At 33.3% G+C, this 142,787-nt stretch overlaps 15 protein-coding genes and 1 long non-coding RNA gene across 51 annotated transcripts in view; 9 read left to right on the plus strand and 7 right to left on the minus strand.

Moving 5' to 3' along the window:
• The window catches only part of LOC107927562 (nuclear pore complex protein NUP1), an 8,793-nt gene extending 7,908 nt beyond the window's left edge, over nt 1-885 (minus strand). Inside the window, exon 1 of one of the 2 annotated variants that reach the window (XM_041114483.1) lies at nt 427-885. In XM_041114483.1, coding sequence (XP_040970417.1) covers nt 427-712 — 286 coding nt within the window. In that variant the 5' untranslated portion in view covers nt 713-885. The remainder of the gene's footprint in view (nt 1-426) is intronic. The other variant, XM_041114482.1, reaches the window with a different exon arrangement.
• Nucleotides 886-9,391: 8,506 nt separating this feature from the next.
• Nucleotides 9,392-20,405, minus strand: LOC107927563 (nuclear pore complex protein NUP1). Of its 11 annotated transcripts, none has more exons than XM_041114488.1 (10): nt 19,994-20,405; nt 19,241-19,287; nt 15,259-15,371; nt 14,689-14,878; nt 14,246-14,548; nt 14,071-14,112; nt 13,587-13,985; nt 12,618-12,714; nt 12,200-12,548; nt 9,392-11,434 (listed from the first exon to the last, which is right to left on the minus strand). In XM_041114488.1, the coding sequence occupies exons 1-10, from the start codon at nt 20,277-20,279 to the stop codon at nt 9,766-9,768; spliced, it is 3,495 nt and encodes a 1,164-aa protein (XP_040970422.1). In that variant the 5' UTR covers nt 20,280-20,405; the 3' UTR covers nt 9,392-9,765. The 11 variants fall into 11 exon arrangements, with proteins under 11 accessions (XP_040970422.1, XP_040970420.1, XP_016714146.2 ...); XM_041114486.1 differs by having other exon boundaries at nt 13,335-13,985; XM_016858657.2 differs by having other exon boundaries at nt 14,071-14,163.
• A 3,163-nt stretch (nt 20,406-23,568) lies between these two features.
• Nucleotides 23,569-29,903, minus strand: LOC121229689 (dr1-associated corepressor homolog). 3 transcript variants are annotated; one of them, XM_041114494.1, is made up of 6 exons: nt 29,577-29,903; nt 27,071-27,143; nt 26,888-26,981; nt 25,102-25,248; nt 24,955-25,012; nt 23,569-24,384 (listed from the first exon to the last, which is right to left on the minus strand). In XM_041114494.1, exons 1-6 carry the CDS (start codon nt 29,607-29,609, stop codon nt 23,869-23,871), a joined length of 921 nt encoding a protein of 306 aa, XP_040970428.1. In that variant the 5' UTR covers nt 29,610-29,903; the 3' UTR covers nt 23,569-23,868. The 3 variants fall into 3 exon arrangements, with proteins under 3 accessions (XP_040970428.1, XP_040970427.1, XP_040970429.1); XM_041114493.1 differs by having other exon boundaries at nt 23,569-24,399; XM_041114495.1 differs by lacking the exon at nt 29,577-29,903 and adding an exon at nt 28,030-29,453 and having other exon boundaries at nt 23,569-24,399.
• A 4,359-nt stretch (nt 29,904-34,262) lies between these two features.
• Nucleotides 34,263-34,932, plus strand: LOC121228994 (30S ribosomal protein S11, chloroplastic). The gene is made up of 2 exons (XM_041112057.1): nt 34,263-34,599; nt 34,874-34,932. Exons 1-2 carry the CDS (start codon nt 34,263-34,265, stop codon nt 34,930-34,932), a joined length of 396 nt encoding a protein of 131 aa, XP_040967991.1.
• A 2,898-nt stretch (nt 34,933-37,830) lies between these two features.
• Nucleotides 37,831-47,288, plus strand: LOC121229690 (transcription elongation factor SPT6-like). The gene is made up of 17 exons (XM_041114496.1): nt 37,831-37,966; nt 38,050-38,100; nt 38,849-38,963; nt 39,058-39,145; nt 39,330-39,411; nt 39,594-39,711; nt 39,842-40,082; nt 40,152-40,367; nt 40,444-40,569; nt 40,727-41,110; nt 41,342-41,452; nt 41,538-42,314; nt 42,900-43,038; nt 43,140-44,269; nt 44,364-44,573; nt 45,074-45,503; nt 46,128-47,288. The coding sequence occupies exons 1-17, from the start codon at nt 37,915-37,917 to the stop codon at nt 46,310-46,312; spliced, it is 4,455 nt and encodes a 1,484-aa protein (XP_040970430.1). The 5' UTR covers nt 37,831-37,914; the 3' UTR covers nt 46,313-47,288.
• Nucleotides 46,323-47,224, plus strand: LOC121228995 (keratin, type I cytoskeletal 9-like). Its single transcript, XM_041112058.1, has 2 exons — nt 46,323-46,355; nt 46,397-47,224. The coding sequence occupies exons 1-2, from the start codon at nt 46,323-46,325 to the stop codon at nt 47,222-47,224; spliced, it is 861 nt and encodes a 286-aa protein (XP_040967992.1).
• Nucleotides 47,289-48,653: 1,365 nt separating the features above from the next.
• Nucleotides 48,654-56,571, plus strand: LOC121229691 (telomerase reverse transcriptase). Of its 4 annotated transcripts, XM_041114500.1 has the most exons (13): nt 48,654-49,128; nt 49,209-49,286; nt 49,547-49,612; nt 49,731-49,872; nt 51,325-51,563; nt 52,123-52,249; nt 52,359-52,503; nt 52,988-53,123; nt 53,372-53,497; nt 53,582-54,565; nt 54,829-55,391; nt 55,691-55,963; nt 56,053-56,571. In XM_041114500.1, exons 1-13 carry the CDS (start codon nt 48,826-48,828, stop codon nt 56,330-56,332), a joined length of 3,462 nt encoding a protein of 1,153 aa, XP_040970434.1. In that variant the 5' UTR covers nt 48,654-48,825; the 3' UTR covers nt 56,333-56,571. The 4 variants fall into 4 exon arrangements, with proteins under 4 accessions (XP_040970434.1, XP_040970431.1, XP_040970432.1 ...); XM_041114497.1 differs by having other exon boundaries at nt 53,372-54,565; XM_041114498.1 differs by having other exon boundaries at nt 53,030-53,123; nt 53,372-54,565.
• Nucleotides 56,572-57,708: 1,137 nt separating this feature from the next.
• Nucleotides 57,709-62,300, minus strand: LOC121202915 (transcription factor GAMYB). 6 transcript variants are annotated; one of them, XM_041114505.1, is made up of 6 exons: nt 62,125-62,300; nt 61,813-61,933; nt 61,128-61,230; nt 60,623-61,034; nt 58,681-59,680; nt 57,709-58,278 (listed from the first exon to the last, which is right to left on the minus strand). In XM_041114505.1, exons 4-6 carry the CDS (start codon nt 60,980-60,982, stop codon nt 57,971-57,973), a joined length of 1,668 nt encoding a protein of 555 aa, XP_040970439.1. In that variant the 5' UTR covers nt 60,983-61,034; nt 61,128-61,230; nt 61,813-61,933; nt 62,125-62,300; the 3' UTR covers nt 57,709-57,970. The 6 variants fall into 6 exon arrangements, with proteins under 6 accessions (XP_040970439.1, XP_040970437.1, XP_040970440.1 ...); XM_041114503.1 differs by having other exon boundaries at nt 62,062-62,300; XM_041114506.1 differs by lacking the exon at nt 61,128-61,230 and having other exon boundaries at nt 58,789-59,680; nt 62,062-62,300.
• Nucleotides 62,301-65,692: 3,392 nt separating this feature from the next.
• Nucleotides 65,693-65,955, minus strand: LOC121229692 (uncharacterized). The gene is made up of 2 exons (XR_005927607.1): nt 65,895-65,955; nt 65,693-65,820 (listed from the first exon to the last, which is right to left on the minus strand). It is a non-coding gene; the product is annotated as an uncharacterized lncRNA (long non-coding RNA).
• A 3,195-nt stretch (nt 65,956-69,150) lies between these two features.
• On the plus strand, nt 69,151-76,196 carry LOC121228996 (putative disease resistance protein RGA3). Its single transcript, XM_041112059.1, has 2 exons — nt 69,151-69,238; nt 74,668-76,196. Exons 1-2 carry the CDS (start codon nt 69,151-69,153, stop codon nt 76,194-76,196), a joined length of 1,617 nt encoding a protein of 538 aa, XP_040967993.1.
• On the plus strand, nt 74,714-91,194 carry LOC121203375 (putative disease resistance protein At3g14460). The gene is made up of 5 exons (XM_041112061.1): nt 74,714-74,855; nt 82,579-84,479; nt 84,649-84,820; nt 84,963-86,635; nt 91,089-91,194. Exons 2-5 carry the CDS (start codon nt 83,227-83,229, stop codon nt 91,192-91,194), a joined length of 3,204 nt encoding a protein of 1,067 aa, XP_040967995.1. The 5' UTR covers nt 74,714-74,855; nt 82,579-83,226.
• On the plus strand, nt 76,197-79,903 carry LOC121228997 (putative disease resistance protein At3g14460). The gene is made up of 2 exons (XM_041112060.1): nt 76,197-79,679; nt 79,823-79,903. The coding sequence occupies exons 1-2, from the start codon at nt 76,197-76,199 to the stop codon at nt 79,901-79,903; spliced, it is 3,564 nt and encodes a 1,187-aa protein (XP_040967994.1).
• LOC121229693 (uncharacterized) lies at nt 90,597-92,186 on the plus strand. The gene is made up of 2 exons (XM_041114508.1): nt 90,597-91,555; nt 91,631-92,186. The coding sequence occupies exons 1-2, from the start codon at nt 91,505-91,507 to the stop codon at nt 91,910-91,912; spliced, it is 333 nt and encodes a 110-aa protein (XP_040970442.1). The 5' UTR covers nt 90,597-91,504; the 3' UTR covers nt 91,913-92,186.
• Nucleotides 92,187-104,511: 12,325 nt separating this feature from the next.
• Nucleotides 104,512-106,214, plus strand: LOC121229694 (alkane hydroxylase MAH1). The gene has a single exon (XM_041114509.1). The coding sequence runs from the start codon at nt 104,552-104,554 to the stop codon at nt 106,082-106,084; it is 1,533 nt and encodes a 510-aa protein (XP_040970443.1). The 5' UTR covers nt 104,512-104,551; the 3' UTR covers nt 106,085-106,214.
• A 6,756-nt stretch (nt 106,215-112,970) lies between these two features.
• Nucleotides 112,971-117,280, minus strand: LOC107944816 (dynamin-related protein 12A). 15 transcript variants are annotated; one of them, XM_041114519.1, is made up of 11 exons: nt 116,795-117,239; nt 116,529-116,599; nt 116,194-116,419; nt 115,857-115,907; nt 115,308-115,514; nt 114,397-114,479; nt 114,158-114,244; nt 114,047-114,057; nt 113,899-113,966; nt 113,607-113,764; nt 112,971-113,296 (listed from the first exon to the last, which is right to left on the minus strand). In XM_041114519.1, exons 6-11 carry the CDS (start codon nt 114,414-114,416, stop codon nt 113,242-113,244), a joined length of 399 nt encoding a protein of 132 aa, XP_040970453.1. In that variant the 5' UTR covers nt 114,417-114,479; nt 115,308-115,514; nt 115,857-115,907; nt 116,194-116,419; nt 116,529-116,599; nt 116,795-117,239; the 3' UTR covers nt 112,971-113,241. The 15 variants fall into 15 exon arrangements, 11 of the variants coding, with proteins under 11 accessions (XP_040970453.1, XP_040970452.1, XP_040970451.1 ...); XM_041114518.1 differs by having other exon boundaries at nt 114,397-114,725; nt 115,272-115,514; XM_041114517.1 differs by having other exon boundaries at nt 116,531-117,280.
• Nucleotides 117,281-139,383: 22,103 nt separating this feature from the next.
• Nucleotides 139,384-141,499, minus strand: LOC121229695 (alkane hydroxylase MAH1). Its single transcript, XM_041114522.1, has one exon. It carries the CDS (start codon nt 141,160-141,162, stop codon nt 139,627-139,629), a length of 1,536 nt encoding a protein of 511 aa, XP_040970456.1. The 5' UTR covers nt 141,163-141,499; the 3' UTR covers nt 139,384-139,626.
• Between the last annotated feature and the right edge of the window lie 1,288 nt (nt 141,500-142,787).

Raw genomic sequence — 142,787 nt, forward strand, 5'->3', positions numbered from 1 at the left:
TCAAAGCAAAAGCAACATTGCATAATCAAGCACCGCTTCAAAGTAAAAGCATATTTGATGTAAATGAGGATTAACTTTTAAGTCGTATATCAGCTAACAAGAAACATTATATACAATAACGAAAACCTAATATTTATTAAAATTATAAAGAGAATTATTATTCATATGAAACTATTTCTTATACTTACGATTCTAAATCGAATAAGTAAAACCCTAACTCCCATAAATCTTCCTCTAAAAAAACAAGAAATTTTCACAACCAAAATTTGACAAACTACCACTCGTAAACCCAATATCTAAAGCAGCCTAAACGAATCCATTTCCGCCAAAAATAAGTGATTACTCTCTGTATTTTTTTTCTGGAGGAAGTTTCTCCCCGTATTTTAATTTCATTAACAATAAAATAGAACCAAGGAGAAAACTCACCAGATTCCAGCGCTTGTGGTGTCTGAGGCGGCGGAGGAGGGAGGCGTTTCGTAAAGACGGAGGCGAATAGCCTATGGGCACTAGAAGTAATAAGTCTCCGCGCTGGATCCACCAATCTCGATAACCAGCCATTTCTGTCGCCGGTACCGCTTGGGTTCCTTATTGAGGTCGGCGGCCTATCGTATGGCGTAGTTTTTGTTGTCCTCCGAAACGGCCGTTTTCTAAATTTTCCTCCAGCTCCTAATCCGCCGTCGTAGGGGTTACTCTCCTCACGCGCCGTCGCCATCAGAGAAACAGAAATGGGGGGATGAGTATTAGGGTTAGGGATTTTGAGGAAAATTTTCTTAAGAGAAAGGAAAAGTTGGGTTAATTAGGGTTTTTATATTATATTGTATTACAGAAACTGAGAAGAAAATAAAGAAATTAAAAAGAAAATGAAAATGAAAGAAAATCGAGGCTAATAATGGATATAGGAAGTATACGTATTTTTGGTATCTTTGTAAAGGGTCAGTGATAATGTCACAGGCTGGTGATCTTCAAGCATGTAACAGGCGAGGATGAGAAAGGCAGGTAGGTTTTATTTAACGGTGCTGATTTAACGCTGTTTTATTTTGTTTTCATTTTAGGGTAAATATAGATTAAATTTTATAAAAGGTCCCTCTACTATTCAATTTTTTGGATTTGGACCCCATTATTATTTGATCAAAGAGTTATTTAATCATTTCTAGTGTATTTATTTTTCGAAATGCGTATATAGTATATATTTACCACATTACAACATATTTTAAAAAATAAGCTAGATTGAATTAATGAAATAAAGTTGGGTTAGCGACTAAAAATACACATTTAGAAGAGTAAAAAGATACAAAATAGTAAATTATAGTAGGGGATTAAATTAAAACATATAGTATAGGGACCTTCTAGGGAATTTTACCTAAATAATAAAGAAGTAGTTTTTAATGGTGGGATGCTTTAACTATTAATTTTGTGTGATAAAATTATTAAACAATTAACTCAAGTAAGATGTTAACAATAATTAAACACTTAATGTTTGAAACAGAAAAAACCACAAAGTGAACATTATTGTTACTAACTAATGTGTTAGTGGATAGTGAAATTCTAGAAAAATTAAATGTATTTAGATTAAATTAGTCTTATCATGATTGAATCATTCGATTCGGTTTAAAGGTCTACTCGAAAAGTAGAAGGATTTGAATAAAAATATAAGCCCAAAAAATGGACTTGGACAAAAAAAAATAATGCCCATTTAGAAATCAAGTCGAGCCTTGAGTAAACTTTTTTTTTTACCGAGGGCTCAACCCGAATTTGCAAAAAAGAAAATTATTGTTGTTTTTCCACTATTTTGTTGTCATTTCAAAATTATATTACTACTATTTTGTTGTTATTATTTGGATACTGTATAATTTTTCTTTTATTGTTAATTTTACTACTATTCTAGAGACATTTGCTTATTAAGCTACACCTATTTTAGTATTATTTAAGTATAAAAACTTTTTAAATTTATTTTTAATTTATTGGGGAAGACTTATTTTAATGTTTTTATTATATTTGATGTATTATATTTTTAAATTTTATTTTATATAAAAATTTTAATACAGGCGGATCAGCTCGAGCTTAGGTTTTAGCTTTTTTATTTGACACGAATTTGACAAAATTTTAGGTTCATTTTTTGGGTCAGACTGAGTCCGAACCCTGCAAAATGAGCTTAAAATTTTGCTACGACTCGACCCGACCCATGATCACGTCTAGACTAAAGTTAGTAAGAATACTGTTTTCACTTGAAAATTAATTGTGGATACATCTAATTATCTAAAGGGTAGAAATAAAAAAACAAATACAAACAATTTGCAATTACAAATAATATATTTTTATAATTGTGACCCGAACCAATCAATACAATTACAATCAATATATCCATATAATTACAAAAATAACATAATGCACAAACAAAATTACAATCATAATAAATCCATAAATTTACGACAAGAATCAAACTATTACAATGCACAAATAGATGGATGGATAATGAAACTAGAATAAAATATGAATTAAGACCTTATGTATGTGTAAATACACCTTATAATATTCGAATATAAACACTCAAAAGATCAAGACTTCAATTTTTGCCAATATTACTAAAACCTCTACGATTACTCACTTAATTGTTGAACAATAATATAAAACCATCACATGTAAATTTTTAAAATAAGATTTAAAGTAAGAAAGAATCACACAAAAGTGAAAATAATAGAGTTTATTGTTGATACGAGTAATCAATAAGGAAAAGTGAATGGTGAAGAGGAGTGGCGGTTCACCTGTGACAGGCAGAGAACTTGAGTAAGGAGAAGAGCCAACAATGCAGTGTCTTGCATGGATGTATGTGTTGGCCACATGGTAAGACTGTTATAGGTCAATTGTCATCATGGAGTCATTGTGTGATCCTACTTTGACATTCTCATCCTCAAGGTCGTATGAGATGGCTGCGTGTCGGTGGTTCCTATGAGGGTGCATAGTGAGCCTTATTTAGGTTGATTCAAACAAATACGTAGAGGGTCATTTATGGGCTATCTTACATAAAGGGTCGTTACGGACTTCTTTGCAAATGGTACTATATGTAACACCCATAACCTGTACCCATTGTCAGGTTAGAGTTATGACATATTACTAAATAATCTAGAATAGTTAATAGTAGATAACGGCAAGTTGCCAAGTTGAATAACATAATTTTCATAAAAATACAGAACAGAATAATACATGCATTTATGGGCCTTAAATCGAGCCTGCGAGGCCTTAGAATTAATTTAGGAATAATCAGAGGTCAATTTGAAACAAATCAAAACATTCAGGAAAAATCGAAAAATTTTCATCACAAGTGTCACACGGCCATGTGGCCAAGCCGTGTGTGCAACGGCACGACCGTGTAGTCAACCGTGTACCATTTGGAACAACTCCACAGCTGTGTCGTAGGTTGTGTGCTAGCCCGTGTAATAATCGAATTACCCTCATATGGTTGTGTTGCAGGCCTTGTGCTAGATCGTGTTCAACTCGATAAGGGGTCACACGGACGTGTAAAAACTACACCTATACTGTTTTGAACATGCTCAGGACACATGCCCATATGTGTAGCCCGTGTGCATCACTCGATCGTGTCCCAGGCCATGTGTGCCTAAAAGTGACCAAAACATACCATTTGTTCAACCAATTTCATAGGGACCTAAACCATTTCAAAGCACATCATTTTTTACACCTTAAACCACATCAATAGCAACAAATCATGCTAAATATAATCATCTAAACTTAACCTAAATTATCTTTCAAATTTATATCCTATGATATCTATAGTTTTCACTTCTAAAACAAACATACAATACACCACACATATACTTTGATGTTGCTTACCACAACCTCAACAACATACTTAGTTCCAAAAAAATACTATCATTCATGATCAAGCATCTAACTCAATTTAGAAACTAACATAGCATACCATGGAATATCACTAAAGTTTATCACATCAAAAGCATACCAACCAATTACATTTTACAACAAAGTCATTAGTCCTACTACATGTCATATAAGCCGAGATATTATAAAAACTACCAAAAGAGCTCTTCGAGGTAGTGTGATTCCTCGATTTTGATTCGATCTCCCATCCACAAAATATATATACAAAATAGAGAACAAAACATGAGTAAACTTACTTGAAGCTTAGTAAGTTCGTTAAACCAAACGATAACCTTATCGAATTCAACAGATAACAGAGCAAAATAAATAGTTAATGTAATCAAGATCCTATTCTGTCACAAGTCACAATAAGCAAGAATTGAACAATACATCAGTTTCCATTCTTGTTCTAAACATATCTTAACATGTTCTTAAGTTACTAATATCTGGTACTCTTTATTTAACCGGCCCAAAGCCTGCTAGGCACTAAGCCTATTAAATATATTGGCACTAAGCTTGCTAGGCATTAAGCCCAATATATATACACCAGCATGACGTTTGCTAGGCCCAAAGCCCGAAACAGTATAGAACACCGGCATAAAGCCTACTAGGCTCAAGGCCTGATTTAATTTCTCAACATAATTCAGTTCCACTATTGAGTTCAAATAATTCAAACAATCAATAATCACGAAACAATACATTTATTAAGATAAACAAGCAATTAAGGAAGTTAATTATAATATACTTATATAATGAACTTATCGGACTAATTTATAGTAGCAACTTAGGTACAGGGACTAATTCGCAACTTTTTTCTTCCTACGATCGTCAACATGTTCTCAATCTAAAATAACAGTTTGATTCAATTAAACAAATCAACAACAAAATTAATCCATTTTATACAATTAAGTCCCTTTTTGACACTTTACAAAATTACGCTCAACTTTTTACTTTTAGTCAATTGAGTCCCTAAGTCCAAACATGCAAATTAACCATTTTTGCCCAAATCCTATCTTAACCGATTGTTCAATGGCCTTACTACAACTCATAATTGTAATTTTTTTCATATCAAATCTTTGTAATTTCATCACTTTAACAATTTACTCCTTAAGCCATAAGTCATCAAAAACTACTTTACAAAATAGTCCTATTTAACAACCAAAATCACTAATCTTCCAGAAACTTTTAAGAATAACTCAAAATCAACAATGGCACAATGAAAAACATTTAAAAATTTTATAAATTAGTCCTTGAGTTAGCTAAATCGAGTTAATACAAGTTCAAAAACATAAAAATTATTAAAAAATGGACGAGGTTTGCTTACCTAATTGAGAACCCTAGCTAAACGAATTTTCTTCCCTTCTTCAATGGCTTAGACGTTTGGTGAAGAAGAAACAAATGAGAAAATGTTTCCTTTATTCTTTTAATTTGTTTTATTTTTAGAACTATTTACAAAATTGTTATTTCAATCATTTTATAAATGAAATTTCACATTTTAAACCTATACAACCGTCCACTCATAATTTCCTATGGCATATTTACCATACAAGTAGAGGTGATCATGGGCTGGGCTGGGCCGGGCCAAGATAAAATTTTAGGTCCGTCTACTAGGCCCGGGCCCGGCCCGGCCCGAAATATGGGCCTAAAATTTTGTTCAAGCCCGGCCCGAAATAAAATTACTAAGCCCGAGCCCGGCCCGGCCCAGCCCATATTAATTTTTTTCTTATTTTATTAAATAAAAAATTCAAAAATATAATAAATCAAAAATATTTAAAACATAAAAACAAATATTAAAACAAATAAAAATAATACTAAAACAATTCTTAAAACAATACACAAATTAACAATATAATAAAAAATAGTTATATTAAAAATTTAAAATAATTTAAAAAAATAAAAAGTATATATATTAATATATAATTCGGGCCAGGCCGGGCTCGGGCCAAAAAACTCTTACCCGAGGCCTGGCCCGTTTTCTAAACGGGCCTCATTTTTTTGCCCAAGCCTATTTTTCGGGCCTATATTTTTACCCAAACCCTCCCATTTTTTGGGCGGGCCTTTGGGCCGGGCCGAGCCACCCGACCCATGATCAGCTCTACATACAAGTCCCTTTAGTTACCTTTATAAAATTATTTGCTAGCTTAAACTAATAGAGACCAATTTTCTCTAACTTTACGATTTAATTTTTTTCTTAATTAACCAACTAAATGTTAAAATTTCATAACCAAATTTTAGTATCATATTAATGTCCTCCTAAATATTATTTAATCAATATTTACAGATGATTACGTCAGAATTATGGTCTCGAAATCACTATTTTTGACACCACTGAAAAAAGGGTTGTTACAATATCATCCGTAGAACTGTTTTACACGAAGGGTCACTACGGACGGTTCCTTATAGAGGATTGTGCACGAACTAAGTGAGGATCGTTAGTAAATTGCCCCATATCTTGCCACATGCCATGCTAAGGTGGGAGTATAACAATTAATAATGTTATTTTAAAATTTATTTTCTTATCTATCATATACATTGTTAAAAGAAAGTATCACATAAGCATCCTTGTAAAATGTTATTTTACATATATATATATTTAATTAGTATTTGATGTATTAATAATATAAAATCTCATACTAGAAATCTTTAAAGCTTTCGTAAGCTCGATTTAAACTAAAACTTGTATGCACGTGCTTTGTTTGAATGATTGAGATTTAATGAATGTTTTGATAAATCTCGATTTAATTTTACATGTTTATGTTCTATTTATTATTGTAGCATCTCGTAACCCAATTCCAGCATCGGAAACAGGTAAGGGGTGTTACACATGTTTATAAAATGTAGGGTGCAGAAAGAGTTAACTTGACGGGTTAGTGAAGATAGAAAATTGACTAAACGGAGGAATGAGCGGATTGATAAGGGATACAAAGGAGTTCAGCAACACCGTGACGACAGTTTATAAGTCCTTTGGGTCAACACTGTGACGACAGTATATAGGTCATTCAAGGCGACATCATGTAAATGGTATACAAGTCCTTCAAGGCGACACCTCGGAAGGGGTTTATTGATTCTTCGAAATAAAAAATCCATGGTTAGCCATGGCAGGATCCAGTGGCCAGGTACATCTCATGGCAAAAATAGAGCCTGCCAAGATGACGAATAGGAAGCCTATCAGGGCATATTTAGGAGGTTACATATGACTTGCGTGGCGAGTAGTTGACAAAATGATCATGGTGTATCTGAGAACGCGGGTAAGCGAGTTGAATAGAAGAATCTGCCAAAATGTGAAGGCAAGAAAAATAGGTAAAAACATCTTAAATGCAGACATATATGAAATAAATGGATATTTCCGTAAAAGAATTTGTAAATAAGTATGGGCCATTAAGGATCTGCTAGAGTAGGCATGTAAACCATCAATTGCAAGGAGGTAGGTAAACGGTTCTTCAGGTTTAATTTAAGTGTTCTTGAGTAAAGAAGTTGCTAGAAAATGATGGAAAGTTTGCCAAGGACTCTTTAAAAGGAGAAGTCCGCTAAAGACTACGTTGGGTGGAATAGCTGTCAAAAATAAAAAATAAAAAGTGAATGTCTATCATGATTGTCTAACATGGGGAAGTCCATTTAGAAATACCAAATATAGAAGTCCACCAATGGGAAAATCTAAGAAAGAGAATATTCCTCTAGAAACTATCTGCTATTGGGGAGTGCTTTAGTAGGATGATCCGAGGTGGGAAAGTCCCATGGGACTATCTTGCAAACATGATTTCACAATAGAAGAGAGGTGTGTATAAATCAACCAAATCTCATATTCAATATCACAAAAAAGGATGTTATATTGGGTTTTCCATGAACGAGGGTCAATGCAGGGGTTAAGTCAAAGAAGTTAATCATTAGAGTAATATGATAATCATATGTTTAGTTAGTGTGGAATGAACATCAGGGTAGAGATCTACCGTTATGGCATAAACGATTGCAAGTCTGCTAGTAGCAAAAGTAGTCACTGAACCGTATATATGCATATATGGTTATCTTAAGAAGGCAAAACCAGGGAAGGTAAAATGAGAATCTAAGATGAAGCGGGACAAAATCAAGTTCCAGAAGGAATTGCTATTTGGAAGAACACGTTTACAATTAAATCAATGGGTAAGTCAAGCAACGATGGAAATCAAGAAAGGTAAGATGTCAATCACGCTAGAAAATATGTGGAGTTCCCAACAACGCACAGAGAGTTTAAATTATGTGCATTTATTCTTTTTCCCTGAAAATATAGTATTTACAATGCATTGTTGTTTAGAATCTCACGAAGTCATTTTGAACTTACGATTATGCTACCATATATGCAAGAACGAGGATTGTCAGGACAAGCCAAACTTCGTTAAATTTATGTGTTGGGCGTTGAAGTTGTTTCATGCGTAAAAGGAGCACCCTTTTAGCCTACTCCTCGAGGGTTGGATTAGTGTATAGATGCGAATTACGTTTAAAGTCAAAATGAGTGAAATATTAGGGCCTAGTACATCAAATTGATTGCAAAACTTAAAGTGCTTGTATAATAGGAGATTTATTTAAAGCTAATCTTTGAATCATGCTAATTATCATGATTTGAAATAAATTGTACAAGTAAATTCTTATATTTCTTATCTAAATTTATAATTAAGATAAGTTCGAAATGTGAATTTGTAATTCGGATTTTGTGATACTCAATACCCGAACTAGGCAATCGAGTTGGGTATAAGGTGTTACATCACCACCGATAACAATGACTAATCACCTTACAATAACTGCTCTCCGAAGAGATAAACAGTTAACCATAAAATGTGCTTCATTTCTATGAGTGATGATCGGATTTTGTTCATTTCTATGAGTGATGATCGGATTTTGTGCTCGAGTTCCCATTACTATCCTCAATGAGAGCACCAACACCTACGAGAACTTGAAATTTGATTTGAGAAAAGAAACAAGAAAAAAGGAAAGAAAGAAAACTGGCTGAACGAGAAGAGAGAGAATTGGAGGGGAAAATATTATTCAATAACCAACTTGGATAGTTCTATTACATCAGATTAGAAATGTCTAATCCTTAAATTTCTTTTAACTCCCTCTCATAAACTAAACTGGCGATTTAATGACTCGTTCACTCTCCTCATGTACCCCTACTAGATTTCCTTCTGGTAGCATGCCCATAACAGTACCCCAAAAGGAAAAAGAAAAAAAAACTTGCCATTGTGGATTGTGTTAATCCTTCATCTTCTGTGTGGCCTAGTGCCAAACTCTTTGCCAAAAGGAAAATGCAGCTAAAGCATAATGGAATACAGAAGTTTACTATAAGTAATTTTCATGACAGACATCCATTTCTCATATCACGATTGCTGACCTCTACATTGTAGCCTTCCTATGATTTTCCTCGTAAAAGTAGATCTGACACTACTGTTGTTGACATATTTTTTTTTAAAAAACCCTTCATTATTTTGATACAATAATAAACCTTCTGAAGAAAACGAGACTCTAAAAATAAAAAATTCATAATCAATTCCACAGTTTTTTTATGTTACATATGATTTGGGTACAAAAAACAAGGTAGAAAGCACAATTGCTAAAACCTGAAAAACTATCAGCTAATTAATACTAAAAGCAGTACACAGTTCCAAATGTCTCAAATTTCACTAGGAAGAACATACAAAATTGTGACGACCTTCTGGCGGCAACACAAAGAAATGATGAAAACTGTAACTGGAAAAGCATAAACAGCACCATTTTTAAAAGTTTGAAAGTACCAGTCAAAGCCGCTACCAGCACCAAACTATCTCAGATGGCTGCCACATGCAGCAACTATCAGCAGCTCTTATATCATTCACATTAAGTTATTCAATCAACCATGAGCAACTATCAGGAGCTCTTATCTCTTCGCTGCTTGCGGACCTTCACAAATTTTCTGGCAGACTTATCACTGCCACCGGTGCCCAATGAGAAGCTCCCTCCAGCACCAAATTCAACACTACCAGAAGCCAGAAATGGAGATGGATTCTGTGGTGCGCCAATGCTTGTTTGGCCTCCAAACTGGACAGAACCTGCTCCTGATGGGTTTGATGCACCAAAAACAAACCCAGAAGCAGGTGATGAGATTGGCTGTTGACTAAATGTCACAACAGTCGGTGAAGCCTGAACTGTGTCCTCTGCCATACTATCTTCCATTTGATCATTATTACTAGAGGGTGTTGACCCAAACACCAAGCCCGGACTAGTGTTACCAAACACAGGCTGTGATGGAGTAGCAGCTGCTGCCGAAGTGAAAGAAAATATGGAACTTGAGGAGGCACCGGTGGATAACCCAAAGATAGTAGGTGCAATGCTAGGAGCACTAACAGAAGTTGATGATCCAAAGGAAAATCCCGATGATGACCCAAATGTGGGTGTCTTGGGGGCTTGCCAATTGGAACCAAATGCACCACCAGCAATGCCACTGCTAGAGTTCAGAGAGTTGGTTTCTAAAGAGGAAGAACTTATTCCAAAACTTGCACCTGAACTAAAAGGTTTAGCCACTGATGCTGATGACCCAAAAATTGAACTGCCAGAGGAAAAGGTTGCATTCCCAGCCAATCCAAAGGATGGAGATGATGCAGATGAAGAGAACTGAATAGGTGTGCTATGGGTTGAGGAACCAATGCCAGTTCCTGCTGCGGATGCTTGGTTATCAGCAGCATTAAAAGGATTTAAACCCTGAGTCAGTGCAGTAGATGTGGGTGCAGCTGGAGCACCAAATCCAAAGATGTTGCTTCCAGAGCCCTTGATTGCAGATTTAGTGGAAAAAGTACTATTTCCTGTACCAGCTACTGGCATTGATGTACCCCCAAAAATGCTACTACCTGTGCTTATAGTTGAATATGAACTGCCAAAGATACTACTGCCTGTGCCCATCACTGTGGTAAATGTGCTGCTGAAAAAGCCACTTCCAGAGTTTGTAATGGTGGAAGATGTACCACTGAAACTGCTATTTCCAGAGCTCGTGAATACAGCTGTTGTACCAGTAGTGCTGCTCACAGCACTACTTCCAGAGCAAGTAAAAGCAAACGTACTACTGGAAGGGAAAATCCCTACATTGCCAAGACTTGTATCCTGGGTCTTAGATTTGGTTGCTTCCCCTGAAGTTGATGGGTCCCCAGAGGATGAAAACTTGAAAACAGGTGAAGCTGTAAAGGAAGGGATTGAAGTCTCCACAGAGGGGATGCTGGTATGGCATATAGTGGGATTCACAGTTGCACTTGCAGAAGTGGTGGCAGTAGCAGGAGAGTCATTATTGGTGGCAGTTGCACTGGATGAACTTCGACCATTAATTGGGACTAGAGAAGCCACTGGTGAAGAGAATGAAAAAGAACTAGAAGAAAAAGACCCATTATTTACAGCAGAACCATCTGCTGAGGCACCAAACTTGAAGTTAGATGTTGAAACAGCAGAGGTGAGTGCAGTTTCAGGTGTCCTAAAGATCCCATTCATAGTGCTTCCTCTATCAGTTTTTTCTGACAAGTGATTGGTTACACCAGGAGCTGTAGTGGCGAAGCTGAACATAAAGCAACAAAGCATTTAAAGAATATTATTTAAGGGAAATCACATACGCACAGGCACACAGACATCTATATACTGATAAATCAACTTATTGAGAAGGTGCATTTTGTGATTATTAGCAGAGAGAAAGAGGGGAAGTGACTAGAGATACCAAACAACATCTGGCTATAGAATATAAAGCAGCAAAGTTTTAAAGAATAACATACAAGAAACCATATACATTGATCAATCATAGTATTGAGAAGAAGCATTTTTGAGATTGTTAGCAAAATGAAAGGGGCAAGTGACTAGTGACAAATAATTATAATAAGGAACTCTAAAGAGTGGTTCAGTTAATCTACAAAACACCCAATTATTTTTGTTGGCCAATATGCATGGTTTCCTTATGATCCCATGTCTATTGTTGAATACTTAAATACTGAGAAGTAGAGAGTTTGACACCATCTCCTTTCTTACTAGTAAAGATACATCTAATTAAAAAGTTAAAAATGACAGGAATTAAAGAGAAAAGGTTAGATTCACCCCTAAATCCCCTCCCATCCTGTTATAAGAAACCCGAACATGGTAGGGTAATTCTTTTACTCCCTTCCAATCAACTAACCAATAGTCTAAGACATTTGACCCACTATTAGTAATCCTATAAACAATCCTACATTGGAGGTATAGAAAGAAAGAAAGAAAGAAAGAAAGAAAGGGGAAGAGAAGACCCAAGTAAAAAGCCTTCCAAACAAGAGAAATTGATTAACAGATATACACCAACCTGCTTGAGTAATCTAGTTCTTGGTCTGAACTTTTGGCAAGCTTAACACCTGAAGATCCAGTAATAGATAAAACCTCACCAACATTTCTAGAGGCAAAGCCAAATGTGGTAACAGCAGCATCTGACGGCACTGGTGCAACTTTCTCCACAATGCTAACCATAGGAGAAGCATTTGATTCTGTAGAGAAAGCATCTTCTTTGGCTGCTTGAGTTGACTGAGATCCCAAAAACGCTGACTGCACAGATGAGTTGGCCACCTGTACTACTGGAAAAGTAATACTGGAATTCTTTTCAACAACTGGAGATCCATTAGATGTTCTCATTCCAGGATTTCGATTGACTGCAGCACCTGATATAGGCATAACTTCAGAAAATATAGAAGGCTTCTCTACGACAGTTTCAGGAGCAGCATGCTTACTTCCGTTAACAGAATTATCTGCCCTTTCCCTCCATTCACCAAATCTAGCAGGTGTGGCTCCAATAGAATAGTCACCATCATCCAGATCCAGATAATCCTGTGACAGAGACCATAAGCATTAACCGAAACAGCATAGGAACCAAAAAGGAAAAAACAGAACAAAACAGTGAAGCTTCTAATCATGCTCTCTTAATCAGAAGTAATGCTTTGGTTGCCTTTGCCAAGAAATCAAAAGCGTTAAAAATGAAAGAAGACAAACATGTTGGTTTTAGTAATATTCCTAATTAAAATTTATTTAGCAAGTATTTTATTACAACTAAAATCCTTAATTTTAGTTTCTTATTCTACAAGAATAAAATACTATCTAACTTGTATTTAAGGGGACAATTTTAGTTATAAAATAAGACAGAAATCCTACTAATTTATAGAGGCTTAAGACAAGTTCCATATATTATTAATCATAGGTCCTTTATGAGGTAAGTATCAATGCAAGGGTAAAGTGTTATCAATCAAAGCTGGTATTCCCTTAAATCTATAACTCATGAATGTAGCAAGTAGGCATGATAGATCCTTATCATTTGGACTTTTAAATAAAATACATAGCACTTGATATGCAAACTAAGGAATTTTGATTATAAACAATTGCTCTAATATCACCAAAAACTCATAGCAGAATATGACATGACAAATATTATCCGTTTACCAATTACCACATACCTCATGTGCACTCATCTGAAAAGCCTGACTCTTTTCCTGAGATAACTGTATGACAGACTTGATACCACTGGAATCAGCAGCTCTAACACTAGGCCTATTATCCTTCATTAAACTATTACTATCTACACCATTTACTGCAGGAACTTGCTTGTCAGGGAGAGAAACCAACGTTGAGACATTTTTTTTAACCTTATCATGCTTGTTAGACACGGAGTCTTGAAAATCAGTCAATACAATGCGAGAACCACTCACCTTACTTGAATCATGCACGTTCTCCAGAAATTTTGAAGAATCTACATTCGAAAAGTTTTTACGAGCCTGCCCACGTAGCATAGATGGTGACAACATAGAGGGTGATTTTTCCCCTGGGGAGACCAACATTTCCAGTTGCTGGAATATTTTTGAAGCCATCTGACTGGACTTGGATGGAACAGTGGTAAAACTTATGCCAGGACTGCTGTTACCCCCAGTCTCAGCTAGAGTATCTAAACCAGCTGAACTAGTGCCAACCACATGCACAGATAGAGGGGCAGCAGAAGCAGGTAAAGTCAAGTTTCTTGAAGAAAAGAGATTTGATTTTTGACGAATCCGCCGAATTGGGCCAACTGATCCTATATCATTGTCTAATACTGAACTCCTGCGCTTCAAAACCTGAGAAGGAAAGAAACATATCCATTTAATGATAATTCAGTAGATAGAGAAATCCTGAAAGAGAGATAGGATCCTGAATCAGTACCCCCTGCCCGGAGCCAGAAATTCTATTGTGCTCCCATGTACCCTGAGATGACAATAAAGGTCCACCAAAAGCATCATTATCAGTGCCAGCACTCTACGGAATGAGTAAACAACTAGAATAAGACAAATGATAAACAAGCAAAAATACAAGGGAGAAGATTGTCAAGCGCATCAACCTTGATGAGAGTTGATGAGTTAACTCTGGAATAAGGTGTTCGTGCCATACTATATATCGCAGACCTGCCCCGTGATCTTGGGGTCATGAAACTGTTTCCAAGACTCCCAACATGGCCAGAAGATCTTGGCACAAGTGACATCATGGAAGACTTAGAAGGGAAGATTCTATTGCTCGGTGAAGATAAATCTCTCCTAGGCACTTGATTTTGTAATCCATGCATTGATGTGGATACCTTTGAAGGCCTACTACCCATGTAAGCTTTTGCAAGCTCAGCAGGTGAAGCAACATCCTCATCAGGAACCTGCATAACCATGTGAGTTTTTTTTTGTGTGTGTGTGTGTGTGTGTGTGTGAGTTTATAAAATTAAATTTATGCAGAGTAAAGAACATTTGAGGGTATGTCAACTAAAAAGCAAAATGAAGGAAAGAAGCTTTTCCTTACAGTTGATCTGGCAACAGGTGTTGAAATAAGATGGTTCTCAGTGCCATTTTCTCTAACTGGGGTCTCCAGAAAATCTTCTTTCTTGTCATGTGATACCACTGGGATCATTTCAGACTTCTTTTCTTCATTAACACCAGTAATATCAACTGTTCTTGAACGCAGTAAACTTGTCAAAAGATCAATTTCAGATCTGAAACAGATTAATAATATTCATCATCTATAGCATCAAGCTGAAGCAATGAAGGAAAATCATAAAGCATCACAACGCGTCTACAGATTGGAAAATAGATAGCACAACAATCAACTACAAAGATTGCAAGTATAACAAGAATTTGCAAATTGAAGTGATTCAATCCAACTCATGCTCTCAGCCCCTCTTCCAGTTAACGGAAACTGGAAGAAAGAGGAACTACAGAATCCTAAAGCATAGAAGCACACAAACAAATACAAAAGGTTAAATTATCACAAACAAGCCAAATTAATTTGGCAAAGTTCCCTTGAAGCAAAATGGCACAAATAACCATGCATTTTAACTTAACATCAACACGATACAAGTTCAGATCATCTTGCCTGGTAAAAGTCTTCTGCTTTAAAATTTCCTCAAGTTCAGCAACTCCACCTTTATCGGAATGATTAGTGGGATTCTCGCATTCTATGATGTCTCCTTGCACAACAGGAGGAACCTTAGTGGAAAAATGCATATAAAACAACAAAGCATATAAGTTGGGTTCATCAAATAGAAAATTGCATGGGGGGATGTTCTACATAAAAAAATCATAAAACAAAGGTACAGATACATAGCCTGAAAGCAGCATCTGCAGTTAACAATGAATAAAGGTAACATGAGAATTAAGGGCAAAGTCTGTCCCAAAGATTTAGTGCATGTGGGTGAATGTTATATTGCTCTAAGTAAAATGTAACAAACCAAGAAAAAAATGTCAGTTTTAAAAAGAATATAAAAGCTCTCAGTTTCATGCACAGTGCTTTGGGGAATAGAGAAGAAAATGTTACATGAAAAATAAGAACAAATAGATTTCATTGGTTCAAACAAAGTATAAAATACAAGTATACAACGTTATTTTTTAAACTTAAGTTAAGAAAGTGGATTTGACTTAGTTTGCTATAGTAAATTGTGAAGATAGTGTTCGCAATCCATAAAAATTAATTAATGATCCGATACATCTATGTATTTGAGAGGGTATAAGTATAATTTTGTATTCCCTAGTTCACATATATTCACTTCAACTTATCCCTAAGCAGAGAAGCAACAAGTCCATGCATTTGAAACAATCAAGTCAGTCATGCTTTTATGCAATCCATCAAGCAATTTATATTACAACTTGAAATCTAGATCCCTTCTTTAACATTCAACTTGCCAAATGCAACCAGGAAGCACTGCATTATTAGACTATTGCACCAAAAGTAAAGATAATATAACCACATAGCATTTTCTACATATACAAAGAATATATTCTAGTTCTATTTGTTCAAAGTCAGCACTACAATGGGTTCTTTGTCTTTGTATGCTCAAAAAACCAAGAGTTTTTTGATTAAATAGGGCCAAGACCTTGACCGAATCCTATCTATTTTTTTCAAGACTTGATTCCAAATAAAACTATATACTAGAATATAGTATAACATCCAGCTTTCCAAACTGACATAAATTGAAAATTTCCTCTACATCGAAATATGTTAAGAACAGGCTTTTTCTATTCCGTCTTATTCATAAGAAATTACATAAATATTTATACACATAGTAAGCCTAACTTAGGAAACTCTATACTAGAAAACAGACTAACTCTAGGGATGCTGTCTAAAAAAAACAGCCTTAAAGTTAGGGATAGTAATCAGTAAAATATTTACAGAATCCTATCTGATACACTTAAATATTCCTTAATTAGTAAACTGTAATCTGACACTCCCCCTCAAGCTGGGAAGTGGATATCATCCATTCTCAGCTTGCTTACTAGTTTTTGAAACAACTTTCCAGACAACCCTTTGGTAGGTATGTCTGCTAGTTGACCATCAGTGGACACAAATGGAGTGCAAATTAAGCCACTGTCCAGTTTTTCCTTTATAAAATGTCTGTCAACCTCAACGTGCTTCGTACGATCATGTTGAACTGGATTATGTGCAATATTGATAGCAGACTTATTATCACAATACAACTTCATTGGACCTTCCCACTTGATCTTCAAATCTTCCAAAATAATTTTTAGCCATAATAGCTCACAAATTCCAAGAGCCATCGCCCTAAATTCAGCTTCTGCACTAGATCTAGCCACAACATTCTGTTTTTTACTCCTCCAAGTCACAAGATTGCCTCCTAGGAAAGTGCAATAGCCCGAGGTTGATCTTCTATCAACCATAGACCCTGCATAATCTGCATCAGTATAGGCTTCAAGGGTTAAATTCTCCCCCTTTTTAAATAGGATTCCTTTACCTGGCGTGCCCTTTAAGTACTGTAGAATTTGATACACAGCTCTAAGATGTGATTCTTTGGGGTGTGCTAACACAGAATTTGATACACAGCTTTTGTTGGGGTGTGCTAACACAAGATGACTCATGTATAATGCCTCTTTCTTGGAAATATGGTGAGAGAAACTGATTGAAATAGTCCTTGGCATTGTCTGACCTAAACCTTTTTATTTCAGCTCCAAATTGTGTTTTGATCATGTTGTAAAAGGTTGGAAAGACAGACCTTACATCAGATTTCTGTTTTAAAAGAAATATCCAAGACACACGGGTACAATCATCAATAAAGGATACAAACCACCGAGCCCCAGAAATATTTGAAATAGTGGATGGTCCCCAAACATCACTATGAATAAGAGTAAAAGGAGCGGATGTTCTTTTATTGCTTACCGGAAAAGAGGTACGTTTATGTTTTGCAAGTTCACAGACATCACAATGGAATTTTTCAATAGTTAATCCTTTGAACAATGAAGGAAACATAATTTTAAAGACTCTAAACGATGGATGACCAAGGCGGAGGTGATGGAGCCAAATTTGGTTTTTATTGGTTTTAATAGATTCGGATATGAAAGATAATGGTGAGGAATTCAGAGCACTAACTTCTCCACTGGATTCCTCAAGATAGTATAGGCCATTTACTTCCTTAGCATGCCCAATCATCCTCCTCGTATTCCGTTCCTAAAAAAGACATCGATTGTGATAGAAAACCACACTACAGTTAGAGTCTTTGGTAATTCTTTGGATGGATAGAAGATTGGTAAATAGTTTTGGAACATGAAGGACATTTTTAAGAGTAAGGGTTTTGTTTATAACAATATCACCCTGACCAGCCACTGTGATCACAGAACCATCGGCTACTGTTATCTTTCTACTACTAGGACAAGGTATATATGAAACAAATTTTTGTGAAGAGTGGGTCATGTGGTCTGTAGCTCCTGAGTCAATGACCCAAGAACTTTTTGTGGGTATATCCGAGATTTTAGAATTTTGAGAAGGGGATATACCTGAAAAAACCAAACCACTAGTACCTATTGAAGGAGATTTTTCCAATGATCCCAGCAGATTCTTCAACTTCTCAATTTCTTCTTTACTGAACTCAACAGATGATTCTTGAGAATTCCCTTCTCCAGCTTTGCTGGTTTTGACAGTTTCAGCCATGTTTCTTTTGAACAAATTCTACAGGCTTGAGGGTTGATCGGGAATGAGAAGAAGTTGCCAGACAAAGAAAAAAAATCCCAGAATTTGAGCTAAAAAAACGGCTCGGATACCATGTTAAGAACAGGCTTTTTCTATTCCGTCTTATTCATAAGAAATTACATAAATATTTATACACATAGTAAGCCTAACTTAGGAAACTCTATACTAGGAAACAGACTAACTCTAGGGATGCTGTCTAAAAAAAACAGCCTTAAAGTTAGGGATAGTAATCAGTAAAATATTTACAGAATCCTATCTGATACACTTAAATATTCCTTAATTAGTAAACTGTAATCTGACAAAATACAATTTTGATGCTATGTTTGAGAGCATAATTTTAGAAACTGGATTTGGATTTGGTTAGTTATAATAATTTAGGAGGCTATGTGCACACAATACATAAGAATTAGTTAGGGATCAATCCCACTTATGCGTTTGAGAGAGTATAAAAAGATGGATTTTAGATTCCCTATTTCACATAGGTACATCAAATTTATCCTTAAGCAGTGAATCAATAAATCCATGCATTTGAAAATAATCATGACAGTCATTCTTTTATGCAATCCAACAAACCATTTATACTAAAATCTGAAATCCAGACCCTTCTTTAAAATTCAACTTCCTGAATGCAATTTGGAAGTACTGTACTCTTAGATTTTGGCACCCAGCGAAGATAATACTACCATATGAGATTTTCTACACATAATTATAAGGAAGAAAGAAATTATTCTAGTTCTATATGTTCAAGGTTTGAAAATCAACAGGTTTTCATTTTTCAGGCAAAATATGTTTAAAAATATAAAAAAGAAACAAATTACACAGAGATACATTAATAAAGCTATCAGGAGGCTAAAAACATCAAGGTTTAACTAATACTTACTGTTGAAGTTGTGTCCAGTTGATTCTCCGTTGGTTCCCGATTAGTCTCTGACAAGATTATTATATAATCAACATCACCAAAAAAAAAACTACTTTACCGTAATTTAAACTTCCAACATGCCTGAAATAATAAAAAAAATCATAAAAAGATTATATAGTAATGTCCTATTTATAGCTTATTCCTTGTTATCAAATCCTGATCATTAATTTGAAAAAGGAATAGAAGTAAAACACTGTACATGGTTAAGCATATTTCACATGTTCCTGTCTGCAGTTCATTAACATATTTTTCCAGTACGCATTAATTTCACGCTACAAGCAACATTGCGTAATCGGGGAATGGTTTTAATCTATATTCGTATTCTAGGGAGTAATTCTTCATTTTAAACGAAGCATATATCAACTAATAAGAAATATTTTACACCAAAAAGAAAACAGTGGAAGGAACTGTTTTCATTTCAATAACAACAGCATAATTATAACTGTTATAGAAAGAATTATTATCCGTAAGAAACAATTTCTTCTACTTGGACTTTCAAGTCGAATAAGTAAAACCCTAACTCCTAAAATTTTTTCTATACCAGAAACAAAAAATTCCCTAACTAGATACTATAAAGTGCCACTCCAAACCCCAATAATAAAAGCAACCCAACAAAACCAATTTTCACAAAAATGCTCCAAGTATTTTATTTTTTTACTTGCTCCCTGTATTTTAATTTGGGAATCAATTAAAGAGAAGCGAGGAGAAACTAACCAGAGTCCAGCAGTTGCGGTGTAGGAGGTGGCGGAGGAGGGAGGCGCTTCGTAAAGACGGAGGCGAAGAGCCTGTGAGCACTGGAAGTAACAAGCCTCCGCGCTGGATCCACTAATTTCGATAACCAACCATTTTCATTGCTGGAACCGCTGGGGTTTCTTATTGAGGTCGGTGGTCGATCGTATGGCGTAGTTTTTGTTGTTCTCCGAAACAGCCGTTTTTTGAATTTTCCACCTGCTCCTTGTGCGCCGTCGTAGGGGTTCCCCTCCTCACGCGCCGTCGCCATCAGATAAATAGAAAAGGGGATATGAATGTAAGGGTTTAGGATTTGGGGGAAATTTCTTAAAAAAAAAGAGAACAAGTTCGGTTAATTAGGGTTTTTATATCTCATATAAAGGGCGCTCCTTTTACGACCCCTGTCAAAATAAACAAACAAAGCTTTTTGTTTTGAGATTTTATGAGAAGGGTCAATTTCAATTTTAATCCCTATAATATACCTGAATTTCAAATTTAGTTTTTATACCTCAATTTATATGATATCATAGTCATACTAAATATGCAATTTTTTCTAATTATATATCAATAATCATGTTTTAATTTACTTCTTATTTTATACTAAAATTTCTCTATTTTAATTTTTAACATAATTTGCATAGCTTTTACTTTTTTAGAATATATAATAATGGTAAATTTTTAATTATAGTAATCTATGCTATGCTCAAATTTAAAATTTAATTTCTATATTTTAATTTTTAATATTATTTGATATTTTAATTTTTTAATATATTTAATTAATATTTTTTTATTTTGATTAAAATATTGACATAAATTTTTAAGAATTAGCAACATTGTTAAAGATATTTTAAATTCAAATTATTAAAATGTCTTTTTTGTTACATAATTATTAATTAAGTAATATTTTTTTAGTTTGATATATTACGAAAGCGAATTTTACAGAAGTTGCCCTGTCCCTTAAAATATAAAAAAATCATTTAATATAATTTAATATAAAATATTATTTTAAAATTTTAGAAAATATAAAAATAAAATATTTTAATATTTTAAATATTTTATATTTAAATATTATTTTTTACAGGAAATATTATTCTTTAATATTAAATTAATGTAAAAATGAATTAAAAATGTTAAAAGGCATGTTTGTCATTCGAGTTTTTTTTATTACATATTTATTCCTCTCAACTAAACCCATAAATACTATTACAATACTAATTCTATTTCATTCAACATAACCACTGTTATGCCTATTAAATTCCATTACAATCTTATTTTATTCTTATTGAATGGTTATTCCATTACAGTCTTTATTCCATTTTAATGAACCAAACGCGCTATAAATATTTTAGAAAATCCTTGAAATTTTGGTGAGTCCTTAGAAATTTTGTTATATAAAAATGTTGACTTCTAGTATGGGTACTCTAAAGAAATATTTAGAATTATCAGTTTACCCTTAAAAACATTGATAAATCTTTAGAAATTTTGGTAAAGCCTTATAAATTTCGGAAAACCTTTAGATATTTAGAAATATTGGTAAAACCCCGTATATTTTGTTAACTTAGAATTTTTTTGTAATGTATGTACCAAAATTCGAATTTATACCAAAATTAGTTTCTAATCCTAAATAATATTCATTTACGAATAAAATATATTGTATTTTGTTTATTATATATTGATTTTCATATCATCTTATTTGGAGGTGGTTAGAGCTCTCCATGTTGGTGTGTTGGTGGATTCAAGAATTATAGGGTTCAAAAAGGTTCAATGAATTATAAGAACTGAAGGACGATAGTTGATTAGATATGTTCCTAGAGAAGACAATCTAATTGTTAACTATTTGGCTAAGTTGAGTTTAAGATGGAAAATAGGCTTACAAGTTTACGATGACGTCCCTAATGAAGCATTAAGAGTTCTACATCAAGATAAAATTATATTTGATTAGTATAATTATTGTAAATATTAAAGGTAAGTATGTATAGAATTTAAATCTCTCGAGACTTTTTTAATGTAGATGAGAATTAATCATCATCATTGATGTAATTTGATTTGTATCATTGGATCTAGAGGAGTTTAACTTTAAACAGAGTTCTTCCTTTTCATTTTTAATCACTTTATTCTTGAGTTGCATTATTTTTATATGATTTTTTCTGTTTGTTTGTAACTTCTTTTTTTTTTCGAGTTCATTTCTGCTTTATTTCGATATCCTAGATGATTTTTATAAGATTTTTTAATTTTTTAAGTGTTAGATTGATTTAGACGAATTTAAACTCAAGAAATTGTTTAAGATCATGCAGTTTGATAGACTAAAATTTTAATCCCGTAACACTAGCAACAAGTTTTTAAAAGCAACTTTCTCACTATTGTTTTATGGGTGGCCATATTCATTATTATTTGATTAAATTCATTTGGAGATATGTGAATCGATTTCTCACCTGTTGAGAAATTTTATTTTTATTTAATTTCTACCACAGAAGAAGCAAGCAAATCAAGATCGCCATGGAAATTGCAACCTTGTATAAAGCTTATTTGATAAACTCTGAAAAATTGCAAGAGCAAGTTGTGATGGAGACCATGAAAGAAAAAGTTCTCCATTGTCTCTTTTTCACAATATGCAATAGCTCTTTGGACTTTTTTTTGGGGGGGTGGGGGGAGGGGGTGAATAGGTAGAAGAACAATTAAAGGCAAAAAGGTAGCTTAAGGGCAAATTTGGTTATGAATAATATATAATGTAATGCATGTGTCAGATTAAGAGTAGGGAGATGTATATAGCTTAAGGATAGAGGAATTTTGTTCATATACAATTAATTGGATTTAAATTAAAACAATTAAACCCTAATTTTAAACCATATATTAATCAAATTTTGAGCATTATATTTTTACATTGATATTCAAATATAAGTAAATAATGAGATTTTTTAGGGAAATATAGGTTGAATCAAATACCCTAAACTTAGTATATAAAATAATGCTGCATAAATAACGGTCTTTTACGTTGCTCAAACTCTATTAACTTTTTTAAGTACACATGTCCAACATGTTTTGGACAAAGATATGACCATTAAAATAGATGAAAATTTTCAAAAAAGATTTGAAAAATATTCAAATCAAAGGAAATGAAGTCGTGTGCATAGAAATCAAAGTTCAAAAGAAGCTTGGAACACATCCATACTCAATGGCTGCCAGTTTATTCTTCCCATCACTACACTTTATTTTCTATCTTCTTACTCTTCATTTTTTTTAGTTATAACATCCTACACATTCATACATTACTGAGTATAATCTTTCAAAGAACCTTTATAATATGATCCTTCAAAGACCATATAAATATATGAAAAAAAAACTTATAAATAATCAAACAAATACATATTCATATCCAACAGCCACTTGAGTCTAAGCAGCATAAAGTTGAATTTGGTTAGTGCTAATGGCAACTCACGGTCAAAGAACTGTTAATACAGCATAGGAAGCAAGCAGACTAAATTAAATTAAAAGTAAACAACGAACAGGACAAGACAGCTGAATTTGCCTAAACGATCTAATCGAAAACACAAACAAGCAAATGATCAATAGTTCAACATAGATTTTCTGAGGGCAATTCTATTACACTAAAAAGCCATGTTCTTTCGTTGAGTAACGAGCAAGTTCCAAGACAGGTGTCTCATTGGTGTGGGAAGCTACCATTTTAAAGTTATGTTAGCAAGGATAAACAGACAGAGAGAGAGAGAGACGTACATAGGATATACTTCCATATTCCAATGAGGTCATTTCGACATTTGCCTTTTCTTGACCTTTCTACTTGAGTTCTAATCTGATCTGGAACACTAACTTTCCTAAGAGCCTTGCCCCCTAACTACTTAGCCCTACCCTTCCTCATCGTAATCTTCTTCATACTCATCTAACCTTTTTCCAAGCTGAGCAAGTTGAAGAGGATCAATGGCCATCTTGTCCATGTCTGAAAGAGACCAGCCTGGGTATTCTTCATGTTTAGTTTCAGTTATAGATTCTGCTGAAGAAGGCTGAGCTGCTGCTGCTGCTGCTGCTGTTGCCGGCTCAGGAGCAGCAGCAGTAGCAGCACCCACCGTGGGCTTTGCTTCTACGTTCTCATCTACCTCTGCATTCAGATCAAAATTCCGAACAGCTTGGTTGGCATCTTCAGCAATTGTGTTCTCTTTTATCGGTTCCTTGGACTCAGAACCATCATCTACCAGCATTCCAGGGGTTGGATGACTTTTGCTGTTTTGCTGAAGAGTTGCACAGGGTTCTGGTTCTATTTCACGATGAGCATCTCTTTCCACATTTCGACCTCCTCTTCCACGTCCCCTACCTCGTCCCCGGCCTCTCCCTCTACCAATGGTCCCTACATGACCCACATCATGCTGCATAGAGCATGTCTAAAAAGTCAGTTATTGAAAGCACCAAAATTCACACACATTAAATAGATGATCGATTTTAAGTTGATTTATACTTCATGTAAGAGGTGTCATTGAAAGTAATTTATTCACAAACATCTAAAATAATATACATTGCAGTGAACAAACCTAGTTCATCTTTTGCAGAAGTATCTGGCATCTATATTGCTCCAATTCACTAAATTTTCTTGAAATACCCATGTCCAAGACATACACGGACATGGGCATAAAGATATAACCCCTCAAAAACCCTCCAAATACATGAAAAAACTTATAGAAAATTTAACATACCCGTGTCAGATATATGTCCGTATCCGACACTCATACCCGAGTCCAAGTAACATAGTTTGGCTTTGGCATAATAAATTGAAGTTCACCAGATACCTCTTTGTCACTGAAGAAAAACATTCACCACCATTCATTCTTAAAGTTGGACAAAAGCGCATCCGATGATCTATATTTTTATAGCTGTCTACAAACACACACACACAAAAAAAAAAAAGAAAAAGAAAGATGTTGAAATGGAAGCCATCTTACTATTCTGCTCCTCTTTGATTCTTCATCACTGTCATGGACTTCATCTCCAGCGGCTTTCCTGGCAGCAAATATGGAAACATATCATGAAATAAGTGAATCTTTCAATGAATAAAAAAGTAACAAACACAAAGCAAGGCTTTCTCTAACCTTCTCCTTGAAATACTTCGATCGTCATCAGCAGCAGCAGCAACAGCATCGGAATGACCATGACCATGACCATGACCATAATCAGGAACCCGGCTAACAATTTCCCTCAGAAAATCAAATACATTATAGCTCTGTACACAATGCTTTCTGCATTTTAGTTGGGCACTTTAGTTAGACCAAAGCACAGGACATTGCCAAATATACATCACTATGGATAAACACAAACAAGATCGGAAGTAACATAATAAGATACCATGCTGATCAGAAGACTTGTTAATTGAAAAAAGTAGCATGATCCAGAAAAGGAGAGAAAAGATTCAGAATCACAATTCTCCATCTACAATAATTAGCATAGTTGATCTGTATCTAAATACTTTGTGACCCTAAAAGGAGGAAATCTGGACCAGGTCCAACACAAAATTAGAACCTTTTAGGAATCAAATTTGTGAGAAAGGGATGATGTAGCTTGATAAGTTCTGGAATGCTAGTTTCAATTATTGAAATCAAAGAACACATTTCAAGAAACTTTCTATTCCTCCACTCACCCTAAACAGCCCAAAAGCTCTTGTATGAGGACATGAAAGGATATTTGGTTGATCACCACTGAATCTTGATATTCTTATATCATGTTACTTTATATTAGTTTGCAGTAACATTGATAGTTGCGGTTTTCCACTGTGGTACCCTGACCACATTTTTCTTCAAGTACCCATGTCCAACACCCATATACAACACGTATTTAAACATGGACATGGAATATGATCCCCCAAGAATTCTTCAAATACATGGAAATCTTGGGAAATTTAAATACCCATGTAGACACATACCCACATCCAATTCTCACACCCAAGTCCAAGTAACATAGGTTTTCCATGTGTTTCTTCCTTCACTATTATATACGATATTGTGCTAATTCTCTTCTCTTACTCACAAAGTGCACCTTTTAGGGGGAAAATTCAAATAAAAGAAAGATTAGATATTCTTGGTTTACTAAATACTGAGATGAGCACTTCTACAAAAAAGAATGGTCACGTCAGCCAATGTAGTTGCCAAGTGGTAATTTCTTTGTAAACTAAAACTATTACAAGAAGCCTTTACTGGAAGTATCTTACAAGCTCTAAGTTTGTTGCTCCAACTCTTCATTTTCCCTCCATGTTTGATATCCATATCCGATATATATTCCGATACAAGTATTAAGGTACATCTCCCAAATGTATAGAAAAACAAAAAAAATAATAATAAGCAGACCAATATCCTACAATAACCCCAAGTCTAACATATATTACAGGCCAGCGGAGGGCTTAATTCATGTTCAGGACAGGAGAATGCTTGAATGTTGGTATTTTGAGAGAAATTGAATCTGGGTAGTAAGTAAATCTTAAATTTGTTTCTTTCATAGCCTCTTTGGTTTTTTGGCGGTATTGCATCTATTTGCTATCCCCAGTCCACTCACACACTCTCTCTTTTCCCTTGACTTCATGTCGCTCTCTTTTTTCCCTCTTAACATCTCTTCTTCTCTCTCCAACTCCAAATCAATCAGTGCCCGAACCTTTAAGATCAAAACTCTAAAAAATATCTAAGGCTTTTAGTGAGGTTATCATATTTACACTATAGCTATCAATGTAAATGGTGCACGTTCACATGGTCGGAAAATTGAAACAGAATAGACAAAGAGCATTATGCATATGAAAACTTATATAAATGCAGAAAGATCCTTGAGCCCTCAAGTAGACAACAAACATTGTATGCTAATTGCTACAAAGAATAATGTTAATTCTTCACTTACAAATGTAATGAATTCATGGTCTTTGCTCCTCTCTGAAGGGTAATCTTATATGTACGATCACAAAGGTCTTGTAGAAACAATTCCAATGCTTTAGCTGCAAGGCCATAGAAAGAAGCATGAACAAGTAAGATACAGACGTGGGGGAATTAGTTACATAAAATTGTTTACTCTGCTGCCACTCACAAACTAAAACAGGCACTGCTAACGCAATCTTCCCAACATCTTCATCGGCTTGCATAATCTTTTTAATGCGAGCCTGAAAATCAAATATGTTTGAAAGTTTCAGCACAAATCACAGCTAACATCTATCAAAAATGATAAGAAAGCCAAATATAAGGGAATATCATTCCAAGAAGGATAGCTTACAGATCCGTGATCCAAAAGCATATATAAAGCATCCAAAAGATATATATTATTTACCAAACTTTTTAATCATTCTCTTACAAAAAAAAGTTTAAAAACAGCTTGAAGGATGTAAAAACGTTTCCAGTGTGGAACCATAATATTGTATATTTAAATTAAAAGCAATCAACATTCTCTATTAGAATCCGATATATTAAGAAACCAGACAACGTTTGTTAAAAAATCCGAGTAGAAGATGAGAAGAAATGACCATTGACACGGCATTCCTTGTCATTCCATTAAGTGAGCATCACCTTTCAGGTCATTGGTTTAATATCATCAGCTTAATGCAAGTAACCTATCATGAAGCTTGCTTATTTTACCAGGTTTTTATTTCAAACCAATCAAGACACAAGTAAACAGAGCGCAGATGTCAACAATAAACAAGAACAGCAAGATTGATGAGAAACTAAACTTCTAGAAATCGGTAAGCAAGACGTTCTGAAGCCTACCATCAGTTGATGTTATAGCTCATAGTATGGTCATCTGAGAATATTACTGTAATACTTGATGAAAAACTATAATTCTAAAGATTTTATAAGCAACAGCTGCCAGTGACAACTTCAAAAAGAAGGCAATTTCCAAAAGATGCATTAGAGAAACTCTTTATGGATAATGATCCCTTCTTAAAGCAAAAGTTATGTCTGCAAACTCATTGCTTAGTTCTATCATCCTCTTAAAAATGCATTTTATTTCAATATTTTCAAAAAGATAGTGAAGGCTTTGACATGATCCTTCACCTTCCTGTAGAAGGCAATAGAGGTGACCAGTGAAACTGTCCAGAAATGTGCCCTATCAGTACTACAGAATCCCAAACTCCAACTAGTGATTGCAAAAAAAGGTTACATTTCAGACTAAGAAAAGAATTGTTAACACAAGAACAGAAAGAGATAAAGGCACATCCAGAGAGGATTAGCAATCACAGAGACCACACACTATACCATACTGCTCATTCTTAATATGTCAGAATTTACACAAATGATTACTTAAGGATTCAAAAAAGGCGTCGAACGGATGATAACTTAAAATATCATATAAAAAAAGAAATCGATCCCAAGTTCCAACTAATGTAGTATTGGTACATTGCAGAACATCAATCAAACAACTCTCAGTTCTTGCTTCCAAGAAAAGTAGAAAATCAATAAAAAATCATTGACTTTCAACATGTTACCTTAGACAGTAAATCAAAACTGAATCATGCTCAAAACCACAAAAGTTCTGCACAACCTTCGAATAATTATACCTTTTTTAATAAGCCAAAATATTCTGACCAAAATAAGAACGCTAAGCATGAAGACTGGTTACAGCATTTTAATTTGCTGAGAAACAAAAGTTCACTTGGCACCGTCTTCATTTCAAGAAAAGAATAAGAAGAAAACTTTCTAATAATAAAATAGATTTGTGTACACATAAGCTACACATTTCAAAAGAGCTTGCATCCCAAAACCAAGGAAATAAACAAGGGTGCCAAAAGTTCTTTATGCTCGTCAAATTCATACACATTAAACCAATTCTATAGAACTGAAATAGAATACTACTCAACAATAGCATAGAAGAGCCAAAAAAAAGTAGCAGCAGCTATGTCGCTCCTGACTCTTTGCTTTAACTCTAAGTACATGAGTATGGGGCTATGAACTTCCAAAGATAAGTATATGGAAAAACTTGAAAAAAATAAAAAGTAGATACCCATATCCAACTCTTATATCAGAGTCCAATTAATATCCCGATAACATAAATAAAATACGACCTAATTGCTATATATAAATTAACTGAATTATGATTTCAAATCATCTAATTTCTTTGAACCAATCATAGCCTAGAAAAAGCATAATTCAAGAGGAATTTAGGAAAACATCACCACCATAGCTAGTAAAAATTGACCAATTTGTAGAACCATCCAAAAAAATAAAATTAGAAAAACCATAAAAGAAGCTACCTGGGGTTTTCATAGAACAGCCAAAAGAAAAAAGAATCCTCCCTAAAATGACTATGAAAAACACAAAACCAACAAGACACTCCATGAAAAATCCATAAAACTAAAAAAATTAATAAACTAAATTTTCAAAAACCCTAATTATTGAAAACATCATCCAATAATATGGGGAAATTTTCCTACAAATCGAAATTTCAGCAACAAAAAATAATCACAAAACCAAAAAAAAAAACCCAGACTTCAATTCCAGACGAATCAATCAAAAATCAAATACCCAAAACAAATTAACAACAGATAAAGCAAAGAAATTAACCAAATTCAAAGAAAAGAAAATATAAGAAAAATGAAGCTTACAGCTGGGAAACGGGTATCAAGCTTCTTCCTCATGGTTTGGTTGGCAGATTTGGATCATTAAATTATTAAAATACTAAAAAAAAAGTAAACCAAAACAAGATCTTTTCCCTTTCAAAGAAAAAAAAAACCTTCAGAAGGAAATCATTGTTGACCTAATCCTTTCAAACATGAAAAAAAAATCTAACAAAAAACACCACCTTCCACCTATCGCAGATCCGAATATAGCTTTTTCCTTTTAGATCACATAAAAACCAAACAAAAAAACGAAATTCTATGTTTCAAAACCCGAATATGCGTCCGTACAAGTTGGACAAAAGGGAAAATTAAAAAGCAAAAATAAAATAATTTTTTAAGTCAATTGTATATCGATGGATAAACTTACAGTAAGAATAATTTAAAGTTTTAACAGTCCAATAGATGCTAGACGCGTGTTCAAGTCGATACTTTATGCGGGATCTAATATACCATTTTTACACGTGAGATATGTTCATTGGACTGTCTTCACAGTTTCATGACTGAAACATTTCTCCGATATTTGTTTTTTGTTTTCTATTTATGTTATAATATTAAAGTATATTAATCACATTTATTTATTGAATTTTAATTCGATTGATATTAATATTATTGTCAGGATAAAAAGATTTGAATTCAATTGCACTGAAGCGTATTATTATCTCATTTTATGGATTGAAAAGAATAAAAAAATATGATTTAAATTTATAATGATTCATATAATCCAAAACAGGATAAGGAAAAAGCAACAATAAATTTACTTTTTTCTATATCCAATTTGTCTCTTAAACAATGTTCAAAAGCTTTAATTTAATTTGGGTTAATTTCAGTTTAAATAAGAAAATGGTTCTAACCATCAGACTAATTATCTAAGTTAATCATGCATGCACTAATGTAAAATGTAAATTCTTTCGACAATAGTTTTTTAAAAATTACAAGGTGATAATAAGAGCATTTTGATTAATTATTGGAATTTCCTTTGTCTTCTCTAATGAAAATGCCTTAAAATTTTCCAGAGACTAGAAAAAAGTATAGAGAAAAATAAAGGTGAAACATGTCGACTATTGACATCTTTATATAGCACAAACAGTGGAGACAAAGCTTAGTGGGAGGGTCAGAAAATCCCAATATAACCCTTGGAACCCGAGAATAGACTCTCCTAAAATTTTGAAACTAATTATCTATCTAACATAACTACTACCACTAATCACCTAAAAATATCAAGCTTTCATCTACAGTACTCTAGTTGAGACCTAGTTAGTTAAGTCCCAACTAGGTCTCAACTAAGCTCTAACGATGCTCACCGAGTTATGATTTTCACGCTAAAACATGAAAAACAAATCTATTGATCTGTGAACTAACAAGTTCACCAAAAGCATGTAGGGTTGGCAGATTGCGTCTTTAAAGAATCCGCCAAATGGTGTATTCCAATGAAGCGTTTCGCCAATAGGCAAATTGTTAAATCCACGCAATACGTCTCCCAAACACTTAACAAATAATTCACAAAACTCATCATTTTTTTACATTGGCTTATTCAACTACATGCTACACAACATATCAATACGGTTTACGTCGGGTAGACTGTTACACCCTAATTGGCAGAATGTCAAAAATTTCAATACTAAGGCTAGGTATAAGTATCAATTCCTAAGGCCTTAGGTACTGCACCCCTTTGTTGGGCCACTGCACTGTTTTGTGCAAAAAGGACCCCCAAGGCCCAAATTTGATCCTGAACATCTTTGACCGCCCCGAGTGACTTCAAAATGATTTTAAATTGTATTTAAAGTATTTTATTTGTCTTAAATTAGGATTGATGATTTTATAAAAATATTTAAAAATTTTGAATTAGTATTAATCTCTCGTCTTCCCAAACTCGAAAGATTTCATTTTAAGTCATAAACTTTGGAACCTTGTTTTATGAGTTGAAAATGTTCAATTATGCTACTAAACAACTAAAATGTTTTATTTAAGTTCAATATTTTAATATATTTTGTAATATGAGTTTTTATAAAATAGAAGAAAAATGCACTAGCTTGAAAGTATTCCAGTGGCACCTCCTATTCGTACTGTACGCTAGAATGGGTAAGAGCTATTATAATGAATATCTTATTCAGTGCAATAGATTGTGTTAACCGTGAATCAAAACATTATAACAAATAAAGATTCGTGAATCTCATATGAATATGATAAAAATAAAATAAAGATTCGTTATAACATTATAACAAAACCAAGATAATACATTATTTAGAAATAGAATCCGTGTTTAATTCCTTATACTTATATATATATCCAATAGATCCAAACAAGATATACAAATTTCTAATAGATCAGATAAAATCGCAAAGCAAAGAATCCCAAGATTCAATTATTCATTAACTACCCGTATATCTTAAGATTAAGAATTAAATATTTTTTTATTCATTTTTTTTTGCGATGAGCTGGATGAGAAGAAACTCTCATGTCCAGTTCTGTAGTAGAGATGGAATTCATAAACAACAACCATCAACTATAACCCCAAAAGAACCCGATTTCGTAAACAACATAGAAGAAGAATGAAGGGGATATCTTATCGAGGTAATCAGATTTGTTTCGGTAGATATGCTCTTCAAGCACTTGAACCCGCTTGGATTACATCTAGACAAATAGAAGCGGGGCGCCGCGCAATGACACGAAATGTACGCCGTGGTGGAAAAATATGGGTACGTATATTTCCAGACAAACCCGTTACGGTAAGACCTACAGAAACACGTATGGGTTCGGGGAAAGGATCTCCCGAGTATTGGGTAGCTGTCGTTAAACCTGGCAGAATACTTTATGAAATGAGCGGAGTAGCCGAAAATATAGCCAGAAAGGCTATTTCAATAGCGGCGTCAAAATGCCTATAAAAACTCAATTCATTATTTCAGGATAGGAATATAGAACCAAAGAAAAGAAGTCTTATCTTGGGAATAAAAAAACAATTGCGAGTTTCCTTTTTTTTTTGACAAACAATATTTCTTTTTTCTTCGTCCTTTGTTACATTGAAAAAAGAGATTTCAAAAATGATTCAACCTCAAACCCATTTGAATGTAGCAGATAATAGCGAGGCCCGAGAATTGATGTGTATTTGAGTCATAGGAGCTAGTAATCGCCGATACGCTCATATTGGTGACGTTATTGTTGCTGTGATCAAGGAAGCAGTACCAAATACACCTCTAGAAAGATCATAAGTGATCAGAGCTGTAATTGTACGTACTCGTAAAGAACTCAAACGCGACAACGGGATGATAATACGAAATGATGACAATGCTGCCGTTGTCATTGATCAAGAAGGAAATCCAAAAGGAACTCGAATTTTTGGTGCGATCGCCAGGGAATTGAGACAGTTAAATTTCACTAAAATAGTTTCATTAGCTCCCGAGGTATTATAAAGCGAGACCCAAGTATAGTTAGAGTATTTAGAGTATTTAAATGGCATAGATTAATTAGTAGATTGTGTCTCACGTATATACCTTTACTAAGTAAAAAAAAAGACCACGTTGGTTATATCAAAATTCGGGAGCAATAAAAATTTTAGTTTACCATGGGTAAGGACACTATTACTGACATAATAACCTCTATACGAAATGCTGATATGAATAAAAAGGAACGATTCAAATAGGATCTACTAACATCACTGAAAACATTGTTAAAATACTTTTACGAGAAGGTTTTATCGATAACGTAAGGAAACATCGGGAACGCAACAAATATTTTTTGGTTTTAACCCTACGACATAGACAGAATAGAAAAGGACCACATAGAACTATTTTAAATTTACGACGGATCAGTCGACCAGGTCTACGAATCTATTCTAACTATCAACAAATTCCTAGGATTTTAGGCGGGATAGGGATTGTAATTCTTTCTACTTCTCGGGGTATAATGACAGACCGGGAGGCTCGACTAGAAGGAATCGGTGGAGAAATTTTGTGTTATATATGGTAATCTGTCCGGTATACGAATTGTATCCGAAACTCTCCATTTGTGCAAAAAAAAAAAGAAAAAAGCACGGGTTGTCTAATAGAACTCCTCATGCCCTACGGTAGTTGATACGTCAAGGAAGTTTTACCTGGAATAAAAGAACAAAAAAATGGATTCATGAAGGTTTAATTTAATTAGTAAATCACTCCCACTCCGGATTCCTTTAGATAATGAAGATCTGATTTTAGGTTATGTTTCGGGAGAGTTTTACCAACGTGTGATAGAGTCAACAAAAGTGAAGTAAGTGCTTATGATTCAACCATGGGGCGTATAATTTAAAGACTTCGCAACAAGGATTCGAACGATTAGGTAGTTTTTTCAACTTCAAGATTTCTTTTGGAAGGATCCAATTCAAATTTCAAGAAACTTATTTTCTTCCAATAAGCGAATTCGGAAAAATTTAAGGAATAACAACTATGAAAATAAGGGCTTCCGTTCGTAAAATTTATGAAAAATGTCGCCTAATCCGTAGGAGGGGACGAATTATCGTAAATTGTTTTAACCCGAGACATAAACAAATACAAGGATAATCTTTCTATTCTAAAAAGAACTCCTGAAAGAAAAGAAACTAATCTTAAAGAAAGCGATAAACAAATAAAAATAGAATATCTGTTTTGACATGAAATGGATATATCCATATATCTCTGACTTATCTTTATGAAATGATAAAATATGGTAAAACCTATACCAAAAGTTGGTTCACGTAGGAATGGGCGCAGTAGTGCACGGAAAAGTGCACGTAGAATACCAAAAGGAGTTATTCATGTTCAAGCAAGTTTCAACAATACCATTATTACTGTTACAGATGTACGGGGTCGAGTAATCTCTTGGTCCTCCGCTGGCACTTGTGGATTCAAGGGTACAAGAAGGGGGACCCCTTTTGCTGTTCAAACCGCAGCGGAAAATGCTATTCGAGCAGTAGTAGACCGATGTATGCAACGAGCGAAAGTTATGATAAAGGGTCCTGGTCTCGGAAGAGATGCAGCATTACGAGCTATTCGTAGAAGTGGTATACTATTAAGTTTCGTACGGGATGTAACCCCTATGCCACATAATGGCTGTAGACCTCCTAAAAAAAGACGCGTGTAGAAATAAACACTAAAGAGATTTCAAGAGAAATAAATGATTCAATGATCTGATAAAATAAAATAATATTACTATGGTTCGAAAGAAAGTAAAAGTCTCTACTTCAACTCGGACACGACAGTGGAAGTGTGTTGAATCAAGAACAGATAGTAAGCGCCTTTATTATGGACGCTTTATTCTGTCTCCACTTATGAAAGGCCAAGCCGACACAATAGGCATTGTGATGCAAAGAGCTTTGCTTGGAGAACTAGAATGAACATGCATTACACGTGCAAAATCTGAGAAAATACCCCACGAATATTCTACCATAGTAGGTCTTCAAGAATCAGTCCATGAAATTTTAATGAATTTGAAAGAAATTGTATTGAGAGGGAATTTGTATGGAACTTGTAACGCCTTTATTTGTGCCAAGGGTCCCGGATATGTAACTACTCAAGACATCATCTTACCACCTTCTGTGGAAATCGTTGATAATACACAGCATGTAGCCAGCCTAACCGAACCAATTGATTTGTGTATTGGATTACAAATCGAGAGAAATAGAGGATACGGTATAAAAACGCCAAAGAACTTTCACGACGGAAGTTATCCTATAGATGCTGTATTCATGCCTGTTCGAAATGCGAATCATAATATTCATTGTTATGGGAATGATAATGAAAAATAGGAGATACTTTTTCTAGAAATATGGACAAATGGAAGTTTAACTCCGAAAGAAGCACTTCATGAAGCTTCTCGCAATTTGATTGATTTATTTATTCCTTTTCTACATACGGAAGAAGAAAACTTACATTTAGAAAACAATCAACACGATGTTACTTTACCTTTTTTCCGTTTCATGATAGATTAGTTAAACTAACAAAAAAGAAAAAAGAAATAGCATTGAAATATATTTTTATTGACCAATCAGAATTGCCTCCCAGGATCTATAATTGTCTCAAAAAGTCCAATATACATACATTATTGGACCTTTTGAATAACAGTCGAGAAGACCTTATGAAAATTGAACACTTTCGCATAGAAGATGTAAAACAAATATTGGGCATTCTAGAAAAGAAGTAGAAAAAGCATTTCGAAATTGATTTATCAAAATTTTTAATCCAATGGATTTTGAACCTTCAGCACAATCCATAGATTCGGACCAGAATTGAATAAATGTATCTAGGGAGAATTCACTTTGCCTTTGAAGTGACTACTCCCTAGATAAAGATATTCGTTATAACAAAAACAAAACCATTGTAACACAAAATAAAATGGGATCATCTTGACAACCAAATGAGAAAAAGATCATCTTGATGACAAATCTTGCTAGTGTCCTTCCAACCATTGGAAAGGTAGTAGTTTAATAATAGCTTCGTCATCTTTAAAATGGGATCGAGTTTCAGTTTGTATAATGTAATTTTTAACTTATGAAGAAAAAATTGTTTAACCAATTCGAATCGATTTTCAATTTCTTGAATTTTTTTAACCATAATTAAAATTACTTTATTATGGTTAAAATATAGTTAAATTTTGTTATTAGTCCATATACTTTATGAAAATAATTAATTTAGTCATTATACTTTAATTTGATAATTTTTAGTCTAATACTTTTAAAATTTGAAATTTCAATTATCACAAAATGATAGTTGTTAAATTTAGTAAGTTATGTTATTTCCAAAATCTAATGCAACAAACATATTATCATATGTGTAACGTTATGTCAAAATATATATATATATATATATTAAAATTTTTTAAATGTAAAAAATAAAATTATTTTATATTTTTTCAAAAAAATATATTTTATGATTTTCATATTTTTTTTTATAAAATTAATGTTAAAAAATCATTTTTATCATTTTGTATAAAAATTAATCATGAAAAATAATATAAAATAAGCAAATTGTATTTTTTAGATTTTTTTTATTTTTTTAATTTTCAACGATATCATTATTGCCACGAGTTAAATTTTTATTAGATCACATAGAAAAAGTTAGGATAAACTATACAAATAATTACTCAACTATCAAAATTTTTTATTTTAGACATCCAAAATAAAAAGTTTGCAATTTAAGCATCTATGTTATATAGTTTAGTCATTTTGGTCACTCTTGTTAGAATCACAAACAACAAGCTAACGTGACAATTAAAAAATCAGTATAATAACAAATTTAGCCCTAAACTTTTATATATTATATCAAATTAGTCATAAATTTTAAAAATTAACCCTCAAGTTTTACAAATAATCTCAATTCTAAAAAATTCAAAGAAATATATAAAATTATATAAATATTTTTAAAAATATATAAAAATAAAAAATATTGATCACAAGAAATAATAATATATATAATTTAAAAAATACTAAAATAAGTAATTTCAATATATATATGATAATAAGTTTTAATATTATTAATATTAAATAAAATAAAAATTTTTTCCACCTCATCTTTACCCTCTTGCAAACGGATCTCCCCATCACCATCTCCCTCCCCAAAACGAAGAGAGGAAAGACTAATTTAGGGCCCATTCACCAGTAACTACAGAATCAAAGATTGCTCATTCACCAGTATTCACTTAGGGCCCATTTAGATGGGCTTGCAGTGCTTTTAGTTTTTTCTTATACTACAATATTTAATCTGTTACTATTATTTTTATACTAATTTTAGATAAATACATTGCTTATTCAAAAAAGTTTATTTTTTTAAAATATTTATTTTAAATTTATTATTATATTTTTTAAATTTTTTTATGTATTTTTAGATATATATATGCGAATTCTTTAAAATTAAGATCAAATTAAGATCATTTATAAATTTTAAGGATCAATTTTTAAAATTATAACCAAATTGATATAATATGTAAAAATTAAAAGTTATATTTATTATTATATTGATTTTTAACTGTTACATCAATTTACAAGAGTGACTAAAACAAATAAACTATGAAAATACCTAAAATAAAAATTATAATCCAAAAATTAACACCAATTAAGCATATCTAATCAAATTTGAAAAAGAAAATTAAGCTATAGATACGTGCCAAGCCAAAAGCAACCATGAAAATTGGCACGTGAATGGCATTTTCGGAAATATAAAAGAAGAATAACCTTTTGTATACCCCTTCCGTACGTAACAGTTCCTTTTGTAGTATTTGATTTTTTGTTCTTCTGACGAAAAATTTTCCACATGATTTCTCATCTTTGAAACCAAAACAAACCAAGTTTGAAGCTTTTCTTTTTCAACATTTAAGCTTGAAAATGAAGAGAAAAGGGTTAACATCAACGTATGAAGACAACCCAGGGGAAGAAGGTTTATATTATAAGTAATGCATGGGGTTCTATGTGCTTTTTTTTGTTTTGCAAAGTTTCTAACTTGTTTTTGGTTACTGGTAGGGGAAGAAAACATGGAAGCACTTGATGATGACGATGAAGAAGAAAACAGGGGTAATGAGAAAAAAGACTCCTCTTTTTCCTTCATTTTGAACGTGAATGATAATAAAGCTTCCTCATTTCTTACATTTTCAACGTAAATGCAACTCAGTTTTATGGTTACTACATGTTAGCTTTTTCTTTTCTTATCTGTTTCCATTTTTCGCCTCTTTGCTTCTCTCTTTCTCTCTTGATGAAGCATAACTTCTCTCTGATGAAAAAAGTTTTTTTTGGTTTTTTAAGGACTCGAGTCTTCTTAATTATCTTTTTGCTGTTTTAGATCTCCATAACTTTTTTTTTTCATCTTCATTTTCCTCTTTAGCTTCTTTCTTTTCCCTCTGGTGCTTTAAAAACGAGGGAAGGGTTATTAATGGTGATAAAAGTAAGTTCTATGCTAAGTAAGTTTAGATATCTTGCATTTTAAGGATGAGAGCCCTCAGTATTCAGTTTGTATTAAGTTATCTGCAATGTAATAAAATTTCATTCACTTGGGATTTATATTTTTATTCATATTCGTTCTTTTTTATGTTATGCAGTTAGTTTATGCTTTATTTTCTTGCTATTTCTGTTGTTTAGACTAAAATAATGGTAAAAGATCTTTATTGTTTATATGGTCGTATTGCTTCCTTTTTTTAACGTTCCTCTCTTAAAATCTTCCAAAGTGGCATTTGGGTTACATTTTCATTGTCCCGAATCTTATTTTTCTTGAAGTTCTTCGTTCATGTATAATGTTGTCTAAATCTGTGTTTATGGGGATAAGCAGAGAATTTGGACCAATTTGAATGTGATGGGTTTATAGTGGATGATGAAGAGGAGGAAGAAGACGAAAATGATCAAGTTTTAAAAAGCAAGAAGACGAAAAAGAAAAAGAGGAAAATGTAAACTTTATATCCGAATGTGTTATGTTGATTGATTTTAATCTTATGACTATTTTTGCCATTTATGAAGTGCTACTGGTTTTTAATTCTCTAGGAGATCAGTGAAGGATCCTGTTCTGTATGATGATGATAGTGAATTGGTTCAAGAAAACAGAATTTCAGGCATTTGTCAATTTCCAAAAGTAAACATCGAACTTGATCCATACACTCAATTTTATTCGTTGCTATCATTTGTATTACTAATCATTGTAAGATAGTTCTAGCATTCTTAAGAAAAATTCCTATGTTTGACATTTGATATGAGCTTCCGAGGTTACAATATCCATGATTTTCCCTGATGGCTTTGTTGGATGAAAATTTACTCAGGAAACTGAAATGTGTAAGCGGCTTAAAAAGGCTGGAAAATTTACTAAGGTGGTTGAGCAGTCTGGTTCTTCTTCTGATGAGGGTAATTTCCTACTCTTATTTGAGTAATCTTTCTCTTGTTCTATTGAATGATGTTGGAAACAAATTTACTTGCTGCTTGCCTCTGATTGTCACTAATAGCTCAGATGTTTTAACTTGCCTATGCATTGCCTACCAAGAAAGAAAGATGGAATAAAGCGATATTAATGCAGTTAGATATTGTAGGCCTGCTATTTGATGATATATTCGGTGAAGAGGAAGCTTCATTCTGTGGTCAAACCTATGAGATGAGTGATTTTATTGTGGGTGAGGAAAAATCTTATGGAGAGGGATCATCTCTAAGGTACATATTACTCATCATAAAATCACTTTTTTATGAAGCTTTTGACAACCATTAAGTACCTTGAATATTGGTTGAGTGTTAAACATTTTACCTTATATTGTCTGTTTGTTAATGCTAACTATCTTTGTAGGTGGTTGAAGATGAACAAAAAGAAGATGGAGCAAGTCGTAACCATTTGTTCATCTGCCTTAGACGACAAGGTTCCTATTACTGATGATGCCAATCAGACCCTAAACCATCAGAAGCAAGTTCAAGCTTCAAAAATGAACCTGGATAATTCTAGTGAGTTTGAGCCCTTCTTATTAGCCAACAAGTATACAACTGAGAGGGATGATCTTATCAGGCAGACTGACATCCCAGAGAGGATGCAGGTATATTTTGTTGCATTCAATCCCTCAAGGTACCAGACTTGTATTAATTTCTCTATTTCTTTTCCTTAGATGATTGAAGAAATCGTGGGGCCTCTTCCACTTGATAAAAGGAGCATAGAAGAGGAGACTATTTGGATACATAATCAACTTGTAATGAATTCATATATATTGTTCTGCAAGAAAAGAACTGAAGAAAGATCTGTAGAGGTATCTGTTCTACTGAACAAAATTACGAAGGAAGATATTATGAGGTTCCTGGAATTGCATCATGTGGAGAAGTTTGATGTAAGTATTCTAAAACTTTTGTTCAAAGTTTGAAATTAAAATGCAAACTGACATGCATGTTTTCTCTCTATGCTAGGTTCCATTTATTGCCATGTATCGGAAGGAGCAATGTCTGAGTCTGCTGGATGATTTTGAGCAAAATGAGGTTGAGAATGAAGATAATGATGCTGTTGGACAAGCAGGGCAAGTGAAGTGGCATAAGGTAAGTTTTTTATTAAATTTTTGCTTATGTGCCAAGAGTCGAGAGTGGCTCAGATGCCTTAATCAATGGCCGAGCCATAATAATGGTATCTATACTGTGATGGTATACTGAAAGTGTGACTTCCAAGAACAAGTTCTATTTACTGGATTATTTTCAGGTACTTTGGATTATAAAAGAATTCGACAAAATGTGGTTGCTCCTTCAGAAGCATAAGAGTGTGCTTCAAATGCACCAAAGGAAAATTTATGATGAGGAATGTCTGAAGATTGATAACAGTGAAAAGTATACTTTGAATAAGCAGTTATTCGAATCAATATCAAAGTCTCTCAATGAAGCTGAAACGAAGGAAGAGATTGATGACGTGGATGCAAAGTTCTGCTTGCATTTTCTTTCAGCTGAAGAGAAAATGGATGGAAAATTTAAGAGGCCGATAAGGAAATCCCTTTATAGTAACTGCATGATGGCTGGCTTATGGAAACTAGCCAGCCAGTTTCGGTATGCCTCTGAGCAGCTCAGTTTGCAGATTGCTTTAGAGAAAATGGTAAGTACACTGTTTTACATTTGTTTGGTGCTTGTGTATTTATATTCAAGCAAGTATAAATGTAAATGCATAAAATTATTCTCAAGTCCAAGTAACATAGCTGCAAATGCTTAAGAAAAAATCTTCATGCACTCCTGTAGACTTGTTTTCAGATACCTGTGAAAATATGTATTTGTGTATGTAAATATTCCTAGAGAAGGGGTCTAATTTTTTTGTGCCACATGACTGCAGGACATGGAGTTTCGAGATTATCCTGATGAACCACCTGAGGAGATAGCATTAAATTTTACGTGTGCTATGTTTGAAACTCCAGAACTAGTGCTTAAAGGTGCTAGGCACATGGTATGCTTCAATACGTGTCTAACATTGCCCTTTTTTGGGGGTTGTCTTAATTCTTGCTGTTTCCTTAACTATCTGTTTTTTGAAGGCTGCATTGGAGTTGAGCTGTGAGCCATGTATCAAGAAACACATCCGCAGCATATTTAGAGAAAAAGTTGTAGTTTCAACAAACCCAACTCCTGAAGGAAATGTGACTATAGATTGCTTTCATCAGCTTTCAAGCATTAAGTGGCTACGCGACAAACCACTTTCTGAATTCAATGATGCTCAATGGCTTCTTATTCAAAAGGCTGAAGAAGAGAAGCTCCTTCAAGTTTCTATAAAAATGCCGGAAACTACACTGAATAAATTGATCATTGGCTTTAGTGATGTCTACTTAATCGAAGGAGCTGGAAGATCTGCTCAGCTTTGGAAAGAACAGTACAAGTTAATTCTACATGATGCTATCTTCAACTTCATGCTTCCTGCTATGGAGAAGGAAGCTCGGAACTTTTTGACTGCCAGAGCAAAACACTGGTTGCTTATGGAATGTGGGAAGGAACTATGGAAGATGGTTTCTGTTGGTCCTTATTCATGCAATGTAATTCTTGGGTCAGTGGAAAGTGTTGCACCGAAAGTAATGGCTTGCTGCTGGGGGCCTGGGAAGCCTGCAACAACATTTGTGATGTTAGACTCATCAGGAGTATTGTTGGATACATTGGAAGCCAGGTCCTTCTCCTTCAGGTCACAAACTGTTGATGACAAGCAGCGCAAGAAAAATGATCGGCAACGTGTCCTTAAGATCATGAAAAGTCACCAACCACATGTCATTGTTATTGGTGCAGCAAATGCATCTTGTGTTCGACTGAGAGATGATGTGAAAGAGGTATGTATATACATCCACTGCAGTTTATCATGTTTCAGATGTAGATCCTAGTCTTCTATTTCAACAAATTAAATTCCTGTACTTTACCAACTTTGTTGCATCATTTCTTTTTTGTGAAAAAACACTAGTATCTTTTAATGAAAGCACAAATTATATTTAAAAGTTGTCTGAAGTCTCTGGACTTATAGAACTGCTTTGTGCATTTCTATTACGTCGCAAGCCATTGTGATTAATGATGAACTACTTTGTTTTAATTTATCTGCAAAGTTTTTCATGATTGTTGAGAAGGGAGTTGCAGAAACTTTGGAAGTTAATTGTTAGAGATGTTGTTTTGAATCCACAATACAAAGGAAACATATTAAGTTGCACTTCTTTTCTTCAGATAAGCATAAATTTTGACCTATATCTCAAGTTTATTTGAAGATTTGTATGGTATGCTGTTATGAATGAACTTGAGGATCAAATCTTAGGTGTCCGGAGACAAATATTTCATAAACACAGGACAAGCATTTGTTGCATAGTCATTGAAATGTGAACGGTTTAGCATTCGTTGAATTCATGGGTAATTTCTTTGTCCTCAATCAGATCATTTCTAAATTGGAGGAAAATCTTAGAGACCTTGGTCAAGCTACAGGTGGGATTAGTGTTGTTTTTGGTGATGAATCCTTGCCTCAGCTTTATGAACATTCTGAGATTTCGTCAGATCAGCTTCCAGAACAGCCAGGTGTTTACATTTGGTTCTTCATGTTTTTAATAATGTTATTGCCGATTCATATATTTTTCTTAATTAATCCTTTCTCTTGTCTGGGGCGTAACTTCTTTTAGGCATTGTTAAGCGAGCTGTTGCTCTTGGCCGTTACCTCCAAAATCCATTGGCTATGGTTGCCACGCTTTGCGGAGCTAATAAAGAGATAGTATCTTGGAAGCTTAGCTCTTTAGATAACTTTTTAACACCTGATGAGAAGTATGAGATGATTGAACAGGTGATGGTCGATGTGACAAATCAGGTGGGTGTTGATATAAATTTTGCGGTGAGACATGATTGGTATTTTCCTTTGCTTCAGTTTGTTTCCGGACTTGGACCACGGAAAGCTTCCATCTTACAAAGGGAAACTGTTCAATATCGAGCAGTTAATAGTAGAAAGGAGTTGGCTAGTTTTGGACTTAAGACAGAAAAGGTTTTCCATAATGCAGCTGGTTTCTTATGTGTCCGTAGCAGTCGGCTGCCATGTACTAGCTTTGATGGTACAAGAATTCACCCCGAGTCATATGAGCTTGCAGAGAGATTGGCTGAGGCTGTATGTAATAATATTACAGAGACACCTCTAGAGTATGTAAAAAATGAACCACAAGTGTTGAGTACATTTGATATTAATGATTTTTCAGATAATTATGAAAAAGAGACCGGTGAAAATAGAAGAGAGACCTTTTATCTTATTAAGATGGAATTGCTCCATGGATTTCTAGACCCTCGTAAACCTTATAAAGCACCATCCCCCGATGAAGAATTCAATATGATATGTGGAAAAAATGGGACTGCTGTTGCTGAAGGAAGATTTGTTCAAGCTATTGTACGCCATGTTCGACCACAACAAGCTTTTTGTGTGCTTGATTCAGGCTTGACTGGGATAATAATGAAGGATGACTTTTTGGATGAGGATGATGATTGTTCTTTGCAAAACAAGTTGCATGAGGGGGACCATGTATCGTGTAAGATTAAGCAGATTGACAAGAGTAAATGCCAGGCTCTTCTGACTTGCAAAGAAAGTGAAATGAAGAGGATCAAATATGAAAATTTTGGTGAAGTTGATCCTTACTATCATGAAGGTGGGATCATTCCGTTAAACCAGCAGCACAAAAGCTGTATTGAGGAGAAGCTCGGAAAAGAGCATTTCATGCCACGAACAATTAGTCATCCTTGCTTTAGAAACGTGGCAATGGATGAAGCAATGGAGGTATGTTCTATAAAGCCATGCCTATTCTTGTTAATTTTAATTTTGAACAATTGAAGTGGCTGACAAAGTATATACTTTGTTTTTTGATGAACAGTTTCTATCAGATAAGGATGCCGGTGAAAGTATATTTCGTCCAAGTTCAAGAGGCCCATCTTATTTGACTCTAACTTTAAAAGTCTTTACTGAACTTTATGTTAATAAAGACATTGCTGAAAGTGGGAAAGATCACAAGGATATCAAAAGCATGCTACATCTTGGGAAAACATTAAAGATAGGGGATAAAACTTTTGGTGATTTAGATGAGGTTGGTAATTTGTTTATTGCTGATATGACACGATTCATATGGTTTTTATTTTTTAAAAAATCAATGTCAATCATCTCTCTTTTATTTTGGTTAGTGGTATCGTTATTTGCTTTCTTCATCTTACAAAAATCTAAATTGCTAGTGAAGTAGGGAAAGCTCCAATTAAATGAGTCTCATTCATAGGTCTTATGGAACCGAACCTAGTCATTGTTTCAGGAATGTCAGTTGATGACCTTCCTTTTTTCAAGAGATCAGAGTATTCTGAAATTCTTAATTCAAGTAATCCTATAACATAGTACAAGGCATACATGCTGTTCATTACCAAGTCAAATCTGAATAAACTTTTGGAGTTTCACATATTAGTATCCATGTATTACTTTGGGGTTACCTTCTTTCCCTTGAATCTATGTAAAGCATACCTGCACTTGGGTTGTGCTATTTTGACAATAACATCTAGTGTCATAGTGTTCATGTATTAAGAGCCTTGGTGTCAAAAACAGGTTATGGATCGTTATGTTGCTCCACTGGTGAAGCACTTGAAAGAAATGCTAGGTTTCCGAAAATTCAAGAGGGGTTCAAAAGCAGAGGTTGATGGAATCTTGACAGCTGAGAAAGCAGAATACCCTTTGAGGATAGTTTATTATTTCGGAGTTTCTTATGAGCATCCAGGAACTTTCATCCTGTCATACATAAGAAGTAAAAACCTACACCATGAATATATTGGATTGCTTCCAAATGGATTCAGATTCAGGAAACAAACATTTGAGAAGATTGAACATCTCGTGGGATATTTTCAGACGAACATCAACGCATTGCAGCACAAGTCACTGGCCCTTGAAAGTCTTCCAATCAAGAATTCTCCAGGAGCATATACTGGTGATGGTAGGCAAGGCCAGTTCAATTATAGCAAGGGCAGAGATTTTTCAGGAGGTAAAGTGAATAAACTTTATCAAATACTTAGCTTCTAAAATTTCTTACATGATGAACTGATATTAATAGGAAATACCATCCTGCAAGTGATAAGCTGCATCTAAAAGTTGTTACACTTTGTTACCTGATTCAGTTGTGACAGATGCGGCTATGTTTAATTTTTGAATATTTTCTATAAAAAATTTGGAGGGTCCTATGACAGTCATATTTCTATACGGATGCTTGGGTTCAGACAATGGTACTTGGAGAAAAATGAAGTCTCAAAGCAACATAGTTTATACTAATTTTGATGAGATTAGTCTTCCTAGAATCAGTTCGTCAAATGCTAGACATAACCGAATGTAGGATGCAAATAAAAACCTAGGATTTGCACATGTCGTATGAATGATCTTTTACAATGATGAAAAACAGTCTCTGGCATTCCCCTTCCGCCCCATTTCCAAATTGGGGAGAAACCACATGTACCATTTGATTTAAATGTTTTTAGAGTATGAAATTAAGAAATTCTAATTTTGAAGGACATTCCCTATGGAGTAATATTCAACTGTGTGCATTTGGTACTTTATGAAGTTTTGGCTGAACATAGTGATTTATTCATTTATATGTTTGTGCCTTGATTGACAGGAAGGAACCATAGAAACAGTGATGGAGATGAAGATGTTGGGAAAAAGCATCCAAGTGGGATTCCTAGGCCACGCAATGCCCCTAGTCGCGTCTCTTCCGATATTGCTACAAAATGCAGTAGTTATATTGATATTGCCCTCAATAATGAAAATCTGCCTGGTGGATGGTCCAGCGGCGGAAACTAGGATAAAAATGATGGCATCAAGAACAGTGAATGGAGCAAGAATAGTGAGAGAAAATGGGGTCAAAGTGGTAATAATGCTCCTCAGGATGATTCTGCCAGTGACACCAAAAATGGTGATAGCGGTGGCAATGATGAAGGTTGGCATGTTAGTGGAAACAACGGTGGTCGATTTAGGGGTCGTGGTGGGAGACGTGGGCGTGGTCCTGGAGATAGTGGGCGTCATAGCAGTAGTTGGGGTGGCAAAAGAGATGTTCGAAGTAGTGGTGACAGCTTTGATAGCAATGGAGCTTGGCATGCTGGTGGAAATAATGCAGGTGATCGTGGTAGAGGACGTGGACGTGGGTGTAGTAGAAGTCAAAGTTGGGGTGGCAAGGAAGAGAGTGGTAGTGGTGGTAATGATGGAGCTTGGAATTCCAGTAGAAACGATGCAGGTGGTCGTGGTAGAGGACGTGGACGTGGGTGTAGTAGAAGTCACAGTTGGGGTGGCAAGGAAGAGAGTGGTAGTGGTAGTAATGATGGAGCTTGGAATTCCAGTGGAAACTATGCAGGTGGATATGGCCACAATGGAGGACGTAGTTATGGTGGTAGGAACGGCAATTGGGACGGTGTCAGGAGAGGTCGGAGTGGAAGCGCAAGACGTGGGCGTGGTAATGAGAGGGAAAGTGAATTCTGCCCCAAGTCCTTCAACTGGTGTAGCAGCAATGAGATTAGGAAGTGGAACCACGATGCAAAAATGAACTTCCCTGGTGATACTAAAGGAAGTTGGGGCCATGACAATGTCACTAATGATGGAGATGGGTCTTGTGGTAACGTATGGAATAGTAATGCCAGTAGAGGCGGAAATAGCTGTTGGGGTCGCCATGTTCCTGGAAATCAAGGCGGTTGGAGTTCTGGTGGTGGCAACGGCTGGTAAAAAATGTTATCTTAAACCCAGGCTTAAAAAAAACATTAGAATATATTAAAGTTAAAATGTTAAATCAGTTTCTTGGTTAGTTGGTAGATGGATGCTTACTTCTATCAAACTACAAAAAAAAATCTAGATGAACTCATCATATTAATGAAAATTGGTTGTTATCTTAATCTTTGTTACTTTTACATCAAGCTCTACAATAACTCAAATGGTTGGGTATGTTCCATATTGGCTTAATACGTAGGTTAGCCCTTCAACTTGGCCAATGTTCTTAAGTTGGTCCTTGGGTTTTTTTATCAAATTTATCATTGAGGTTGGATATGTTACACAAATTCATCCTTACAATTAACATTTGTTTTTGCATCATTGGATGATGTTGCTAAATTAGGATGTCATATGTGGGACTCTTTAATTATTTTAAAAATTTTAAAAAACCTTTAAATTTAAAAAATATTAAAAAACTAAATATTTTTTAAAAAAATATTATAAAAATGCATAAATGAAAATATATAATTTAAAAAAACAACTTGGTCATCTTTTAATAAATAAAATAAATTATAAAAACTGTAAAATATAAATTTATTTAAAAACAAAATATAAAATTAAAAAAATAAAACTTAGGAAAAAATGTGTCGAACTCATTACATAGTGGCACTCCTTCAATTAAAATATTATTTATTTATTTTTGTAAGTGGTATCATTTAACAAATTGACGATTTGTTTATTATTATTATTTTCAATATATTTTTGTAAATAAATTTTTTTCAACTCAAATTTGTAAATAAAATTTTCCGGTATTAATTAAATAAAAAATACTTAAAAGTAAATAAAATTAATCTAAATAAGTTTAAATAAAAAAGTTAATTTAAAAACGAAACTTAAATGAAAGTATTAACATAAAAGCGTTATTCCTCGTTGAGGTAGAAAAATACTATAAAAGTGTTTTTCTACCGTAGGCTTTTTTAGTCAAAAGTATGACGGAACATTGTTTTTTTAGCTAAATGCAAAAATTGAGATTCACCTGCTTTTTGTGTTTGGAAATGAAAATTATTAATTTTTTTATTTATATTAACTATTTAAAAGCATATATAAAAATTAGATTAATTAATATTATATATATTATTATATTAAATTATTTAAATATTATTAAATATTAAATATTATTATATTTAATTTTAAAAAATATTTATATATTATAAATTTTATAAATAATTTGTATTAATTACTTAAAAAATTATATTAAATTATTTAAATATAATTAATTTAACTAATTTTTTAATTTCTATATATAAAAATTATTTTATAGCACCTTTTAACCAATTTTTTAAAAGTAATTTTTTGTAAAAGCAGTTTTGAATCAAAGAGCCAAGGCAGCCTGAGGAGTCCATCAACTGTGTCAGTAATTATTACACTGTAAAAAATGCCAAAAAGCCTCAGAGTCCTTGACTTGCTTAATCCTATACCTATGCCTATGCCGACCTAAAGCCTAAAGGCAGAGCGCGGGAAAACATACCATGTCTGCTTTTGTTTATACAAACAATACAAACTCAAATTAAAACACACCTAAAACTGCCTTTTCTCTCTCCTCTCTCTCAACAACGAAAATGGCGAGGAAGAGAAAACGAAGCTGGAAAGCCCCAATGGTTTTATGGCAAATCTTCAAAAACGATGCCAGAAACTTAGCCAAAACCATAGCTTTTATAATCCCTCGGCCTTCGCCTCCCTTTACTTGCGGCCGTTGCGAAGGTCGTTCTTGTCTTCGATGCTGTGAAGATCCCATGTCTTTTCTTATTCGACCCGACGACCCTTTGGATTACGTCAATCTTCTCAATGATTGTTTTGTTGTTGTTAATGAAGATGCCCCTTTTATTGACTTTTATCCCGATAAACGTTGGACTCAGGAAAAGGTTTGGTTTCTGCTTTTAAAAATGTCTCATTTTTGCTTCAACGAAGATCCTTTTTTACAGGTCCTTTTTTTGGGTTTCAGCTTGTCGTAAGGGTTGTTGAGATGATGTCATCTCTAAGACTCACGGCTTCTAATGTAATATGTTCTGGTTTTAACAAGGCAAGTTTTTTGCTATTATATTTTGATGATTATTTTGTACGAACGGTTTTCTTTTTCATATACAGTATTTGATCTTTGCAGGGTTGTGACTATATTTACAAACTAAGTGCTTGTGAACCGTATATGATTAGACTAGAGCAAGTACTTTTAGAACCTGTATTAGTAAATTTGTCTGTCATGAAATTTATATTATTCATTGGAGCATTTCCTTTTCTCCTCCATGATTGTTTGTGGAAAACTTTTTGTATTTGACGAAACAGCATACTAATTCAAGCCACATTGTCGAGCTTTTGACTTCTTCAGCTTGGGGTATTCTCCATGAAAGGGTATGTCGAAGTTTCGCAAATGTTTCCGTTTGTTAACCGTCAAGCATGTCAAATAGCTGTGTTCTTGGTATATTAAATCCTTTCTTTTTTCTTCTTGACAATTGTTGAGTATTTGCAGGTTGGGGATAAGTGCATGTTTCATCTACTGTGGCATACAACAATATTTGTGCCCATTTCTGACAAGAAACACCTCCAAGTTGCAGGTTCTCCTGTCAATTATTTCCGCAAGAAGTCGAAGGAAGTGAAAAATCCTCAATCTGGTATGCAATACTATGTAGCTTCAACTTCTCATTGGTACGAGGATATGGCCCTTCAAAGACCATTCAAATACGGGGAAAAAACTTGCAAAACAAATCAACATACTTTTTTCGGACACTTATCCATGTCCAACACTCACATTAAAGTCCTGAGTATCATAGATGATTGGTTGAAATAATGTATGCTTGTGCATATAAATAAAAATAATATAATACTTTTGTTATTTGAATTCCTTTGCAAAGCTTAATTCAGTTTCCTTTCATAAAACAAATATTAGGAAAGTGGTCTTATCTCTACCCATAATATGGATGCATTTATGTCCCAACCAGAAGCACTGTAAGAATCAAAATCATGTAAACGTTACATGATGGATGAAGAAAAAAGGTTCCAATACAGTAAGCTACAATGTGAGTGCAGCTGCTAAGCTGCATAAATATTAATGCCTGTTAAGTTCTGGTCTATTGTGTCCTTTCAAATTGTGCAGCATCACAAAGTCCTGAAACACAAATACACTGCTAGATGGATGTACTTCGATTTCTATATATTGTATCACAATGTGAACATTTGCCTGCTAAACTGAATAAATATTGTTACTCGATGGAAAGATAAAGTAATTATGATAATTTATTACCGCTATTGTTATTTTTGTCGAATTTACTTTTTAAGTCTGATTTTAATACTTTGAAGTTGCATTACAATGATAACAATTTCCTTCCTTAATGTGCTTCTTTCGGATTTTTTTGCTATTAATAGAATAAAATTGTGATAAAAAGTTCGTTGGTCATGCAAGGTATTCTGTTATATGCTGAAAGACTACTATCGTGCACACTCTGCTTATGGTGTCCAGTTTGTGGGAGATGTTTGGCCCTAAGAATGTGCATGGACATTTTAAAGTGAGCTAATTATTGTAGGGTGCATTGTGTACAACATTCTTCAAGTTTTTGTATGCTTGTAGCTGTAAGTTGATTCTATGACTTGTATCCTTGCCTTGATCTATCCTGGTTCCTCCTTTTTTAAAATCAAAATATATAGGCTTTTGAAGAAATATAAACGTCTTGTTATTTGCACCCAAAAGAATGGACTTTAGTTGGGACATCAATGGAACATGATATACTGGTCAAGAGTCATTGATCGTCAGAACTTGGTTCTGTTCAACCATTAGATACTGGAGTCATTCTTTGATATCAGTATGAGTCAGACCCGATAGAATTTGATCTATCCTTTGTTCTTTTCCTCTCAGTTGCTCTCTTTAATGGTACTGTCACGTTAATGTTTCACTATCACTGCATGCTATTTTTTAACACTCCCTTTATTTTAAAGCTTTGCAATTTAATTTAAAGATGAAATATTTTATTGGTTTTGCCTTGTTGCCTATTGGTTTTGTTCTCACTTGCAAAATTTTGATTGGACTTGGTGACCACAGTTCCTTACGTCAGATGTTTTCTCATGAGCAGGAAGGAAAAGGAAACGAACTTATGGTAGCAAATCTCTTTCCAAAGGAGAATTTCAAGGAAGTTCAATTCAGACTGCAGAGAAGCAAAAACCATTTTCAAGACCATTTAAATGGAAACGTGACAAGAGGCACCGACTACACAGCATTCCAGAATCCAAAGAGGAGTCAATCTCCAGAATCTTTTGCTTTTATGAAGATTGCTTATCTGGGAGTCTTGTGTGCCTCTCCAACCCCAATCAGGTTGGTTATTTGTTTTAACCCCATAACTATGTTTAACTGTATAGTTGTTTGATTAATGCTAATGCAGTTTATTTGTAGAATCATGGATGCCATATTGTGTATACTATGTAAGAAAGAATCTTTACTGCTAGTATATTTTGTTTAGAAAGAGATTGTAGTATTTGGATTGAGCAAAGTTTAGATCCTACCGGAATTCTTAACAATCTTTTGTAGAGTAAAATGTAGTAGGTTGTAGATCAAGGATTTCGATGGTTTTTCTTCTGTGACTTGCTTAGAAGTGATATCTGTAACCTCCAATATTAAAACTGATGGCTTAAATTTGTGAAAATCACACGTTGCATCTATACTAATTATAAATTCAAAATTGACTTTGATGTCACAAGTCAAGTGGCACTACTTCGAGAATTATGAAGACATCTTATTAAATCATAATAAACATATAAAACAAAATATATTGTAAGACATCTTATTAAATCAAAATAAATAGGTAAAACAGAATATATTGCCTCGACTGACATTTGCATATGGCCTTCACAGTTTCTTTTATTTTCTTATGCAGGCAGCAGTTCCATGTTCCTGTTACTTGATGCTAAAAGCTCCCCGCAAAGTCTCGAATTCAATTGAGATTAGCAGGCAATCAATGTTCTATAACATGGAATGTTCTTCATCTGTTCTTCCAGAAGGACGTATCCTTGATAGATTTTGAGAGATCAAGAGTCTTACTTTTTCCTTCAATTTTCTTTAAGGTAGTTTTTATCCGGCAATTTTCTTTAAGGTAACCTTAATATTCCAAAGATATACTAAATACCTTGGTACCAAACTTTTCAAGCTCAAAGTGTCTCATGGAGAATATTTTTGGCTTCACTGGTGCAAATGTAAGCAGTCAATCAGTTTCATGCTCCCACAATGTTGAATGTCGTCTCAAAGGATCTTCTTGCCTGTAAGTTACATATTACAAATTTTATTACTCTAGGGTTTCAATTTTATATTATTTTATGTTATTGTTTAGGAGTGATTTGCAATAAGCATTGTCTTTTCTGGAATTGCTAAAGTAGGTTGTTGTTGGCTTTATAATACCATGTCTTATTATTACGTGCTGCGGAGTAAGTATTCATTACTGTACATAACCTATATGCTAGTAGGTTTACAACTGAATAGATCAACAATGCTAGAAATTTTTCTGATGATATACAGATCTGTCTTTTGACTATGCATATGAACACTGCAGGAATGGGTAAGGTAAAAATTGTATGTGAAAGCTAAATCACTATTAATTATTTGCATTCAAATCAGTGTGGCCCTTGTTAATTATTTCGAAGTTAAACCTTGCAAAATATATGAAAGTATGTTAAAAATTGTATTTAGACCATCAATCATGTGGTAAAGAGATTCTATAGTATGGTTTTTGTATATTTGGTTCCCAGGTATCACAAATTTATCAAGTTGCTGAAGATGCTCATACGCAGAGCTAGGCGTTGCAATCACTTAAAATTGTTGGAGAAGTATTGTCCCTTACCATCTTTGGATCAAAAGGCTGGAAAGTCTAGAACAATAGTTGAGGTTAGTATGGCCTGTGAAATTCATGTAAAGTATTTGAAGTTGCAAGAGCAATCATTTGATTTGTTTAACTGTATGTTCTGTCGGATGCTATTTTCAAGCCTTGCTTGGTGCTATAATTTATAGATTTGTGCTATTGCATGCATCTGATGTTGAAGTTGTATGTAAATTTCAGTTTGTCTTTTTTTTTTTGCGATTTAAATTAGAGAGCTTGCGAGACAAGTAAAAGTTGACTATGATTTCTATTCCAGAGAAGCATAATGGACAAAAGAGGGATCAAGCGATCCCGTGGTGGTGTTGCCAAAGAAAACCATAATACTCCAGAAACGGATAATGCAGAGCTCGAGTCAACCAGGCCTTATTGCTTAAAGAGTCAGGTACTTGAATTTTTGTGGGCTGTTTGTAGAAGTTTGGTTCCTCCAGAATTGCTAGGAGCTCCTTCTAATTGGAGATTGCTAAAGAGAAATATTTTCAGATTTATTCGGTTGAGAAGATTTGAGAAGTTCTCAGTAATGCAATGCATGCATCAGTTAAAATCCTTAGATTTCCCCTTTTTATCGGATAACGGTCGGGTGCCGAAGAATGGTTCAGAGTTGAAATTTGGTGAAGCAATTTGTAGCGAACATGATATTAAGCGTGAACTACTTGTCAACTGGATTTTATGGTTTTTTTCATCTCTAGTGGTGCCATTGGTGCAAGCCAACTTTTATGTCACAGAAGGTGAGTGTGGGAAACTTGATGTTTTTTATTATCGCAAACCTGTTTGGCAGGAGTTCATAGATGATGCTGTTAGTTGCTTGAAAGGTCGAAATTATCTTGAAATGGATGAGGCTGCTGTTAGAGCTATAATAAGAAAAAGACCTTTTGGTTTCTCGAGGCTGAGGCTTTGTCCAAAACAAAATGGAGTTAGATTGTTGGCAAATCTCAATGCATCCTCAAAAATGCTGCAGGAAAAATCCTCAAAATTTCGATGTTCTTGGATGCGCAAAAGTTCAAAAGCTCGATCAAGAATATTCAAGTCCAAGTGTGTTAAGTCGCCAAACTCTGTACTTCGTGGCGTACATGCAATTCTAAAAGGTTTACTGCTGAAAGAACCCGAGAAGTTAGGGTCAACGGTGTTTGATTATAAAGATGTCTATACGAAGTTACATCCTTTTATAATCACTCTAAAGAATGCATCAACTATGCCTGGTGTATTTATTGTAGCTGCTGATGTTTCCAAGGCATTTGATTCAGTTGATCAAGATAAACTGCTTAGGATGATGGAAGATGTCATAGTGGAAAAAAAATATATCTTACAACAAAATCGTGAAATTGTGTGGTTAAAAAACCGTTTGTTGGTTCGTCAGAGTCTCATGTTGGTGGATGAGACTGTCAACCTGGGTTTTACAAACTTAGTATCTTCTGTCTCATGCCGCTCATTGTCTGGTGTTGTCGTTAATCAGGTATGTTTTCTGGTTTCCTCAATGGGGCTTTTATATTTTATTCCTTTTGAATCTTTCCTCTTTGTTCTATTGAATATTTTGGTGCTAGAAACTCTCACACCAACTTCCAACATCTATGGGAGAACATATTCCATGTTCCTACTTGAGAAGGGACTGATACAATTATTTTAAGGAAAGTTTATAATGCAATTTGTATGTCTATATAATTCTTATCCTGACCCTTTTTTTGGGTGCTTGGACTTGCTTTGTGGAAATGCGTTCAGGGGATATTCACAGCGCTTTTAAAGGAACATCTATTCTCTAACCTGTATCAGCTTTTGAAATGCAATGTGCTTCAATTGGATAAGAAGTTTTATTTGCAAAAGTTGGGGATACCTCAAGGAAGTATCTTGTCCACTCTGCTTTGCTCATTATATTATGGGCATATGGAGAAGCATGTGATCTTTCCATATCTTGAAAAACCTCTTGAACATTCTGCTGAAACTTTGTCCTCAAGCCCTTTTGATTCCATGGATGCTCGGAATTCTAGTGAGGATCCAGTGATCTTTCCCCCTACTTATTTGCTTCTAAGATTTGTTGATGATTTTCTTTTCATATCAACTTCGAAAGAGCAGGCTAGTAGCATTTTGTCCATGTTCCGTCAAGGATTTCCAGATTACAACTGCTACATGAATCAGGAAAAATTCTGTCTAAACTTTGACATTGAACATCAATCTGGGATTTTATCAAATAGGGCTTTTACAGGTGATGATAGTACCTTGTTTGTTCCGTGGAGTGGGTTGCTTATAAACTCCAGCACTTTAGAAATTCTGGGTGATTATACAAGGTCAGTTTGCTTCATCTTGATGATTGTTTTGCTGCTGTAGTAAGTAATACTTTGTTAGATTCATTGCTCTAGATGTGCATTCTAAAAATCATCATTGAACATTGCAAATGTTTATTTATGCTACTCTTGACTCTTCAATTCCTTTGAAGGATTCATGACTCGTGCATATTTGGACATTGATATGTAGTTCCGATCTTCAAAATATATAGCATATCTGTGTTGGAACCATATCCATATCCCAACAGAAGCGTGCAAATAATGTTTCCCGAATGATATGTTAAATCTTTGTTTATTAACAGGTATTTAGGTAAGCATTTAAGTTGCACTCTCACTGTCCGACAGACAGGACAACCGGGGCATCATCTAAAGCATAAGCTGTTCAGCTTCATGAGACCAAAATGCCATTCCATATTCTTTGATTCAAGTATCAATTCCGCATCTGTTGTCAGATTGAACATCTATCAAGCTTTTCTGTTGAGTGCAATGAAGTTCCATTGTTATGTCTCTGAATTATCGGACTTTTTCCGACCTCGCAGACAATATTGTCTGAAAATCATCCTAAAGTCCTTCAGGTACTGGATTAAGTTCCTCATCATTCACATTTTTGGTTTCCTCATGAAAAAAACTCTAGCTTTGCCAATTATGCTTTTGCCATATCTAGGCACATGCACAGGCTGATAGAGAAACAAATGGCTTTGGGTGGATTGAGTTCCGGATTGTGTTGGGATCATAAGCATAAAGTGGTGAGGAATGAAGTTGAATGGCTGGGATTAACTGCGTTCATCGAGGTGTTAAAGAGAAAGCAGTCAAGGCACAAAGCATTGCTGTCGATGTTGAGATCCAAGTTCTTTTGTCACAGAATCACAGGTAAGGAATCATGTGAATTAAGATATGCAGTTGAAAGATCGCATTCTTCTTGTTTGTGGAAAATCAAGTATTAGATTTTCTCTTTTTGCTCTGTTTTTTAAGTTATCTCCAAGTGTTGGAAGCCTTTTGATCATCTTGAAAAGAATAGAATGTTCAAATTCAAGTGTTTGTCCAAATCTGTTCATTCTAGGCTATACTTCTGGAATGATTTTATTTGATGTTATTTTTTGTTAAATTCTGCAACTCATTTTGTTTTGCATGAATTTAGTCCCCTTATTATTTTGTCATAATCAATCCCTTCACGTTTTGAAAATTTCTATTTAGTCCTTAAGCTAATGGATTCCTGTCATCTTGGATTTTCTATTTTACAATTCGCTTTATGTTGGTGAGGTAACGGGTACACATGGAATTGAATATATTTTGATAAATTAAAAACAAAATTAAAATTAAAATTAAAATACTAATAATTATATTAAACAGATTTTAAGTTTGCTCTGTAAACTTTATTTAAAATTAAAAATTCTTTTGTTTTTGTATCGTCTTATCATATTTTTGCTTAAAACGGATTGACATTTTAAGATGGACAACCCTTTGAAATCCTACTAAAATAATTAACCTGTTTTCTCAGCTTTTTTATCTTTATGTTTAATTTATTAAAATGTAAACAAATGGAAATTTTTTAATTTCATATGTAATAACCATCTTCCATACATAAATACGGTGGAAATTATAAGATGAAAATCGAGCAATTCAGAAAGTGGATTCATTTTGCTATCTTAGACTAATTTTATATGCCTACGGAAGAAGTCAATTGTCACTTCTTCAGATCGCACAACGAGTCTACTGTTTTGTTTGCGAATATGTATTATTGTGTATCAATTTAAGTGTTTATTTTTAGTAAATATATATCATAATTTATAATTACTTAAATTAAATCAAAATAGAGACATTCCCAAAACCATTAAAATATATCGAAATTCTAATTGAAAGGAAATTTTTGATATCAATTTAAACTAATGTTAAAATGAGAATTTGTTTTGAGATAAATCATAAAATTTTACATATCAAGTAAAAAATAAATGTGAAAAATTTAAATTATAGTAGATTATTATTAATCTAATTCAATGTTTTTTTTTCTTGAAAATATCTACTTCAATTTAATTACGAAAACATAAAAATAAAAATAAAGGTTAAAACAAAAAAAATTCGAATATCGGACAAGTTTAAGAAATAATTTTATATTTAATCGTAGAAGCATTAGACATTAATAATAAAAAAGCCAATCCAAGGATTGTACGAGTTTTTGAGATCTGGCTGTAAAATAACAGCGTTTCCTACAAAAGAGTTAAGACCAACAACTTGTCATTTTTTTATCAAGTGTTTATGTTTGACAGTTGTTCTTGGTCTATCAAATATATAGACATATCTATATTAGACGCTCACACCTGAATAGCATCAAATATCAAAATCAAAGAACGAGTGTTCCACAGTTATTCTAATATTATAACAGCCTAGAACGCATTTATTTTACCTTTCAGTTCTATATCTGCATACATGCGTCCAACAGTTAAGAAAAACAAACCAAACACTCGTCTCATAGTCTCACCTGAAATGACCATCAGCATATCAGGTTCTATTCGCATCAAACACAAATCATGGAATGAATGATACAAAAAGGTTCAGAGAAGTTCATAAAATTGAGGTCCCAGATCTCAAGGAAGTTCAGTCATCTGACACACAGCAGGCATGTTATTCCATGCACACCAGCTGGGTTCCCACGCTTGACTTGAAACTGATGTTCCGGCTAACATGCTCCTGTACTCACTACTCAGATCATCACCGAGAAGGGTTGCTATGGCATCAATCATGATTGTCTGGTCCTTATCATAACCAGAACCCTGCTCGAGCCAATTTGAAGCAAACAAAGTATCAGGGCATCTACTGTCTGACCAAATAGGAGCCTCTTTTTCCACCTCTGGGGCCAAAACATGATCCGATGATTCTGATTTTGTATGAGGCTCTGAAAAACAATCCACACTCAAATAAATAACCCTAGCAAAACAATTGAAAAAGTTGAACGTGTCTGATTCTCATTTCCAGTAGACTTGGAATATTAGTTCAAGGACTCCCATCATAAAATACCTGGAATTAGTAAAAGGAATTTCATGATATAAAAATGGTGAAAGACAAATAAAAAACAGAACATGTATATAGTGTTATTACGCAGGACTACAAAAGAGTCAATAACCAGGGTATGAAATAGGGAGCTGTTCTTTTCTAAATTCTATGTAAATTGCAAATAGTTTAAACATCACTAAAATCTAAGGGATATGACTAAGCATGTTGCTTGATAATTCATGCAAACATGAAAAGTATAAATCATATATCATCCTTAAAAAGTCCAGATTAAAGAGGTGCTCACCAGTAAAGGTTTCAGCAGGTGGTTGTTCATCCAATGAACTGCCACTTGCACTGATACTTTCACTGAAGAAAGAAGTTGCTGAATGACACATAGGAGAAAGAGTCTCACCATAATTTTCCCATTCTGTCTCGCAAGTGTTGAAATTGGACCTTTCTGCCATATCACAGGGAGTTGATGAATTTGAAGACTTGTCAGATGCATGGTTCTTTGCAGAGCTTAGAGTTTTTGCCTCATGGAGTAAAGCATCCAGCAGGCCACTATTACGGGGTGAAAGACTATCCAAGACCACTCCGCTGGTTGTTTGTGGTGACTGGATAAAAGCATCAATAGACTCAAGTAAAGATGAGGAGCAAGATAACGTGCCCCAGTTTTCTAATTCAGTTTCAGGATATTGGAGTGAAGGGAGCTCCAACTTCACAGCCTCCAAAGTGGGCTCTGAAGCAGAGAAATTGCCATGGGAAAGGGCATGGCTACCTTGGAATGCACTAAATGACTGGGATTTTTTAGTTAAAGGATCTGGTTCAAATGGAAAAGACTGCCCAAAGGGTTGAGCAGCCTTGTCGAACATATTGTCTTCAAACTGCTCAAACAAGGGGCAGTCATTTTTAACAGCAGCAGTGTAACCAGGGGAAAAGGCAGCTGATTCTCGAAGACGCTTCTGGCGATGAATTGCTGGTGGTATGAAACTACTATACTGGGAAGAACCTAGAACTTTCATCATCATGCAGCTAGCAGATATATCAGGAAGTTCAGGGACATAAGGCAGGACATTCTGATTGGCCTTTAAACTGTCAAATATGACATCAGGTATCTCATAGGTGTTGTTCTGCAAGATATCATGAGTTCCTTCATCCCCTCCACTAATTGCACTGGTACGATGGCTCTCCTTCAGTGCTTGCAAGCACACTTCAGGAGGATACAGAGGTAATCCAGCACGTTGACGTCTCTTAATCCGGGTATTCCAATAATTCTTTATCTCATTATCTGTGCGACCAGGCAACTGCAAAGAATAGCAGAACATAGAGAAGCTTATCTCCAAGACACAAATTACTGTAACTGAATGTATTATCATGATTTGCACAGACGTTTAGCATTGTCAAGGTTGGAATATCTGTCAATAAATTCTGGAAGGCATAAATCACTATAGCTCTGCAGCTAGCAGAAATCTTACAATACTGAGAAAGATATGCTACTAATGGGGTTTGTTATCCTTTAAGGCATGAACTAAATACTGTATTTTGGTTTTCTCACTACTTTCCATTTTGGCTTTGCAATGCACCGGATATGGGCAATGGACGAGGAAGAAGGGTACAGATTGACGAGGACCTGGATTTTTATAACCTTGGGAGATGACTTCACCTGGGACAAGGATAACATTCTCTTATCATGAACGCTCCTTATGACTCTTGACAAATTTTTACTCAAAAAACTACAAATTCCTTTCTCAATTTAGATTCCCGGAAACCCAGGATACCATCATTAGGGCACTTCAGCATTCCATGGTCAGCAAATAAGCAAATCTTAGAACTTCAGTTAGTTAACTGTATGAAAAATGATAGACATATGCTACAATGATATGGACATTGATACGAGGATATGGCTTTCTAAGGATCATCCAAATAGATGGAAAACCTTATAAAAATTGAACATGCCCATGTCAGACATAGGATAGAATGAGACAGACAAATGTAACTATCAGGAATGTTATTAATATTTCATGTAACTTGTGCTAAACAGATAATAGAATGAAAGTATACAGTGATAGCAATAAAGATTTTTCTTTTCTTAAAAGACAATTCTACAGGCAGATTTTGATTCTTTTTTTAAATTTAGCTTCTTTTTATTAATGTATTTCTTAAATTTATTTTATGTTCAGTAAATTTCTCTTATTCAACCAATCATGAGAGTAACTAAATTCACAGTGAATGAACAACACACTTACGTTTGCAGCCATCCGAGCCCATTTATTTCCCATCTTTGCATGGAGTTCAATAATCAGATGCTCTTCTTCTCGTGTAAATGCCCCTTTCTTCAAGTTTGGCCTCAAGTGATTTGCCCAACGTAAGCGGCAACTTTTTCCACAACGAAACAATCCAGAGTGCTTCTGAACAGCAGTCCAGTTGCCTTCTCCATGCTTCTTCACATAGTCAATCAAAATTGCATCTTCAGCAGACGTCCATGGTCCTTTCTTCAGAAGAGCTCCCCCATCTGCATCTCCACAGTTTCCATCATCAATCAACGGCAATTCTTTCCGATTCTTTGAGAGCATTCCATCTTCCCTCTCATTTTTTGTGTGACTCATCCCTTTGTAATCACACACAAATTCTTAGAAACATGTGAGAACCGTCCAAGACCTGAAACCAGAGTAAAGATATAAGACGCGCAAAATTAAGATACATAGAACCAAAAAATAATTAAAAAAAAAAAGCAACGCCTTTTCCTCTCACTTTTTCATACTTGCACTCGAACTCTCATAGGTTCATTGATTTTGTTCCTATACATGCTCTTTATGCATCACGACAAGCTAAAAGTGGACCAACCACGGCACTCCTTTATCCAAATGTTAAATAATAATTGCATAAGCATATAGAAATATATTATATCTACAAATCAAAACAAAAGTTATTGGGATAATACAAGCACAACTCTCTCCAGATGACGAAATTCGAAATGACAGAAAGTCATCCACATACAGGAGGACTAAAAACAGTTAATAGCAAACAAAATTATTCATAGAATTTAAATACTAAAATCCAGCAAACATAAATGTAAACTTCCAATTATATTCTTAAAACAGCAAAATCATTTCCAATTCTAGAAAGTTAAATTAAACCTTTCACTTAATTCAGAAGACGGATAATAAATAATTTTTAAGAATTAAAACAAGAACCCATTTGCCAGAGATGATGACATAAATAAGTTGAGATTAAAAAGTAAATTCCAAACTGCATTTATTGCACTGTAGTTAATAGTTCTCTCCTAAATTACTCCAACATTACAAGCTGCAATAACTGCAATAGGAACTACTCTGCACAAAATAATAATAAATAAAATATAAAGTTACATTAAATAAATGAATCTACGCATTTCATTAAAGAAAAGAAAACTAAGAAAAAAGTAGAACCCAGTTACCTGGCTCCGTCAGAAGATGCAAAATTACGAAGAGGAACTTGCCAAAAATAGAACTTCTGAATCAGCTCAATTATGATTCTCGGTTGAAGTAAGAAGTGAGAGAAAAGTAAAAATGGAAAACCTGAAATCCAAAACCAACAAGAATAGCTATAATTAATATAAAATCCTTGATCTACAATCAATCAGTAAAAAAAAAAGAGCAAACCCTAGATAAAATAAATGAAAATGTATAATTTTTTAATTTCTAACCGTAATGTTAGAGCTAGAAGAAAAAAGACCGAGAATGGAAAGAGCACAAGATCGAGATCTAACAGAGTAGCGATGACTAAAAGGAAAGCTTTCCTTTACTTCAAAACAATTTTGACGTATTGTCCTGTGTTTGGAGAGAGAAAATAGAAATGGAAAAGAAAATACAAAAGAAAGGGGAAGAACTGTGAAACGAAACAAGTTTGGAAGCTAAAGTTTACTGTGTGCTTGGAATTTGGATATACAAGTAGTTCAGCGTTTGGTTTGCTGTATTGGATTAAAGGTTATTGGATTAGAGGGGTAATGAAATAGAGGTGTAATGAAATAGATTTGTAATAGCAAATCAACTGTTTGGTTTAATGTAATGGAATAGAGGCGTAATAGTAATTTTGTGTTTGGTTGAATAGAATGGAGTTGTAATAGCATAATGGAAAAAACTAAAATGACTAGAATACCTTTAGCATAAATTTGTTTAAGTAAATGATTATTGTTATTGTTATTAAATTTTAATAAGATTATTAATATAAATAATAAATAATTTAATCATATTTTAACATAATTATTATTAAATATAATTTAATAAAAATATATAATTTAATAAAATATATGAATTTACTAAAATTATAATATATAATATTATAAAATATAATTTAAAATAATTATTATTAAATATAATTTAACAAAAATATATATTTTAATAAAATTCTAAGTATTAAATATTCTTATATGAATTTACTAAAATCATAATATATAATACTATAAAATATAATTTAAAATAATTATTATTAAATATAATTTAACAAAAATATATAATTTAATAAAATTCTTAGTATTAAATATTCTTATGATTGTATCAACATAATGAATTAGGGTTTTTCATATTCCCAATTATATATTCCATTTCCGACCGTAAAGCACCTTTCAACTCATCTCATCAGTGATTTTCTGTCCATTGACAAATTAGGATTCTATTGTTCGTGCATCAACAATTTCGAATTCTAAAATTTAGAACGTAAATTTTATTTTCTCAATTTCATTTTTGTTTCTAGATTTGACTTGAAGCAATTTTGGTCTTCAATGTTGTTTTCTTCGTTCATTTTAACTTCTTTTTTTGTTATATTTTCTGTAGAAAGATGGATTTTTTATGATTAAACTTTTAGACATGTTTATTTTCAATTTTTTCCACGAGCATTTAGATAAGAAAAATATTAAAACTATTCAAAAGTTACTTGTTTGCTTCAAAACAAATTATATAAGGACTAAATTGCTCATTTTTATATTAGAAGATCCAATTTGCTCTTGAATTTCTAATAGTTTAACCAACAAAAGTCTAACATGACCTAACAAAAAACCTCTCCAACTAAATTGCACGCATAACTTGTTTAGCAATGTTCATTATATTGTGATACAAGAAAACTAATCTGAGGCAGTACATGAACTGTCCTCTTTCTTCTCCAGCGTTCGACACAACTCATCTGCTTCTTCCCTGTATTAGTAAACTGATCACTTAATTTGCTTATATAAAATTCAACATGCAAATACTATACACATTCTCTTAGACATGCTAAAGAGTAAAGATTTCAAAACATGGGGCATATACCATATACACACTTCTAGACATGTTCATTAGTGGTTTAACATTACTTTATTTGTTTTTGAACTTTTTGCAGTTCTTTATGGGACACATACTTTCTTTGTCAATGAGAAAGTTATTTAGAACGAACAGAATCGCGATCACAATAAACAAATTTAGATATGATTTTTAAGAATAAAGAACTGGAATCAGAAAACCATAGAGACAGAGGATAAGGGGTTTGAATGCAAAGGGGTTTTGCAAATCACCACCAAGCCCTCAATGGCTTAGTACCTCAATGTGCCGAACGCTCGATGTTTCTGCAATGCTGGCCAACTGCATGGTGCTTGATTGCAAAATACGGTTAAAGATGTCAGGCACCTACATAAATATACGACATTTAGTAAAAATATCAGTGTTTACCGAACAAAAGAAGAAAGGGCCCTTAGATATAAATGAAGTGCTTATACTTTTTGTTTGCCATCTCTTGACTTTCTCTGTATTAATGAAGGGCTTTTCCCATCTGAAAACATAACATCTCCGAGGTCCTCCAAATACCCTCTAAGCTCGGATGTAGGAATTGTAGAGGAAGAGTTTTGCCTGACACATATTAAATCTTGACCACCGATAGCCATGCCGACTATTATGTGTGTTCCATATGTCTGTATGAACCTACCAAAACACAAATTATTAGATATATACTGCATATTATACTACAACTATTGACAACAACCACAGCAGTAGCAATTTTATAACTTTACGATGGACTAGAGTAACTTATCCTTGTCTCAAAATTTTTCAATTAAGCAATAGAAGCACAATTATGTAACAGTTTATATGCCGAAAGTTCAATCTAATGATCAATAAATAGAATTCTACTTCTTTGAGAGAAAATGTTTAGAAATTAGCTAAAATTGCATAAGAAAGTTGAAAACACATATTGCAGCTCCTTCATCATCCCACATATAATTAGTTACACTATATTTTTACAGCATACGGCCACATGATCGACCTAACCAGTTGAGAACCACTTTAATTCAGCATAACAATAATATATTTTCTTTAACATAGGCAAGCGTTTATAAAGTAGGGTCACCAGTACTATTTCTTTATTCATTCAAAAAGCATCCGCATAATCCATATGATTCTTAATGCCAAAAATGTGCAAACAATATGTGGAAAAGTTACCTAGACAAGGCTGTTGGATCCCAATGAGGTGGAACAGACTTCTTAACTCTGTCGTTTAGAACAAGTGGAAATGCTGTAAGGCGTAAATAATACAACGAAATAAAGTAACCATCGAAAGCGAGAGTTTTGGTGTCTGTAGCATCATGAAGCCAATTTCTACTCAAATCGAAGATACTGTTAAGATATCCTGAAGGAACTTTTCCTTGTATAGAAGACTTCTGATTAAGTAACTCAGACATCTGTAAAAGAAATAAGATTTTGGAACAAATGTAAGGTACAACATCAATAAAACACCAAATTGAACAAACTGCATAATTCTATATACTTTTCTAGCCTTTTCTTTTTTCGGATTTCTTCATCGTTAAGGTTACAGAAGTTTTCAGCATGATAGACAGTAGCTATCTGATTAATATCAGCCATTATTAACAATTAGTTAACCTCAAGCTAGTTGTTATTTTTATTTAAGAATTCATGAACAAACATTCATGCTTGCAGGAAGGAAGGATAGGCGAAAATTTTACAGGCCAGGGAGACCAAACATTCATGAACAAGCAAGATGCAAAATCAACTGCCTGGGAGTTCAACATCGTGGTTCATAATATATTGTTACTTGTAAATAACTTCTGTGGATCATTTCCATCATTGATTACATTAGACATTGTAATATAGAGAGATAGCCAATTCGGAGAAAAATTGATGCTAATATGATATGTGGATGGTTAAATACTTGGAAGCATTGAACTATCTAAGTTAGCATTGCACTTAAGGTGATTACAAGATGGTCAAAGTTTTGGAAGATTTGCCTCACATGTGAGATTACTACACACAATCACAAACACATTTTGCTCAGATCCTACTTAATATACAACAATTGTCTAAATTACTGCCATTTCCATAGGCTAGTGAGTGTAAACCACAGCAACCAAAATTTACATTTCACATTATGCTTCACCATCCAAGAATCGTCAATGGGTACCAAAAGGTGAAATAGGGAGAACACTCTGTGCAAAGCATTAATGCAGTCAAGTTGAGCTTTCATGAAATAAAATAATATCAGTTTCTAGGTGGGGCTAACCATAAGGAGCTAAGTGCCCGGAGCCGAGAAGTGTAATCACTAAAAACTAGAAGGGCTCGGGCTGATTGGCGTGTGGTCAAAATTGAATTTTTTTCAGAGAACAGAATGAAATGTAAAATGTTAGCAAATAAAAAACCTTTCTTGTATAAGGATGTCCGGCAATGGAGAAGCACCGACACAGATCTTCCCCTCTCGTACTGGTGTCAACGGAATACGAACTGTCAAGACACCGTTGTCCGAAAATGGACACGGATGACTGGTGGTCGGCGAGCGGATGAAGAAGAAGAAGTAGTCTGCTGATGAGTGATGAAGAAGAAGCAGTTGTGGTGGCCGAAAGGAAGGAAAAAGTTATGGAATCAGAAGAAATCAGAAGAAGCAGTTAGAAGGGTAAAACAGGGTAGAAGAAATCGGGAGAACTTAATACGTAGCAAAACTGAGCTTTCCTTCCGGAATAGAAATCGGTGGATTTTGAGGATTAGGTCTGTAATGTATTAGACCCGTAATAGCAATACACTGAACCAAACAAAGGATTAAAGGGGGATTAAGTGGGGCCCACCGATTAGGGGTTCAATGAACTTTTTTCAATAGTGAGTTTCAAAGTTTCATAAAGAATTCTAGATGAGAAAAAAATAGAATGATGGGTATTTATGGGGTGGAAGTCATCTCGTGGTTTTCGACTTCCATTGTACTTAATATATTGGTTGAGTCAACTATCAAATAAATTCTTGGATTACACTACTAAAACTTAAACTAGACTCTCATAAACATCAAGTTACCATTAACTACACTTTGACTCATGTAGTAATTTGACAATCTCTTAAACTTGACACCCATGAATGTCGAGATACCTAAATAAACGTATTTTGATAAATAATCTCTCGTCACATATATATTAATAAATAATAAAAACAAAAAAATTTGTGTACCAAAAAAATTAAATATTAACATTTTAATACAAATTTTAAAAAAATATATCAATTATGGTATTTTTTTTAATTGAATAAAATTTTAGAAAAATAAATATTTGTATATTTTAATAAATATCAAGTCTGGTATTTTCTTAAAAACATTTTAGCGAAATATACAAAATTTAAAAACTAATTAAAAATTTCACCATATTAATCGCATAGTTGACTATATGCTCTTCCTAAAACTTTGGTTCTACCATTTTTCTACAGAAAATAAGAATAAAATAATAAACTTCAGTGAGTTTCAAAGTTTCATAGAGGATTTTGGATGAGAAAAAAAAGAGAAGGATGGGTATTTATAGGGTGGAAGTCGACTCCCATAGCTTTCGACTTCTATTGTACTTAATATATTAGTTGAATTAATTGTTAAATAGATTACACTTTACAGTTCCAGACATATGTAATGATGTGATCACTTTTTAAACTCTGTCGAGATAATTAAATAAACATATTTTGATAAATAATTTTTCCATATATATATAAATAAATTCTATAATACCAAAGTAAAAAAGCAAAAAAAAAAAAAAGAATATGTGCAAAAAGAAGAAAAAGTAAATATTACCATCTAAATATAAATTTGAAAGAATATAAATTAAAAGTCGATTCGATTGGCATCGACATACCTCGTATTTTCTTGAAATTTTAGAAAAATTTATTCTTTTTATTTCTTATAAATGTTAAATCTCATAAATTTACTTTTTAACTTATTTAATAAAACTATTTATTTAACTTTTTTGAAAAATATTAACATTTGATTTAATTAAAGAATGGAAGTACTTCAAAAATTTCTTTGAATGAGTGGACTTGTCCAACTAAATATATTTAAAAAAACCCAACCTTATTTCAACAGAATTTGTTTTAAAAGATCATTATCTTAACAAAAATAAATCATTTTTCACATTAATTTTTAGGTAAGTTACTTATTTAACTTTCATAAGTTTTCATTTTGGGCATTAAAAGATAAAAATTTTAATTAACCATTTTCATTTTAGTTACTGTTGTTAAAAATTGTTTTCATTTTAATCACCCATTATTTATTCAATGTTATTGTACATGATAAGTACTAAAAATAACATGTTTTAACATCATTCTTAATGTATTTTTGGGTGATTATCCGATGTTAATTGTAAATTTTATATTCCTAATCTTTTAAATTCGTGTTTTAATGCTTAATAGAGCACTTGGGAGCAAAATGAGTGAAAATCGAAGTGTCGGAGCAAGCTGCAAAAGACACACGAGTTGAACCATTTCACACAACTAGACCACACTGATGTGTGGTAGGTCGTGTTCATTTCATGGGATTGCACACTAAACAGCGAAAAATCATGCTTTTTAGGTTTTTTGGGCAATCTAAAACGTATATATGACAAACATAAAAAGATGAGATAAAACCGTCAGGGAATATTGAAAAAAAACAACTCGAAAAACACCATTGAAGCCGAGTTTGAAGCATATTTTTGTCAATATTGAAGATTCTCAATTAATTTCTTAGGAAGTTATTATACTGTATCTTGGATGTTTCTATTTTCGAGCATGAACTAGTTTTCTAAATACTTAGGGAGATGAACCCTATGATGAATTATGTCGTTTAATTTTTATTTTACGCAATAGATATTTAGTTTTTCTGTTCTCAATTATGTATGCTTAATTCTTGGTTTAATATTTTTAGGTATTGATCTATGTTCGGTATGCTTAAATTGGTGGTTAAATAGACCCTATTTAATATTAGATCTAGCATAATTAAGTGGAGCTGCATGTAATCCTTGAAATAGGACGACATAAATCTACCAGATTATAGTCAAATATAATAGGGAATCCATAGTAAGAGTTAATGTGATCATAGGAGTTTTAATTAAAAAGAAATTTTAATTAATCAACCTAGAGTTGGTTGCTTTTATACTCGAAAGTGACATTAGCATAATGCAGGATTTCTACGAATCGATGAGTTAAGTAAAAAATCTGTGTAATTTAAACTTAACTTTGAAAATGTCCGATTACAAGTTATCTTGCATTTAAAATGCATACAAAAAGGAACCTTGCCATGGACATTTGAATCGATTAATTGGATTTCAAGCCATTGAAATTGGATCGCTTTAAGAAAAGGATCCGATGCCCAAATATTTGAAGTATTCATCTTCATTTCATTTATTCATTTGATTTCCTAGACTTGGTATCATCCTTTACACATGCAATCATCGTTGCTTTAATTTCCAGACTTACAAATTTGTTATCTTCTTTTCCCTTTCTAGTTCCTAACATTTCAAACCTTTCAGACTACGGACTCTAAGATGGCAGAAGCTTTTTTGGGTGCTGTTGTGAATGAAGCGGTGGCGAAAGTGATTCCAATTGCCGCTGAACAAATCAGCCTTGCATGGGGTTTCAAAAAATAGCTGAAAAAACTTGGTGATGTTGTTCCAATAGGGTCGGAAGCGTGTAAATTATTGTACTAAAAAATCACACAAAGTTCAATTTCCAGGGAAGAGAGGTGGATCACAAGGATCTCTTAAATACCAAGTCTTTCCTTAGTAAGAATATTCCTTCTAACGTAATTTAATAGCACAATTAAATACTACTATTATACCCTCAAATATTGAAAGAAAAATAGGACAAAAAGAACATAAGAGTTTTAACGAGGTTCGGTAAATTATACCTACGTCCTCGGGCACTAACACCAGATGATAACTTTACTATCTCCAAAATATTACAAACAAATAGAATTCCTTAAGTATTCTCAAATGGGAGAAGAGAGAAAACTAAGAGAGAAAGATTGGTTGGGATGGTTGAAATGAGAAATGGTTAGGCCTATTTATAGTTGAGGTTCAGGGACTAACTTGCAAATGGCCTAAAAAATTAGGGACCAAAATTGCAATTATCCCATTCAACTTTAAACAACTTGCCTATCACTTTTTTTTTTCTTTCGGTGCCACTTGCACCTCCTATTTTTGACTTTTCAACACCCTTTTTAATTTGTCTTTTCAACAATCTCTACCTTGAAGATTTGATTAGGATAATCACATCTTCACATACTTCCTTCAACTCCCCAAATTCGATAAAGCTATCTTTTGTAGTGCCTCCAAATGCGCTCTCGAGCGCCATACACCTAAAGGTGCTCAAATTCTCAGGATGTTAATCAAGTTCAAACAATGATTAAACTTGATTGTTGTTACCACCTTGGTCATCATATCTGCGGGATTATCTGCTGTCGGAATCTTCTGAAGTAGAATTTTTCCTTTTTCAAAGACTTCCCGCACAAAGTGATATCTTACGTCGATATGCTTGGTTCTTGAATGATAGACTTGATTTTTCGCTAAATGAATAGCGCTCTGACTGTCACAATATAAACTTATGTGACTTTGAACAACTCCTAAGTCTTTCAACAATCCATTAAGCCAAATAGCCTCCTTAACAGCTTCTGTAACTGCCATATATTCTGCCTCTGTAGTAAACACAGCTACTGTAGACTGTAAGGTAGACTTCCAACTCACTGGGGCTTTCGCAAGAGTAAACAGATACCCCGTAGTTGAACGACGTTTATCTAAATCACCAGCAAAGTCGGAATCAACATATCCAACTACAAACTGACCAAGTGCTTCATCCTGTTCAAAAATTAAACCAACATCTACGGTTTTTCGAAGATACCGTAGAATCCATTTCACAGCTTGCCAATGTCCTTTTCCAGGATCATGCATATACCTGCTCACAACTCCAACAGCTTGTGAAATGTCAGGCCTCGTACACACCATCGCATACATCAAACTCCCAACTGCATTAGCATATGGGACTTTCGCCATATATTCTCTTTCATCTTCAGTCTTCGGAGATAATTGAGCACTAAGTTTCAAATGAGAAGCAAGTGGGGTACTTACATGTTTTGTGTTTTCATTTACACCAAAACATTGTAATACATTTTTCAGATATTGCTTCTGATTTAAACAGAGCTTGCCTCTCGGTCTATCTCTACTTATCTCCATGCCGAGAATCTTCTTGGCCTCACCTAGATCTTTCATCTCAAACTCTTGATTCAACTGAGCCTTCAGCTTATCTATCTCATTTTGGCTCTTCGAAGCGATTAACATATCATCAACATACAAGAGTAGATAAATGAAAGATCCGTCATGCAGCTTCTGCAAATATACACAATTGTCATATTTGCTTCTTGTGTACTTCTGCCTTCTCATAAAGCTATCAAATCGCTTGTACCACTGCCTCGGGGATTGCTTCAATCCATATAGCGATTTGTTCAGCTTACAAACCCAATTTCTACCACCAGCATCTGTGTATCCTTCGGGCTGAGTCATATAGATCTCCTCTTCTAACTCACCATGCAAGAAAGCCGTCTTAACATCAAGTTGAGCTAGTTCTAAATTCAACTGTGCTACCAAGGCCAACAAAATTCTAATGGAGGAATGCTTCACAACAGGGGAAAATACATCATTGTAGTCAATTCCCTCCTTCTGAGCGTAGCCTTTAGCTACCAATCTTGCCTTGTAGCGAATATCCTTCTTGCTAGGAGATCCATCTTTCTTTGCGAATACCCACTTGCATCCGATTGCCCTTTTACCTTTCGGTAATTGCGCCAATTCCCAAGTATTGTTCTTCAGGAGAGACTGCATTTCTTCATCCATGGCGCTTTTCCATTTATCACTTTCTAAGCTTTGCATTGCTTCTTGATAAGTGATAGGAATATCATCAACAACGGGAAGGGCGTAGGCCACCATATCAGTAAATCGAGCAGGTTTACGAATTTCTCTCCGTGGCCTTGCAACTGCAACTGGTTCTGGTGTACTTAGTGGTTCTTGGGTCAGAACCTCTTCAACCTCTAATTCCTCCATTGTGGCTGGAGAATTAGACTTATTAACTGGGCAAATCCCCATCTGCTCAAACTCCACCTGTTTTGGAGTACACTCCACCTGCTGTGGAGTATTGCTCGTCTGAATATCTTTATCTGCTACCTTTTTTAATGTGGCAGATTCATCAAAGGTAACATCTCTGCTACAGATCATTTTCTTTGTGCTTAAGCACCAAAGACGAAATCCCTTCACTTCAGAAGTGATTCCCACAAAGAGAGCTTTCTTTGCCCTCAGATCTAACTTTGACTCCTTCACATGGTAATATGCAGTGGATCCAAACACATGTAAGGAATCATAATCTGTAGCCGGTTTCCCAGACCATACCTCCATAGGAGTTTTTCTTTCTAATGCAGATGATGGCAAATGGTTAACAAGATGGCCAGCGTATGTCACAGCCTCAGCCCAAAATTGCTTGCCCAACCCAGCATTGGACAATATACATCGAACTTTCGCCAGCAATGTTCGATTCATACGCTCTGCCAATCCATTCTGCTGTGGTGTATCCCTAACTGTGAAGTGTCGAACAATACCATACTCTTGGCACACATCGAAGAACGGATCACTTTTATATTCCCCTCCATTGTCCGTCCTAAGCCGCTTGATTTTCTTGCCAGTCTGGTTTTCGATCATAGTTTTCCATTTAAGAAAAACTCTAAGCACTTCATCCTTAGTTCTCATGGTATACACCCAAACTCTTCTGGAAAAGTCATCAACAAAAGTAACAAAGTAGTGTTTTCCTCCCAATGAAGGTGTCTTGGAAGGCCCCCACACATCTGAGTGAACATATTCCAAAATACCTTTTGTATTATGGATAGCAGTACCGAATTTCACTCTCTTTTGCTTTCCCAGAACACAATGCTCGCAAAATTTTAATTTGTAAACCTTTACACCTTTCAACAATCCTTGCTTTGCCAGAATTTGCAAGGATTTTTCGCTGGCATGTCCCAACTTCATATGCCACAACTGCATTGAGTCCAATTCTTTGTTACCGGAAGCTGTAACGACTGCTCCAATAACTGTACTACCTTGGTAGTAATACAAGTTATTTTTCCTGATGCCCTTCAATATCACAAGTGCGCCAGATGTCACTTTCAAAATCCTATCTCTCATAGTAACAACTGAACCATTGGATTCCAAGGCTCCCAATGAGATGGGATTTTTCTTCAAACTGGGCACGTACCGAACATCAGTCAGAACTCTGGTTGATCTATCTTGATTCTTTAATTGGATTGAACCTATCCCAACAGTTTTACAGGCATTGTCATTGCCCATATAAACAACTCCTCCATTTAGTTCTACTAAATCAGAGAACCACTCCCGGTTAGGGGACATATTGTAGGTACAACCCGAATCTAATATCTACTCATCTGAATGGAACGACGATGATGATGCAACCAGTGATAGTTCAGAGTCACTAGTATCATGCTTAGCAACACAAGCATCTACAGCAACTTTTCCCTTATTCTTCAGCTTTGGACAATTTTTCTTCTAGTGGCCTTTCTCATGACAAAAAGCACATTCATCTTTCCCGAGTCTGGACTTTAACTTTGATCTCCCCTTTTGAGTTTTCTTCCGAGTGTATGAACGACCTCGGACTACTAAAGCTTCTGTATCTCTGATTGAGTTTTTCTGTTTGTCCTTCTTTCTCTGTTCATAACTGTATAAGGCCGCACAGACTTCGCTCAGAGATATATCACTCCTGCCATGAAGTAGAGTAGTTTCTAGGAACTCAAACTCCTCAGGAAGTGACTCCAACAGCATCAAAGCCAAATCTTCATAACTCCAACAGCATCAAAGCCAAATCTTCATCTTTGAATGTCTCATCCATATTCAGCAAATCAGTGACTAACTGATTAAATTTGGTGATGTGATCATTCATTGTGGTACTTGGGACGTATGTGAAGCGAAACAGTCTTTTCTTCAAGTGGAGCTTATTTTGACTATTTTTCTTCAAAAATTTTTCTTCAAGTGCCACCCACAACTTATTTGCAGAAGTCTCCTTTGAAAAAGCATACCTCTGCTCTCGAGAAAGGCATGATCGAATTGTGCCACATGCCAACCGATTGATCGCCTTCCAATCTTTCTCCTGTACATCATCTAGTTTCTCTTCATCAATGGCAATGTCTAGACCCTGCTGAAAAAGGGCATCTAGAACCTCACTTTGCCACATACCAAAATGGCCCGTGCCATCAAAGATCTCCACGGCCAATCTTGCATTTGCAATTGTCGGTCTTGTCTACATGGACGATGTTGAAGCTCCTACACCGACTGTTTTCTCCATAATCTTTCAATATACCTAAGGAAATATTTTCTGATTTGGAAGATCAGTTTAAACTGCAACCACAGAGCATACTACGATTAACCTTCGGCTCTGATACCACTTGTTGTTCTAATAGGGTCGGAATCGTGTAAATTATTGTACTAAAAAATCACACAAAGTTCAATTCCCAAGGAAGAGAGGTGGATCACAAGGATCTCTTAAATACCAAGTCTTTCCTTAGTCAGAATATTCCTTCTAACGTAATTTAATAGCACAATTAAATACTACTACTATACCCTCAAATATTGAAAGAAAAATAGGACAAAAAGAATATAAGAGTTTTAACGAGGTTAGGTAAATTATACCTACGTCCTCGGGCACTAACACCAGATGATAACTTTACTATTTCCAAAATATTACAAACAAGTAGAATTCCTTAAGAATTCTCAAATGGGAGAAGAGAGAAAACTAAGAGAGAAAGATTGGTTGGGATGGTTGAAATGAGAAATGGTTAGGCCTATTTATAGTTGAGGTTCAGGGACTAACTTGCAAATGGCCTAAAAAATTAGGGACCAAAATTGCAATTATCCCATTCAACTTTAAACAACTTGCCTATCACTTTTTTTTCTTTCGGTGCCACTTGCACCTCCCATTTTTGACTTTTCAACACCCTTTTTAATTTGTCTTTTCAACAGGTGAGACACTTGGAATGATCGAAGCTTTCTTGCAAGATGTAGAGGAAAAGCAAACAAAGAATACCTCAGTGAAGTTATGGTTAGAGAGGGTCGAAGATGTTGCTTATAAGGCTGTTGATGTCCTTGATGAGTTTGCTTATGAAATTCTCCGAAGGAAAGTGGAGATTCGGAACCAAATTCTGAGGAAGGTACTCGACTTCCTTTCTTGTAACAATTCTATTTTATTTCGTCTCAAGATGGCTAATAAAATTAAGGACATCCTTACATCACTGGATGACCTTAACAACTTGGCCAGTCAATTTGGTCTCCAACAGAGAGCTATAGATCATATAACTCCAGTTACTGCATATGGAGGACCAAAGGTGGAGACAATCTCCTCCCGCGGTGACTCAAACATTGTCGGAAGGAAACATGATGTTTCAAAAGTAGTTAACCTGTTAGTCAATCCCAAAGATAAGCAGGTTGTCTCTGTTGTGCCTATAGTAGGTATGGCAGGTCTTGGCAAAACTACTTTAGCGAAGTTGGTGTATGATGATTTGAATGTGCAAAGGCGTTTTGTCAGATTCTGGGTGTGTGTCTCTGATCATTTCGATGTCAAGAGGATTTTAAAAGAGATGTTAGAGCATTTTACTGATGATCCGATCTCAATTCCTCAAAATAAGAATGCAATGGTTGAGAAACTCAAGCAGAAGATTGAAGGGGCCAAAGAAGGAAAGGATCAGATCAAGTATCTTCTTGTACTTGATGATGTATGGGATGTTACGGAATGGGAGGATCTAAAGCTTTGTCTGGAAGGAATCAGTACAAATGGCGGGAATGGAGTTATTGTGACAACACGCAAAGAAGATGTAGCATCAACAGTGCAAGCACGTTCGGATCAATGGCATCAACCAGAAAAACTAGAAGACGAAGAATGTTGGTCCATAATTAAAGAACGTGCACTGAGAGACTCTCCAATATCTCACGAATTAGAGCCTATTGGAAAAGAAATTGCTAAGCAGTGTCAAGGTGTGCCATTAGTAGCTAACGTTATTGGAGGGTTAATGAGCAAAATTGAATTGAGTCCCCGCGCGTGGTTGGAAATTCAAAGAAGTGGTGTATGGGGTTCACCAGAAAGTGTGTTAAAAGTGGAACGTGTATTAAAACTAAGTTTCGATCGCCTGTCTTCTCCATCTTTGAAGAAATGTTTTGCGTACTGTGCCATGTTTCCTAAAGATTATTGCTTTAAAAAAGAGGAATTGATCCAACTGTGGATGGCTGAAGGATTTCTTGGCACCTCTATGGCAATGGTGGATAATGGTAACAAATACTTGAATGAACTTTTATCAAATTCCTTATTCCAAAATGTTACGAGGGACACTTGCGGGAATATTCTCACACTCAAGATGCATGACCCAGTGCATGATTTATCTTTGTCTGTGTCAAAATTTGATGCTTTGATTTTCAGAAAAAATTCCACTCCCATCACAAATGAGTGTTCTCATATTCGTCATCTCAATGTTGGATGTGATGGGGAATCATTGCCATGAATGTTGACAATAGTTGCTCCGAAATTATTCTCGTTGTTTTCAGAGATTGATTTGTTCAAGAAGCTATCAAAAAGCTTTAAATTCAAAAGATTAAGAGTCCTAAAGTTGGTCGGTACTTCTTATATTTTTGAGTTTCCAGATTCCCTTGGAGAATTGAAGCACTTGAGGTATTTGGACATCTCAGGGACTCGTATCAGAGCACTGCCTAAGTCCTCAACCAAACTTTACCATCTTCAAACATTGAGGCTCTTGGGTTCAGTGATATTAACCTTTCCGGATGTATTGGAAAATTTGATAAGCTTGAAGCACTTGTATTTTGATACACAAGATGTTCAACCAGATAATATCGGAAACCTGACTTGTCTTCAAACATTACCCGTATTTTATGTGGGTTTAGAAAGGGGACATTCAATTAAGGAGTTAGGATCCCTAAACGAACTCCGTGGAGAATTGGAGATACGCCGTTTACAGTGTGTTAGAAACAAACAAGAGGCTAATGGAGCAAATCTACACCTTAAAGAAAAATTATGCAAGTTGATATTTGATTTTAAATGGAGTAGTAGTTATAACAGTGAGGAAGTGATGGAAGGTCTCCAACCCCACTCAAAATTGCAAAGCTTAACTGTTAACGGTTATGGAGGCAACAACTTTCCCTCATGGATGTTAAGACCTGTTGGTGATTCTGGTTTGTTTTTGCTTAACAATTTGTTGGAGCTGGAGTTGTTCCGTTGCCACAATTGTGAAAGTCTTCCACCTCTGGGCCAATTGCAGAATCTCCAGTTTCTTAATTTGAGAAATCTGCGGGAAGTGAAAGGCATGGGTAGTGAATTTTATTGCAACAAAGGCATTGATGATATGAATAAGGTGATCAAGGTGTTTCCTGCATTGAAAAAATTCACCTTAAGCGGGATGGAAAGACTAGAAGAATGGACAGCAATGACGGCCACAAAGACAATCATGTTTCCTTGCTTGGAGGAGCTGAATATTTGGAGTTGTCCTAATTTAAGTTCAATTCCAGAGTTGAAAGGATTTTCCTCTCTCCAAAATCTATCAATTGAAAGCTGCGCTGAGTTGGAAGTTATTTCGATAACCGGGGGATGTTCATCTCTTGAAAAGCTTAGCATTCTTTTTTGCAAGAAATTAAGCAAGATTGGAGACGGATTATCTAGCTGCACTTGTCTCAAAGAATTAGGTCTATATGGTTGTCCTAATTTAAGTTCGATTCCAGAGTTGAAAGGATTTTCCTCTCTTCAAAATCTATCAATTGGAAGGTGCAATGAGTTGGAAGTTATTTCGATAACCGGGGGACGTTCATCTCTTGAAAAGCTTAACATTCACCTTTGCGAGAAATTAAGCAAGATTGGAGACGGATTATCTACCTCCACTTGTCTCAAAGAATTAGATCTATATGGTTGTCCTAATTTAAGTTCGATTCCAGAGTTGAAAGGATTTTCCTCTCTTCAAAATCTATCAATTGGAAGGTGCAATGAGTTGGAAGTTTTTCCGATGACCGGGGGATGTTCATCTCTTGAAAAGCTTAACATTCACCTTTGCGAGAAATTAAGCAAGATTGGAGACGGATTATCTACCTCCACTTGTCTCAAAGAATTAGATCTATATGGTTGTCCTAATTTAAGTTCGATTCCAGAGTTGAAAGGATTTTCCTCTCTTCAAAATCTATCAATTGGAAGGTGCAATGAGTTGGAAGTTTTTCCGATGACCGGGGGATGTTCATCTCTTGAAAAGCTTAACATTCACCTTTGCGAGAAATTAAGCAAGATTGGAGACGGATTATCTACCTCCACTTGTCTCAAAGAATTAGATCTATATGGTTGTCCTAATTTAAGTTCGATTCCAGAGTTGAAAGGATTTTCCTCTCTTCAAAATCTATCAATTGAAAGGTTCAATGAGTTGGAAGTTTTTCCGATAACCGGGGGATGTTCATCTCTTGAAAAGCTTAACATTCACCTTTGCGAGAAATTAAGCAAGATTGAAGACGGATTATCTAGCTGCACTTGTCTCAAAGAATTAGATCTATATAGTTGTCCTAATTTAAGTTCGATTCCAGATTTGAAAGGATTTTCCTCTCTTCAAAATCTATCAATTGAAGTGTGCAATGAGTTGGAAGTTATTCCGATAACCGGGGGATGTTCATCTCTTGAAAAGCTTAACATTCACCTTTGCGAGAAATTAAGCAAGATTAGAGACGGATTATCTACCTCCACTTGTCTCAAAGAATTAGATATATATGGTTGTCCTAATTTAAGTTCGATTCCAGAGTTGAAAGGATTTTCCTCTCTTCAAAATCTATCAATTGAAAGGTGCAATGAGTTGGAAGTTTTTCCGATAACCGGGGGATGTTTATCTCTTGAAAAGCTTAACATTCACCTTTGCAAGAAATTAAGCAAGATTGGAGACGGATTATCTACCTCCACTTGTCTCAAAGAATTAGATCTATATAGTTGTCCTAATTTAAGTTTGATTCCAGATTTGAAAGGATTTTCCTCTCTTCAAAATCTATCAATTGAAATGTGCAATGAGTTGGAAGTTATTCCGATAACCGGGGGATGTTCATCTCTTGAAAAGCTTAACATTCACCTTTGCGAGAAATTAAGCAAGATTGGAGACGGATTATCTACCTCCACTTATCTCAAAGAATTAGATCTATATAGTTGTCCTAATTTAAGTTTGATTCCAGATTTGAAAGGATTTTCCTCTCTTCAAAATCTATCAATTGAAATGTGCAATGAGTTGGAAGTTATTCCGATAACCGGGGGATGTTCATCTCTTGAAAAGCTTAACATTCACCTTTGCAAGAAATTAAGCAAGATTGGAGACGGATTATCTACTTCCACTTGTCTGAAAGAATTAGATCTATATGGTTGTCCTAATTTAAGTTCGATTCCAGAGTTGAAAGGATTTTCCTCTCTTCAAAATCTATCAATTGAAAGGTGCAATGAGTTGGAAGTTTTTCCGATAACCGGGGGATGTTCATCTCTTGAAAAGCTTAACATTCACCTTTGCGAGAAATTAAGCAAGATTGAAGACGGATTATCTAGCTGCACTTGTCTCAAAGAATTAGATCTATATAGTTGTCCTAATTTAAGTTCGATTCCAGATTTGAAAGGATTTTCCTCTCTTCAAAATCTATCAATTGAAGTGTGCAATGAGTTGGAAGTTATTCCGATAACCGGGGGATGTTCATCTCTTGAAAAGCTTAACATTCACCTTTGCGAGAAATTAAGCAAGATTAGAGATGGATTATCTACCTCCACTTGTCTCAAAGAATTAGATATATATGGTTGTCCTAATTTAAGTTCGATTCCAGAGTTAAAAGGATTTTCCTCTCTTCAAAATCTATCAATTGGAAGGTGCAATGAGTTGGAAGTTTTTCCGATGACTGGGGGATGTTCATCTCTTGAAAAGCTTAACATTCACCTTTGCATGTTCTGCATGTCTGTGATATCACAAAACTTGGAATTGGTACCATAACTTCATAAAATATTCATTTAGTTTTGAACTACAAGTCTCATATATTGCTTTGTTCATCCTTTTTTTCTGCTATTTTATTGCTTCTAATTTAAGAACGATGATATTTTCATGTTTTAACGTTTTGTTTAAACCAGTACTGCATGAATTATCCAGTATCCACTCATGAAATTTCTGAATTCTTTTTGGATGTGAAGGGAGATGCTGATAGGGCTTGAGTCAGAGTGAATTGTTCTCCTTCCCAACATTAAAGAGCTATAATATAACAGACAATCAACTCTTCGATTGGGTGTTCATCTGATGTCTGTCTGAGCTGATTTTTGGACAATCTCAAGGGTTTCGATTGTACAAAGTTGGATTTTTCATATGGACTTTGTAGCTTCAGGTTTTTCATTTTCAATGTTAGACATATTTGGGTGATATTCTCAACTGTTATGTTTAGTTTGTTTTGAGATTATTTGTTGATAGTCTTGTTTAACTTTGTATGTTTTTTTTATTATTGTTGTTTTGTACTGTGATACCTTTGAATATAGAGAAGTTCTTAAGTGGACTTTCAAGTTATGTGATTTTTACCCTTTGTTTTAGAGGGATTTTCCACATAAAAAATTGTGCGTCTTGTTTAATTGATTCCGCGTGATTATTGTGTTTTATTTTGTGTTGACTGATAGTTCATTATGCTATTAAGTTTGCCATAATTATTAATTGATATTTATTAAGAGTAAAAAATATAAATTATAGTTGTATACAATGTTGAATGTATTGGGTTTCATCCCATCAATATTCAAAGATTGCCCCACATTCAAGATATCCATCTTCCTTGTCTGCACTTTTTGTTAGTTATATGAAGCAGGGAAAGAGCCAATGGCCTCTCAAAAGTTTTTAGTACAGCTACAGCTGCTCTGAACTTGGAAGCAAAAGGTGCTCGGTCGGGTTATTATATCATCCCCCTTAAGTCTATTTATATATTTTTTAAACTCAAAGAATTATTTTATGCCCTTTTTAATTTATCGTTTAACAATTTCATATGTTTTTTCGTTTATTCAATTTTCAAATATAAACCTCTTAACATATATTAACCTAAGTTTTTCTTATAAATCCAAGTATTTTTTTTACTAAAAAGAATTAATTCTAAAAAGTAAATTAAAATAAGTGACTCAAATGAAAATTTACTAACGTTAATTGGGTGACTAAGATGAGTGTACAATAACATTGAAAAAATAGTGAGTGATTAAAATGAAAACGACTTTTAACAACAATGACTAAAATAAAAATAGTTTAACGACAATGCCTAAAATTAAAATTTTTATTTCTCAATGTCTAAAATGAAAACTTATGAAAGTTGAACAACCAACTGTGGAATTTACCCAATAATTAATGTGAAATGATGGTTTTTATTTATTTATTTAGATAATGATCTTTTAAAACAAATTTTGTTGAAATAATGTTGGATTTTTTTAAATATATTTAGTTAGCATTGTATTTATATATTTTTAAGCTATATTTAATTTTGTTTAGCAAGTCCACTCATTCAAAAAATTATCTTTAATGTTGTGGGAGACATCAACAATTTTTTAAAGAAATTATCGAAGTATTATCTATTATTAGGAGAAAAAAATTCGATTTGAATTTAAAAAATTGAAAAAAATTCAAAATTCAAATTATTCGAATTAATCGAGTCAAGTAGATTTTTTTTTTCAAATTTCGAGTTCGAATCGAATTACGATTCAAGGCATTGAAATTGCATTGCTTTTGAGAAGAGGCATAGGCATTCTCAAGCTCAGTTACATAATCTTCAACAATTAAGTTTTTCACCTATCATTTAAGTTTCTACCAATAAATGTTGAGTGCAATAAAAATGTACATTGCACTTTAATTATAGAAATGTTTTTGTTTGAAGAGGTAGTTACAAACTTCAAATATAAACGATAAAAATCTAAAAATCTAAGAATCCCTCTTCAATTTAATTAAGACCAAAAGTCACTTATGAAAGGAAAGATGAGCCAAACAGACCCGCTTGCTGCTGGTGCTAAGATGTCTCACATTCCAGAAATCTGTCTTTATTTCCAAGTTTGTTCATCGGCTTGAAGCTTTCTAAGGGAAGTAACTGCATTTTGATTGATTTCTACAGTTAGTCAATTCACATATTATAAACATTTAGATTCTCCACAGCCTGTCTGGCATTATAGATAACCATTAGCTCAAGTGGCAGCATAATTTATATATATATTGCTTGGAATAGGAGTCATATTTGATTAAAAATAAAACAAAAAGGATCCGATGCCAAAATATTTTAATTTTTAAGTAAAGTAGTCATAAAATAATAATGCACGCTGTATTTACCTACTACCACTTGCCTACCTCTTCTTTCATATATTTCATAAGAAAGGACGCAATTCAAATCACTTTACCGAAAGCAATTCATCATCATTTCCATTTGATTTCCTAGACTTGGTATCATCCTTTACACATGAAGTAATCGTTACTTTAATTTCCAGAGTTACAAATTTGTTCTTGTCTTCTTCATTTTTTGTGTGGGATTTTCTTTTCCGTTTCTATTTCCTAACATTTCAAACCTTTCAGACTACGGAAGCAAAGATGGCAGAAGCTCTTTTGGGTGCTGTTGTGAACGAAGCCGTGGCGAAAGTAATGTCAATTGCCGCTGACCAAATCAGCCTTGCATGGGGTTTCAAGAAACAGCTGAAAAAACTCGGTGAGACACTAGGAATGATCGAAGCTTTCTTGCAAGATGCAGAGGAAAATAAAGAATACCTCAGTGAAGTTATGGTTAGAGAGGCTCGAAGATGTTGCTTATGAGGCTGTTGATGTCCTTGATGAGTTTGCTTAAGAAATTCTCCGAAGGAAAGTGGAGATTCGGAACCAAATTCTGAGGAAGGTACTCGACTTTCTGTTGGTGTTAGACACACTTTAACCGAATGAAGTAAGAACTTCAATCTGAACTTTAACAGCAGTGTATTATACCCGGATAAAATATGAAGGAAAAATGCTTGAAGTTCACGCTTTTAGCTACTGTCAACAATGGAGAACAGAATTTTGAAGGCAAAGAAAGATGGAGCATATGGAAGAAAATCTGATGATTTCATTCATTTGAAACATTGGCTTAAAGCCATTACATATACCAGTCATTTAGCTGGTCAAAAGATTAACAAATCCTTTACCTAAACACTACCTAACTCCACTTATTACATTGGAACTTACAAAACTAAACTTGTACACTTGAACAAAGCTGGTAACCAGCTCTTTAACAATCAAGTTACATCAACTTGTCATTTAAACATAATTCAAAATGAACTAATTAAGAAAAAACATAGTTAGAAAATAACAAAATGTAACAGAGAACAAACAGTGGTATTAACATCTCCTGTTACATGTATTTTACCCGGGTAACTTATGTGTATGAATTTTTGCACATATTTTACCCGGACAAAGTATGTGCATTAATCTGCATGAGCTGCATGTCTTGCATGGGAACTAACTTCAACACTTTCTTTCTTGTAACAATTCCATTTTATTTCGTCTAAAGATGGCTAATAAAATTAAGGACATCCTTACATCACTGGATGACCTTAACAACTTGGCCAGTCAATTTGGTCTCCAACAGAGAGCTATAGATCCTATAACTCCAGTTCCTGCGTATGGAGGACCAAAGTTGGAGACAATCTCCTACCACGGTCACTCAAACATTGTCGGAAGGAAACATGATGTTTCAAAAGTAGTTAACCTGTTAGTCAATCCCAAAGATAAGCAGGTTGTCTCTGTTGTGCCTATAGTAGGTATGGCAGGTCTCGGCAAAACTACTTTAGCAAAGCTGGTGCATGATGATTTGAATGCGAAAACGCTTTTTGATGTCAAATTCTGGGTGTGTGTTTCTGATCATTTAGATGTCAAGAGGATTTTAAAAGAGATGTTAGAGCATTTTACTATTGATCAGATATCAATTCCTCAAAATAAGAATGCAATGGTTGAGAAACTCAAGCAGAAGATTGAAGGGGCCAAAGGAGGAAAGGATCAGATCAAGTATCTTCTTGTACTTGATACTGTATGGGATGTTACGGAATGGGAGGATCTAAAGTTTTGTCTGGAGGGAATCAGTACAAATGGCGGGAATGGAGTTATTGTGACAACACGCAAAGAAGATGTAGCATCAACAGTGCAAGCACGTTCGAATCAATGGCATCAACCAGAAAAACTAGAAGACGAAGAATGTTGGTCCATAATTAAAGAACGTGCACTGAGAGACTCTCCAATATCTCACGAATTAGAGCCTATTGGAAAAGAAATTGCTAAGCAGTGTCAAGGTGTGCCATTAGTAGCTAACGTTATAGGAGGGTTAATGAGCAACATTGAATTGAGTCCCCGCGCATGGTTGGAAATTCAAAGAAGTGGTGTATGGGGTTCACCAGAAAGTGTGTTAAAAGTGGAACGTGTGTTAAAACTAAGTTTCGATCGCTTGTCTTCTCCATATTTGAAGAAATGTTTTGCGTACTGTGCCATGTTTCCTAAAGATTATTGCTTTAAAAAAGAGGATTTGATCCAACTGTGGATGGCTGAAGGATTTCTTGGCAGCTCTATGGCAATGGTGGATAATGGTAACAAATACTTGAATGAACTTTTATCAAATTCCTTATTCCAAAATGTTACGAGGGACACTTGCGGGAATATTCTCACATTCAAGATGCATGACTCAGTGCATGATTTATCTTTGTCTGTGTCAAAGTTTGATGCTTTGATTTTCCGAGAAAATTCCACTCCCATCACAAATGAGTGTTCTCAAATGTTGGATGTGATGGGGAATCATTGCCAAGAATGTTGACAATAGTTGCTCCGAAATTATACTCGTTGTTTTCAGAGATTAATGTGTTCAAGAAGCTATCGAAAAGCTTCAAATTCAAAAGATTAAGAGTCCTAAAGTTGGTCGGTGCTTATTATATTTTTGAGTTGCCAGATTCCCTCGGAGAATTGAAGCACTTGAGGTATTTGGACATCTCACGGACTTCTATCAAAGCACTGCCCAAGTCCTCAACCAAACTTTGCCATCTCCAAACATTGAGGCTCTTGGGTTTAGTGACATTCACCTTTCCGGATGGATTGGAAAATTTGATGAGCTTGAAGCACTTGTATTTTGATAGTCAAGAGCTTCAATCAGATAATATTGGAAACCTAACTTGTCTTCAAACATTACCCGTATTTTATGTAGGTTCAGGAAGGGGACATTCAATTAAGGAGTTAGGATCCCTAAACGAACTCCGTGGAGAATAGGAGATACGCCATTTAAGGTGTGTTAGGAACAAACAAGAGGCTAATGGAGCAAATCTACACCTTAAAGAAAAATTATGCGAGTTGAAATTTGATTTTATAGGGAGTTATAGTGATAAGAGTGAGGATGTGATGGAAAGTCTCCAACCCCACTCAAATTTGCAAAGCTTAACTGTTAGCTGTTATAAAGGCAACAGCTTTCCCTCATGGATGTTAAGACCCGTTGGTGATTGTGGTTTGTTTTTGCTTAACAATTTGATGGAGCTGAGTTTGTTCTATTGCGACAATTGTGAAAGTCTTCCACCTCTGGGCCAATTGCAGAATCTCCAGTTTCTTAATTTGAAAGATCTGAGGAAAGTGAAAGGCATGGGTAATGAATTTTATTGCAACCAAGGTATTGATGATATGAATATGGTGATCAAGGTGTTTCCTGCATTGAAAAAATTCACCTTAAGTGGGATGGAAGGACTAGAAGAATGGACAGCAATGTCAGCCACAAAGACAATCATGTTTCCTTGCTTGGAGGAGCTGAATATGTGGGATTGTCCCTTGTCGAAAAGTGTTCCATTAACGGGACAATATTTATCTCTTGAAAGTCTTGGAATTTCCGGTTGCAGAACATTAAGCAAGATTGGAGACGGATTATCTACACCCACTTGTCTCAAAGAATTAGATCTAACTCATCTTAATATAAATTCGATTCCAGATTTGAAAGTATTTTCCTCTCTTCAAAACCTATCAATTCAAAGCTGCAATGAGTTGGAAGTTATTCCGATAACTGGGAAATGTTCATCTCTTGAAAGTCTTGGCATTCTCTTTTGCAAGAAATTAAGCAAGATTGGAGACGGATTATCTACCTCCACTTCTCTCAAAATATTAGATCTAAGATACTGTTTAAATTTAAGTTTGATTCCAAAATTGGAAGGATTTTCCTCTCTTCAATATCTATCAATTCAAGGCTGCAATGAGTTGGAAGTTCTTCCGATAACCGGAAGATGTTCATCTCTTGAAAATCTTTGCATTTTCAAGTGCAAAAAATTAAGCAAGATTGGAGACGGATTATCTACCTTCACTTATCTCAAAGATTTAGATCTACATAATTGTCCTAATTTAAAGCCCATTACAAGTTTAGATGGACTCTCTTCTCTCACAGAATTAAAATTGGACAATGTAGGGGAAGGATGGAGTTGTCTGCTACCAAATATGTTTCGATCCAATACTTCCCTTCGCAGTCTAAGAATATTAAATTTGCCTGATCTGATATGGAATCCAGATGACAGCCTTGGTAGGCTTAATTGCTTGGGAGAATTGACCGTTGGTGGTTTCTCAGAAGAGCTGGAAGAATTCCCGTTTCTCAGTTCCAGTCAATATCTCAGTGCCTCCCTTCGAGTTCTAGAGTTGATTGGTTGGGAAAAGCTAAAGAGTCTTCCTCCCCAACTTCAATTCCTCACTGCCCTTGAAGATTTGAGGATACTAGAGTTTCAAGGAATAGAAGCCTTGCCGGAGTGGTTAGGAAATCTCTCTTCTCTAAGGCGTCTGCATATCGGTTCATGCAGTAAACTCATGTACCTGCCTTCTGTAGATGTTATGCGAAGCCTCTCCAGATTACAAGAAATTAGCATTGCATATTGTCCTCAATTAGAGACAAGATGTGAGAGGGAGAGAGGCCCTGAACGGTACAAGATTTCCCACATTCCACTAATAACTATTAATTATTGTAGGTAAGTTGGATTTTTCATATGGACTTTGTAGCTTCAGGTTTTTCATTTTGTAAATTATATTTGGGTGATATTCTCAACTTTTCTATTTAGTTTGTTTGAGATTATTTGTTGATAGTTGTATTGAGTTTAGTATGTTTTTTATTGTGGTTTTGTCTTGTAATACCTTTAAATATAGTGAAGCTCTTAAGTGGACTTTCAAGTCCGTAGTTTTTACCCTTTGTTTTAAAGGGATTTTTCACGTAAAAAATTGTGCGTCTCTTTTAATTAATTTCTTATGATTATTGTGTTTTATTTTGTGTTAATTGATGATATATTATGCTATTAAGTTGACCATAATTATTAATTGATATTTATTAAGAGTAGAAAAAAAATACAGATTGTACTTGTATACAATGTTGAATGTATTGGGTTTCATCCCATCAATATTCCTTGTCTACATTTTTTGTTAGTTGTATGAAGCAGCAGGGAAAGATCCAATGGCCTCTCAAAAGTTTTTAATACAGCTACAGCTGCTCTGAACTTGGGAGCAAAAGGTGCTTATATTAAAAACAGCATGAGTTTTTATGCCAAACTAGTTTTATATTTGAAAATGGTCTACTACTTGTTATATACTAATTATTATACCATATTACATTATCCACATATTTATATATATAATTAAATATATCATTTTGTTCGTAGATTGGTTTATAGTAGATGTGTTTATAGGTCGGGTTAGACTGAGTTTAAGTATGATATTAATATACTTTGTATTTATTTAAGTCTAACCCAATCCGAAATATGGGCTTACAATTTTATCCAAAATCATCAATATTTGTAAAAGACTAACTCAAATTAATTTTATGGCTGCTCATATTATTTTGTAAATTTTTTTAAAAGTATTTATATAACATTATTTTAATATTTAATAATTTTATTTATTGAATTTTTTTATATAGTCAACTTAACATTATTTTAAATTTTACATTAGAGTAGTATTATATATTTAGTATATGTTTATTTTTTTTAATGTGTTCTAAATTACATAATATATATAAAAACTAACATAATATAAAGTATTATAAACATAAAATGGACCAGGGCAGGTCGGGCTCGGGCTTGAAGATTCAAGCCTGAGCTCGACCCATATTTTAAATGGATTTAATTTTTTTTGCTTAAGCCTATTTTCCGAGTCTAATATTTTTACCTAAATCCTTCTAAATTTCAAGTGAACCTTCAGACCTAAACGAGTAGCTCGACTCATGAACAAATCCAATTTATAGTTAAAATATTATTATTATATCTTTTAGGTGTCGTAATCTTTTAAACTAATCTATCTATGGATATAATTTATATTTTAAAAAGACTAAAAAACCCATTTATAATGTAACATATCCTCTCAAAACCATTTATAATCTAATTGAATTTTGCTCAATTTTGGGTCACTTAATCAATTATTAATTTCATGGGTCTGGCCACTAATTTTGCAGCAAAAACTTGCACATCCAATTTTTTTTTCAATAGAAAAATGCAACAAAATAGCGACTACAAGGTAAAAAAAAAACATTAATTAATGATAGACATTGGAGCAAGATCATCATTAAATAATTATTGGATCGAGATCGGAAGTTCTTTAAATAATTGAAAGTTGTTGTAGTGTAAGCTAGTAATTTTAGTAATATGATTGGTAATTTTGTTGTGGTTCCTATTAATATGTCATATGTCGAATTTGCACTTTCTAATAGCAGTCGACATTTTACTATTTGTAACATTTTTAGTTAAAAATATTTCAATTAATAAAGCATTATCACATTCTTACTACTATTTTTGTTATTTCAGTTTTAAGATTTTTTTTTAAATACTTTAATTTAACTTTCAAATTTTAGTCAATTTAATTTTCTTTGGATAAAAAAGTTGACTAAAGTATTAAAAATTTAATGGTATTGATATGATAATCTGTATAGTCATTGTGTGTTCTTCTTTATTCACATTAATAATTATTTTTTAAAATTTAAATTTTTATAAAATACACACATGCTTATGTGCATTATCACATCATTGTCCTTAAAATTTAACGATCCAAAAAAATAATTTGATTAGAATTTTAAGGTGGAGTGTGAAAGTGCTCCAAAAATAATAAAAAGAAGGTGAAAAAAAAAAGATAAAGCACACAGAGTTTTATGGCCGTCAAATTCCATACTTCAATCAATGTTTTTTTAGTCACTTATTCAAAATGCATTACAGAATACATATTGAAGCTTAGCCTTCTTTAGTTGTAAACCATTTGTCACAAATACCCATTCTATGACTATGAAGGGAAAGTCCGGTATATTCAAGCTGTCGAAACTATTTTTTATTTTTGAAAACGGTTGATTTTTATTTTTAAGAAAATAAAAATGGGGTCACTGTCAATCTTTTTTTGTTTAGGTGTGATCAGATCATCTTGTAATTTGATTGTTTTAATAAAATGTTTTGTTTTACTAAAACAACGATTTTGGTCTACGAAATTCGAGAAAATGGGTTCGGGAGTCGGTTACGTACGAGGAAGGATTAGCACCCTCGTAATGCCCAAAATTGGTACCTAATTGATTAATTAATTTCTTAATGTCGAAAGTTAGAAATCGGAAAAGAATTTAAAAATACGATCCTCCTTTTTTTATTAATGTTAATTTTACAAAAAAAAATGTTTGGATAAATCGAAAGCGAATGGTAAAGACCTTCTCGTCCCGAAATAATAAAATGTCACATCCAGTACGTTAGGACACGACATTTTAAACCTTCGAGAATAAGCTTGTCTTTTGATTCTCAAAACTCATGCGTTTTAATTTTAAAAGGATATTCGGTCATTTGGGTAAAACGAGAAAAAATCGAAACCCAGTATGTTAGGGTACGATCTCTCAAATTTCCAAACACTGGATATTGCCTTTATTAAAGAATCTTTTTTTATGAATTTAGAGTAAAAATTGATATAATATTAAAAAATGATAAATGAATAAAACTGTATGCTAATGGATGACGACATTATAAATATACTAGTGAGCAATTCATAATACATATGACAGCAATAATTACATAACATACATCATTTGAATGTGAATATTAATAATCAAAGAAAATGAAATGAATGATATAAAATAATTTAAAGCAAATAACAAGACAATTTTAAACAAATGATAAAAGGGTTTAAAATAGATATAAAAAAAAAGGCAATTTGAAGTAAATAATGCAAGGCAATTTAAAATGATTAATATACAAAACAATCTAAAATAAAATAATATATAAAACAACTAAAAAACAATTTAAGACAACACATAAAAAGGTTTAAAATAAATAATGCGTAAAATATATAATGTATAAAAATACAAAACAACTTAATATAAGTGATATATGAACTCTTAAAATAAATAATAATAAAACAGTATAAAACTGAATAATATATACACATTTAAAATACGTAGTATGTAAAAAAATTTAAGATAATAATATACAAAAACAGTTTAAATTAAATAATATAAAGTAATTTGAAACTAAAAGGCTAAGGACCGAATCACAGATCGGAATAAAATTAGGGGGTAAATTTTAAAAAGGAAAATTTAATAAAACACGAATTAGGACTTAAATGAACGCGCGAATAATATGGGAGGACCAGATGGGAAATAAACCCGTCCCCCAAAACGTGCAGTTCTATTAGGGACCAAAATAAAACAACAAAGAAATTATAGGGGCAAATTCAAAAATTAAAAAGATTAAAATAAGGACCACATTAAGAATTGCTTCAAAAGCGGAAGGACTGAGGGTGCAAATAGACCCTCAGTCTAAAAACATGCTGATCCTAAGCGGTTATGGGTCAGATTTCGGGTCGCATCACAAAACGACGCCATTTTGACGTCCGAACCCAAGGCATAAAACGGTGCCGTTTTACTCCCCTATAAAACCTCAATTTTTTTTTAAAAAACTTCATTTCAACCGTGCCTTTTAAAAAAAGGGGGGAAAGGGGTTTGAGGTTTCTCTCTAAGGTCCCCATTTTCGGCGTTCGGACCACTGTCCGTTTGTTGCCGGCGACCGCCGTATACGGTGGCCGAAGATACGAAACTGGCGCCCTTTCAACCCCTTTTTCCTTTTCCGACCCAGAGTCGTGGACAAAACACTCAAAAACCTCACGAAAATCGGAAGAAATCAAGAAAAGCACTCGGTTTCAACCTCTCTGACCACCAAAAGGTAAAAAAAAGTTGTATTTTTTTCTATGTACATGCGTACGATAAAAATAGATAGCCTATGAAAATGAGAATACCTAATCTTTTTGATTGATATTTTCATGTTCGTAAGAGAAAAAAAATGATTTCTCTTGGGCTTTATAGCCGAGAGAGAAAAAAATAAAGAAAAAATGCCAGTTTTCTTTCTTTGTTGTTGTTCTTGTCCTCTTTTGCAGGTACGGAGGCGACGTGGCACTCGGCGTGGGGCATACGGAAGTGTGCTGGAGGTCGTACGGTGCTGGAGGTGAGGGCAAGGGCTGTGGCGCACCTAGGGAAACCTAGGGTTTTTGAGAGTCTAAATTGTTGGGCCATTTGGGCCTTGTGTTTTTGGGTTAGGGTTCATTGTAATGGTTTTGGGGTTGGGTCTTGTATTTGGGTTTTAATTGGCTGTAAATGGACATTATATTTTGGGCTTAATTGTTTATTAGTTTGGTTCTTGTTTTATTGTATGTGTATGGGCCCGGGCAAATTTGGGCCTGTACACAAGCCATAAGTGTTTTTGGCATCAACAGAACCAACCACTATTAGTGAAGCTGTGCAACAACTTGAATGTAAGAAGTTGTTAAGCTTAAGCCTGAAGCCTTAATCAACAATGGCACTCGGACTTTACAACAGCTTCCATCAAATAGAAAACACATGGGGTGTAAGTGGTTGTTTCGGACTAAAAAGAATCTAGATGGAACTATTGCACTATATAAAGCTTGTATAATTGCTCCAGGGTATTCATAAGAAGCTAGCTATGACTTTCATGAAACATGTTGCGAGATGGCCAACCATGCAACGGCGAACACATGTGACAGACAGTAAATGGCGGACAATCCAACAGCAAGCACATCTGGCTAATTGTCCAAATGTGAATCTCTTGGCGGACAGTCCTTTGGCTAATTGCTTTGCAGACTGTCAATATGCGAACTATCATGTGGATAGCCACGTTGCTTACAGTCAATATGCGATAAGCTTGGAGGACTGTCCAAGCGAGAATAAACTTGCGGAGAAGTGAGTTGCGGATTGAAGACATGCGAAGTGTATTTGCTAAATATGCTTGCAGATCGTGAAGCTGCGAAGTGATTGGCGGCAATCTGACTCATGCCACTGGTGCATTACGCAAATGATTGACTTCTCCTTTGAATATATGTTTAGATGCTAATCTTGTCATCCAGTTTTTTAGGAGATTAAGAATTTTTAGTAGAGTGCGAGAAAATGAATCTTGTTATAAATAGTAATGTTTTTCTTTTTGAAATTATTATGAAAAATATTGGCAGATTGTTTACTACTATCATACTTGTTTCTTCTCTACTTTCCTTTCTTTCTTAGTTCATATCTCTAACAAAAACATTTAGCCCAGTTGTTAAGTTCAATGCCATTTGCACGGTTTCTAGCAGTAGCGGTGAAGAATGGATGGTCACTCAGACAAATTGATGCTAATAATGGATTTCTAAATGCCAATTTATCTGAACAAATCTATATGAAACAGACACCAATATTCAAAGTTGGTGGAGTTGGTGGTAAACAAAGTGTTTCCAAGCTAAATAAGGCATTCTATGCGCTTAGATAAGCCCCACGAGCACGGTTTGATACATTGAAGCAGTCCTTAATTGAGAAGTTAGATTTTACAGTTTCAAAAGGTAGACTTATTGCTTTTTGTACGGTGTAATGCTACATCTAAGGTGATTATGATGATATATGTTGATGGCATAGTATTAACAAGGGATTCAAGTAATGAGATTGATGAAGTCGTGACCAAATTCAATTAAGAGTTCTTTTTGAAGGAAATTGGTGACCTAAACTTCTTTCTTAGCATTGAAGTTCAACAATTGAGTCATGGTATTTTTCTTAGTCAACAGAAATACATTTTGGAGCTACTTGATATGACATCAATGCTTTATGCTACACCTATACCAACCTCAATGCTAAGTTTGTCAAAGCTTACGTCATTTGATGGACAACCTTTAACTAGCATTAAAAAATATCGAAGCATTACAGGAGCACTACGATATATATGCATTGCATGTTGAAATGTTACATATGCTGTAAATAAGTTAAGTCGATATGAATGCACCGTTTGACTCTATTGCAACCTGGATTGATTAATTGGTTCAACTGTTTAAGGTGAATGAAAGTGTTTGATTGTAGTGATCATTTAAGCTGCATTGCAAAAATCATGTAAAGGAAAAAAACACACATTTGTTTATGCAATTCGATTTTGTTATGTGTATTGAATCTAGTTCAGTGTGTAACGACCCGAATTTTACAGTTATCGGAAAAGTGTATTTTCGGGTTTCTATTTTTGAAAAATGAATTCGTAAATATTTATTAAAAATATTTACGAAATTAATTGAGTGATTAATTAGAGTTTAATTAAGTGAATTAGCTTAAATTAAGGATAATTGGATAAAGAAAATTGAATGCCAAGTGTGTGGCAAAACTAAAATACAAATGTAATAAATATTATGCATATATTTGTAATACATGTATGTATTTGCTTATTATTTAAGTAAGTATTAATGTATTTATTATTATTAAATTGATATTATATGATGAATAAATTAAATAAAGACAAATGTGTGGATATGATTTGATACAAATGTATAAATAAAAATACATACATTTGTAATATATGTATTTAATTATTAATAGATATTTATTAATTATAAAATATATTTATTAATTAAATAATTATATTATAAGATTTTTATGTAATAAATAAATTAAAACATGACAAATGTATGATGATGATGTGTTACATGTGTAAATATAAGTAATATTACAATTGTAATAAATATATTGATTATTAAATATATATTTAATAAGTTATTATATTATATATATATTATAAAGCAAATAAAAGGAAGAAAAAGAATGGAAAAACAGAATAGCATGAAACGAAACAGAGAAAGGAAGGAAAGAAAAGAAAGAAAGGGAGAAAAGGAAAAATTGGGATTTCAAGGTTTCGAAGTTTAATTGGTAAATTAAATTTAGCCCTTTTTACTTAATTTTGATGTTTTGGAAGCTTTGGAACAAGGTTTTGATGAAATTAAGTGGATATTTTGAAAATTTTTAGATTTCTAGATATGGTTCATGATGAATAAAATGATGAATTAAGGTCTAAATTGATAGAAATTCAAGTTAGAAGTGAAAGAATGATTGAATTGAAACGTAATTCATAAGTTTTGAATGGTAGGGACTAAATTGAAAGAATTTTGAAATTATGGTCCTATGGTGAAATTAGAGAGTTGAAATAAGTCTAAAGTGAAAATAATGAGTTAGATATGAAGAATAAAAGTTAGTCTCGGTTTAGGGACTAAATTGGAATTTAGGCAAAACTTGGATAGAAATTGGAATATTCAATATGAAAATTGAATGGTAATGTATTGATAATATTTAATTGATTTCCGTAGCTAGCGTTGTGCTTGGAAAATCTTGGCTAGGCAAGGAAAAGACAAAGTCGACGAGGGATAGCTCAGAAATTACGGTTTGTATTTCTATAATCCGAATTTAGTTATTGATTGTTATATTTTATTTAAAATATATGACAAATGTTAATATAAGAATTATTGTGTTTTATGATTGAAACGGATTAATTGGTATATGTTAAAATTTATTGAAATTATTTGAATATATATGATTGGTGTGGTATTGAATATGAATGTATGTTATATTGAAAAATATATTGATTTGGGAAATGATGAAATTGATATGAAAATATATGATTATTGAGAAGTTTGAATATTTATTAATGTAAAGTGAACTGAAATATATATTGAACTGAAAATATATATATGATTAGCTGAAATATGTACTGTATGAAAACTGAAAGTTTACTGAACACCCTATTAACAGTATCGGGCTAAGTGGGATATAGTTGGCATGCCATAGGATTGGAAGTGTTTAGGTATATTCCGACTTTGTGTTGATGAGACACTATAAGTGTTGCCTTACTGTTACTGTTTCAGATTCGTTCTGAAGAGGTACTCCGTACCTTACTGTTACTGTTATTGTTCCAGATTTATTCCGATGAGGTACTCTGTGTACCGTTACTGTTACTGTTACTGTTACCATTACGGTGTATTCTGGCTCCAGCCAATGAAACACTGTATGCTATCCAAGTATGTGGGTTGGATCCGTGTATCCGTCCGAGTCGGAGTCATGTTAATAGGGGCACATAAAGGTACTGAATAATTGACTGTTACTGAATAAATGACTGTTACTGAATAAATGACTGCTACTGAATAATTAATTGCTACTGAATGATTGAATGTTACTGAATAATTGAATATTTATTATCATTATATGATTTTTAAATGAATGTTATATTTTCATATTGTTAAGTGTTCAGATTATAAAAATACCACTGAGTTCATACTCAGCATACGATTTGTTTCCGTGCGCAGGTTAGGTTAAGGTCAGACCGTTGAATCAACATCTTAGGCCGATCCCGAATTCAATAAGGTAAAGCATGTTAATTGTTGATAATGACATGTACCTAGGATGTCTTAAATGTGTTTTTTTGCATTGTGATTGTAATAGTGAAATAAGTAAATTGATAATTGATAATGATACATGATAAGTGTTTTAAGTCAAGTATTTGATAATATATAAAATGTGTTTGGATTGGCTTAGTATTGGTATTTGTATTGGTTGTGGTTTGAAATTTTCAGGGTTGGCTAATAAAGTGTGAAAGGCTCATTATTAAGTCCACACGGCCTGGCACACGGGCGTGTGACCAGACCATGTTAGACACACGGTTTGTACACGGGCATGATGTTAGGCCATGTGTCCCCTGCACCTAAAAATGTCCAAAACAGAATGTCCAGGTTTTGCCACATGGGCAGAGATACGGCCGTGTGTCTCAGCTTTGCGAAAAACACGGTCTTGAACACGGGCATGCGATACAACCGTGTAAAAATTGCATTAGATTTGAATTGAAAATAAATTCACACGGGCTAAGCACACGGGCGTGTGACTTGGCTGTGTGAAATTAATTTATTCGTAAGCTACAAGTCAGAGAGCTCCACGAGTAGAGGACACGGGTGTGTCCAAGTCGTATGAGCCACACGGTTAGCCCATCACGGGCATGTCACGGAGACACGGGCGTGTCTCCTAGGCCACACGGGCATGTGGTACTGTTCATAAAGAATAAATTTTTGAAGGTACTGTTCATAAAGAAGAAATTTAAAATTTTAAGAAAAATTCGTAGTGATTCTAAATTAGTCCCGAATTGATTTTTACTGTTCATATTGGGCCGCAAGGGCCCATTAAAGGGACGACATCTTAAAATTATGATGAGTGTGAACATTTATTTTTAATTAATGTCTGTATTGTACTGTACTGATTGGTAATGTCTCGTAACCCTATTTCGGTAACGATATAGGGTTATGGGACGTTACACAGTGAGTAACTTTACTATCTTTAACCCACAATACAACACTTGAATCACATTTTATCACTTTCTAAGTATAGATACCTCGCTCTTGTACCTAAATATTAAAACACTTGCGTCTAAATCCCCCTAAGAATGTATATAGGAAAAACAAGTAGTTTACACTTCAATTGCACTCACACAATAAGTTCCCATTTGAACAAATAATGTGCTCTCTGTATACTCTCATACAAAACCTAAACAAGTCAAAGTTTTTAGACTTACTAACATGATAGAGATTGATTACAATGCAACATGTTAAAAATAGAAAAAGTAATAATGTCTAATATAACATGATATGAGGAGATTCATTCTTCAATGTAATCTTTAATGAAACCTCGAATGATTCTCCATAGTTAAAGAGTTGTATATTTCAATCCGATCCAATCCAATTTGCGTAAAGTAATAGGTTAGTTTTGAAAGTCAAGCTTTCATATCTTTAAGATATCGACATAGTTAATAGTTCAAAAGTTTTATTTCAAAAAATTGCTAACATCTAATATGATAAGTTTACTGCTTTGTCACAGGGATGATAGTAGTGAACACTGTTGAGTGTCATTTAGAAAAATCACACCAAAACTTACCTCAATAGAATCACATTGGAAAGAAAATTGCTCAGATACTTAAAAGGGGACATAGACTATGGACTTTCTTATAGAAGGGGAGGGTGAACTACACAAGTATCCTATGTTGATGTTGATTGGGCTTCATCCCTAGAGGATTGAAGATCGAGGTCTACATACCGTAAATATGTGGGAATGAAGTTGGTTTCACGGTCACGATCAATTTAAATTTGAATCGAAATATTGAAGCATGAAGAGTGCATTATCAACTAAATGTTGTGTCTCAAATAGAAGCTAATGATTAAAGGAAAGAGTATAAATAAAAGTTAGTGCACTAACTAATTTTAGTTGTACCTAACTGATTGTTAGTTGTGATTAGTCAATAGTTAGTTAGCCTAAATAAATGGGCTATAATATCCACTAGTGTTAAAAGGTGTTTTTGGATGGAATGGGCTGTGTTTACTTGAGGTTAGGGTAAAAATAGAGGCGGCGATAAGATTAGATATGGTAGTGTGAGACAAAAAGAAAGCTAAACGTACAACACTGGAGGTAAACACCAGTCTAAAAAGACCAGACCTTTGTAACTAGCGTTTACGGAATCAAGAAATATTTGTTTTCTCTTAAATGTGTTTTAGCTTTCTCTCGCATCCTTTATTTTTTCTCCTTTTCATTATCACACCTTTGTTCTTTCTTTCATTTCTTAGTTTTTTCATTACAATTAATTTTAACTAAAAATACATTAGATAAAATAGAGTATATTTATTAAATAACATGTGGCATTCATTTTTTTTAGAGATTTCGGTTTTAAATATTACACATACGATAAAATAATATAAACTTAAGTTGTGTTGATAAAATAAAAAATAAAATGCTAAAAATTAAGTATTGAATTGAATTTTTAGTACTAAATTTTATAAATGTTGAATTTATATTAGAAAATTACTTGATAAATAAGTAAATATAAGTACGAAATATAATTATGTTGTTTGATAAAAATAAATATTTATTTTTAAAAAATTCTTTATTTTTAATTTTAAACTTATTAATATAATCTTTTATATTATTTCGGATAGGTTTGATTGAAAAAATAAATATTGTAATTTGAATACCTCATTTAAAAAAAAGATAATTTATTGCTTAAAAAAGATAATTTATTTTAATATTTTAATAAAATAAACTCGATTTAATATTTTATACATTGAGTGATAAGTAAGTATTTACCTATTTATCTTATTTAACATTTTTTTAAATTAAAATAATTAAAAATTTTAATTTCCATATAAAATAAAAAAAATTTACTGATTTAGCAAATTTATCTTTAGCTTCAATTCAGAAATTATTTCACCCGTCATCAATAAAAAAATTTACTGAGCTGATCGCGTTTTTCGATATTTTTGTATGTATTTCGGTGTTTTATATTGGTGTATCTCTTTTGAGGCTTTGTATTATATGTGTCATCATTTTAAGATTTCCCTTTATGAATTAATGAAATTTTTAAATTTTATAAATTATATTAATACTTATTCCTTAAATTATCATTTTAATTCTACAATACAACTTTGATTTTAAGTTAAAAAACTTGTGGGGTGTGCCTCGTATTTTCGATCGAATAGATGATGACGACACGATGAGAAGTTTCCCGACGTTGCGAAGACGGACAACGTGTTCCCAACATAAATCAAGTGTCTTCTCTTAGTTAAACTATGTTATCTTTTCCTAGTTAAATTATGATTACTAAAGAGATTTGCGTTGTGGCAGATTAATATGCAAGCAGTTCTTTCGCAGATGGATCTGGAGGATGCCCTGCAAGGGATATAAGATGCCTTCGACATTAACAGATGAAGAGAAGAAGCGTAAGGATCGAAAGGCATTAACACAATTACATATGCATTTGTCCAACGAAATTTTTTAGGATGTGATCAAAGAGAAGACCGCCACTGCATTATGAAAGAGAATAGAACAAATATGTATGTCGAAAACTCTAACAAGCAAGTTGCATATGAAGCAACGTCTTTATGCTCATCGTTTGGAGGAAGGTGTGTCCATATACAAACACTTAATAGTGTTGAAAGAAATTCTCTCAAACTTGGTGGCCATGGAGGTTCAGTATGACAAGGAAGATCTAGGGTTGATTCTACTTTGTTCGTTGCCCTCGTCTTATTCAACCTTTAGAGACACGATTTTATATAGCCGCGAGTCTCTCACAGTTGATGAGGTTTATGATTCTTTGATCTCGTATGATAAGATGAAGCATCTTGTGGTTAAACCCGACTCTCAAGGAGAGGGTCTCATTGTTCGTGGGAGACAAGATCAGAATGTTGATGATGATCGTGGAAGGACACAAGAACAGAATCCTCGAGGTAAATCTAAGGGTAGATCAAAGTATTCAAATAAAGGTAAAACTTGTAACTTCTGTAAGAAGAAATGGCACATTAAATCTGAATGCTATAAGCTACAGAACAAGATTAAAATAGAGGCTATGAATCAAAAGGGAAAATAACCAAAAAATTCCAGTGAAGCTGATGTTGTAGAAGACTATAGCGATTGTGAACTTCTAGTCGCTTCTGTCAACAATTTTAAAGTGAGTGGGGAGTGGATATTTGATTCAGGCTACACCTTCCACATGAGTCCCAATCAGGATTGGTTTACAACCTACGAAACAGTGTCTGAAGGTGTTGTTTTGATAGGAAATAATGCTTCGTGTAAATCCGCAAGTGTTGGAACAATTTAAGTTAAGATGTTTGATGGAGTTCTCAGAACACTTAGTGACGTACGGCATGTTCCAGAATTGAAGAGTAATTTAATTTCAATGAGTACTTTTGATTCAAAAGGGTACAAATACACAACTGAAAGTGGGGTTTTAAAGATTTCCAAAGGTTCCCTTGTTGTGATGAAATGGCTGAGAAAGACTGCTAAGTTATATGTTTTGCAGGGTTCTACTATTACTGATGATGCAGCTGTCGTTTCCTCTTCCTTGTCAGATGATGATATTACTAAACTTTGGCATATACGCCTAAGGCATATGAGTGAGAATGGCATGACAGAATTGAGTAAAAGAGGACTTCTTGATTGGCAAGGAATTTGCAAACTGAATTTCTGTGAGCACTATATTTTTGGGAAGCAAAATAGAGTTCGATTTACCAAAGGAATCCATAACACGAAGGGAACGTTGGAGTATATTCATTCTGATCTGTGGGGACCATTCAGAGTGCCTTTGAGAGGTAGAGCTAATTATATGCTAACCTTTGTTGATGATTTTTTCAGAAAAGTTTAGGCATTTTTCCTAAAGCAGAAAAGCGATGTGTTTTCCGCATTTAAGTCTTGGAAAATTATGATTGAAAAACAGACGGGAAAACAAATAAAATACCTCCGCACAAACAATAGCTTAGAGTTCTGTTTTGATGAGTTTAATAGATTGTGCAAGTCAGAAGGGATCGTGAGACACTTGATAGTTCGCCATACTCCACAGCAAAATGGCGTTGTAGAACGAATGAACAGAACGATCATGGAGAAGGTTCGATGTATGTTGTTAAATGCCAACTTACCAAAGTCGTTTTAGGCCAAAGCAACTTCTACTGCATATTTTATTATCAACCGATCTCCATCTGTGGCCATTGAGAAAAAGACTCCACAAGAGGTATGGTCTGGTAATCCTACTAATTATTCTGATTTAAAGATCTTTGAGTGTCCTGCGTATACTCATGTTGATAATGGAAAATTGGAACTGAGATCCATTAAATGTGTTTTTCTTGTTATAAAGCTGGTGTAAAAGGGTATAAGTTATGGTGTCCTGAAAATAGAAAAGTTGTGATTAGCAGAGAGTTGTTTTTGATAAAATTGCTATGCTACCTAACTTATCTCTTAAAGACTTTTCCAATAAAGAAAATCAAAAGCAGGTGGAGCAGCAGATTAATACAGATTCGACTCCTCAAGCCAATACAAAAATTGAGAATAGAGTTGCTTCTTTACCGCAATACTCTATCGCCAAAAACAGAACTAGGAGAGAAATTAAACCTCCAAAGAAGTATGTCGAGGCTGATCTAGTTGCTTATGCTTTAAATGTGGCTGAAGATATAGATGCGAATCAAGAGCCATCTAATTATTCTGAGGCGGTTAGCTGTGAAGACTCAGAAAAGTGGTTGCTTGCTATGCAATAGGAGATGAAATCACTCTACAAAAACAGAACATGGGATCTTGTGAAACTTCCTAAAGGTAAAAAGGTTGTTCGTTGTAAATGGGTGTTTAAAAAGAAAGAAGGGACTCCAAGAGTTGAAGAACCCAGATATAAAGAAAGGCTTGTTGCAAAGGGTTACAGTCAAATTCCAGGAGTGGACTTCACAGATGTGTTCTCCCCAGTTGTTAAGCATAGTTCGATTTGAGTTTTGCTTGGTATTGTGGCCATGCATGATTTGGAGCTTGATCAGTTAGATGTAAAAACTGCATTTTTGTGTGGAGAACTTGAGGAGGATATTTACATGCAACAATCACAGGGTTTTATAGTCTCAGAAAAAGAGGACTATGTTTGCTTGCTAAAAAAGTCCTTTTACTATTTGAAACAGTCATCAAAATAGTGGTACAAGAGGTTTGATTCCTTTATAACTTCTCATGATTTCAAAAGAAGTAGTTTTGACTGTTGTGTTTACTTTAAGAAAACTAGTGATGGTTCTGTTGTGTATCTACTTATTTATGTTGATGACATATTGATAGCAGCAAAAAATAAAGGAGAGATAAGAAAAGTTAAAGCCCAACTAAGTGAAGAATTTGAGATGAAAGGTTTAGGACCAGCAAAGAAGATACTTGGTATGGAGATTCTCAGAGATAGAAAAATGAGTAAATTGTACCTAAGTCAGAAGGGTTACATTGAGAAAGTTCTTTGCAGGTTCAATATGCAGAGTGCTAAGCTTGTTAGTACTCCTTTAGCAGCCTATTTCAAGCTTTCATCTTCTTTGTCTCCACAATCAGATGATGAGATTGAGTACATGTCACATGTTTCATACTCTAGTGCAGTGGGATCTCTCATGTATGCTATGGTTTGTTCACATCCAGATTTACCTTATGCAGTCAGTGTAGTTAGTAGATACATGGTGAATCCCGGTAAAGAACACTGGAAAGCAGTTCAATGGATTTTAAGATACTTACGAGGTACTACTGATATTTTCTTACAGTTTGGAAGAACTAGAGATGGAGTCATTGGGTATGTTGATGCTGATTTTGCTGGAGACCTTGATAGAAGAAGATCTCTCACAGGTTATGTCTTTACAATCGGAGGTTGTGCAATCAATTGGAAAGCCATTTTGCAAACTACAGTCCCTTTGTCTACCACTGAAGTTGAGTACATGACGTTTACTGAGGCTTGTAAAGAAGCTATTTGGTTGAAGGGACTCTTTAGTGAACTCAATGAAGACCTTCAAATCAGTACAGTATTTTGTGACAGTCAGAGTGCAATCTTCCTTACAAAAGATCAAATGTTTCATGAGAGAACAAAACACATTAATGTTTGGTATCATTTTGTTCGTGATATTATTGCTCGTTGTGAGCAAATTAGTACTCATGAAAATCCTAAAGATATGATGACTAAGTCACTTCCTATAACCAAGTTTGAGCATTGCTTAGACTTGGTTGGTGTTCATTGTTGAAGTTAACACCTTAAGAGGTTTTATGGAAGAGGTGAAAAATTTGTTCGTTGAGAATTCGTGTCAATGTGGAGATTGTTAGAGTTGTGTGACCCAAATTCTAAGAGATTGCTTGCAAGTCAAGTTAAACAAAATATATCTTCTTTCTAGAAGATTTAGTATTTATGAGTATAATATATTTAGCATTTATTAGCATAATATATTTGACTTTGATTAAATTAGGTTTTTTCAACCTATAAATAGATGTAGTTGAAACTTCTTTTTTAATTATTCAAATTTGACATAGTGAATTTTCTTCTCATCTACCCGTGGTTTTTTCTCGTAAGGTTTCAACGTAAAATCTGTGTATATTCTTTTATTTTATTTTATTTTATTTTCACACTATTTATTTTCTACTTTTGTATAATCAAGTGTAAAGATGTTTTAATGAGATATAATTATGTAGTTAAGGTTTGTATATAAATTTTTCTTAAAAAAAAAGTTTGTATATAAATTTATGTAGAGTGGAATTTTTAAATTAAACAATCATCTTATTTATTTAGTTTTTAATTTTTGAATATTCATTAAGGTAGAGATAATATAATTTTTTTCCCTGAATTTGGTAACCATATTTAGTTTGGTATTTGTATATTTTTTGTTCATTTTAATAATTGAACTTGATAGTTAGATCCATTTTGGACTCTAAACTTGAATTTCGTCAAGATTTAATGATGTGACCAATGTTCTTAGAACATTATTGGATTGGTCGGTTGGACTGAAAATAAACCAATATATTGGTCCAAACAAAAAAGGTTGAATCGGTTAAATGAAAAATTGCTCAAAACTAATAAAAATCGAAAATTGGGACAAAAACCAATAATTAAACAGGTTGAACAAGTTTAATAAATTTTTAATTTTTATTTTAATGAATTTTTAATTATTTATTTAATTATTGTTGGACTAATAGTTGCTTTGGTCAAACCAAATGAATCGAGAGCCAACGGTTTGAATAGTTCAACTTAGAACATTGTATTACACTCTAAGATTGTATCACGTAAACATCTAAATATATATATTAATTTTCAAGTGAGGATGAGACATAATTTCAAAGTTTCACGTCATCAAACTTTTATATTTCTCAAGTTCAGGGACCAAAATGAATTTAATTGTCAAGTTCGCGAATAAAAAAATACAAGTATCAAAGTGGACTTAATATTTTTTTTATGAATTTGTAAATAATTATTTAATTATTGTTATTCTAATAGTTGCATCGATCAAACCAATTGAATCGGGAACCAATGGTCTGACTAGTTCAACCACTGGTTCGATGATTAGAACATTGAATATGGCACTTTAATATTGTACCACGTCATCACCTAAAAATATATATTTTCAAATTTTCAAGTGAGGATGAGACACAATTTTAAAGTGTCACGTCATCAAAATTTTATATCTTTTAAGTTTAAGAATCAAAATGAATTTAATTATCAAGTTCGCAGATAAAAAATACAAGTATTAAAGTGGACTTAATTGTCAAATTCAGACTAAAAAATTATATTATCCATTTAAGGATATAGAGTAGTTTTAATCTTGAAATTAAAACACTTCATGAGATTATTGTTCCATTTTAACTGAATTTTTTTAATTTAAATTTTGGTTCAACTTTCTTGTTTCCCATATTGTTATGTTCTTCCATAGTAAATTTTTTCGTAAAAGCATGATATTCATAACATATACCATTTTGGGTAATTAACATTATGGCTACTATAAGGGAATCTCTCATTTCGAAGACAATATAAGTTGTTCTGGTTGTGACTTGTGGAGAAGAAGAGGAAGGCTAAACGCTAAATCTATATATAGTGTCCCCACTGGTGACTGAGTATGTGTCCTAAGCAACTTAAACTCTTTCTAAGAACATGATGGCATTAACTGTTCTGATTGTGACTTGTGGAGAAGAAGAGGAAGGCTAAACGCTAAATCTATAAATAGTGCCTTGACTGGTGACTCAGTATATGTCCTAAACAACTCAAACTCTTTCTAAGAACATGATGGCAGTACTGTTTGTATATCTTGGATTTATGGTTTTTGGAATAATTTCTCTTCGTTTTCTCTATCGTTTCATAGACAACAATGGCCTCCCTCGAAACTGGCTATTTGTTGGGATGATTCCCACGTTACTTCTCAACATCCGTCGCCCTCATGATAAAGTTGCCCAAATCCTCAGACGAAGCAATGGTACCTTCTTTTATAGAGGACTTTGGTTTACTAACACCAGCTTCTTAGCCACCTCCGATCCTGAGAATGTGCATCATGTATTGAGCTCCAGTTCTGTTTATTTGAAAGGTCCTGAATGGCTGAAACAGTTTGATATCTTCGGCGAAGCACTTTTCAATTCCGACGGTGAGGCATGGAAATGTCACCGCAGAGTTTTCCATGCTTTCTTGAATCACCCTCAGTTCCGGCAATCACTTTCAAAGGTTCTCCATCAACGTATAGAAGAAGCGCTTGTTAAAGTTCTTGAATATGTTTCGGGACGAGAGATGGTGGTGAACTTGCAAGATTTGTTGTTAAGGCATGCGTTTGACATTGGTTGCATAACAGGCGTGGGCTTCAACCCTGGCCTACTCTCCATTGAATTCCCCGAGAATCGATTCCAAAAAGCCATGAGTGATACTCTGGAGGCAGCTTTTTACAGATATGTAGTGCCTGACAGTCTTTGGAAGTTACAGAGCTGGCTTCAGATTGGGAAAGAGAAGAAACGAAGTGATGCTTGGAAGGCTTTTGATGATCTTTTAAGACAATTTCTATCGACTCAACGCCACAAATCCAACAAATCAGTGGCATCCTCAGGCTCAAATGAAGAGAATGATTTCAATTTCTTGAACTGTTACCTGACGGGACATGAGATAACAGGCCCAACACCAAAAGACAGTCTTATAAGAGACAACCTTATACATTTTTTGTTTGCCAGTGGTGATACTTACAGTTTGACTCTTACTTGGTTCTTCTATCTCATCTCCAAGGCACCCATGGTTGAAAACAAGATCAGAGAAGAAATAAAGAGACACTTATCATTGAAACAAGTGCAGGGAATCTTGCAAATGCCATCCAACTACGACGAGTTGAGTAAGCTAACATATCTTCATGCAGCGTTGTGCGAAACCCTAAGGCTATATCCACCGATTCCGTTCGAATTCAGAACATGTACAAAGCAGGACTTTCTTCCGAGCGGTCATCGGGTGGATCAAAACACCCGAATCATAATAGGAATACATGCAATGGGAAGGATGGAAAGCTTATGGGGAGAAGATTGCTATGAGTTCAAGCCAGAAAGATGGATTAGTGGAGATGGGAAGATTAAACGAGAGTCGCCAACTAAATTTAGCGCATTCCTTGTGGGGCCAAGGATTTGTCCAGGGAAAGAGGTGTCGTTTCTCTTGATGAAGGCTACCGCAACAGCAATCATTCATAACTACAACGTTCATGTGGTGGAAAGGCAGACTATTGGTCCCAAAAACAGTGCATTTTATCAGATGAAGAAGGGGTTAATGGTTAGGGTTAAGAAGAGATGGAGTTAAGGAATTTGGAGGGCTAAAGTGGTAATTAAGAAGTGTTACCATATATTTTAAGTTAACGTGGGTTAATGTTTTTATCAATTAAAAATTACACTGGATTGGGTTAATTTTTATATTATCATTTATTTGTGTTTGTTGTTTTGTCTTATTTTCTAGATATTTCCCTCTATTTTAATTTTTATGTTTTTATATTTTATACAATGAAAGTTTATATTATTTTTTCTCTATTATTTATACAAAGTTTTGATATATTAAAAGTAAGGGTAAATTATTAAAATAGTCATTTTATTTACCTTAGGTTAAATTTTAGTTACTTATATTTAAAATATTACGTTTTAGTCTTTTATGTTAACGTGTTGTAACATATTAGTAATTGAACAAAAATTGGTCCCCATATTTTTAGTTTAAATTATACAATTAGTCTCCATATTTTTTCGTTTCGAATAATTAAATTTTTTTCTTTTACGTTCTTTGAACTTTCCTCTCTTTTTCTTTATTTTTTTCATTCTCTTGTCCTTCTCCCTCTATTTTTCTCCCTTCTCCATCTCTTTTATCGTAGTTTTTCTATATTTTCTATTTATATGAGATTCTAAATGAAGAACATGTTTCTGAGCACACTAAGAAGAAGATAGACAAAAATAAGTAAGATAACTGAGATACAAAATAGAAAAACAACTGAAAAAAATAACAAAATAAAGTGCATAATAAAACAAAACAAAACATATAAGTCTGAAAAAATAAAATAAAAACAAAATGAATAATAGAAAAAAATAAAAATAAAATAAATAAAACATAAAACTAAATAAAATCTAAATAATTCAAAATAAAATAACACAAAATCTAATACTATTTTAATATCTAACTTAGTCGAATAAAAATAATAATACTAATAATACTAATAATGACAATATAATAAAACTAATATAATAATAAATAAAATAAACAGAAAGGTTGTGCTTTACACTGCTATTGTAATTCAAAAAAAAAAGGGAGGGTGGTTGGTTGGTTAGGTACCCATGGTGGTGGGTGGGGAGGGGGGAAGGAACAAAGGAAAAAAATGAAAAAACCCATAGAATTAAAAGAGGCTACACGACCACATGTCAGACCATATGAACCACACGGCTGTGTATCTCTCTAAAGCCGTGTGGCCTATTATAAAATTTTAAAAATTTTATCCGGTGTTCACATGGCCGTGTGGCCAGGTCGTGTGTCATCACCTAAATCGTGTGTTGTTGTCGTTCACTTCTCCCACAATCGTGTCGCCTGACCATGTGAATCCACTTATACTCTGTGTGTGTGTGTGTGTGTCAATTTTATTTTGAAAAATTGGATCTAGTAGTCACACGGTCCATGACACGCCTATGTGTCTAGGCCGTGTAGTCTATCCTAGATCATGTGGACCATTTTTTTAAAATTTAATTTTTTTCAATTTTTATTCAATTTTTTTTGAAATTTTTAAGTATTGATAAAAAATTACTGTACTAAGCACGTAACATAATTAAAATAAAATAAAATAAAATAACACAATCGGGTTACCTCTAGAGGAACGCCTATTTAAAGTTTAAGCTCAACTTCTATTTTTTTAAGTTCACAGTTAAGTCGGATTTTGGAGTCAGAGCTCCTCTCTCTCGTTATCAGTACCACCACAAAAATAGAGTTTGAGTCGATGATCGTTTACCTTGAATGTGTCGTAATCAGGTTGTGTTACCTCCTAGGTCCCATATGGGAATACATTTTGTACCATAAACGGATTCTACCATATCGATTTAAGCTCTTCAAAGAATATTCGTGGATCTAAATTGTCCAACAGCACTTTGTCTCTAACTTTTATTTGGTTCTTCCTCTTTTAATGCACATTATGATGCCATTTTGTTACTTCTTTGGATGTTCTCGGTTTTTCATAAGCCTTTGGTTTCTATTCATCTAATTCATCAAGCTGCACCATTCGTTCTCCACTCGTCCCTTGATTTCTATCACCTTGACAAAGATACAGCTTTAACACATATTCATGAGTGATTTTTTTGTAAAGAATGTTGAGTCACATGATTACTAACATTATCAAAATAATGAGTATCACCTCACTCGTTAGAAACTCTCACAAATTCATGTGCTTGAAGAGTAACCTTTTCATCACCTACCCTTAACACAAGTTCACCATTACCCACATCAATAACAGTTCTAGTAGTGGCTAAAAAGGGTCGACTTAATATCATAAGTACCTCAATATCCTCATCCAAGTCCAATATAACGAAATCAATAGGGAATATAAATTTATCGAATTTTAACAAGTATATCTTTAATAATGCCCTAAAGATACTTAATTGATCTGTTAGCTAATTGAATACTCATCCTAATGGGTTTTCGTTTCTCGAGACCAAGTTATTTGAACATTTTATAAGACATTAAATTTATACTAACACCCAAATCAGCCAAAGCTTTTTCAACATTTAAGCTACCAATAAAACAAGGGATAGTAAAACTCCCTGGATCTTTAAGCTTGGTTGGTAGTTTGTTTTGGAGAATAGTCGAGCACTCCTCATTGAGCTCCAAAGTGGACAAGTCGTCTAACTTCCTTTTATTTGTTAGCAACTTCTTTAAAAAAATTTGTATATTTTGACATCTGCGAAAGAGCTTCAGCAAAAGGTAAGTTAATATGTAATTTTTTTTAAAAGTTCAAGAAATTTACCATATTGTTCGTTCATGTAGTCTTTCTTTACTTTTTTTGGATATGAAATTGGTGGCTTGTATTCTTTGACCACCGGGTTATGCTCTTTCTTACTTTTCTCAACCCCATTCTTTTTCTTAATAACTTCTAGATTCAGCTTCTTTTCAGGCTCGACCAACCCTTTCATGCTTCGAACAGTGATTGCATTGACTTGCTCTTTTGGGTTGGTTTCAGTGTTACTAGGTAAACTTTCTTGTTGTCTCACCAGAACTAATTTTGCAAGATGACTAATATGATTCTCGAGGCCCTGAATAGATGCATGTTGATTCCTCAAAACTGTCTTAGTATTCTAGAATCTAGTTTTTGACACCGAAATATATTTCATTAACATCTCTTCTAAATTTAACTTCTTTTCTTGCCGATAAGGTTGCTGAAAACCCGAAGGAGGTTGAGACTTTTGATTTCCTTGACCACCCCAAGAGAAATTCGAATGATTCCTCTATCCTATATTATAATTATTGCTATAGGGGTTATTCTGAGGTCTAAAATTGTTACCCATAAAGTCGACTTGCTCATGCTCCATGTTAGAACTGAAGGGTAAACATTCTGAATTGATCATCCCTACTCTAGTCGTATCACTTTGCATTACCAGATTCATCTGCTTAGCCATACTCAAACCATCAATTTTCTTACTCAGCACTTCCACCTAACTTGTCAACATAGCAACTGCATCTATATTTAAAACATTGGTTGCCTTAGTAGACTTTGTTCTCATAACTTGCCACTAATAGTTTTTCAGTGTCATCTCCTCAATAAATTCTTGGGCTAGCTCTAGTGTCTTATAATTTAGTGTTCCACCATCTGTTGCGTCAATTATTTTTCTAGTCGAGGGATTTAATGTAACACCCTATACCCGGCCTGGTCATCGAGCCCGAGTATTAGGCTGCCATACCACCATCTCATCATCAATATAGCCAAAACATCTAATCAAGCATGCACTTAATGTCGTATTATTATTCTTAAGCATATGTAGAGTTTTTAAGTCACGAATACCTTAAGCAACATTAATTTAAACTAAACAATCATCAAATAAGCTTATTACACAATTGAAGCATGCATTTGAACCACTTGGCAAAATTTCAAAACAAGTCATGTAACGTAATAGTTACATTGCAGTGGGAAAACATATTTAACTATACTAAAATGATCATACATACTAAATATAAAATGTAACCTAAATGCACAACACACCCTCAAACCTAAGAGATACATTGTCATCAATGCATAACCAGATGTATAAGAGAACAACCAAAAGAGAAATTTGTACAACAAATGTCATGGCAAAAGAAATGGAATGCAAGATGTATAAAAGAAGCAGAAAAATTAGTTGGCTTAGACTAGCATGTAGATACTTCATTCTGCCCGACAAGTGAATTTACGGGCAATAACTTTATACCTTTATTTCCTTTTTGGGGGGGTTTATTTCTTCCCCCTCCTTATCAGTCTGTTAACTCATTGATTAGACGACAATGTATTGGTCTTGTACAATTACGAAAGCTGGTGGCGAAGGTGGAACAGGGTCCTTACCTTTGGTAATGGTAGTAGTAGCAATGTCATCTTTTTTTTCTTTTTCATCCTTGTCAATATTTAGGGATGTCGTCTTTTTGGGCTCTTCAGTAGCAGTTTGAGTGGGCTCCTCGGCAGCATCAGAAAATGGGAGCAAATTTGTAGGGAAAACATGAAATTCTGGCATTAGCTTTGTAAAATTCTTTTGTAGGGATCTCTTGAGAGCCAAATCTCTACTCATCGCATAAGCCTAATATTGAGCTTGCCGCTGCTAAGCTTGGATCATTTCTTCAGCTAGGTGAAACTGCTGGATTTCAAAAAGGGACATCCTCTGTTCCAACTACTTTAAGGAGTGCAATATTTGTTGTTCGAGGGAGCTATGAGAAACTAAAGGTGTTGTCGTGGGAGAATGCATAATAGTGGAAGTGGTAGCCTAACTATGCTGAGTTGCCCTGATAGCATCAGTGCCTTAAATCTTGGAAAAGATGGTACTGGACAGTCCACCCTTGTTAGGGATGATATCCTCATCCACATTGAGAGGGACTCAGATGGTTCGACATAGAGCAGTAATAAGGGAGGGGAAGTTTAAGCTACCAACATTCTTCTTAGCACACTAGTGTATTTCCTAAAAAATGATCCTACCGACATTAATTCTTCTCCCTTTATGATGAAGTGCAGTAAAAGCATTCTCTCTTTTGAAACAGTTGTATTGTATGTAAACGGCATAAGTCGACTTCTCAAAAAATGATACCATATTTTCCCAAGAGGCTTCAACAGAGCCTCTCAATAGTATAACACTTTTGACTGGAAACAGTTCATCGTAGCACGGTTCTAGCAGTAGCGGTGAAGAATGGATGGCCACTCAGACAAATTGATGCTAATAATGCTTTTCTAAATGCCAATTTACCTGGAAAAATTTATATGAAACAGACACCAATATTCAAAGTTAGTGGAGTTGGTGGTAAACAAAGTGTTTCCAAGCTAAATAAGGCATTCTATGCGCTTAGATAAGCCCCACGAGCATGATTTGATACATTGAAGCAGTCCTTAATTGAGAAGTTAGATTTTACAGTTTCAAAAGGTAGACTCATTACTTTTTGTACGGTGTAATGCTACATCTAAGGTGATTATGATGATATATGTTGATGACATGGTATTAACAGGGGATTTAAGTAATGAGATTGATGAAGTCGTGACCAAACTCAATTAAGAGTTCTTTTTGAAGGAAATTGGTGACCTAAACTTCTTTCTTAGCATTGAAGTTCAACAATTGAGTCATGGTATTTTGCTTAGTCAACGGAAATACATTTTGGAGCTACTTGATATGACATCAATGCTTCATGCTACACCTACACCAACCTCAATGGTAAGTTTGTCAAAGCTTTGTCAAAGTTTAACTAGCATTCAAAAATATCGAAGCATTATTGGAGCACTACGATATATATGCATTGCACGCCGAAATATTTCATATGCTGTAAATAAGTTAAGTCGATATGAATGCACCGTTTGACTCTATTGCAACCTCGATTCATTAATTGGTTCAACTGTCTAAGGTGAATAGAAGTGTTTAATTGTAGTGATCACTTAAGCTGCACTACAAAAATCATGTAAAGAAAAAAAAACACAAATTTGTTTATGCAGTTCAGTTTTCCTATGTCTATTAAATCTAGTTCAGAGAGTAACTTTAATATCTTTAACTCACAATACAACACTTGAATCACATTTTATCACTCTCTAAGTATAGAGACCTCACCCTTGTACCTAAATACTAAAACACTTGCGTCTAAATTCCCCCTAAGAATGTATACAGGAAAAACAAATAGTTTACACTTCAATTGCACTCACACAATAAGTTCTCTTTTGAACAAATAAAGTGCTTATCTCCGTATACTCACAGACAAAACCTAAACAAGTCAAAGTTTTTAGACTTACTAACATGCTAGAGATTGATTACAATGCAACATGTTAAAAATAGCAAAAGTAATAATGTCTAATATAACGTGATATGAGGAGATTCATTTTTCAAGGTAATCTTTAATGAAATCCCGAATGATTCTCCATAATTAAAGAGTTGTATATTTCAATCCGATCCAATCCAATTTGCATAAGACAATAGGTTAATTTTCAAAGTCAAGCTTTCATATCTTTAAGATATCAACATAGTTAATAGTTCAAAACTTTTATTTCAATAAATTGCTAACATCTAATATGATAAGTTTATTGCTTTGTCACTGGGATGATAGTAGTGAACATTGTTGAGTGCCATTTAGAAAAATCCACTACAGCAAAATAGATTTTTAGCGTCCTTTTTTTGGGCCTATAGCGGCGCTTATAAGCGCCGCTAAAACCATCTGCGGCGCTTTTACAAACGTCGCTAAAGGTAATGCCGCTAACATTTTGTGACGTTTATGAAAAAAACGCCGCTAAAAATCATGACCTTTAGCGGCGCTTTCCCACAAACGCCGCTAAAGGTCATAACCTTTCAAAAAATTATTTTATTTTAATTAAATAATATTTATTTCTATTTTAAATATTATATTATGTTTAATTCTTGAAATTTAAAATTTAAACTCTATACTTTTAAGGATAAATAAAAAATATTAATTAAATTAAATTTTCCATTAAAATTTAAACTTCAAAACTAAATATAAAAATTAATGAATTTAAATTTAATATATAACATTGATTTAATATGTAATTTAATATATAAAAAATAACACACACAAACACACAAAGTATTACAATTTCTAAAACAAAATTTATCCTCGTGAGAAAATAATGCCAATTCTTCATCACCTCTCATTAATCAAAGGAAAAAGATAAAAAAAAAAGAAGAAGAAACAATATACAACAGAGGGCTGGTTCAAGCTTATGTGAAGCCAAAGTATTGCAATGCCTGCATATAACTTAGAGAATTCCTTTGATGCTTTCAATTCAACCGCCAGAGAATCCAAAACACCGGAACAGAAAGCCAAAGTATGCACCTGTAAGCCAAAGTCAGGCCAATAAGGAAATCACTTATACGACCCTCAAGGCCACATATGTCAAAGCACATTATCTGATCTCTTTGAATTATGAGATGGAAAGATAATTTTTAGTAATGCCACCATAATGCAGGAATTAGAATTTGTTTCGACAAAAGTCATTGATCATGTTATTAATCATGTGCCTTTGCATGTACAGGTGTTGCATCTAAAACCTACATAGTTTAAATAAAAAATATCACCAAATCCATTGCCTATCCTCAAACAATCTATTATTTAGATATGTAAACAAGTCAAACAGAACTTTTACCATCTCAATGTCATTTTGATAGGTGTAGTAAGACAAGAAGTGAACACATAGGCAGGAAATTCAGCACTTTGAGGAAGAGTCTCATGAGCTTCACACGCAGCCAGAAGAATGCAGTCTCTTGAAGATCCAGGGTAGTTAGAAGTGCCACAGTCAAGAAGCTATCAATCAAATTCAAATAAAGAAAAAAAGAAAATCAAATAAGGCTAGAGAAGGAAGACAATGATGTCTATTTGAATAGCACCAGCCAGAAAATATACTAGTGACAAATTGAGGATAGAACGCGAGCAAGTACCTCAATAAAGGCATTAACAACCATTTCTGCAGCAGATAAGGCTAGGGAAGGAAGACAAACAACCATTCCTGCAGCAGAGCAATCAAAAACATATATAGAAGGTGTTTTTATCCAAGAATCAAGATTGCTGATAGGCAAGGGAATATACTGTGTATAACTCTGCACAGGAAATGTTCAGGCTTAGCAAGGAGAAAAATTGGCAAATAGAGCAAAAGAAAAGCAACAAGAATTGATTCCTAACAGTTAAACAAGTGAACACCTTATTAAACAGCCAGATTTCACCATTTGCAGTTGGCTTTGGAACACCATGTCCATTGTAATGAAATAAAACTCTGACTTGGCATATCTGCAACATGTATTACAAAGTTTATTCACTTCATCCACTGTAGGATCAACTTCGACCTTACTGTGAGCCAGGCCATGTTTAATAGAAAGAATTAGATTCTAAACTTGATGGAATAGCCTGTAATGAGACGTGGTATAAGATGGTGTTCAAACCTTGGGCTACCACTTCTCATATTGATCTCTCAAGTTTTTCCCAATAGTTTCCACTGCTTTTTGTGGTGCCATAGAAAAAGGGTCTGCAACAATGAAAGAAAGAAAAAGTGGAACATACTAATATCAATGGACATTAGATTGAAAAAATAATTATATATTTTAATCATTTTGCGACCAAAGAATGGATGTTGGATAGAAAATATGATTGAAAACTTATTTTGTGCAAGTGCAGCACAAGGATTCCAACTTTTTCCTCCTTGGCAACCAATAAAGGAAGGCCAGTACAAGGGTTGTATATAGAAACAATAAATAGATAAGCATCCCTGAGACTGCATGCAAAATACAGCAAAAGTTTCAAATTAGTAATTATAATTTTGAGTGTTTAAAAATTTGTATAATCTATCAGATTTCTTAATTCAAAATTATCAATCAAATTCAATATATTGAATCAATAAATTATTTGTGCGATGACTGTAGCCTTTTTTAAGATAATTTATTCTATTTTCACATATTTTAAGAGTCATGAGTATTACCTTATAGTATTTTATTTGGCCACTATTTTTATTTTTTAATTAAATAGAGAAGTGTTTATTAATTATACATATGCATATTTTACAATAAAAAGATAATATGTCAGACTCCACACTTGTTATCATTTTAATATTTACTGATTGTTTAACTAAATACATTATGATAATCGATGAGTAAAAAAATGATTTTATTAAATTATTATAATTTCATGAAAAATTTAATATAATAAAATTTGCTATTCAAGTGATGGAAATTAACTAATTAGATCTGCTATTAACTAATTAGATCAAGTGATGGGTGATAAAGTGATTCGAATATATTTTTGTATTGATGAGATATATTACCTAATTAGATCTGCTATTCAAGTGATGGAAATTAACCTCGCGATCAAAACGACCTTGCCTGAGAAGTGCAGGATCTAACAAATCTCTACGATTTGTAGCAGCCGAAAATATAACACCTTGCCAGTATCAAACCCATCAAGCTCTATTAGTAGCTGATTCAAAGTAGTTTCCTGCTCCTGAGTGGCTGCATTATACAGGTGGTCTGTTGTTTCCTTGAAAATCCCCTTGAAAATCCCCTGACGTCTGATCAGATAGAAAGAAAGAGAGAAAATCATTTACATATGATCTTAAAGACAGCTATGTTTTTCTCCTCTCCACTAAATTCATCTATAGTTATCTTCCTACTCATAATTGCAATGATAATTGGCCTGTAAAAGGCTGGTACAAGTTACTAATATCACATGTAATTCCAGTTCATGGCTGTTATAATGGTATTATACAAGTCAAAAAATAACTTTGCTCATGTAATGATGAAAATGCCCCATCCAAGTCTTGTTCAATGTTCAATATAAAAAATCAAGATAGAAAAATAGCAGGCAAAATTTCTTTGATGCATGAACAATATAAGCAAAGATGGGAACATACTGGAGTTTCACTCATAGCCTTGTGAACCAGATCCTTCAGAATGGAATGAGTCTGAAAAATGTAACAAATGAAATCAATCCAATTTGAAGCATCACTCTATGACCAACATGATCCTTCGTAAACCGAGACCTTAATAGCAATTAAAAATTATCAACATTTTTTATGTAAGACAACTAAATAGAAGAGGATTGCAAGAATCTTGATACTTGAAAGAAAAAAAATGTTTTTTAAGAATCACAACTGAACTGATGCTGAAAGAAAAAGAAAACCAGATGACCTTGGTATGCAAAATTAAATATGACAGATATACCATTTTTTCTAAAATTTACTTTCATACCGCATCAACAGCAGCCTCAGCTGGACCTCTGATAGTAACTAAAGTAGATTCAATCAAACGATGATATCCTTGTTCAGGAGCTATTAAATGTGGTTGATAGCCATCAGCTTCAGTAACGAGCTTCCTAATATTCTCCATTGATAGTTGTCTGTCAAATTGCAACCTTTTCAAAGCAGCAGGAAGTTGGTTGTCGAAAACATTGTAAACCTTATCACCACCAGTACGCCTGTGAACAACATTGAAAGTCAAGACAAAATCTCTAACAAAATTGGAAAAAATTGAATGATGTTAAAGAGAGGTGTATTGAGGAAGGTAAAACAAGACGTGATACATACACCTCATCTAAATGTTCTATGAAATTTTGATCAAAAAGACGGCAAATCTCCATAATTGTGTACAACTTCCCCTGTATAAGCATCTCAATCATCAGTAATTCCTAAAGAGCTTATAACTAATAATCAACTGAAAGTGGAATAGCCAAAGATATTGAGAACAAAAATTCAACAGTGTTTGTTCAATGTGGTTATCCCATTCGACCGACCAAAGTCTCAAAGGCAGTTTATGGGTCCTATATATGAATACTGTTTATGTTTGACTTAACTTTTAACACCAAAAAGAATCAATTAACGGAAACAAGAAAGGAGGAGATGAGATCGAGCCAGATCTTGGAATGCCTTCAGGGATTGTGAGAAGAGGCTGAGAAGAGCAATCGCAAAGGCAAGGTGGGCAAGTGTTGGAAGTGTGGCTGAAGGCTACTAATCCTTCCATGAAATGCCAATAGACAGAACCCCACCTTCAACGCCGGCGTCTGGTTCACTGCCATCTCTTCTATCTCAGAGCCCCACCTTCAACACCGCCGTCTGGTTCACTGCCATCTCTTCTATCTCAGAGTCTAACTGGAAACCAAATCAAGATTGCTGCTGGAGAGTTTCTTGATTGAAAAGAGAAACGGAGGGGTGAGATTAGGGGTGTTTTGAGGATATCGATTTTAGGGGAAAAAATTAGGGGTTTCAGAGGGGGGAAAATTTTGGAATAAGACCGCGCCTTTTTTGAGATGATTTTTTTTGTGGCGTTTTTATAAAAAACGCTGTTATTGTTAATGTTTTGCTGCGTTTTTTTATAAAAACGCCACAAAAAATCATTTCATCTTAAATAAAATGATATCGTTTTTTTTACTAAAATTTTTTTATTTTATTTGTTAAAAATTATTAGTTAAATAATTTTATAAAATATTTATTATTACTATTTTTTATAAATTAGTTTTTATAACTAAAAAATTAAGTACTCTGAAAATAAATATCGTGTATTTTAATAAGAAAAAAAATAATTAAATGGTTATAATTAATTATTAAGTTAAAATTATTTAATGTAAGCAATCAATCTCTCACATATCAAATTTCTATTAAAGATTGAGACGTTAATCATAATTTTATATTATTCTTTTCCGATCTAATCTCCATTTCATTAGAGATATTTCTTCCTAACTAAAATATAACTATTTTGCTAGAATTCGATGTGGAATGATTTTAGTTTTTGTATTTCATTTTTATTTGTTATAATCTGGTCCTATCCAAAATAGTTAGTTACCTATCCATATCAATGATTTGTTACTTTTTTTTATTTATTTATCAATATTTTTTTAAAATCTAATATTTAAATACATCAAATGGTTTAGATTAAATATTTTTAAATATAAAAGTATTAATTGATTGTAAAAAATTTAATCATTTAACAAAACTTAAGTAAACCTTAAATCCTAAACCATTTAATATATATAAAGTTTATCTATTATCTCTTAAATAATTTAAACTATAATCATAATTTTAAGATATTAAAATTAAAATTATCTTTTTTTACAATTATATATGTAATTATTTAATATATAAATTAAAAAACACTAATTAATCTAAACCCTAAATCCCTAGCCCCTAACCCCTAAACCTTAAACCATAAAACATAAACCTTAACCCCCCAACCTTAAACCCCAACCCCTTGAAACTTAAACCCTAACCTTTAACCCATAAACCATAAACCATAATTCATAAACCTTACAATAGTAACTCATAAACATTAAACCCTTAATCATATACCATAAACCCTAAACTATAATGATAATTAATTCAATATTTTAAAATTAATAATATTTTAAAATTAATACTATCTCTTTTACAATTATATAAGAAAATATTTAACATATAAATTAAAAAACAATTAGTTATATACCAAAAATCTTTAAAATTATTTTAAATAATAGTATTTTAATTTTCTTTCATATTTGTGGCGTTTTTCAAAAAACGCCGCTAAAGATCAGCATTAGCGGCGTTTTTTAAAAAGCGCCGCTAAAGGTGTACTTATAGCAGCGTTTCTTAAAAAAGCGCCGCTAATACTCGATCTTTTGCGGCGTTTTTAAAAAGCGCCGCGAAAGCCACTAAAATCTCAATACAAAATGATGGCGTTTTACAAAATTAATTTGCGGCGTTTTCTAAAAAGTGCCGCTAAAGGTGTACATATTGCGGCATTTTTACAAAAGCGCCGCTAATACTCGATCTTTAGTGGCGTTTTTAAAAAGCGCCGCAAATGCTCGCTCCTTAGTGGCGTTTTTCATTCAAATGCCGCTAAAAACGCCGTTAAAAACCTATTTTGCTGTAGTGATCACACCAAAACTTACCTCAATAGAATCACATTGGAAAGCAAATTGCTCAGATACTTAAAAAGGGACAGACTATGGATTTTCTTATAGAAGGGGAGGATGAACTACACTAGCATCCTATGTTGATGTTGATTGGGCTTCATCCTTGGAGGATGGAAGAAACTGTATATATGTGGCAATGAATTTAGTTGCACGGTCACCATCAATTTTTGAAGCGAAATATTGAAGCATGAAGCGTGCATTATCAACTAAATGTTGTGTCTCAAATAGAAGCTAATGATTAAAGGAAATAATTAAAGGAACAAAGAATTATGGAATTAACAGAGTATAAATAAAAGTTAGTGCCCTAACTAATAGTTGATTGTTAGTTGTGATTAGTCAATAGTTAGTTAGCCTAAATAAATAGACTATAATATCCACTAGTGTTAAAAGGTCTTTTTGATTGATTGAGCTGTGTTTACTTGTGGTTAATGTAAAAATAGTGGCAGCAATGAGATTAGATATTGTAGTGTGTGAGACAAAAAATAAAAATAAACGTACCACACTAGAGGTAAACACCCGTCTAAAGAGACCAAACTTTTTTAACTAACTTTTACAAAATTAAGAAATATCTATATTCTCTTAAATGTGTTTTAGCTTTCTCTCACACCCTTTATTTTTTCTCCTTTTCATTATCACACCTTTGTTCTTTCTTTCATTTCTTGTTTTTTCATTACAATTAATTTTATCTAAAAATACATTAAATAAAATAGAGTATATTTATTAAATAACATGCGGCATTCATTTTTTTTAGAGATTTCGGTTTTAAATATTACATATACGATAAAATAATATAAACTTAAGTTGTGTTGATAAAATAAAAAAATAAACTGTTAAAAATTAAGTATTAAATTCTTAGTGCTAAATTTTATAGATGCTGAATTTATATTAGAAAATTATTTGATAAATAAGTAAATATAAGTAGGAAATATAATTATGTTGTTTGATAAAAATAAATATTTATTTTAAAAATTTTCTTTATTTTTAATTTTAAACTTATTAATATAATCTTTTATATTATTTTGGATATGTTTGATTGAAAAATAAATATTGTAATTTGAATACCTCATTTAAAAAAAGAAAATTTATTGCTTCAAAAAAAAGATAATTTATTTTAATATTTTAATAAAATAAACTTGATTTAATATTTTATACATTGAGTGATAAGTAAGTATTTACCTATTTATCTTATTTAACATTTTTTAAAATTAAAATAATTAAAAATTTTAATTTCCATATAAAATAAAAAAATTTAACGATTTACCAAGTTCATCTTTAGCTTCAATTGAGAAATTATTTCACCCGTCATCAATAAAGAAAAATTACTGAGATGATCGTGTTTTTCATATTTTTGTATGTATTTCGGTGCTTTATATTGGTGGATCTCTTTTGAGGCTTTGTATTATATGTGTCATCATTTTAAGATTTCCCTTTATGAATTAATGACATTTTTAAATTTTATAAATTATATTAATACTTATTCTTTAAATTATCATTTTAATTCTACCATACAACTTTGATTTTAAGTTAAAAGACTTGTGGGGTGTGCCTCGTACTTTCGATCGAATAGATAATGATAACACGATGAGAAGCTTCCCGACATTGTGAAGACGGACGTGTTCCTAACATAAATCAAGTTTCTTCTTATTTTTTCCTAGTTAAACTATGATTACTAAAGAGATTTTTTAGTATGATTAGACCTCTAATTTTAGTCTATTTAAAGGGGTCTTCTATCCTTATTTTGAAAGGTCAATTAAAAGGCAATTAAAAAATATAGTATGTAATGCACTCAACTCGATTTGATTCACCGGATCAAAATTTTGGAGGTTACTACTCAAAACACTTAACACTTACAAATCGGTTAACAAATTTTCTTTTATTTACAACTCTACCTCTTATTTACATTAAAAGACATAATACGAACAAAAAATAATATTATAAATGATTTATTACAAAGATTTCCAAATAAATTCCTTCTTTAATTTCAAGTATTTTATTAAACCAACTTTTATGGATAAAATCCTTTACATGCTTTAAACTCAGTCATTGTATGCATAATAATTCAATATAAGACTTCACGGCGTAATTCTTACATCGTCTCTCCTAGCACAGTCTCAAAAAAATTAACTTTGAAACATAAATACATTGCAAATAAATTTTTAAAAAAAAATTAGTGAGAGAAAACACAGATTACCTTAAAATGATACTCATATATAATCTATTGAGCCATCATGGCCATCTGCTCTTTCTCAATCATTTATTTTTGCTTTGGGCGAATGCCATCATAATCCCAAAATTTCACTTATACGTAAACTACCCCACTCTACTCGTGCCAGTTTTTTCAACAATTTATATGTAATTAATTAACTAAAAATAATATTTCAACAATTTATATGCAATAAACTAAGAAAATCAGTAGTTAAAGTTGATATATTTGCCAACAATTAAAATAACTTCTTAGTTATCTTAAAATATGATGATCAAATTCTAATACATTAAAGGAAAAGATAAAGTTTTTGAATTCTCTTAAAATAAAAGAAAGTAATTTATAATTAAACCAAAAAAAATTGAAACTTATGTAACCTAAAAACATTATGAATAAAGCCATATCAAATATTTAAGACAATAAATATTCAAATTTTAATTTGATTCACAAATTAATTATTTTACAGAAAATTAACAAATAAAATAGAAACAGTTTATGCAAGCGTTGCACATATGGGCCGAGCTGGGACGGACTTATGTAGTGATATTAGCATATTTTATGATTGTCCAAGCCTGACCTGGCTCGAAATATTAACCTCAAGTTTTGTCAAGCTCGTCCATATTTGACCCAATCCTATTTTAGGCCTATCCATATTGTATTTTTAATTCTTTTTTAAAAATATATATTGTTTTTAATTTAATATTTTCTTTTATTATTTTTTGGTTAATTTCTTTATTAATTTTTAAACATATCCTTTAATGTTTACATTATAATATTATATATTTAATTTAATTTCATAAAAATTACATACTATATAAATAAATATGATAAAGTAGAATGAGTGTGGCTCGGACCTTTTAACATTGAAGTCCAAATCCGACTCATTTTGGTCAAGCCTAATATTTTTCCCAAATTCATTTTCCTATCCTCATTTTTTTGATTGAGTAGTTTGATCCTTGAGCAAGTTTATCTCCAAAAAAGTTCATGAAAAGCTCATAATTAGCAACTAGAATTTATCACACATGTTAAAGTATAATATTATATATATTTAAAATTTTTTTAAAATATTTCATAGATAAACTCTACATTTTAAGAAATAATCAATTCTGTTTGAAGTGAACTGGAAACCAACTGGTATACCATTCCGGAGAGTGGCTTTGAAGCAGTTAGATAGAGAATCGATACAGACTGATTGAACCAACTAAAAACCGACTGAGCTAGGTTTTTTATTTTTATTTTTTAAATTTTTAATAATTTTATAATCAGATCGATTAAACCGATCAAACTAGTAAATTGGTGGCCTGATTGATTCGACCACTAATCTAGTTTAAAAAGTATTGAAAATAATAATATTTTTAAAAAAAATTGTGATTAAGGTTGAATATTTGCCACTAAAACCTATAAAAAATAAGGTTAATAAATTACATGTTTAAATGGAAAATATTTTTATATTAATTAATTATGAGAAGTCAACATTTTTTTATGGGAAGTGTGCTTATATTAATTATATAATGGAAAATGGGCTTAATTCATAATTTTCGTGAAGGAAACTATTGTGCTGATGCTTTTGCTCCAATGGGAAGTAATCCTAGATTGCTTTCAAATTTCAATTCTAAGGACTCTATTAATGACTATGTTTGTCGTTTTGATATGCCAAACTTTATGGCTAACCATGTAAAAGCTGATAAGGCTAGACCTCCTATGTATTGTACTCTATGTTTATATTAATTACATAATGACAGAGAAATATTGGAGAGAAAATTACAAATTCTATCATTAAGACAAATTTTGGACATCCTTTTATAAAATGAATATTTATATTATTAATTAGTTGCGTTTGTTGTTTTGTCATATTTTTTAAAATTTTCTTTTATAAATTTTGAAATTTAAAAAAAAATTATTGAACCGAAATGGGTCGAGGATAAATCAGTTATTTTTGCGCTGATGCTGTTGCTTGAATGGGAAGTAATCCTAGTTTGCTTTCAAATTTCAATTCTGGGAACTCTACTATGTTTGTCATTTTGATATGCCAAACTTTATGGCTAGCTAAGTAAAAGCCGATAAAGCTAGAGCTCCTATGCATTGTACAATTTTCTTTTTTCTTTTTTACTTATGAATGCATTTTCCTTTTTAGAAAAAAAAAGTTTGTTTACATTAATTATATAATGATAGAGAAAATATGGAGAAAAAATTAAAAATTTTATCATTAAGGGTATGCATGTAATTTTATAGGTTCTGGACAAATTTTGGACATATAACTCTTATTTATAAAATGAATGATTATATTATTATATATGTCATATTTTTTAGATTTTATTTTTTATGAAATTTAAAATTTTTTGTAATTTTTATTGAACCGAAATGGGTCGCGGGTAAATCACTTATTGTTGCGGTGATGCTCTTGCTTGAATGGGAAGTAATCCTAGTTTGCTTTCAAACTTCAATTCTAGGGGCTCTGCTAATGACTATGTTTGTCATTTTGATATGCCAAACTTTATGGCTAGCTATGTAAAAGCTGGTAAGGCTAGGCCTCCTACGTATTGTACTGTTTTTTAACTTATGAATGCATGTTCCTTTTTAGAAAAAGAAATGTACGTTTATATTAATTGCATAATGATAGAGAAAAAATTACAAATTCTATCAATAAGGGTATCCATGTAATTTTATAGGTTCTGGACAAATGTTGGACATATAATACCTCCATTAATTATTATTTATTTGAGTTTGCTGTTTCGTCTTATTTTTTAAATTTTATTTTTTATGAATTTTGAAGTTTTTTTTTAAATTTTTTTATTGAACCGAAATAGGTCACGAGTAATCACTTATTTTTTTGCTGATGATAACCTTTTGTTTATTCATAATAGGCGGACTAAGGTTGAGGTCGTTCAATAGATTATGACTACTTTTGAACAAGCATCTGACCAAAAGGTGAATGTGGATAACTTGGTGGTGTATTTCATCCCAAATACTAGCCACAAGAATAGGGCATTGCTTGCAGGTTTGTTGGGTATGCAAGTGCTTGACTTACCTGAGTCATATCTGGGGCTTCCTTTCTTGGTGGGTTGTAATAAAATGTCAGCATTTTAGAGTATACTGTGCAAAGTGAATAAGTGCATACAAAGTAGGTCTAAGCTGTAACACCCTCTATACCTGGCCCAATCTTCAAGTTCAAGTATTGAATGTCACAATTAAACCATATCACTTACCTGCCTTTCTAACTTGTTTTATTTATAGACTTAGATAACATTGAATTGTAAACTCATATTTATTATGCAACTTTATTCTAAATCCTTTATCAACAACATGCTTCAAAATTTAACTTCAAATAAATTCTCTATTATAAAAGTACTAAAGTTTTTACAATCATTTTGCCATACTTGGCCCATATATTTACACTTACTATGACTTTAGACTTAATTTGGAACAATACACTTATCCTACCCCTGAGGCATAGCCTCTACAGATGCCATTCTATATACATGATACAACTACCACCATTCGCATAGAATTGGTGATGTCTGGCTTGGTCCGTCCATATAATCCTCAAGTTATCCCTTGACCCTACATTCAAGGTAAAAACACAAATAAGTTAAAAAAAAAACTTAGTGAGAATCTATATAACAGTTTTGGTAACTGACTTTTAGAGTCTCGGACATCAAAGAAAGCTAATGCATAGAATTAAACTCCTTGAGTTTCATAAGATGTAACACCCCAAACTCGACCTAGAAGTTATAACCGAATCTGGAAAAATTACATCAACTCACTTGGAAAACTAATTTCAGCAAGTACTAAGCAAATACGACTTTCGCAAACAATCATTAGAAAGGTATTTGTTCGCTTCCAGAAACCACTTAAGAAGTTACTTAATTTGCAGCGGAAAAACCTTTTTTAGAGTTTTAGTTTTTAAAATTGAAATCCATTTTGTTGACTTAAGTGATTTTGTAGTCTCGCGTTAGAAAATATCAAATTTTTGACAAATTAAACAAAACCCAATGAGTTCAAAAACATATTACAACCCAAAAGATTAAAATAAATAATTACAAAATTCACCATATTTTCATTAAGTGCAAAAACAATCCGAGCCTTCACACGCCATCTGGTCCTAAGTCAGAGAAGTGAGCTATGAAATTCGGTGCATAACTAAAATCAAACAAAGATCAGACAAAACATAATATACAATTTAAAGTAACGCAGAGAATTTCATAACAATCATATAACCAGAGCAAAATAAACCAGAGTATCACAAAGATTTTCATAACTATCGTACAAAGAATAGAAGATGTATGATTATGCCAATGAGGTGTTTTTTAGAAAATTAGAATGCAGATTTATCAGAAAACATCCTACCCAACTCTGCTACACACTAAAATAGAGTTCCCCAAAACTCATCCAACCAAATCACACCAACAGATAATTGTAAACAGTACCACCGGAATTGCAGTTAAAATTGCCAGATCAGATATATATGGTTAAACCGTTATGTTGCAGCCAAGCTGCTAAAGAAGATGTATGTGGTCTATCCACCATAATTACTGACAAGCTACTAGAGAGAATTGTGGATAAACCATAAGATATTGCAGATCATTAAACTGCCAGAAATTTCCTCCTTTCAAATCATCCCGAACCCCATGCAATGAGTCATGGCATGCATATCCAGAATTAGAATGATAAGTATGTAGGACATGCTGTCATACAATAACATAAAAGAAGGCATGGAAATCCACGCTTTGAAGAATAAATTAATCAAATATTAATGAATCATAACAGATTTGCTATAAAGGCACATGCATGGTTACATATTAGAATCAGTGTCAAACACAACAACTTATTCGGATGTCACACGTTCACAACCAGCAAGGTAACGCAGAAACGAACCATAAAAATTAATAGAACATAGATCATACCTGCATAAATCACATACGTAAATTAATAGAACACAGATCATACCTACATAAATTACATACCTTAAACACGTTCTAAAAAAAGCATATTATATGCTAATAGATCATGCTTACTTAGCTTATATCATATTAGAAATATGTACAGATAACGGATTATTCATCAACAGATCATCAAAAATTAAGTTTTATAGTTTGTTTCAGATCATACGGACCCGACAGAAGGCCTACGTTTGATTCGAACGACGTTTACAGTCCTAGGGAAAAATTATGATTTTTGGCACATACATTCAAGTAGATTCGCACGGCCTACATGGCTGGCTCGTATGGCCCACACGACCTGGCACACACCCCTATAGCTCAAGTTAGAAAGTTACACAGTCTAGACACACGTTCGTATCATTCGCCCATGTGACTCACAATCAAAAGTCCTGCACACGGCCTGGACACACACCCGTGTCACAAGCCCATTTGACCCAAGTTAGAAAGTTACACAACCTAGCACACAGCCATGTGGCTCACACGACCTACCACTCGGCTTGGCACATGGCCATGTGGCATCGACAACTATGGATTTCGGCTTCCGCCATTCGTAAAAAATTCAGTTTTCGTTACACACCTAATACGGTTTTGACATGAAGCAACAAAGGTGGTCTTGAAACCTAAAAACGACATTCAAACGTCCAATCAGACGGTTTATTCGAATCAAATCTGTAACAGCCTAATTTTCAGTGGTGTCGGAACAGTGACTCGAGATCACTAAATCCGAAAAATGAGTAGGAAATATTATTAATTTAGTGAGTATAAATTAAATGTAAAGTTAGGAAAAATTTTGAAATAGTGAATAGTGTACTAAAAATAAATATTAAAATAATTAGAATCGAAAACGAGGTATTGAGACCTCGATAATTTTAAATCGAGCCATAAATATTTTTATAAATATTTATGGAGTGCTAATATGTTAGTATTAAAGTTTCGTCAAGAAATTTTAAATTTCTGATAGTTAATTGAACTAAAAGGACTAAATTGTATCAAATGCAAAATTGTGGGAAATGATTAAATAGCTTAATTGATAAAAGAAAGAGGGTTTAAAAGGAAAATAGACGTATATTTGGGCTGGACGGCAAGGGCATGAAATCAGCAAGAAAATAAGGAGAATTAAGGGTAAGATTGGAAAATTCCAAAATTTACTTAGGACTAAAGTGGAATTTTCTAGATTTCTCTTTATTTTTCTGCATTCTCATCGGAAAAACGCTATGGAAGAGTTCTATTAAGCTGGTTTTTAATATTTTTACTTCAAGTAAGTTCAATTCTTGATTATTTCTTGAAATTTTTGTGTTTTTGTGACTTTTACAACTGGGTCCTATTGTTGAATTCATTAGTTTTTGATTCTATGAAAGAAATTGAAAGTTTCCATACATATGTGCTGGAAGTATATGATGATTTGGCATGGAATTAGAGCTTTAAATTGTTTATATGTTGATTTTATTGTAAGAATTGAATAGAAAGTGAATGTTTGGGACCTAATTGTAAAAGAGTTTGAAGTTAGAGTTTTATGTGGAAATTCTGAAATTCAATAGTTATGAAATAACTTATAATGTTTAGGAAAAGTATTAATTGAGAAAATTATCTTCATTGAGGGGTTAATTGAGCAAGGACTGAATTGTATGAATTGTGAAATTTGGGGCAAAATGGAAATCAACATTTTGCACTAAAACTGTTTTGGATAGCAGCAGTAGTCTAATTTTGAAAAATCACCAAAAATTGTAGAAATAGAATTAGAGGATGAATAAAATATGAAATTAAATATTATTGAGTCTAGTTTCTTATAGAAGAAATAATGTAAGCAATAGAGTTGTAAATCATGAGATATGATAAATTTTGTGAGATAAGATCAGAATGATTTCTGGTTCCCCTATTCTGACTTTGTAAAATCATAAAAAAATTGTATAAAAATAATTAGGGGCTTAAATTTATATGTTTAGAATCCTGAATGAGTCTATTTTCAAGAAAAACAAACGGGAACATCATTCGAATCCTGTACGAGGAGATAATTAATTTTTAGTGAAGAAGGGTTGGAACTGTCAGACAGCAGAACAGGGAAGACTTCAATGAATAAACTGTATTAATTGGCCCAAGAAAAAATTATGAAAATTTTATGGTAAGAAGATATGTGAATCTAGTTTCTGGGAAAATTTATGAGTCTTAATTTGGAGTTCTGTAGCTCAAGATAAAAATAATTTAGTGACTATGACACAGATGGACAGCTTGAATATTCACATAAGTAGATAGTGAAAATTATAGAAAATGTTACCTACAAGTGTGTTGTTTATACTAAGGATGTGGATGGAGAGGAGGAGGAGGAAAATATATAAAAATATATGAATGACTCGTGTATAAATTGATCACATGCCCGATTATAATCGATAAGTGTTGAATTTGAAACGATATAATGTTTTATTTGGAATATTTATTATGAAATTATGATTATCGCTATAATACAAAAATCGAACTTGTGAGTTTATATAACTAAATTTAGTGACCATTTGTTAATATTATTAAATTTCAATATTATTTTATGAATGATGATTAATATTTATGTATGTTAATTGTTGAAAATAAGTAAATTATGTACAAAAGTTATGAAATTAAATTGAGAATTTCGGAGGAACGGAACGCAGGAAATGAGTACAATCTTTCAGTGACAAAGATGAATTGACGGTAAATTACCCAAGTAAACCGCGATTCAGCATTTGTTGCGAATTCTCGTGTTTGCTTTCTGTTTAGCTCTTACGAGCTTCCGTTAACTCATATGAGTTTCAGTTAACCCTTTTGGGGTTTCAGTTCAGCTCTGATGAGCTTCAGTTAGCCTTCGGGCTTCCGATTAGCACTTATGTGCTTCAGTTAGCCTCCGGGCTTCCGTTTAGCACTTATGTGCTTCAATTAGCCTCCGGGCTTCCGTTTAGCACTTATGTGCTTCAGTTAGCACAAATTCCGGGCTTCAGATCATGATGTACTCAAATCCGTAAGCTGTTCCTTGGATGGACAAGTTGGTAAGTCGTAAATATAACATGTGGAAAAAGAAATGTAAGTAATGTTATCATTATTATTATTATTGAGCTCAATTATGTGATTTTATCATTCAGAGATTGTGTTTGACAGGATATGTTAGTAAATTATGAGTATGTGAATCAAAGTGACAGAATTTAAACACCTAATGAGGTTGAGCTGATTCACATGAATTTGTCATTTGAAATTGTGATTGACAGGAAGAAACAGTGAATTACATGCTTATCAACAGTTACACATAATTATCTGAAAAATAAAAAAAATGACGGTTATTGATATATGGAAATGTAAGACATTGATATATGAATGTGGAATATATTTGATAAATGTGTTCATTCTTAACTATGGAATTATGTACCTCATGTGTGCTATTTGCATAAATATGATATTTCAAATATTTTGGTGAGTAAAGCTTAAATATGAAATAGTATGAAATCGAGACAAGTTGTTATGAAAATATATTTAAATTATCTGTAAGTGTTTTGTACTCCTCAGTAATGCCTCGTACTCTGTTCCGGCGACGGATATGGGTAGGGGGTGTTACATTTAGTGGTATCAGAGCTATGATTTAGTCGGTTCTCGTATTAACCTAGCGTATGTGAGTTTAGCTATACATGCTATATTACTACTCGTGATAATGTGATATCTTCCGGCTCTAACGAAATTGTTTTGTTAAGACCGATGTGCTTTCCAACCGAGCTAATCTTAGCAGTGCGAAAATTTGGTGTTGAGACATTGAAAATGTGTTTGTGTTAAGTTGCAACTTGACAAGGTATGAATAGAAGTTCATGATATGTATGTGATAATATACGAAATGAGATAACCATAAGTTGAAATATAAAAAGGTGAAATGAAATGAAAGTTTATATTATGATAAGACTATCCGTGTCTGTTTAGCATGTCTATGATGTTATGTGCCCAGCATGTTTGAGTTAAGTAAATTTTATTCAAAATTGAATAAGTGTGTGTTTATGTACACTTGGTTGAATAAGTATGATTAGTAAGTTTATATGGCTAAATTTTAGTGATCATTTGTTAATTTTATGAATTTCATGATGTGTTATTTCATATGTATTGATGATAAAATCGTGAATAATATAAAAGCATGAAAATTGAATAAATGATCAAATTGAGCATTTCAGTTCAGTGACAAGATGAATTGAAGGAAAATACCATGGTTGGACGATGGCAACAAGTGATAAGTAATAGCTTCGGCTACACTTATCTGATCAATGACAAATGACAAGTGAAAAGTAGTAGCTTTGGCTACTTGATCAGTGAAAAGTGGTAGCTCCGGCTACCTAATAGATAAAAAAAATAGTAGCTCCGGCTACCTGACCAGTGAATAGTGAAAAGTGGTAGCTCCGGCTACCTGATAGATAAAAAATGGTAGCTCCGGCTACCTGATCAATGAATAGTGGTAGCTTCGGTTACAAGTGACAAGTGACAAGTGATCTCCGTATAAGACCATATCTGGGATATGGCGTCAGTGTGATATGTGATCCATGTAAGACCATGGCTGGGCTATGGCTTTGGTGTGTGATATGTGACTATGCGCAAGACCATAGTTTTACTATGGCATGGTGAAAACGAAGTACTCAATTCTGAAATTGTTCCCTAAATTGATTAAGAAAGGTAAGTGATTAATGGACTTAAGAGATTGAAATTGATTAATTGTTGATATTGAGCTAAACTAAGTGAATTCATCGTTTGAAATTGTATATGGCAGAAAATATTGATAGACTATATAAATGTATTAATTTTGCTTGAAGTGAATTATGTGAAAACAATAATGTTATGTATGAATGTCAAGTCATATGTGTGTAGTTATGAGAGTTGAGTTAGAGGCTTTACGACCTTACCCCCTTACCAGAGTTGTAATTATGACAAAATTTCATAAGAATTATGTTAATAAATTCACATCTGTAGAATTGGAGAGTATAGTGTTGAAGTGATTAGTAAGGCACACAGAAACGAGAATAGTTTGAAAAGTAAATACAGTTCTGGAAAAAGGTATTAGAATGTTTTAAAGATCATTCGAGATATGCAATGTCATGATTAGAGAAGAAGCTAATTTTAGTAAATTGACTTATTCAGATATGATGTCTAAATAATGTACTTACCGAAAAATTCTTTTGAATTGATTTTTTTAATGAATGAAATATTATGGGAATAGGGATGACAGAATTAGTCAGAGGAATATGTGGTTGTTCGTTTTCTGATGAAATTCTTATTGTATGAGAATGCTAGCTAGCTAAAATATTTGATGAGAGCATCGTTGGTTTGATTAAATTATGATTGGGACTTCTTCATTTTTCTTTGTTATACTATTCTGTTACGTTGAAGATAAAAGAAAATGGTGAGATTCATGTAAAGCTATTATTCTGTTTATACGGGTTGTTACTCTACATTATATACGTATTGGAAAATCTTAATTATTTTGTGAATGTTGACTACATGATTGGCTTTATTTGATGATGATTTGATTTCAACCAAGTTAAATGCTAAAGTGGGGTTTTCCTTTGTGAAACTGAGAAGTTAGTAAAAGTGTTTCATGAGTGTTGACAGCAATTTCTTCTGATAAGATTTTCGGGGACGAAAATCCCTAAAGGGGGGAGAGTTGTAACAGCCTAATTTTCAGTGGTGTCGGAACAGTAATTCGAGATCACTAAATCCGAAAAATGAGTAGGAAATATTATTAATTTAGTGAGTATAAATTAAATGTGAAGTTAGGAAAAATTTTGAAATAGTGAATAGTGTACTAAAAATAAATATTAAAATAATTAGAATCGAAAACGAGGTATTGAGACCTCGATAATTTTAAATCGAGCCATAAATATTTTTATAAATATTTATGGAGTGCTAATATGTTAGTATTAAAGTTTCGTCAAGAAATTTTAAATTTCTGATAGTTAATTGAACTAAAAGGACTAAATTGTATCAAATGCAAAATTGTGGGAAATGATTAAATAGCTTAATTGATAAAAGAAAGAGGGTTTAAAAGGAAAATAGACCCAAATTCTATTTGGACTGGACGGCAAGGGCATGAAATCAACAAGAAAATAAGGAGAATTAAGGGAAAAATTGGAAAATTGCAAAATTTACTTAATAAAGCTAGGACTAAAGTGGAATTATCTAGATTTCTCTTTATTTTTCTGCATTCTCATCCGAAAAACGCCATGGAAGAGTTATATTAAGCTGGTTTTTCATATTTTTACTTCAAGTAAGTTTAATTATTGATTATTTCTTGAAATTTTTGTGTTTTTGTGACTTTTACAACTGGGTCCTATTGTTGAATTCATTAGTTTTTGATTCTATGAAAGAAATTGAAAGTTTCTATACATATGTGCTGGAAGTTTATGATGATTTGGCATGGAATTAGAGCTTTAAATTGTTTATATGTTGATTTTATTGTAAGAATTGAATAGAAAGTGAATGTTTGGGACCTAATTGTAAAAGAGTTTGAAGTTAGAGTTTTATGTGGAAATTCTGAAATTAAATAGATATGAAATAACTTATAATGTTTAGGAAAAGTATTAATTGAGAAAATTATCTTAATTGAGGGGTTAATTGAGCAAGGACTGAATTGTATGAATTGTGAAATTTGGGGCAAAATCGAAATCAACATTTTGCACTAAAACTGTTTTGGATAGCAGCAGTAGTCTAATTTTGAAAAATCACCAAAAATTTTAGAAATGGAATTAGAGGCTGAATAAAATATGAAATTAAATATTATTGAGTCTAGTTTCTTATAGAAGAAATAATGTAAGCAATAGAATTGTAAATCATGAGATATGATAAATTTTGTGAGACAAGGTCAGAATGATTTCGGGTTCCCCTGTTCTGACTTTGTAAAATCATAAAAAAATTGTATAAAAATAATTAGGGGCTTAAATTTATATGTTTAGAATCCTGAATGAGTCTATTTTCAAGAAAAACAAACGGGAACATCATTCGAATCCTGTACGAGGAGATAATTAATTTTTAGTGAAGAAGGGTTGGAACTGTCAGACAGCAAAACAGGGGAGACTTCAATGAATAAACTGTATTAATTGGCCCAAGAAAAAATTATGAAAATTTTATGGTAAGAAGATATGTGAATCTAGTTTCTGGGAAAATTTATGAGTCTTAATTTGGAGTTCTGTAGCTCAAGATAAAAATAATTTAGTGACTATGACACAGATGGACAGCTTGAATATTCACATAAGTAGATAGTGAAAATTATAGATAATGTTACCTACAAGTGTGTTGTTTATACTAAGGATGTGGATGGAGAGGAGGAGGAGGAAAATATATAAAAATATATGAATGACTCGTGTATAAATTGATCACATGCCCGATTATAATCGATAAGTGTTGAATTTGAAACGATATAATGTTTTATTTGGAATATTTATTATGAAATTATGATTATCGCTATAATACAAAAATCGAACTTGTGAGTTTATATAACTAAATTTAGTGACCATTTGTTAATATTATTAAATTTCAATATTATTTTATGAATGATGATTAATATTTATGTATGTTAATTGTTGAAAATAAGTAAATTATGTACAAAAGTTATGAAATTAAATTGAGAATTTCGGAGGAACGGAACGCAGGAAATGAGTACAATCTTTCAGTGACAAAGATGAATTGACGGTAAATTACCCAAGTAAACCGCGATTCAGCATTTGTTGCGAATTCTCGTGTTTGCTTTCTGTTTAGCTCTTACGAGCTTCCGTTAACTCATATGAGTTTCAGTTAACCCTTTTGGGGTTTCAGTTCAGCTCTGATGAGCTTCAGTTAGCCTTCGGGCTTCCGATTAGCACTTATGTGCTTCAGTTAGCCTCCGGGCTTCCGTTTAGCACTTATGTGCTTCAATTAGCCTCCGGGCTTCCGTTTAGCACTTATGTGCTTCAGTTAGCACAAATTTCGGGCTTCAGATCATGATGTACTCAAATCCGTAAGCTGTTCCTTGGATGGACAAGTTGGTAAGTCGTAAATATAACATGTGGAAAAAGAAATGTAAGTAATGTTATCATTATTATTATTATTGAGCTCAATTATGTGATTTTATCATTCAGAGATTGTGTTTGACAGGATATGTTAGTAAATTATGAGTATGTGAATCAAAGTGACAGAATTTAAACACCTAATGAGGTTGAGCTGATTCACATGAATTTGTCATTTGAAATTGTGATTGACAGGAAGAAACAGTGAATTACATGATTCTCAATGGTTACACATAATTATCTGAAAAATAAGAAAAATAACGGTTATTGGTATATGGAAATGTAAGACATTGATATATGAATGTGGAATATGTTTGATAAATGTGTTCATTCTTAACTATGGAATTATGTACCTCATGTGTGCTATTTGCATAAAGATGATATTTCAAATACTTTGGTGAGTAAAGCTTAAATATGAAATAGTATGAAATCGAGACAAGTTGTTATGAAAATATATTTAAATTATCTGTAAGTGTTTTGTACTCCTCGGTAATACCTCGTACTCTGTTCCGGCGTCGGATACGAGTAGGGGTTGTTACAAAATCACTAAAATAACATCTAAAACTAAAGTTACGTCAAAGAACTTTTGACACAAAACCCAAAATCAAAACTTGCGGGCAAACGAATCAACCAACACATAATTCTTAAATTGTTGGAGGGACGTAAATCTCGAGATCTTCCTTAACAAAGATTTACGCAAGTCAAAAATTTACACCACACAAAAAAGAACCTAATTTTGTCCATCAACAAACTCAAACAAAACTTAACAAATAACACTTACGCAGTTCAATTAAAAGATCGACGACACAACGGAACTTAGAGCAATAGATTCAAAACGATTCAAGCAGTAAACTAAGGGTGGAAGAAGATCACAACCAAAAAGAAAGGATGAAGAAACGATAGAGAGAAAAAATGGAAGAGGAACTTGAAAAAAAGGATGTTTATGGGAAATTTTAATTAATTTAAGAAAATAAAAACTAACTCACAAGGCAGCATAATAAAAAAGAGGGAAAAAATATTTTCTTATTACTTTCGTAGGGACTTGAACACAAGACCAAAGGGTATATAGAAGCTTTAACCACTAAACCACTAAGCTCATCGTTATCCGTAATTAAGCAAAAATAATATAGAAACCAAATACTCAAGAATAAGGGTTTAGACAAAAGTAATAAAATTTCAAAAGAAAGGGTTCGAACCTAGAATATTGCACACACAAACACAACACGTATCTACTAAATCAAATTGATTCACTTGTCAAAATTTCACCATCTTAACTCAAACTTAGGACGTAACCACTCTGGGTTTCACTAACCCAATTTCTTCTAACCTGATTTTTGGGATGTTACATAAAAGATCCTACAGTTTGATTGGCACAGATGAATCTCATTTATTCTTATTGAATGGAACGTTTTTGGACATTTCAACCCGATTTAGATGCATTTTGTGCTCTTGTTGTCACCCCTTTCTGAGACTAGAATGCGTTTGGCTCTATCTCAGACTTCCATTCTTCCCTTCTGGTTAGACTCGTCAAAAGATAATCTTGTAAACAAATATGCGGGTTGGTGAATTACCTTTGGTGGACTTGCATATATCTTGCCACAAAGTCGAATTCTTATCATGACCCCTTCATTCCACATTGGACTCAATACCGGATTATTGTGTTACTCTGCTATTACCTTGTAACTTATTTGTGCATATACCCTTCTAAAGGAAATCTTGTTTACTTACATCGTTGCATATGACCTTTAGAATACAAGCTTTGGTAGATAGTTTAAGCTCCACTTTTTCTCCTAAAACCATACTTGTAAGATCAAACCTTGCTTTGATACCAGTTTGTTAAGGATCGACCCGTATAAACAATCAAATAGAAAAGATAGAAAAGATCGAACACAAATTTTATGTGGAAAACTTCTCCGAAGAGGATAAAAAACCACGGGCAATGTAGGTTTCGACTTTTCAATAAATGAATAAAAAAACGAGATTAGAATATAGGGAAAATAAATCTAAATGAACTAAATGTAAAAAACCTAACCCCCAAAAATAAAACCCTAACTCTCATAGAGTTCTCTCAAAAGGGATACAAATTTCTCTCCATAATTACCACAAAAAATCTCACTAAAAACTCATCTGCAACTATATAACACTCATAACCAGTCTCTATTGTCGATTTAAAGTTACAGAGCATTACGATACAAATCGAAACATTTAATTTCAAATAGAAACAATTAAGCAATTTAATTGATATCATTCAATGGTTCATTTTAATTAAGGTAAAAAATGCACTTATAAGTTTTAAATTGAGCTTATGGGACCCTAAAAATAATTTGAGAACATTTAGGGATTATTTTGAAACAAATCAGAAAATTTTGGAAAAATTAAAAAATTTTAGAAACAGGGTTCACACGGTTGTGTGGGTATTCGAATATGGTTACACAGTTGAGTCGCAGGCCGTGTGCTAGACCATTGTGCATTCGAAATTTGGTCACACGGCCGTGTCGCCAGGCTGTGTAACTCTCTGTGATTGTGTGGTTCATCCTGCACCTAAAATTTAAATGACACACGATCGTGTGGGGTGGCCATGTGTGGCACATAGCTGTGTGGCAGCCCATGTCCCAAGCCGCATGTTTTATAAATCACCCCTAAAACAAGCCAATTCATGCACCAATTCTTGCACACCGAGACACACCATACCTAGCTTATTTCACATGGTTTATAATACATTCAAGGACACTAGAAATATGCCAAAATTATCCCACTCATGCCTAACCAATATGCCATAAAAGACACCATAATTCACATGTCAAACTTAATTCCATTCAAAATTTCAAAATCATTCCTTAGACCTATATCGTACAAACCAAGCAACCTTATCCATAGCATACCATTCAACCATGATTTAACTATTTTAAGAAAAGGGTGTACACAAGTCCAACATCATCCATTTACATCATCATTTGCAAAACAACAACATCGAGGCATTCAACCATAATTAAGCTTATCACAAACTCAAAACAACCAAAGGACTAAGATAACACATTTAGCCCTATACATGTCATTTAGAGTCATAAGCCAAATTAACTAAAAACTGCCAAAATGATGGAAAGATAGTGTGATTGTGCTCCGACGTGATTCCAATCGATCGAGTTTTCTAATGATCTGCAAAACAAAGAAAATAGCTATATAAACAACTAATTCTTAATAAGCTCGTATAATGGGAACTTAAACTTACCTAATATATATACATGATTAAACCACTCAAACATTGTTCATTACCTGTGTATACATTTCTTTCCTATTCACACCATTTTACAAAGTTAGTAGATGTACTAAAAAGCATACCAAATCAATTGAACATGAAACAAATCATAATAAGGAGTTCAATATCTAATTTATCCATCATTTGCTCAATTTGCTCCCTTTTCATTTTAAATACATATATCAACATTTTTCATTCAATTAAAACTTTAATCACCGGTTGAACCAAATAGAATATCATCAGACACTCGGAAATGCTTACACAAAGTATGCTTGTACATGTAACTGTAATCATATCTGTAATGCTTACAAAAACTATAAAATGGGCCTGCTCATACAAGTTGTGGATCGGGATGTTAAGCTACATGATAATGCTCACACTAGCTGTGGAGAATCTGCAAGAAATAAAGGACCTCAGCAATTGGTAGGACATCTAAAACCAGCATCCGAAGATGTATAATCCCTAATGACATGTCATTTGTATCCTAAGTATTCACAAGGTTCAAACGAGACGTTTTTCCATACCATTCCTTTAACTTCTTTCCATAGTCTCATTTCTACTACATACAACCATGAATCTCAAAATTTTCACACATGATATTCAATTACATAAACATTACAATTTCATCCAAATAACCAATTAACAATTTATATACAATAGAATTTATACAAGCATAACATTAATAAATTTTTTATTCAACATAAAAAAGAGTCAATTTACCATTATACGAACTTACCTCGACTAACACGGTTGTAAAAGTAAAGCCGATGACTAATCTAACACCTTAGCTTTTTCTCGATTCAAGTCTGATTGGTTAGTTTCTTTATCTAAATAATAATTTCATTCAATTAAATCATTCAAATAGCTTAAAACAATTAGTTCAAGCTTATAACCCATTTTATGAGAATTTATAAAACCACCCCTAATATTTTAATTTTTATGCAATTTAGTCCTTAAATCCAAAACTTGCAAATTCATCATTTTTAAAGAAAAACCCTATTAGCCGAATATCTAGTGGTACATTATAGCCAATAATTTCCACCATTTCACATTATTATCATTGAATTTTACTATTCTCTCAAATAGGCCCTTAAACCTTAAAATCATCAAAAATCACTTAACAAAATATGTCTATTTAACAACCAAGTTTAATAATCTATCAATTAAATTCATAAACACTACAAAATCATTCATGGAAAATCCCTAAACTTTTAAAATTTTACAAATAGACCCCGAGCTAGCTAGATTAGGTTAATACAAGCTCAAAAACATAAAAATTATTAAAAACCAACCTCAAAATCTCCCACATCCATTGAGGAGAGTTTGGCCGAGCCTCACATGCTCAAAAATGGATTTCTCACTGTTGGCGAAGAAGAAAATAAAGAATAATATGTTTTTTTCTTTTTCTTTTTACTTATTACCTATTATTTACTTTATTATTATTAAAATATATCATATAATTAACAAAAGTTAGCCACCAACCGTCCACTAATTTATGTTATGGTATATTTACCATTTTAGTCCATTTATTTATCTTTCCCTAACCATTTGACATCTTTAATTAATAGAAATTTAATTTTGTAATTATTACGATTTAGTCTTTTTTCAATTAATTAACTATCTAAATATTAAAATTTTCGGACCAAACTTCAATATACTTGTATAATCTCTCCATAAATATTTAATAAAATATGTACAAGCTCATTTTATAGAAATAAGGTCTCGATACCTCATTTTCTAAAACCACTTGATTTAAGAAATTAACCATTTGAACTTGACTATACTATCAATTAAAGAAATTTATTAAAGAACAATTTCAATAATACTATACTTGAATCATAAATATTAATTAATAATATATATAAATTCACTCATTAAATTTATGGTTCCAAAACCACTGTTTTCGACATTAGTGATTGTTACAACTCTCGTTTTTTAATATATCAAAACCTTGTTGAAAAAAATTATAAAAATTAAAATACAGAAAAATATCTAGAAAGTAAGACAAAGCAACAAACACAAATAAATAATTAAAAAAAACTTTCATTCTATAAAATATAGAAAGAAAATTAAATATTTAAAGTATATGTAACTCAACCCAGTGTAATTTTTAATTGATAAAAACATTAACTTAAAATACATCACCTTTTTTTTTACTTATCATGTCAGTAACTACCTAATAGTGACATTGGATTTCTCATTCAAACCTGCAGGTTTATTTGACAAAAATTAGAACAATTACATTGACTTACACTTATGACTATATAAGTATAGATATGGTAAACCTTCTTAATTACCACTTTAACCCTGCAAATTCCTTAACTCCATCTCTTCTTAACCCTAACCATTAACCCCTTCTTCATCTGATAAAGCACACTGTTTTTGGGACCAATATTCTGCCCTTCCACCACATGAACATTGTAGTTATGAATGATGGCTGTTGCGGTAGCCTTCATCAAGAGAAACGACACCTCTTTCCCTGGACAAATCCTTGGCCCCGCAATGAATGCGCTAAATTTAGTTGGCGACTCTCGTTTAATCTTCCTATCTTCACCAATCCATCTTTCTGGCTTGAACGCATAGCAATCTTCTCCCCATAAGCTTTCCATCCTTCCCATTGCATGTATTCCTATTATGATTCGGGTGTTTTGATCCACCCGATGACCGCTCGGAAGATATTCCTGCTTTGTACATGTTCTGAATTCGAACGGAATCGGAGGATATAGCCTTAGGGTTTCACACAACGCTGCATGAAGATATGTTAGCTTACTCAACTCGTCGTAGTTGGATGGTATTTGTAAGCTTCCCTCCACTTGTTTCATTGATAAGTGTCTCTTTATTTCTTCTCTGATCTTGTTTTCAACCATGGGTGCCTTGGAGATGAGATAGAAGAACCAAGTAAGAGTTAAACTGTAAGTACCATCACTGGCAAGCAAAAACTGCATAAGGTTGTCTCTTATAAGACTGTCTTTTGGTGTTCGGCCTGTTATCTCATGTCCTGTCGGGTAAAAGTTCAAGAAATTGAAATCATTCTCTTCATTTGAGCCTGAGGATGCCACTGATTTGTTGGATTTGTGGCGTTGGGTCGATATAAATTGTGTTAAAAGATCATCAAAAGCCTTCCAAGCATCACTCCGTTTCTTCTCTTTCCCAATCTGAAGCCAACTCTGCAACTTCCAAAGACTGTCAGGCATTACATATCTGTAAAAAGCTGCCTCTAGAGTATCACTCATGGCTTTTTGGAATCGATTCTCAGGGAAGTCAATGGAGAGTAGGCCAGGGTTGAAGCCCACGCCCGTTATGCAACCAATGTCAAACGCATGCCTTACCAACAAATCTTGCAAGTTCACCACCATCTCTCGTCCAGAAACATATTCAAGAACTTTAACAAGCGCTTCCTCTATACGTTGATGGAGAACCATTGAAAGTGATTGCCGGAACTGAGGGTGATTCAAGAAAGCATGAAAAACTCTGCGTTGACATTTCCATTCCTCACCGTCGGAATTGAAAATTGCTTCGCCGAAGATATCAAACTGTTTCAGCCATTCAGGACCTTTCAAATAAACAGAACTGTTGGAACTCAATATATAGCGCACATTCTCAGGATCGGAGGTACCTAAGAAGCTGGTGTTAGTAAACCAAAGTCCTCTATAAAAGAAGGTACCATTGCTTCGTCTGAGGACTTGGGCAACTTTGTCATGAGGGCGATGGATGTTGAGAAGTAACGTCGGAATCATCCCAACAAATGGCCAGTTTCGAGGGAGGCCATTGTTGTCTATGAAACGATAGAGAAAACAAAGAGAAATTATTCCCAAAACCATAAATCCAAGATATACAAACAGTACTGCCATCATGTTCTTAGAAAGAGTTTAAGTTGCTTAGGACATATACTTAGTCACCAGTGAGGGCACTATATATAGATTTAGCGTTTAGCCTTCCTCTTCTTCTCCACAAGTCACAATCAGAACAGTTACTGCCATTATGTTCTTAGAAAGAGTTTAAGTTCCTTAGGACATATACTCAGTCACCAGTCGGGACACTATACATAGATATAGCGTTTAGCCTTACTCCTCTTCTCCACAATTCATAATCAGAACAGTCACTGCTGTTCTTAGAAAGAGTTTAAGTTGCGTAGGAGTTAGGACATATACTTAGTCACCAGTCGGGACACTATATGTAGATTTAGCATTTAGCCTTCCTCTTCTTCTCCACAAGTCACAATCAGAACAGCTGATATTGTCTTTGAAATGAGAGATTCCCATTAAAGTAGCCATGATATTAATTACCCAAAATGGTATATATTATGAATATCAATATCATGCTTTTACGAAAATATTTCCTAGGGAAGGACATAGCAAAATGGGAAACAAGAAAGTTAAACGAAAATTTAAATTAATTTTTTTTTGAAATGTGAAAATAATTAAGATTTATATATAATACATTTTAAATATAATTTTAGGATAATTATTTATATAAATACAATAATTTTACCCTGAATTTGGTAATTAAGTTGACTTTGATACTTGTTTCTTTTTATCCGCAAACTTGACAATTAAATTCCTTTTGATCCCTAAACTTGAAAATTATAAAAGTTTGATGACTTAACACTTTGAGATTGTGCCTCATCGTCACTTGAAAATTAATATATATATTTAGGTGATAACGCGATACAATCTTAGAACGTCATATATAGTGTTCTAATCATCAAATAGGGGTTGAACTAGTCACTCCATTAGTTCCCGATTCAATTAGTTTAATTGATGCAACTCTAGACCAACAATAATTAAATAAATAATTAAAAAATTATAATAAAAAATAAAAAAATTAGCCGTTCATGGATCTAGATGTATTTTTTCCTAAATTCAAATTAATCATGTAGAACGAATATTTAAATAAAGGGAGGGAATAGAGAAATTGATTCGTTTTGATATCGAGTTGTGTGTGAAAATTGAAATTCCTTTGACAGTTGCGAAGATAACGTAGATTGTAATTGAAAGCTGATCTGCCACAATTCGTTGTGGCAAATTAGAATCTTTCTCACACTTAACGAGCTTATTTTTCAACATTTTTTATGTTTTTATATCGTCTTCATTATTTAGTATCTTAGGTTTAATTTATGAAAAAAAGAAATGTTAGTCGTTCTGTTGGCTATCAGAAAATGGCATGCTTACCTGGTTGGTAGGCACTTCAAAATTAGGACTGACCACCAGAGTCTGTGTTTCTTGTTTGACCAGTTGGCTATTACCCCTTTTTAACAACGCTGGGTAGCCAGAATGTTTGGCTATGACTATGAGATCATATATAGGAAGGGCACTAACAATGTAGTGGTTGATGCTCTTTCCAAAAAACAACCACTGATGTCTTGCTAGATGCTGCAACTGATTGGTAGTTTCATTATCTTTGATCTATTGACAAGAATGCAAGAGTCCTACCAAGTTGATGCAAATCTCAGCAAAATTTTCTTGAAGATCCAACAACA

This window comes from Gossypium hirsutum, chromosome A05 (assembly GCF_007990345.1).
Source record: "Gossypium hirsutum isolate 1008001.06 chromosome A05, Gossypium_hirsutum_v2.1, whole genome shotgun sequence".
In the NCBI taxonomy this organism is placed as follows: Eukaryota; Viridiplantae; Streptophyta; class Magnoliopsida; order Malvales; family Malvaceae; genus Gossypium; species Gossypium hirsutum.

Excerpts from the sequence above, each read along its gene's own strand:
- LOC121228995 (XM_041112058.1), top strand. The coding sequence starts at position 46,323 with ATGGCATCAAGAACAGTGAATGGAGCAAGAATA. Across the intron at positions 46,356-46,396 it reads CAGTGAATGGAGCAAGAATA|GATGATTCTGCCAGTGACAC; the intron begins GTGAGAGAAAAT and ends AATGCTCCTCAG.
- LOC121229690 (XM_041114496.1), top strand. The coding sequence starts at position 37,915 with ATGAAGAGAAAAGGGTTAACATCAACGTATGAAGACAACCCAGGGGAA. Across the intron at positions 38,964-39,057 it reads AAAAAGAAAAAGAGGAAAAT|GAGATCAGTGAAGGATCCTG; the intron begins GTAAACTTTATA and ends TTAATTCTCTAG. Across the intron at positions 40,570-40,726 it reads GGCAAGTGAAGTGGCATAAG|GTACTTTGGATTATAAAAGA; the intron begins GTAAGTTTTTTA and ends GATTATTTTCAG.
- LOC121202915 (XM_041114505.1), bottom strand. The coding sequence starts at position 60,982 with ATGAGTCACACAAAAAATGAGAGGGAAGATGGAATGCTCTCAAAGAAT. Across the intron at positions 59,681-60,622 it reads GGGCTCGGATGGCTGCAAAC|TTGCCTGGTCGCACAGATAA; the intron begins GTAAGTGTGTTG and ends TATTCTTTGCAG. Across the intron at positions 58,279-58,680 it reads ACCTGCTGAAACCTTTACTG|AGCCTCATACAAAATCAGAA; the intron begins GTGAGCACCTCT and ends ATTGTTTTTCAG.
- LOC121228997 (XM_041112060.1), top strand. The coding sequence starts at position 76,197 with ATGTTGACAATAGTTGCTCCGAAATTATTCTCGTTGTTTTCAGAGATT. Across the intron at positions 79,680-79,822 it reads TATCACAAAACTTGGAATTG|TACTGCATGAATTATCCAGT; the intron begins GTACCATAACTT and ends TGTTTAAACCAG.
- LOC121229689 (XM_041114493.1), bottom strand. The coding sequence starts at position 29,609 with ATGAGGAAGAAGCTTGATACCCGTTTCCCAGCT. Across the intron at positions 27,144-29,576 it reads TTGATACCCGTTTCCCAGCT|GCTCGCATTAAAAAGATTAT; the intron begins GTAAGCTTCATT and ends TTTGATTTTCAG. Across the intron at positions 25,249-26,887 it reads ACCATGAATTCATTACATTT|AAAGCATTGTGTACAGAGCT; the intron begins GTAAGTGAAGAA and ends ACTAAAATGCAG.
- LOC121229695 (XM_041114522.1), bottom strand. The coding sequence starts at position 141,162 with ATGATGGCAGTACTGTTTGTATATCTTGGATTTATGGTTTTGGGAATA.
- LOC121229691 (XM_041114497.1), top strand. The coding sequence starts at position 48,826 with ATGGCGAGGAAGAGAAAACGAAGCTGGAAAGCCCCAATGGTTTTATGG. Across the intron at positions 52,504-52,987 it reads CTCAAAGGATCTTCTTGCCT|GTATCACAAATTTATCAAGT; the intron begins GTAAGTTACATA and ends TTTGGTTCCCAG. Across the intron at positions 54,566-54,828 it reads CTGGTGTTGTCGTTAATCAG|GGGATATTCACAGCGCTTTT; the intron begins GTATGTTTTCTG and ends AAATGCGTTCAG.
- LOC121229693 (XM_041114508.1), top strand. The coding sequence starts at position 91,505 with ATGGCACTCGGACTTTACAACAGCTTCCATCAAATAGAAAACACATGG. Across the intron at positions 91,556-91,630 it reads AAATAGAAAACACATGGGGT|GGTATTCATAAGAAGCTAGC; the intron begins GTAAGTGGTTGT and ends TAATTGCTCCAG.
- LOC121228996 (XM_041112059.1), top strand. The coding sequence starts at position 69,151 with ATGGCAGAAGCTTTTTTGGGTGCTGTTGTGAATGAAGCGGTGGCGAAA. Across the intron at positions 69,239-74,667 it reads ACAAATCAGCCTTGCATGGG|GTGAGACACTTGGAATGATC; the intron begins GTTTCAAAAAAT and ends TCTTTTCAACAG.
- LOC121203375 (XM_041112061.1), top strand. The coding sequence starts at position 83,227 with ATGGCTAATAAAATTAAGGACATCCTTACATCACTGGATGACCTTAAC. Across the intron at positions 84,480-84,648 it reads ACAAATGAGTGTTCTCAAAT|ATTCCCTCGGAGAATTGAAG; the intron begins GTTGGATGTGAT and ends TTGAGTTGCCAG. Across the intron at positions 84,821-84,962 it reads TTGATGAGCTTGAAGCACTT|GAGATACGCCATTTAAGGTG; the intron begins GTATTTTGATAG and ends CGTGGAGAATAG.
- LOC121229694 (XM_041114509.1), top strand. The coding sequence starts at position 104,552 with ATGATGGCAGTACTGTTTGTATATCTTGGATTTATGGTTTTTGGAATA.
- LOC107944816 (XM_041114511.1), bottom strand. The coding sequence starts at position 114,253 with ATGTTGCAGATATGCCAAGTCAGAGTTTTATTTCATTACAATGGACAT. Across the intron at positions 114,058-114,139 it reads AGGTGTTCACTTGTTTAACT|AGTTATACACAGTATATTCC; the intron begins GTTAGGAATCAA and ends TTTCCTGTGCAG. Across the intron at positions 113,765-113,898 it reads TTGTTAATGCCTTTATTGAG|CTTCTTGACTGTGGCACTTC; the intron begins GTACTTGCTCGC and ends TTTGATTGATAG.
- LOC121228994 (XM_041112057.1), top strand. The coding sequence starts at position 34,263 with ATGGTAAAACCTATACCAAAAGTTGGTTCACGTAGGAATGGGCGCAGT. Across the intron at positions 34,600-34,873 it reads ACGAGCTATTCGTAGAAGTG|GCCAAGCCGACACAATAGGC; the intron begins GTATACTATTAA and ends CACTTATGAAAG.
- LOC107927563 (XM_016858653.2), bottom strand. The coding sequence starts at position 20,279 with ATGGCGACGGCGCGTGAGGAGGGGAACCCCTACGACGGCGCACAAGGA. Across the intron at positions 19,288-19,993 it reads ACCGCAACTGCTGGACTCTG|AGACTAATCGGGAACCAACG; the intron begins GTTAGTTTCTCC and ends TAATCTTGTCAG. Across the intron at positions 15,372-19,240 it reads AACTGGACACAACTTCAACA|GTTCCTCCTGTTGTGCAAGG; the intron begins GTAAGTATTAGT and ends TTTTCCACTAAG.